Consider the following 144,179-nt stretch of genomic DNA (forward strand, 5'->3'; position numbering starts at 1 on the left):
CATGTATGGTTTGCAGTGTTGAATGACTCATGCGGTGGTTTGAGCCTGTGTGCCTGTGGTTCTCACTACCGAGTGAACAGGAAGTACTAAGCAGAATTACCTCTTAGGGAACTCCTCATAGTTCATGGCTTTTGTGATTGAAATAGTGTCAGTAAAAGTCTGATTTTGTGGAAAGACACAACTGTGTGTGGAGCTGGTTATCTCTGACTTGGCACAGCTCACAAGATGGGCTGAGAATGGGCTTTATGTCCTGGTGAAGGGCCATACCCCTAAACCCCACTGATCACCTGTCTATATTCTCGGTCCATGTAGAGTCTGGACACTCCAGGGAAAATCTATTCAATGTTCTTCAATATAATGCTAATTACAAAGTCCTTTAAGAAATCTTACCTCCTTTCCTAATGGGCTGTAACAAGCAACTGATTGAAGCAACCCTAGAGTGACCATGTGTGCAGTTAGCATCTGAAGGGAAGAAAGCCTCTGCTTTGGATGTGGACCGGTCAGGTCACTATAGCTCCAAATTGCTCAAGTGACCGTTCTCCATTGCTGCAGTAACACTCCCAGGAGGGTATGGGAGATGAGTAGGGGTGTTCTGGTTGTCACAGGCCCAGGACTCTACTGGCATTTAGAGACCAGAGGTTAAGGATGTTAATAGTCTACAATGCAAACCAGTCAGTTCCATGGAATGAGGACTCCCCGCTCCCAACGCATCACTCCCGCTGTGCTTGGATCTCTCCCTATCTCACCCTTATTCCACTCCGGCTGCTTCAGTTATGAAGCCCGGGCTCTGAGCGTTCACCAGGCATCAGCCACATAACCAGACTCCATCTGGTTCTGCCCTCATTCCATTAACGGACTTTCTGGAAGGATCAGGTTTCCTCCAGACAGCCAGGAAATTATCTGCTTCTCCCAAGTCCAGGCTGGTGTTTCAAAAGCTGCCGAGTTCTCTAATTTCCCAGCCCTGTCCCATGCCTCAAAGCCAGGCAGGTGGTATTTTCCTGGAGACAGGTGAATGGTACCCAAAGTGCTGTTTTTTACTTGCCAATGTGAACACTTGAATCTGACTTGCCTGACTCTTTATAAGTGAAATGCTTGCTGAGTTTTCACAGAAGATCCATAATCAAAGCAGATCTCATCTTTTCCGTGGGCTGTGGTTTCCTTCACGTACACCACCAAGTTCGACTGGAGTTTGGAAATATCAAAGAGCTGGATTTACAGGTCCTTTGGCAAAGGATAAAAATCGTCCTATATGTAAATAAGACTTGGAATGAGGGAAAGTGCAATGGAAGTGTTGTGACTGATACACTGGTTAGTTTATAAAACCTCATAAATGCTCGCAAGTCTATGAAAAGAAAAGTGGAAAGATTTTCGAGGGGAAAAACTAGAACTTCAAGAGTAAGATGCCCTTACAAAGAACCAGTTATGCCATTTAAGATTTTAAAAATTCGTTTGTCACAGAAACATGCTGCACACCCTCTCATAAACATTTTAGAGATCGTGGTGGATTTCTATGGATGTATCAGTTTAACATGACTTGCACATTTTAATGCTGTGCAGGAGGCTCTTACTCTGTGAACTCTGAGTCAAATCCCTCTTCCAAAAGATCAGATCACACACACCCAGGCCCCCCATTCAATACTATCACTGTCAGGACCAGGGACTGCCTGTTGAGGAGAGAGCTGACATGAGTATGTTCCATGATGAATGAAAGGTACGGTGAGTTTTAAGCTCAGCTGCAAAACCGTAGCGTAATTACTGGAAGTCAAGAATGTGACTTCCTCCCTTTAATAGTCTTCGTTACTAGGACTTCATGTTAATGATCTAAATGTTCTTAACTTCCTATTTTGAAATGATTTCATATTTATAAAAGTTTGCAAGAATAGCACAAAGAACTGTCATCTACTCTTTACTCAGATTCATCTTTTTTTATATTTTGCCACATTTACTTTATTAGTATCTCCTTATTTTATTAATCTATAAATTACTGATATAATGTTAACCAATTATTTGTCTGTTTTAATTTATTTCTTATCAAATGGGTTAAAATCCTTTAATATCCTTATTGTGATGCTCAAATTGTCTCATGTGTGGTCAGTAAACAGCCTTTTATCCTGGTTTCCCTGTGCTTTGACATGCTCCCAACACTTTTTGATCACATCCTTATTTTCTTACACAAAAATATGTTGCAGGCTTAACTTATTTTCCTGACTCAGCCTAGGAATTAGTCACTTATCTAAGTGACTTATTATTTTAGTGGGAGACAGTATTTAGAAACAAAGATCTATACACCAGTGGGCTCATTACTAATGGTGTCATTCATTTCAGGTCTCTAAGCAAACAAAATAAGAAACGCACATACCTGCCTGTCTGTCTTTCTACTTATATTTATGTCTGTGTCTATAAAACCATGAGTTCATGCTTATAACTCTGATTCCCATCCAGTATAATGGAATTCTTCCCAGCCTTGCTACATTTCATATTTGTCTCTCCCTTTGCCAACAGTGAGAAACCTAGCACCCAACGTCATCATGGTATTTACCATGTTGCAATACAGAAAGCATTTGGAGAATTGCTAATCTATTCCACTGTGAAAAACAACCTGCTGAGAAATGCTGCTTCCACCCAGCAACCTGCTGCCTTGAATAACCAGAAAATGAAATAAGATACATGAGACAACCATTTCCAACCTTAAACAATAGTCAGCACAGGAAGAAAATAACACTGGAAAGACCGGAAAGAAACTAAGCCAGCCATACAATTACATAGCTTACTGCTTGGAAGAAATTTCCAGGCCGTGAAAGGAGCCGGGCACATTCCTCAGCCCCGGGCTCAAAACAAACAAGCCCAGTACAAACACATCCCATCCTCCCATCCCACCACATATCGCCATATATCTCTCAAACTTCGTGAGCCCAGTACAAACACCACCAGGAAATTCTCCAATAAGGAGACAGCCGTTCAAAGTTTTACTAAAAGAGCGGGAACCAAAAGAATTCCTTTGTTCCCCTGTAACTTTCAGGCTATAAAAAGCAAACACTCGCGTTGTTCAGGGCCCTCTTGTATGCTGTGGAATGGAGGGACCAGGTTCGAACTTGTAGTAAAGATCCTTGCCGCTTGGCTTTGACTCTGGACTCTGGTGGTCTTCTTTGGGGAACTAAAGGTCTGGGCTTAACATCTGGGGGCTCGTCCGGGATTCCCCAAGCCCACCAGACCCCTGGTCAACGGATCTGCTAGGATCGATCTACTGATAGGTGAGCTGGCTCGTCTCCGTTTGTCTGTCTGTGTCTGTTCTGAATCTGAATCTGTGACTCGCGAGGTCTGAAACTGGAGCTGGCACAGTCCTGGCGGACACGCTATAGGACGGCTAGCGGAGACCGGTGGGAGATGTCCCCTGGCTCTCATCTGATCTAAATTGCAATCTGAACTGCCCCGGTTTGGCGGGCAGCAGCTATCTCTGATCTGGGCTGCCCCAGCGCGATCGCGATCCAGGCAGCTAACTCTGACCCGGGCTTCCGGTGTGCGCTTGCAATCTGAACTGCCCCAGTCTGGCGGGCAGCAGCTATCTCTGATCTGGGCTGCCCAAGCGCGATCGCGATCCAGGCAGCTAACTCTGACCCGGGCTTCCGGTGCGTGCTTGCAATCTGAACTGCCCCGGTCTGGCAGGCAGCAGCTATCTCTGATCTGGGCTGCCCCAGCGCGATCGCGATCCAGGCAGCTAACTCTGACCCGGGCTTCCGGTGCGCGCTTGCAATCTGAACTGCCCCGGTCTGGTGGGCAGCAGCTATCTCTGATCTGGGCTGCCCCAGCGCGATCACGATCCAGGCAGCTAACTCTGACCAGGGCTGCCAAAGTGTGCCTGCGATTAGATATCATTAATAAGTCAGATCAGATTTCCTTTACAGGGATTCTAACCCACATTCCTTTACAAGAAGAGACTACAAATTATTACAGGATGGGTAATACCCGGAGCACTCCTCTATCTCTCCTTATGAATAATTTCAAAGAAGTTAGAGCAAGGGGCCATGATCGGTACAGAAATCAGGAAAGGAAAGCTAATTACTCTGTCGCTCCGAATGGCCTGCCTTTGATGTGGGGTGGCCACCCGAAGGGACCTTCCGACTTGCTGTCATCACTAGGGTAAAGTCCAAGATTTTCCTACCTGGGCGTGCGGGCAACTTAGATCAAATCCCATATATCCTCATATGGCAGGACCTTGTTGAGAACCCGCCTCCTTGGCTGTCCCCTTTCCAATTAGCCTCTGAACCCTGTAAGGCACTGGTTGCTTGACCACTAAAATCCAAGCAACCAACTGCCCCCACCCCATCCTGTTCTACCTGACAGCGGGGACCCACTGTTCACAGAACCCCCTCCGTACCCCTCCGGGCCCCAGGCCCCAGTCCCCTGGCCGAGCTGCGGGAGGGAGCAGGCGGATGGGAGGCGGCCGGCACACACGGGCCCGCTGAAAGGGAAAGTAACTTTGAAGGGCCGGCAGGGCGGACGCGAGGGCGCACTTCGCGGACTAGCCCCCCTCAGTCGCCTGACTCCACGGTGGCTTTACCCCTTCGGGAAATAGGACCCCCAGATGACACAGGAATCCCCAGGCTCCAATACTGGCCATTCTCCACCAGTGATCTGTATAACTGGAAGACTCAGAGTGCTCGGTTTTCAGACAACCCCAAAGATTTACTGGCTTTACTGGATAGTGTCATGTTCACCCACCAGCCCACTTGGGATGATTGTCAGCAGCTCCTCCGAATCTTGTTCACCACGGAAGAGCAAGAGAGAATACAGATAGAAGCTAGAAAGCTGGTCCCGGGGGACGACGGTCAACTGACCGCCAACCCCGACCTCATAAACGCAACCTTTCCTCTGACCAGGCCGGTGTGGGACAACACGGCAGAAGGTAGGGGACGGCTACACCTTTATCGCCAGACTCTAATGGCAGGTCTCCGGGCAGCTGCTCGGAAGCCCACTAATTTGGCTAAAGTATATTCTATTCTGCATGGAAAGACAGAGAGCCCAGCTACCTACTTAGAAAGATTAATGGAAGCTTTTAGACAGTACAACCCCATAGATCCAGAGGCTCCAGGAAGTCAGGCAGCTGTTGTAATGTCTTTCGTAAATCAGGCAGCCCCAGATATTAAGAGAAAACTCCAGAAATTAGAAGACTTGGAGGGAAAGCGGATTCAGGACCTCCTTCAGATAGCCCAGCGGGTTTACAATAACAGAGATACTCCAGAGGAAAAGCAATTTAAGGCCACTGAAAAAATAACCAACGTCCTGGCAGCAGTGGTACAGAAAGAGCATCTACAGCCAGAGTACACCCAACCTAGGCGGCCCCCCCGGCATGATAATCTGAGCAAAGACCAATGTGCCTACTGTAAGGGGGCTGGCCACTGGGTAAGAGACTGCCCCAAAAAGAAACCACGAGGACAGGGACCCCCTAGGTCTACACCCGTACTAGTCACTCAAGACGAAGACTAGGGAAGACGGGGTTCGGACCCCCTCCCCGAACCTAGGGTAACTTTGCAAGTGGAGGGGTCCCCAGTCCAGTTCTTGGTCGACACGGGATCACAGCACTCGGTCTTAGTTAAAACTCATGGGAAATTATCCTCCAAGTCCTCGTGGGTACAAGGGGCCACAGGAGTTAAGAAATACCCATGGACAACACAAAGAACAGTAAATCTCGGAGCCAAGAATGTAACCCATTCTTTCCTGGTCATCCCTGAGAGCCCCTGTCCCCTATTGGGGAGAGACCTGCTAACTAAAATGGGAACACAGATCCATTTCCTCCCTGAGGGGCCCGTCGTGACCAACTCCCACAATCGACCCGTGTCCGTCCTGACTATAAACCTAGAAGATGAGTACCGGCTCCACCAGGAGAAAGCGGCCCCTGACCAGGACATAGCAACCTGGCTTCAGCAATATCCAGAAGCTTGGGTGGAAACGGGGGGCTTAGGTCTAGCAAAACACCGTCCTGCCTTATTTATTGAACTTAAGCCTTGGACAGACCCCGTGCGGGTACGCCAATACCCGGTGTCCCTAGAGGCCAAGAAAGGGATTGCCCCGCATATCCGCCGGCTCCTTGACCAAGGGGTCCTTCGCCCATGTCACTCACCTTGGAATACTCCATTGTTGCCGGTACGAAAACCTAATAGTGGAGAATACAGACCTGTACAAGACTTAAGAGAAATCAACAAGAGGGTTGTGGACATACATCCAACTGTGCCTAACCCGTATACCCTCCTAAGTACCTTAAACCCTAAACATCAATGGTACACTGTTTTAGATTTGAAAGATGCTTTCTTCAGTTTGCCTTTAGCCCCTCAGAGCCAAAAGCTCTTCACCTTCGAGTGGAATGACCCTGATAGGGGCATAAGTGGCCAAATGACATGGACCAGGCTGCCGCAGGGATTCAAAAACTCTCCTACCCTGTTCGATGAGGCCCTCCATGAAGACCTGGGTGAGTACCGACATAAACACCCTGAAATAATTTTACTACAATATGTTGATGACCTCCTAATTGCTGCTGAGATCCAAGAAGCTTGCATCCAAGGGACCAAGGGTCTCTTACAAGCTCTGGGGAATCTAGGCTACCGAGCCTCGGCAAAGAAAGCTCAAATCTGTGAGCCAGAGGTAACATATCTAGGGTACCTGCTTAAGGGAGGGCAGCACTGGCTAACAGATGCCTGGAAACAAACTGTTCTGCAGATCCCCAGGCCATAATCCACCCGACAAGTGAGAGAATTCCTGGGGTCGGCGGGATTTTGCAGACTATGGATACCTGGGTTCGCAGAACTGGCTAAACCCTTGCATCAGGCAACACGGGGGCAACAGCCATTTAATTGGACAGACGAAGCCGAGTTGGCCTTCCAACAGATTAAAACCGCCCTACTCTCCGCGCCTGCACTGGGACTACCTGATGTTACCAAGCCCTTCCACTTATACGTGGATGAGAATAAGGGTGTCGCCAAGGTGGTAATAACTCAGAACTTAGGCCCCTGGCGGAAGCCAGTTGCCTACCTATCAAAGAAGTTAGACCCAGTGGCTGCCGGGTGGCCCCCTTGTCTCTGAATGATTGCGGCCACGGCTCTGATGGTGCAAGATGCTGATAAACTTGTCATGGGGCAAGAATTGCGGGTCGTTACTCCACATGCCATCGAAGGTGTACTCAAACAGCCACCTAATCGATGGATGAGTAACACCCGGCTCACCCACTACCAAGGACTACTACTAAATCCTCTCAGGATAATTTTCCTGCCCCCAACGACCTTAAACCCTGCCTCGCTGCTGCCCAACCCGGACCTGGACGCCCCACTCCATGACTGCACCAAGATACTAGCTCAGGTGCACGGAGTTCGAGAAGACCTGCAGGACCGCCCACTTCCTGACGCCGACCTTGTCTGGTTCACTGATGGGAGCAGCTTCATGCATCAAGGCCAGAGGTATGCTGGAGCAGCAGTAACTTCAGAGACTGAGGTAATCTGGGCGGAACCCCTGCCCCCGGGGACATCGGCCCAGAAGGCCGAACTGATAGCGCTCACCCAAGCTCTTACCTTAGGGGCGGGGAAAAAGCTGACAGTATATACAGACAGCCGATATGCTTTTGCCACGGCGCATATACATGGGGCCATTTACAGGGAGCGAGGGTTACTGACGGCTGAAGGAAAAGAGATAAAAGACAAGCAAGAGATCCTAGCCCTGCTAACAGCCCTATGGAGGCCAGAAAAATTAGCCATTGTACATTGCCCAGGGCATCAGAAACTAACTACTCCAACTGCTCAAGGCAACTTTCTGGCAGACCAAACTGCAAGGAATGTGGCAAAGGCTCCCAGCCAACTCCTTGCACTCCAGCTCCCTGACCCGGGCCCCCGGGACTTGCCATATTTCCCTGAATATTCAGAACAAGATCTCCAGTGGATTGACAAACTTCCCCTGAAACAAATCCAGAATGGGTGGTGGACTGATACTAATGACCAAACCATCCTACCAGAAAAATTAGGACAACAGGTGTTAGAACACATCCACCGAACCACCCACCTGGGGGCCCGGCAGATGATAGACCTGATCAGACGCTCCAAGCTCAAAATCAGACATATAGCTGAGACGGCCAGCAGTATCGTGACAAGTTGCAAAGTCTGCCAGCTTAACAATGCATACCCCCAATCTCAAGCTGCAACAGGAACAAGGCTCAGGGGAACCAGGCCCGGTATCTACTGGGAAGTAGATTTTACTGAAATAAAGCCAGGAAAGTACGGGTACCGGTACTTACTTGTCTTTGTAGATACTTTTTCAGGGTGGACTGAAGCATTCCCAACCAAAAGAGAAACTGCTCAGGTCGTAGCAAAGAAAATTCTGGAAGATATCCTTCCCAGGTATGGCTTCCCCGTCCAGATAGGGTCAGATAATGGGCCCGCTTTCGTCGCTAAGATAAGTCAGGATTTGGCTTCCATCCTTGGGGCAAATTGGAAACTACATTGCGCTTACAGGCCCCAGAGTTCAGGACAGGTAGAAAGGATGAATCGGACCTTAAAAGAGACCTTAACTAAATTGACTATAGAGACTGGCGCTAATTGGGTAGTCCTTCTCCCCTATGCTCTGTTCCGGGCCCGTAATACCCCCTACAAACTGGGCCTTACCCCTTACAAAATCATGTATGGCAGACCTCCACCCCTGGTTCCTAGCTTAAAAGATGATCTGCTTAAGTCTGAAACAGAAAATGTCTCTGAATTCTTATTTTCCCTACAAGCCTTACAGAAAATTCACCAAGAAATTTGGCCCAAGCTGAAAGAGCTATATGAGACCAGTCCCCCACTGACACCCCATCCGTACCAGCCGGGAGACTGGGTCCTGGTTAAGCGACACCGACAAGAGACCCTAGAGCCCAGGTGGAAAGGACCGCTCCAAGTACTCCTGACCACACCCACCGCCCTGAAGGTAGAAGGCATTGCGTCGTGGATCCACTACACCCACGTCAAGCCAGTGGACCCAACCTCCGACCTTCTGGGGCCAATCACGGTGGTGGCTGAAGCACCGGACACGTGGACTGTGGACAGAGCTAAGAACAACCCCTTAAAACTCACCCTGCGCCGGCAGCGTAGCTCACTGCAAACATGCAGTTAGGTAGTCTAACTCTAACATTAGTCGCCCTAGTGGCCGCTGGGGAAAACATAAAGCCAGCTCCTAATCCCTTTGTCTGGAGATTCTGGCTTTATGAAAACCAAACCCACCCTGGGCAACCTCATAAGCCCGGGAAATTAGTGACCAGTGCAGATTGCCCCTCCTCAGGGTGCAATAGCCCAATTTTACTAAATTTTACCGATTTCCCAATAGCCAAACTAGTGGCACCAATAATATGCTTCGAGTATGATCAGACTAAATACAATTGTAAGCACTATTGGTGGCACCAAAGTGCCGGCTGCCCTTATAACTATTGTAACATCCATAAATACCAATGGTGGGGTGGAAAAGAACAGATAGATCCCAGATGGCCCTTCCATCGCAGACGAGATAGAGACCTTTCATATACATGGATAGTTAGAGACCCCTGGAACTCCCGCTGGACCACGCCTCAACACGGGGATGTATACTACTCCTCCGCCTCCACATGGCCTAGCAGTCACCTCTATCTGTGGTGGGGTCTAGTGCAGGTACGGCCCCTGGTCCATGGAAATATCCAGCGACAAGAAAACCGCCTGACACAAGATTTACGTCCTTTTTCCTGGTTAAAATTATTGGAAGAAGGATTAGAACTTGCCAACCTTACAGGACTTCACAGCCTGTCTGGCTGCTTTCTGTGTGCCACTCTAGGGCGTCCACCGCTAACCGCTGTCCCCCTGCCATGGGGATCCTCCACCTCTGCCCAAGCTAACAACTGCCGAAACCTCTCATATGCCCCTATCCCTAACATGCCACTATACCTAAACCCCAGTCAAGAAAAGTTTCCCTACTGTTTCTCAGGAACTAATTCCAGCCTCTGCAGCATCACTGCAACACCCCCTAATATCACCTTAAGGGCTCCGTCAGGCATATTCTTCTGGTGTAATGGAACATTATCTAAAAACCTATCAAGCCCCTCTGTTACCAACCTACTGTGTCTTCCTGTCACATTAGTTCCCCGGTTAACTCTACTTACTGCCGGCGAGTTCCTAGGGTATACCGGTAACTGGACTAGTGCTGTTATTCACCCAGACCCTAGACCGAGACCTGCAGGAGCCATATTTCTCCCCCTCATTGCAGGAATCTCCCTCACCGCATCCTTCATGGCAGCCGGACTGGCTGGGGGAGCCCTAGGTCACACCCTCATAGAAAGTAACAAGCTGTACCAACAATTTGCCGTTGCTATGGAGGAGTCAGCTGAGTCCCTTGCCTCCCTCCAGCGGCAGCTCACGTCCCTAGCACAGGTAACCTTGCAGAACCGGAGGGCCTTAGACCTACTCACTGCTGAAAAAGGGGGTACGTGTATGTTTCTAAAGGAAGACTGTTGTTTCTACATAAATGAATCAGGGCTTGTGGAAGACCGGGTCCAACAGTTACGCAAGTTAAGCACAGAAGTAAGAACACAGCAGTTTGCTTCAGCTGCAGACCAATGGTGGAACTCATCTATGTTTTCTCTGTTAGCCCCCTTCCTTGGACCCCTGCTGAGTCTACTATTTCTGCTTACCGTAGGACCTTGTGTTGTTAACAGAATTTTGCGTTTCGTTAGAGAAAGGTTTGACACTGTACAACTCATGGTCCTCAGAGCCCAATACCAACCTGTAAACGCTGAAACAGAATCAGACTTATAAGACCCAAGATTGGCTCTAAAAATACCTAAAAAGAAAGGGGGGAAATGAAAGGAGCCGGGCACATTCCTCAGCCCCGGGCTCAAAACAAACAAGCCCAGTACAAACACATCCCATCCTCCCATCCCACCACATATCGCCATATATCTCAAACTTCCTGAGCCCAGTACAAACACCACCAGGAAAGTCTCCGATAAGGAGACAGCCGTTCAAAGTTTTACTGAAAGAGCGGGAACCAAAAGAATTCCTTTGTTCCCCTGTAACTTTCAGGCTATAAAAAGCAAACACTCGCGTTGTTCAGGGCCCTCTTGTATGCTGTGGAATGGAGGGACCAGGTTCGAACTTGTAGTAAAGATCCTTGCCACTTGGCTTTGACTCTGGACTCTGGTGGTCTTCTTTGGGGAACTAACGGTCTGGGCTTAACAGCCGCAGCACAGAAAAGGGAATATCAAACAGAGACCAGCAATTTTGCTGATTTGAGTAGACAGAGACTGTAGCTTTGAGAGGCCAAGGCAGCTAGAATTTGCAATGCAGACTACCAGAGATAAGGGAACTGCAGGGAGAGTTCCGGAGATCTACAGGGGGTCCTCTCATATCTTTGCCTCAATATTAATCTGTGGCCGTGTGTGGCTAAATCTCCACTGGGAAAGTAACCACTAGAAAACAGAAGTACAAAAGATTCCTAGAGTTCACACACGTATAGTACATTTTATACCGTCACCAGCAAAATTAGAGAGAGTAATGCATGGGTGTTGGGCAGAGATCATGGAAGGATGCTGCTTTGGAAGGTTAGAGTAAGCTAACCCTAGATGAGAGGCTGCCGTGGATCTTCTGCCAAAAAAAGCTGACAAGTGGACTTCAAAAGAATAGGCTGATTGTAGGCAGTATCACAGAGCGCTAGACCAAGCTTCTACATTCCCTGAAGCGATAAACAGCACTCAATAGCATTAACGTTTATAATGCCTGGCATTCAACGAAGTACCGTTTATACAAAATAAGCATAATAATAAAACCCATAACCAGGAGAAAACTCGGTTAATAGAAACATACCCAGTAATAACAGAGATTATGGAATTTGCAGATAAAAGCATTAAGACAGAACACACACACACACATTTGTTCAAGATGTATAGGAAAACATGAGCATGATGGCAAGAGAAATGTAATATGAAGAAAAAAATCCAAATTGAGCTTCTGGAGAATAAAAATACACACTGTGAAATAGAAAGTTAGCAGATTACACGGTGAACACACACACACACAGATTAGTAAACTTGAAGATATAACAATAAAACCTAAACAAAATGAAGCACACAGGAAAGATGGAAAAAATGAACAGAGCATCAGGACTTGTGAGAGAATATCCAGTGGTCCAAAACAAATGTAATCATCCTACACACAGAGAACAGAGAAGGGGGTGTAGAAAAATTATTTGAAGAATATTAAAAAATTTTGAAATTTGTTAAGAACTATAAACCAATAGATTCAAGAAGATGAACAAACTTCCAGCAGAAGAAATATGAAGGAAACAACACGGAGTCACATATTAATCAGATTGCTGCAGAAAGAAAATCTTAAAAGCAGTTTACATAAGAGGAACACAGAAACATATTACATAATTATTTAGGCGTCATTGTCTTAATCCCTTTGCTACAAAGGGATACCTGAGGTTTTATAATTTATAACGAGAAGAGGTTGACTTGGCTTACGGTTCTGCAGATTGTACAAGAAGCATGGTGCCAGCCTCTGCTTGTGGTGAGGCCTCAGGGAGCTTCCACTCATGGTGGAAGGTGAAGGGGAGCAGGCATCACATGGTGAGAAGAAGAAAGAGAAAAGAGGAAGGTGCCAGCCTCTTTTTGACAAATCAGATCTCGAGGTTGACCAATAGAATGGGAAGTCCTTTATTACCATGAAGACAGTACCAAGCCATATATGAGGCAACTGCTCCCATGACCCAAACCCCTTCCACTAGGCACTTCCTCCAACACTGAGGATCAAAGTTCAATATTAGATTTGGTGGGGAGAAATTCCCAAACTGTTTCAGTCATAAAGATAAGAATGGCAGCATACTTTGCATCAGAAAAAAATGCAAGCCAGAAGAAAATGGAATGACATCTTTAAAATACTAAAAGTAAAGTATTCTGAAATGAGAATTTTATAACGAATGAATACATCTTTCAAAAATGAAAGTGGTCTTTTGCTTTTGAGTATGAGGGACTAAAGCTCTAGCCGATAACATCCTCCTTCAGGAAACAACTATAAACCCAGAACGCAATACAAAGAAACATTTCTACTCAAATGTGCTGTGCTAGAAAGTAAGCAGAGGTAGTTAAGCTTTACTAAAAGCAGTAGGGGAGGACTCCTTACTTAAGGGGTGGAGACGTGGATTATGAATCTATGAGGTTTAGCCTATGCTAAATGCAGTCTGCCTAGCATGCACAGTGGCAGCACAGTCTCACATGGAAAAACCTATAGCCTTTCTGCCTAGGAAACCAGAAAGTCAATCTGAGACACTGCAGACACTGCAGAGAGCAGAGAAATTGTTGAAGAGGCAGAGAAGGGATACTCCACCCTCTCTACCCACAACTCTGATTGACCTGTGTATTAGTCTGCTCTTCCATTGCTATAAAGAACTACCTGAGACTGGATAATTTATAAAGAAAAGAGGTTTAATTAGCTGACAGTTCTGCAGGCTGTGCAGGAAGCATGGCTATGGAGGCCTCAGGAAACTTACAATCATGGCAGAGGGTGAAGGGGAAGAGGGCACATCTTCACATGGCTGGAGTAGGAGGAAGAGAGAGAAGGGAGAAGTGCCATACACTTTGAAACGACCATATCTTGTGAAAATTCACTTAAGGAGAACTCACTGTTTTGAGAACAGCAAGGGGGAAATCCATCCCCTTGATCCAATCACCTCTCACCAGGCCCCTCCTCTGACATTGGGATTACAGTTCGAAATGAGATTTGGGCAAGGACACAAATCCAAACCATAACAATCTGAAACACACATGTGCAGAGCAGACTCATGCAGCTTAGCTAGAAGCAAAGTATCTGAATGAAGCTATCCCAAGATAGAGAGTTTAAAGTTCAAACTCAGCCAAGAAAATTACTTGCCAAAACAAAGAGAACACAGGTTTTCAGAGAAAATAACAGAATCCAGAATGCCAACACTTCAATACTCACAATTTCTAAAATATAGTCCAAAGTTAAATGACATATGAAAAAACAAGAAAATAAAATACATTCTGAAGAGGGAAGAAAAGATAAATAATTTAGCAAGAACTCAAATGACAATAATGTTAAAACTATATTTTAAAGAGGTTGTTATAATTATCCTAAATAAAGGAAAACAAGACGTATTTTAATTTTGCCTGCATTTTATTTATTCTCTAATGCTCTAACTTTCCTTTTTTTGTTTTTTGAGACAGAGTTTCACTCTTGTTGCCCAGGCTGGAGTGCAATGGTGCAATCTTGGCTCACTGCAACCTCATCCTCCTGAGTTCAAGCAATTCTCCTGCCTCAGCCTCCCGAGTAGCTGGGATTGCAGGCATGTGTCACCATGCCTGGCTAATTTTGTATTTTTAGTAGAGACAGGGTTTCCCCATGTTGGTCAGGTTGGTCTCAAACTCCTGACCTCAGGTAATCTGCCTACCTTGGCCTCCCAAAGTGCTAGGATTACAGGCATAAGCCACCATGCCAGCCAATGCTCTAGCTTTCTTTATGCAGATCTGAGTTTCTGGCCTGTGTTATTTTCCTATTCTCTGAAGAACTTCTATTAATATTTCCTACAAAGTAGGTCTACTGGCAACAAATTCCCTGAATTTTTGTTTGCCTGAGAAAGTCTTTATTTCTCCTTCAAGTTTGAAAAAATAATTTCAGTGGTTACAGAATTCTGTGTTGGTGATTTTTTTGTTTCAGCACTTTAAACATTTCATTCTACTTTCTTCTTGTTGACGTGGTTTCTAAAGAGAAGTCTGATGCATTCGTATCCTTGTTCCCCTATAGGTAAGATTTTTTTTCCCCTCTGATGTCTTTCAAGATTTTTTCTTCATCTTTGAATTTCTGAAGTTTGAAAACGATATACCAAGATATACATCTTTTGGTATTTATTCTGGTTGGTGTTTCTGAGCTTCTTGGTTCTGTAGATTGACAACTGTTGATAAATTATCCGTCATTATTACTTAAAATGTTTCTTTTGTTCTTTTCTCTGTTTCTTCTCCAATATTCTTGTTATATATTTTGTAATTATCTTACAGTTATTACAAATCCTCTCTCATCTTCTTCCTTCTTTTTTCTTTTTGCATTTCAGTTTTGTAAGTTTCCATTGATATATCTTCAAACTCACTGATTCTTTCCTCAGCTACGTCCAGTCCGCTGATGGGCCATCAAAGGCATCTTCACTTCTGTTACAGTGTTTTCTGTTTCCAGCATTTCCTTTGGATTTCTCCTTAGAGTTTCTGTCTCTCTGCTTACATTACCCATCTGTTACTCATCTGTTCCTGCATGCTGTCCACAATTCCCGTCAGGGAGATCGGCCTTCAGTGTGAGTCTTCCTGTGTATCTGGCTGGTGGTGAGGCTGTGGTTTTGGTTTGCTGTAGCTGTAGATGTCAGAGGCTGTTGTTTCCTCCTGTGGCCTTATTCTTGTCTCTCCCGTTGTCTTGAGGCTTCCCTAGAAACTCCTTCAATAGAGCCTGGGTCTTACAGTTCCTTTAGCTGTAGTCCCATCATTACAGTCACCCTGCTGACGTGGGGGAGAGCTCTTCTGTAGTCCTGTGATTAGATCTCAGTCCTTTAGTGAGACTCAGGGACATTTCTCCTCCCCAGTTCAGTTAGGATTAGGCTCTGGTGAACCCCATTCAGGCTATGGTGAAATTGTTTCCCTTGTGGGTAGGCCTTGCTAGGGGAGCAGCGGCTCTGTGCGTAGTTCATGGATATTTTCCCCTTCTCCTGTGGGAAGTAGTAGGAAATTTTTCTCTGTCCTTTACAGTGAGAATAGGGTTCCTGAAGTAAGACATACAAAACTGTGCCCTCCTCCCAAAAAACCTGCCCCCACTGATGTTTTTTATCTCTCAAATTAGTCATATTTCTAATTAAAGATCTACAGAGAAACAGAAAGTCTCAGTAAAGAAATAGATACAATAAACATGAAAACTCCAGTACTGAAAAATTAAATTTTTGAGAGAAAATATTCATGAGATGGGTGTAAAGCCAAATGAATATGACAGATAAAAGAGTAATTGAATTTGAAGCTATTAATAGAATTATCCAAGAAAAAAGCAAATGAAACATTTTTTCCTTTTTTTAGTATTTTAGATAAGGCCTGAATGATTTGCTAGATTATATCAACAAGTTCAAATGCATATAATTGGATTGCCAGAAGCCGAGAAAAGAAATGTTTGAAGATAGAGTGTTCAAAAACATTCTATACCTGATATAAAACAGGAAGATGCTAACTGCACATCAGGAAAGAAAACCACAAAGACACCCATGCAATCCCTATCGAACTGTTGAAAGGCAAATATAACAGGCACATCTTGAAAGTAGCAAGAGAAAAATGACATCTTAGTCACAACTACGATGCAATTAAGGGTTGGTGCCTTGTCAGAAACCACTTAGGGACAGAAGAAAATAGAACATCTATAAAGTGCTGAAAGCAAATACGTAAATAAACAAATAAAAAACTCTATTTAGTGTTCTAGGTATAAACAATATTCAGAATTCTGTATCTAGTAAAAGCATTATTCAAGTATTAAAATAAAACTATTTTTGATAAAGGAAAATTAAAAGAATTTGCTTCCAGGAGAATTTGTTGTAAGAAATGCTGACATAACTTATTCAGTCTGAAGGGAAATGTCACTAGATAGAAAATTGGATCCTCCAAAAAGAATGAAGAACATCAAAAATGGTAAATATCTTATGTGCATTTCAAAACCCCATAGCATCATATACACGAATAGTGAACTTTGCTGTAGGCAAATTTGGAAAATTAACCTGGATATTGATCCCAGGATGGGATGCAGACTGTGGCAAATAGATCTAACGTTATTGTAACCAAACAAAGCAGATCTGGAAGCCTGCCACAGGCTGAGTTCAAGTAACAAGAGCGAGGTCTGGTGGAAAGAAAGCAAATTTATTAACCAAAACTAGCACAGAAGAAGCAGCCAGATTCCCATCCAAAGTAACCGCTTCGATTTTTAGGGGGAAGGCACGGGTTTTTAAAAAGGAAAAACTTGGTAAGGAAAGCATGAGGAACTGGGCTGAGTACAATGTCGCTGTGCCTCGCTTTGGTGGCTATCTTGGGTCCCAGTTCACCAGGAGTGCAGGCTGGCATCATCTCAACAATGGCCGGGCTGTTCATCAGCCACCTTGAAGTCATCTCTGAAACTTGCAGTTTCAGGCTTGGTCTGTGTCAAGATTAGCCACTGGAACTTCTAAGAAGACACACAGTTAATACTAACATACAGTTAGATAGATGTGAAGGGAGTATATACGGCGAGAAAGGGAGGGATGTGGACTCTAATTTAAGGCTAAGAAAAAAGGCTTCTGCAGTTTGCCCCAAGGTTATATCTTGAAACTCAAGAGAAAGGAACAAAAATGTTTAAAATGCATTTTGAAGTTAATCTGCTTGGTTACGTTATCACAAATGTGTGGCATGTCCACACTGAGCATGGTGAGGAAAAAATAACTAACCTCCCTAATTTGGAAAATGGTGTTTTAACTGGATACTAGAAAGCTAAAGACAAAAAACAAACAAACAACAAAAACAACCAAAAAAAAAACAAAAACAAAAACAAAAACAAAAGAAACCACCCAAGCCCACAACTGTACATAAGCACTGTTGGTAAACTTGTTTCTCACATGGGCACAGTTTAGCCGTTCTAAAGCAGCCCACGTGCATACTAGGGTTGAATAAATAAGTAAATAAATTGTAGATAATGGGAGCTAAGTTGACAAATAAGTCAGGAGGAAAGCCTGGGAGAGCCCTATGGTAATGAAGAAGCGCTGGGAACATCTCATGGACTCAGGCTTATCTTAACGTATGTACACATAGATACAGAACTAATCAAGGAACGTGAAACATTCGAAAAGATAAATCATGGTGTGCTGAGAACCACTTAACAACCAGCTCTTTAAATAACCTGCCGTCCGAGATGCAGATGCAGAGTGCTTGTCCATCTTGGTGTTGCAAATATTTCCATGATGGCCAATTTCAAGTGACCAGCACAGTGTCGCTCAGTGAGGAGTTGGGGAGCAATGGGCACAGTTGGCACCCGCCAGCCTGGGCGAGCAGGCTCCAACACAGCACTGAAGCTGCACCACGTGCTGGGTCCTAAGGCCTCAATAAATCTGAGAGGGTTGAAAAAGTAAAGAGCATATTTTCTGAACACAAGTAAATGATATAAGAAATCAATACAATTTTCAAAATTTTAGAAATTAAACATTCTTTGCATGTGTGCATGTCGAAGAAAAAATCACAAGAGAAATAAGAAAAAATTAGAAGAAGGAATACATCCCAACTCAATTTATGAGGCTGGCATTACCCTGATGCCCAAATCAGAATATATTATAAAGAAAACACAAACAATATTTCTCATGAATACATTCGCAAAAATTCTCAACCAAATAATAGCAAGTTGAATCAAGTACTATGTCAAAAGATTACTTTAGCCTGATCAAGTGACTTTTATTCTATGAATGTAAGGATGGTTTAACATTGAAAAATCAATCAAGGGAATTCACTGTAATAAGAGTAGAAATGAAAACCATATAATCATCTCAATAGATACAGAAAAACCTTTGACAAAATTCAATATCCATTTATAAAAAAATTATCAGAAAATTAGAAATAGAAGGGAACTTCCTTGACCCAATTAACAGTATGTATATGCTGCTATAAAGACACATGCACATGTATGTTTATTGCGGCACTATTCACAATAGCAAAGACTTGGAACCAACCCAAATGTCCAACAATGATAGACTGGATTAAGAAAATGTGGCACATATATACCATGGAATACTATGCAGCCATAAAAAATGATGAGTTCATGTCCTTTGTAGGGACATGGATGAAGATGGAAACCGTCATTCTCAGAAAACTATCACAAGGACAAAAAAACCAAACACTGCATGTTCTCACTCATAGGTGGGAATTGAACAATGCGAACACATGGACACAGGAAGGGGAACATCACATACCGGGGCCTGTTGTGGGGTAGGGGGAGGGGGGAGGGATAGCATTAGGAGATATACCTAATGTTAAATGACGAGTTAATGGGTGCAGCACACCAACATGGCACATGTATACGTATGTAACAAACCTGCACGTTGTGCACATGTACCCTAAAACTTAAAGTATATTAAAAAAAAGAAACCCTTAGAACTAATGTCTTACTTAATCCTACTCCAAATCACCAGTACAATAAGACAAGATAAAGAAATTAAAAGATAAGAGTCATATAGATTTGAAACCAAGGAGTAAAACTCTCTTTCATCACAGAGTATTTGATTGTTTTTGTTTAATATCCTAATGCATCTACCAAAAAGCTACTAAAATCAATGAGTAAGTTTAATAAGGTCACGGGATACTAGACTCATGTACAAAACAATGAATTATACTTTTTATGTTTTATAAATAAAGTTAAACTTTAGATATGCTATTTACTAGAGAATCCAAAAAGTGAAAAACAAAAGTGAATAAAAAGATGTTTACATTAAACATCCGCATATATAGCCACATATCCCTCTGTATGAAATACGTAAGAGTGTATCTAATAACATGCTGTCTATGCAAGATTTGTAGGATGAGAACTGCAAAATACTCCTGTGAGAAATTAAGGAAGACCTAAATAAATGGAGAAAGATAACACGCTCATATAACAGGAAGCTCAGTATTGTCAACACGCCAATTCTTCTCAGATTGATCTGTCGATTCATAGAAACCCAATTACAATCTCTACAGGTTTCATTTCCTAAAATTTATAAAGAAACAAATAATTTATTTAAAAGTTTTTGAGAGAGCAAAACAAAATGGAATCATCCAACTGCTTTTATATTTACTGCCTAAAAGTACAAAGAAAATATTGTGGTTCTGATACACAGAGGGACACAGACATCAAAAGGACAAACGTAGCATCCAGAAATGGACCCACACATCCGTGGTTAACTGATTTTCAACAAAGCTGAGAAGGACATTAAAAGGGGAAAGAATGGCATTTCCAGTGAATGGTGGTGGAGTAATTGTGTGTATTCTAATAACTGCATTTTTTTTTTATCACAAACGGTGGTCTAGCTAGACAATGGTAATGCCCTTCAGCAACAAAGAGAACAACTACTGCTACAACAGGAATGGATCTCAGTAATGTTAGGCTGAGTGAAAAAAACCATAGGCACAAAGACTACTTACTGAATTACTCCAGTTACATGAACTTCTGGAAAAGGCAAAATTCTAGCAACAGAAGACAGAGCAATGGTTACCTAGGAGTGGGGTTAGGGGAGCAGTTGACACACAGGGAGAGGAAGAATGTTCTGCAGAGAGGGAGTTGTTCTGGCCGGGCACAGTGGCTCACACCTGTAATCCCAGCATTTTGGGAGGCCAAGGTGAGTGGATCACTTGATGTCAGGAGTTCAAGACCAGCCTGGCCAACATAGTGAAACCTCATCTCTACTAAAAATACAAAAATTAGTCAGGTGTGCTGGCACATGCCTATAATCCCAGCTACTCGGGAGACTGAGGAAGGAGAATTGCTTGAACCCAGGAGGTGGAGGTTGCACTGAACCAAGATTGCACCACTGTACTCCAAACTGGGCGACAGAGTGAGACTCTGTCTCAAAAAACAAAATGAATCAAAAAGATGGAGTTGTTCTATATCTTGACTGTGGTGGTGGCTAAACTGCTGTGTACATTTGTCCAAACTCACGAGTTGCACAAACTTGGTGAATTTAATTGTATGTAGATCTCGCCTCAATAAAAGTGATTAAAATATATTCAGCCAAAACTGTAAACAAAAGCCTGCAGAGGTGGCCATCCTAACCTCCTGGGGATCAGCAGGAGAGCTGGCCAGGAGTCTATGCCCTCTGCCCTCGCTACCCAGGGAACATTGGCCGGTCTCCTTGGGCCAGGCCTTGAGACAGCAGCAGCTGTCTCGGCTCCACAGGGCCACCCCTGCTCCTGGGGCTGGCTGCTCCAAGGACAATGGTGGTCTCTAGCTGTGTTCTCTGGAATCTTGTCAAGAACCACAGCCCTCGTGTTGCGTCTTGGATTCTCTGAGTCAGTTGAACACCCTCCTGTTCATTCCCCAAGGCCGTCCTCTTTACAGCCTGCAGATGGGCTCCAGGGGCTCAGGTGGCTGCTAGAGCACGGATGGATATCTGAATTGCCTGGGAAGAATAGACTCTTTCTCTCCTGCTGCCTGTGGTCCATGCCAATGACAGTCTTAACATTCACTTTCCAGCCCTTCTCAGACAAAGGCCCAGGGCTAATTGTTGTGTTTTCCCTCTCGGCCATGGAGCTCCATTGTTATTGATCAAATGTGTTATCTTTGCCCATCCATCAGAAAATCAATGTTGTCTGCGTCCAGACCTCAGACTGGAAGCGCTTACGGTGGCTGCAGTGAGGAGAGCTGCACTGAGGCATGGCGGCCTTTGGACGGCCATCCAAGGGCTCCCCTTGGACTTTTCATTTTTCCAGGCTTTGTGTGTGCACAGACACGAACACATGCATATAAAAATACACTTCTTGTGCACCTGCCCCAGGTTCTTCCAGACGTTCCTCTTTTAATTCCCTTTCTGCAAGCTGGTGCCGGGGACATCTCCTTATATTCCCGAAACTGAGGACTGTCAGGGTCTAAACCTGGCCTGAGCTCACTCGCCTGGTCACCCTCAGCTCAGGTGGCTCCAGAGCCTGTGTATTTCCCTATGACACAGCCAGTGTATGTTGTATGTGTACAAATACATGTGTGTATATATGTGTGTATGTGCATGTGTGCATGAGTATCTATGTATGTGCTTATGTGCATGGATATGTATATGCATGACTATTATGTGTGTGCCTGTGTATGTATGCAAGCATGTGTATGTTCACATATGCATGCGTGTGTGTGTGCATAGTTGTATAGTTTGGGGGTACCTATAAACACATAGCTGTGTGGGTATCCAGGAAATTCACACACATGCATGTGCACATGTGTGTGCAGGGAGGGGAGAATGTGGAGGATTCTGTTATAGCAAACAGCGGGAGCTTCACATCCAGCCTGGGTGCTGTGTGGATCAGGGCAGGTCACTGGAGATCAAAGGCCGGGGCTCCTGTTTGGGCCAGGGGATCTGGTGGTGAGTCCAAGGGGGAAAGCAGTGGCAGCCCAGTAGAGAGTGCTCCAACCCATCCGCACCTCCCTTCACCAAGGCTTTGCGTCTGTCGTTTATTTTGTTATGGGACGAATCCTTTCTTATGGGAAGCGAAGTGGCTGGGGGAGTGATCATAGGAATTACAGGACAGTAGCTCCAGGGTGGCCAGCAAGCTCTCAGGGGCTCCCCCGTCCTCTGTCAGCCAATGCGTGGGAGGTGAAACAGGGCAGAGTGAGAACAGGTGCTTCTTCCCAGCTCCCTCCTCCTGGTGACATCTCTGGGATGGAACTTGCTCCCTCCTCCTGCCCATTCAGGCCTAGGGTGGCCTGGGTCCCACACCTGCTGGTCCCTGTGGGGCACCAGGCTGGCGGGTTCTGGGAGCCTCCTTACTCCCTTGCCAATAGCCCCTGTGAGACCAACTTCGAGGGCTCCAGCTGACCCAGGGACAGAGCGAAGGAGCGATGGAGAGCAGCCTGTGGCCCCCCTCCTGTGGTGCCGGCACCATGTAGCTGACACGTTGTCAGCAGCAGCGCCCACTCCTGGTTCTGCACTGTGTGGGGTCCTCTCTGTGGGTTTTAGGGTGAGGCATTCTCAGACAAAATGAATTCAATTCATGTTATCCTGAAAAGTGCCCGTTCTCTGGGATAAAAGGAATTGCAATGCGTTAAGCACTAAACAGCCCCAAAGCCCTAAGGACATGAATGTCACACAAGCAGGTCCTGGACGTGATTTCTGTCACCGTGTTCAGATCCTGGGTCTGGGAATCAGAGCCCTGGGTCTGCTCCTGGGCTCTCTGACTTTGTGCAAGTCTCAAGACGATCCTCAATACCCCTCCTCCCCGTGATACCTCCATCCACCCAGGTTCCTAGGCCGAGGCGCAGAGGCCTCCCCGACTCTTCTCCTTCCCTCGCACCAGGGAAGATGCATCTACATGACAGGCACCTTGGCTTCCACAACCCCCCACCTCAACCCAAGCTTTCTTTACGCCCACTTCGAACTCTTCAGGCAAAGATTAATTCTAACCAACTGCCAAGCAGGAAATCTTTGAATCCATCTATGACCTGGAAACCTCCCCCCTCCAATGTCCTGCCTTTCTAGGCCAAACCCATGTATACATTTCATGTATTAATTATGTTTTCACCTGTAACTTCTGGCAATTTTTTTTTTTCTGCCTGACGTGCAATCCTAAACATCTTGTTCCCAGCACCCTGGGAGAAGAACCTCATCCATGGCTGGAAACTAGAAAGTAGGCTGTGCCTCTCCTCCCAGAGTGCAGCCCTGCCCTGGCACCAGGCCATGCTGGGTGTGGAGTTCCCCACCATGCCACTGACAAGCCTGGCTGGGGAGCCGCCTGCCCCGGTGGATCTGAGGCAGCCTGACAGAGCCAGCATGCCCAGCTGCTGTACGGGGAGTAGCCGAATGCTTCCCATGACACTAGTGGAGAGCAGGAGGGCCCAGGGGTCCTGCCTGGAGGAAGAGGGCACACAGCTGATGCTGCAGGTGAGGGGGCTGGGGGCGGGGTCCCCGGGGTAGGAAGGGGTCCCTGCCTGACCACAGACCAAGTGCTGCTCCTCTGATGCCTGAACAGCCCACAGGTGTGCCTGGAGCCCGGGCTGTTGCCAGGAAGAAAGGGTGAAAATGGGCAGAATTCTGCATCAGTTCTGTCTACATCCTGAAGAGAGCAGATTTTAAGTGAAAAAGGAAAAAGTTTATGTTGAAATTGGCAAGATCTACTTTCTCAAGGCTCCTAGGAAATGAAGGCTTGAAAACTGGAATACATTCAGGGAGTTTCATGCACTTGTGATCTGTGGCAGTGGAATGTGACCCAGCCCGGGCGTTCTCTCTTCCGTCACACCCTGATCGCCGACACCCCCCAAGCCCCTTTGGAGTGTGGGCTTAAAGGTCCTTCCTGAGGCTGTTGAGAGATATCAGTGCATCCTAAATTTACCCCTCATTTTCGTCTATTAAGTGGCAAGAGTGACAGGGTTGGACTTCTTAGGCCCTGTGCTCTCCTCCTGGCTGAATGACTTGCAGAGGCCTCCAGCGGGCACCCGGAGGGGGGCATGCACACCATGCTGCCAGGCTCTGAGGCCTGTTTTTCCCAATCAAAGATGAGGCTGTTGAGACAAACAGAGAGCCAAATCATGAGTGAACTCCCATTCACAATTGCTTCAAAGAGAATCAAATACCTAGGAATCCAACTTACAAGGGATGTGAAGAACCTCTTCAAGGAGAACCACAAACCACTGCTCAAGGAAATAAAAGAGGACACAAACAAATGGAAGAACATTCCATGCTCATGGGCAGGAAGAATCAATATCGTGAAAATGGCCATACTGCCCAAGGTAATTTACAGATTCAATGCCATCCCCATCAAGCTACCAATGACTTTCTTCACAGAATTGGAAAAAACTACTTTAAAGTTCATATGGAACCAAAAAAGAGCCCTCATCGCCAAGTCAATCCTAAGCCAAAAGAACAAAGCTGGAGGCATCACACTACCTGACTTCAAACTATACTACAAGGCTACAGTAACCAAAACAGCATGGTACTGGTACCAAAACAGAGATATAGATCAATGGAACAGAACAGAGCCCTCAGAAATAACGCTGCATATCTACAACTATCTGATCTTTGACAAACCTGAGAAAAACAAGCAATGGGGAAAGGATTCCCTATTTAATAAATGGTGCTGGGAAAACTGGCTAGCCATATGTAGAAAGCTGAAACTGGATCCCTTCCTTACACCTTATACAAAAATCAATTCAAGATGGATTAAAGACTTACACGTTAGACCTAAAACCGTGAAAACCCTAGAAGAAAACCTAGGCATTACCATTCAGGACATAGGCATGGGCAAGGACTTCATGTCTAAAACACCAAAAGCAATGGCAACAAAAGACAAAATTGACAAATGGGATCTAATTAAAGTAAAGAGCTTCTGCACAGCAAAAGAAACTACCATCAGAGGGAACAAGCAACCTACAAAATGGGAGAAAATTTTCGCAACCTACTCATGTGACAAAGGGCTAATATCCAGAATCTACAATGAACTCAAACAAATTTACAAGAAAGAAACAAACAACCCCATCAAAAAGTGGGCAAAGGACATGAAGAGACACTTCTCAAAAGAAGACATTTATGCAGCCAAAAAACACATGAAAAAATGCTCACCATCACTGGCCATCAGAGAAATGCAAATCAAAACCACAATGAGATACCATCTCACACCAGTTAGAATGGCAATCATTAAAAAGTCAGGAAACAACAGGTGCTGGAGAGGATGTGGAGAAATAGGAACACTTTTACACTGTTGGTGGGACTGTAAACTAGTTCAATCATTGTGGAAGTCACTGTGGCGATTCCTCAGGGATCTAGAACTGGAAATACCATTTGACCCAGCCATCCCATTACTGGGTATATACCCAAAGGACTATAAATCATGCTGCTATAAAGACACATGCACACGTATGTTTATTGCAGCATTATTCACAATAGCAAAGACTTGGAACCAACCCAAATGTCCAACAATGATAGACTGGATTAAGAAAATGTGGCACATATACACCATGGAATACTATGCAGCCATAAAAAATGATGAGTTCATGTCCTTTGTAGGGACATGGATGAAACTGGAAATCATCATTCTCAGTAAACTATCGCAAGAACAAAAAACCAAACACCGCATATTCTCACTCATAGGTGGGAACTGAACAATGAGATCACATGGACACAGGAAGGGGAATATCACACTCTGGGGACTGTTGTGGGGTGGGGGGAGGGGGGAGGGATAGCATTAGGAGATATACCTAATGCTAGATGACGAGTTAGTGGGTGCAGCGCACCAGCATGGCACGTGTATACATATGTAACTAACCTGCACAATGTGCACATGTACCCTAAAACTTAAAGTATAATAATAATAATAATTAAAATTTTTTAAAATGTGAAAAAAAAAAAAAAGATGAGGCTGTTGAATGTCAGTATTGCTTTGGCCAAGGGCTGAGGGTATAATTGAACAACCTGGCCGTGCAGGCGAGTCATCGATTTCATGTAATGCCCAGATGCAGGGCAGTGACTTCGGAAGAATGTAGTATGGCCGTCAGTGACTCATCCCCATTGCCAAAGGAATGGGGAAGCAATGGCATTTCTCAGTAGAAAGTCTATTTTATTCTAGAATCAGCCTCAGTTATTTCATGTAATGTCAATCAAGTAACAGTTGTTGATTCCCTCCTCTGGGTTAGGCATAGTAGAAGGGTGTGTATGCATACACGCTTGCATACACACACATGTTGCCTTTAAATAATGATATGAACAAAGTACCTATTTGATAAATAGATAAATAGCCAGAGTCGCATACTAAGGCCAGAGCTGCATAGACCCACAAGGCACCCTTCATGGTGGCTTCATTCAGTGCCTGCTTTGCACTGTGAGAGGACAACGCTGATAGGAAGGACAGCCTGCCTCACAGGGTCCCTTCCCCGTCACGCTCTGTCTTGGATCCCTACCACCATCAGGAGCCCATCATGCTCCACCTTGGATCCCCACAACCATCAGGAGCCTCTGTCTCCAGGCCACTGTCAGGGCCACCTCCTGCTGCTCAGCTTAGGCTTTAGGCCCTAACTGCAGAGGCCGAGTGGCGCCCAGGAGTGCGTCTTGCTCAGCCCCGGCCAGGGCCTCTGCTGTGCAGTCAGGGAGGGAGGTGTGTCGGGTTGGGTTGCTGCCTTTGCTGTCCTTCAGATGACAGCTGTGCAAGCTCCAGGAAGCCACCAAAATGGACGTACGTGAGCACGGGTGTGAGAGAAACAGAGAGACGCTGTGTGTGTAGGAGCAGACCACCTGTGTGTGAGAGACAGAGCGTTTGTAGATGGGGCTTACCTGTGAGGAGTTGCAGACAGTGGCCGAGGAGGCTGCGCACCTCTGCTTGTGATGAACTCCAGGCCTCTCCCGCATCTTTAGATGAGGGTGTCCCTGACACTTGGTAATTTCCAAATACGGGTGAAGGAAGAGCAAGAGCTTCAGGGACATTGGTTGGGGCCCTCTTCAGAGGCTGGGCCTGGGCAGCCAGCAGACCTTGGTCAGAGTATGGAGGGAGGATAGGCCACCCATCCTATTTCCCTTTTTAAGTGGTTTTGCAAATAACAGGCTGAAGGTTTGACCCTACTGTCCGGTATCACTGTGCATGGTAGGTAAGGTATAGGGTCCAGCACCTACCATGAAAACGGGACTTTCATTTTAAGGTGTCATCATAGGCTGGGCGCGGTGGCTCACACCTGTAATCCCCCCACTTTGGGAGGCCAAGGTGGGTGGATCATTTGAGGTCAGGAGTTCAAGACCAGCTTGGACAACATGGTGAACCCCGTCTCTACTAAAATACAAAAAAAAAAGAAAAAAAAATAGCCAGGTGTGGAGGAGCACACCAGCAATCCCAGCTACTCAGGAGGGTGAGGCAGGAGAATCTCTTGAACCCGGGGGTTGGAGGTTGAAGTAAGCTGAGATAGCACCACTGCACTCCAGCTTGGGCAACAGAGTGAGACTCCGTCTCAAAAAAATAAATAAATAAATAAATAAAAGGTGTCATCATAAAAATGCAAAGAAAAATAGGCAAAATACACAGTGCTGTTTCTATTCAGCCAGTCTTCTGTGGTTTAAGGAGGCTGGAAATGTGCGTGGATCCTTTTTTGTACTAGGTGTGAGCTGAGGGCTGGGGGATGTCTCAGCCTGAACAGAACAGCTCATTGCTTGTCTGCAGGGGCCCGAGCAAGCCTCTCTTGGCCCTGAGGACTCCTGAGAACCCCACGAAAGGACGGTGGGGGACCCTGGCAGTGCGAGGTGAGGAAAGCCAGCACGCAGGCAGTGGATGCAGAAGCAGTCAGCTGGAGGCCTGGCTGTGCAGGGAAGGGGAAGGAGAGCAGCAGGAACATGGAGGCAACATCAGTGACCGGTAGCCAGCTGGAGGCGCCTCCGTCTTTTCTGCAGAAACTCTTTTCCTTGACAACTGAGAACAGACCCCTCACTCTGAGATGGGAGGCCCTGTTCTCCTTGAAGAACTTGCAGGGGCCCTCAGAGGGGTCCAGGAAAACGCCCACAGGGGCCACAGATCCGCGGGCTTAGGGGCATTGGCCAGGGTATTAGCAAAAGGAGGGCACCTGTGAACTTCTGGTTGAGTCTTGGCCGGGAAAAGGTTTCCACCGAGACAGCCCGAGGCCTCCCTCCAGGAAGAGACGCACTGCACACCAGGCCACAAGGCCACCAGCCCGGCTGGGGAGTCATTCCTAGAGAGGGACAAGCAGTGAGGCGGTTCCAGGCAGTCTATCTAGTCGGGGGGTGGCGGTTCCAGGCAGAGTCCAGTCGGGGGGCGGCGGTTCCAGGCAGAGTCTAGTCGGGGGGTGGTGGTTCCAGGCAGAGTCCAGTCGGGGGGCTAGTTGCGTCTGGGATTTGCTGCAGTCCCAGATTTTAAGCCCAGATTTTCTGTAGCCAGTTGGTGCTTCTAGTTCCTGACGATGATGTCCCGCAGCCCCGGGAAGGACAGACTTGGGGAAGCGTGTTGGTCATTGTCATTTGTCCCCTGCCTGCTTGCCTGAGTGCGCGGCAGGACATTTGGGCACTAGGATTCCCTAACTTCAGCTCTGGGCTCCTGTGGTGACCTGGGCTCGAATAGCTCGTCATTCCCAGGGAGAAGGAGGCCCAGGAGACAAATCCCCCACACCTGGAGCTTCCTTGGAGGACACACCTGCAGAGGGGGCAGAGCCCTGGGGCCAACAGGAACGAGATCCGACTTGACCTGAAGCAGGCCCTCAGACCTCAAACGTGTCTGCAGGGAGGGCCATGACGTCGGGGCTGGGGTCAGGGTCGGGTTGGTTCCAGCTGACAAGTGTTCAAGTTCCACCAAGTCCTGATGATCCCTCCTCCGCCCCCACATGGGAAACCGGAGAAAAGCCTCAGCCTAAATGGAGCCTGCTGTGCTCGGCTCCCTTCGCGCCCGAGCTTAACAAGAGAGCGGGTGTCCTCGATTTCCTAATTACAGCAACGACGCAGAGCTCCAGCGCCAAGTTGACAAAAGGACTACCTCCTTCCTGATATTGCCCATCATTTGTCTCACAGGCACCTGCTGAGCCTTTGCACCTCTCTGCTAGGGCCTTTAAGTCAAGCTCCCCACCACGACGTCCACGCCCTGCCCCTACAAGCCACTTTCTCTGGCCCCGTCTCCTCACCTGCACCCCACACCTCTAGCCCCATCTCCCAACCTGCACCCCTCTCCTCTGGCCCCATCTCCCTATCCACACTGCCTCCAGGGCCTCTCTCAGGCTGCTACTGCCCTCCCAGGCCGCCTGGGGACATGCAGGTGGGGGTGGGGCCCCTTCCCTTCACTGCTTCATCCCCAGCCATAGCCTTCCCAGGCTCCCTCCCCTCCTGGCCATGGTGGTCTTGCTGCCGGGCTCAACTCACGTGAAGCCCAGAGAAAGGAAACAGCTTCTTCCCCTTTCTGGGACCTCCCTCCTCGCCTGCCTGTCTCCATCCTGCCCCAGGGTCAGCCCCTCCTGGGGGGAAAGACGCGGGTGGGGGGATGTTTACCTTTTATAGCGGAAAGCCCACCCAGTAGAAAACCACAGGGGTGGGCTTGCCCTGGGTGAGGCAGGTTTACAAATGTCTCCCTGGTGGCCAAATCGTCTTTTCTCTTTCCTCGGTGTGAAGGAGGGCGGCACAGGGCTTCTTGTCCTTCTGATCAGGGTCCCCATCAGCAGGTCTCTAGGGCAAGGTTCTGTGTGGAGGCAGAGTGGACCCCGAGCGGGGAAGCGGCACGTCCTCGCCACCCTCCAGAGGCACGGAGGCTTCTGCAAAGAAGCTCTGGAACACCATGCGCTGCTGCCCGTGTCTTCCAGCAGGACTCTGCTCCATGCGCCGCTGCCCGTATCTCCCAGCAGGACTCTGCTGCTTGGTCAGAAGCGCTTGCACGGGGATCACATCTCGACTCTCCTGAGAACCCTGCTGGGGATGGCTCTGCCTCTGTGTTGTCTTGGCTTGGCTCCCTGCAAGCGGACTGGGGCTTGGAGCAGGGAGTTCCCTGGGGATGATCCCAGGAAGCAGGTGAGCATCTCCACAGGCAGCACCAGGGCCCCCACCGCAGGCAGACTCTGTTGTTCCTGGAGACCCATGAGAAGCCCCCAGGACTATCTGCCTGGAGAAAGTGAGGAGGAGCACTACACTGGAGGCTGAGGGGCATCCACAGGGCAGCAAACCTCCCCTGCATTCCAGGGCTGCACCTGTAGCAAGGTGCTGGGTAGCTGTGAGAAGGGCCTGCACCGTGGGGGCTCAGAGGGCACAGGTGCTTGGGAGGCACAGGTGCTCAGGGGGTAACAGACTTGGGGGGCAGAGGGCTCAGGGGTCACAGGTGCTCAGGGTCACAGGTGCTAAGGAGACACAGGTGCCCCGGGTCACAGGGGCTCAGGGGTCACAGGTGCTCAGGGGACACAGGTACTCCGGGTCACAGGTGCTCAGGGACACAGGGGCTCAGGGGACACAGGGGCTCAGGGTAACAGGTACTCAGGAGACACAGGTGCTCAGGGTCACAAGGGCTCAGGGTCATAGGTGCTCAGGGGTCACAGGTGCTCAGGGGACACAGGGGCTGGGGGGACACAGGTGCTCAGGTGCATCCTCAGGGCATCCACCACCCTTGGACTCCACATTTCACAGAGGGCAGTGTCTGCCACCTGAGCTCCTCTGATTTTCTCCATGTTGAGGAACAGCTCCTCCAAAGTGGATCTATTTTCAAGAGCTGGAAACCACTAAATGATAGGCTGTTTTGGCAGGAATTATTTTTTCCAAAGCCTCAGTAGAATGTTAGGGACTCTGTGAAATAGCTAAGTCTCATCAGTTGACCCCGACCCTCACCCTGCAGAGCACACATTCGTCCTTGCAGAGCCGGCCTGCACCTATAGATGCACTCGAGGAATAGGGAACCTCCTGCAGGGGAGTTAAGGAAATCAGGGTCAGCAGTTCATCTGGGAACAGAACGCTCTCCGAGGGAAGGGCAGGAGAAGACGCCGCTCACTGCATCGTGCGCAGACCTCTGGCTTACCCCGTGGCTCCTGCAGTGAACGGACATCAAGCACCATTCTGCAGTCACGTGTGGGTTCATTATTTTTTCCTTTATTGAAAATATAATTTAGTTTGTAACTTCCTTCCAGACTGAATATGAGGAGATGCTTCTTTTGCAAAGTTCACTCCCTCTACTGAACAGAACAGAGAATGGGATAATTTTACAAAGTACGTGCCAGGCTCAAAATGAGAGTGCAGAGAGCTAGACCACAGGAGGAAAATCATCTCTAGATTTTTTTTTTTTTTTTCAGACGGAGTCTGGCTCTGTTACCCAGGCTGGAGTGCAGTGGCGCCATCTCGGCTCACTGCAACCTCAGCCTCCCAGTTTCAAGGATTCTCCTGCCTCTGCGTCCCAAGTAGTTGGGATTACAGGTGTGCACCACCATGCCCAGCTAATTTTTGTATTTTTCGTAGAGATTTTGTATTTCTAGTAGAGATTTAGTAGAGATGTTGACCAGGCTTGTCTCCAACTCCTGACCTCAAGTGATCTGCCTGTCTTGGCCTCCCAAAGTGTTGGGATTACAGGCGTGAGCCACCACACTGGCCTAGGTTTAAAATAAACTAAAAGTGGGGACACAAGAGGATGAGCCCGGGAATGTCAATGGCAGCACCTGCCAGGGAAGACCCTGTGGGGAGCACAGAGCGGGCTTGGTGGTCCCAGCCTCCAGGGTTTCTCTTTGTAGCAGTGGAGGGGATGGTAGCAGGGAACGAGAGCCCAGGCTATCCTTGTTAGAGATGCCCGAGGCCAGTGTGAGGAGAGAGGAAGAGGAGCTGTCCTATTTTATTCCAGGACACTGTTGGAAGCTGCAAAGCCATCAGTGACTTACAAATAGCCAGGGTAAAAGAGGCGGTCGCTTGGCTGACCAAGGTGTTCTCAATTCCATTCAATGAGCTAACGCAGGCAAAAGCACTTTGTAAATTCCTAAATGCTCACGAGCGTGAGTTGATGCTATCACACCCACTCCATTCAGCAGACATTTAATGGGCACTGTTGACGGTTCTGGTGTGGTGCAGGTGTCTGGAGTCACAGAGATGGATCAGTCAGGTCCCCACGCTCCGGGAACTCATAGCCTGGAGACCCTGAAGACCTGGGGATGATTTGGAATGGGGCGGTCGCTGACTGGCCTGGGGCTTCAGGGGACATCTGGGATGCAGTGGGCAGATCCTGGGCATGAGACCTGGAGGCAACATGCTTGGAAGCCAAGAGATGGAAGTGTCCATGGCCCTGGAGGAGGCTTGGAGCCATCTGGAGGGGCTGGGGGCCTTTCACCCATTCACATGATGCAAAAATGCTATTGAAAGATGGGATGCGACTGGGAGGGGAGGCCTAGGACCTATGCTTGTGCAGATGTGTGCTGGAGACATTGCTCATTCTTGAGGCTGAAGCTAAGCACTGGTGAGCCTGCCCAGGAGGCTGAGGCTGTGAGGAGCTGGCCCACCCAGGACCCCCTTCCCGATCCAGAAGGCAGCAGTCCCTGAAGTCTTGCCTCCTGTCTCTGGAGGTGTGCCCTTGTGGGTGGTGTCAAAGGACATTCCATAGATGACTGGCTTCAAGGCGCCCTGTTGAAAAAAAAAAAAAGATACTAAAAAAGTTAGGATAAAATTGCATTTCCCTCCCTCTCCCATGCCTCAAAGCATGAAACAGCAGTTCCTGACTTCACCCCTTAACACAAATTCCATCCTGGAGCACACATATTTCCCAGTTCATCAACTGAGAGATGTGGGTTTATTCAAACACTATCAAAGAACAGCTCTTCAGCCAGAGGCAGCTTTGTTCTGGGGACACACTCACTCCTGTCCCCACACGCATGGCTTTAGTGAGTGTATTAGTCAGGATTCTCCAGAGAAACAGAACCGGTAGGGTGTACATGTGGCCGTTTCAAATCCTGCAGGCCGAGAGGGCAGTCCCGAGACCCAGGGAACAGCAACATCGCAATTGGCATGTGAAGGCTGTCTGCTTAGACATCTCCTCTTCGTTCCAGGGAGCTCGGGCTTTTTTCTCTTAAAGCTTCCACTCACTGGCCGAGGCCTAGCCACATTATGATGGACAATGTGCACTACTCAAAGTCCAGCAATTTGGATTAAATTCTCATCCAAAAACACCCTCACAGAAATGTCCAGAATAATGTTTGACCAAAAATCTGGGCACTGAGGCCCACTCAAGCTGACGCATCAACTGAACCATCTTAGTGAGTCAATTTCACAGCACAGGAAGGCTTCCTGACTTCGCACTGTCCTGCTCACTGGGCTCCAGCTGTGGCCACTCAGGGAGGGGCATTCAGAAGGAGGTTGGGGGGGGTGTCCACAGATCCCCAATAACAAGGGGGATCTGCTGGAGCCACTGCAAGATTCAAAGGAAGGGAAGGGGTCCTTTGCAGGATTCAAGGGAAGGGAATGGGTCATTTGCTTTCAGGACCTGCTGAGTGCATGAAAGCACTGAGGTCTCAGGGCAGATGCCCACATAGGGAGTTGATTCTCAGGACCTCCTGGATGTAACAGTCCCAGGCTGAGCTCCAGAAAACCCAGGACCCTCCAAAGCCCCCAGCTGCCCATTGCAGCCATCTGACTTGGGCTCTGGTGTCCCGGTAAACACAGGTAGATGATACCCAGGATGTGTGTGTCATGGAAGGTTGTAGCAGGATCCAGATGGAGAGGGCCCAAGTAAACCCAGGGTGTGGTCCCAGGGCAAATTCAGCAGGCAGGTGGGGCACACCTGTGCCTGTGTCTCCACATCACCCCCAGCTGCCTGGTGTGCTTGGGTCAGTGGTGCCACCTTTTGCTCTAGCTTGAAACATAGATGAGGTTCATTTAGCCAAGTTCAATTCAATTAAAAGGTATTTGTTGAGCTTTTAGGATGTGTAAAGCAATGTCCTCAGCAATTCAATTATTTGCAGTTTCTTTTGCACAACTAATCTAAATGGAGACTCATTATAAAGGGGAAAAAGTAATTGGCAATTTCTAGTTTGCCCATACTTGTCCCAAGGTGGTAATTACTACAAGGGAGAGCCCTTGGGGAGTTTGCAGGAAGCCACTGCCACCTGGGCTGCTTCCTGCAGGAGGCCTGTGGATGCTTGCAGTGAGTTCTACCTGAAGCTTTGCCAGCACTTTCATTGGCCTGTGAGGTCAAGTAGCAGATACTGTGTTATCCCCATTACGGGATTTTCAACATCCACGTGGCTTCCTGCACAAAGAACATCTCTCTTAGCCAATCGTTGATGTCAAGGGTATCCAGGTGGGCTGTAGACCCATGTGGGGACCGCGTTCCAAGAGCAGCATGGGAACCCCTGCCAGAGAACACCCTTGTGAACAGACGGCTTGTGTTCATCCCCTAGGTGATGGGCGTTTAGTTCTTCATGAATAGACGTGTGTCCATCTTCAAAACAGAAAGGAGAGGGGCTTTTAGGAGCAGGGTCTTTGGGTGCAGAGTTCTGAATTTGGATATAGTTTATATCCTATTTTGCCTTCGGACCTTGAACAAGTTATTAAAGACTTCTGGGATGCCAGTGTCCTCCCATGCAGATAGGGGGAAATAACATGGGCCTTCCGAGTGATGTGAGCTGTCGATAAGCCATGCAAACAGCCAGCTCAGGCCTGGTACTTCGGTTAACTCTCTGGAAAGGGTGGGATTTAACAACTCACTTTATCACTCCATCTGAAGGAATGGATGTCGTATATCTCCGGAGACCGGGATTCTGGGGCAGTCTGTGGCAGAGCCATGGCTCATCCGTGTATGAGGGCCCATGGTCATTGGCTGGACGGAGGCACAGTCAGGCTTCCCAGGTTCCCGAGGACAAAGGACAGCATCCTTCAACTCCAAGCTGTGGTCCCTCTGCTGCCTCTGGCCTCTCTGCCTAACTAGGGCATGGGCAGGGCATTCATTATTGCAGAAACCTCTAGGGACGACCCCCGGAGTTGCCGCAGTACACAACCACAAAACCTCACAACCTCTGCAAGAACCAAGCCTGGAAGAGTCAACCAGGGTGCAGCCTAGTTTTCCTGGATTAGGACTCACCATTTCAGGCTAAGTCTACACACCGTCAACTCTGCACTGCTTCGAATAGTCCAGGGGTGCTGGGCTAAGAGCAACAGACCCGGCTATTGTTTAGGTTGTCCTGTAGATGTTACTAGGTCAAAGATAGGGTTTAAAATTTTCTAAAGGGATAAAATATTCAGTGACTATATGAGTCATGTGGTTTAACTTTTGCAACTATTTGTAAGAAAATAGAGTGAAAACTGGGGCAGAGTTTGTCCATTAATCACCAGCCTTTTTTGTTGTTATTCTTGTTGTTGTCGAGACAAAATCTTGCTCTGTCACCCAGCCTGGAGTGCCACGGTGCGATCTCGCTCAATGCACCTCCACCACCTGGGGTTCAAGCAATTCTCCTGCCTCAGTCTCCCAAATAGCTGGGATTACAACCCTACTACTTAGTGCCTACCACCATGCCCGGCTAATTTTTTGTACTTTTAGTAGAGACAGGGTTTTGCCATGTTGGCCAGGCTGGTCTCAAACTCCTGACCTCGGGTAATCCACCTGCCTTAGCCTTCCAAAGTGCTGGGATTGCAAGTGTGAGCCACAGCACCCGGCCTTCAGCTTTTTCTTATGTTTTGCCTCAGCATGAGAGGAGGCTGCATGGACCCCAGCTGCAAGGGCAGCGAGCTGCAGAGGATACCCAGTGAGAGGGGCATGTTGATAAACTAGAGGTAGGACTTGGCTGATGATAGACCAGAAGTAATGCCATCCACTCCTCCTCTTCCAATTCTGCCCATCTGCCCTGGAGCAAAGGGCTAGGTAAACACTCCTTGTCTTCCCACGGAGGGTGGTTACATCCAAGAGAGTTTTTCTCAGAAAAATGATGGCATGAACATGAGAAGGAGTAAATGATCAGAGATCAGACCAGGGCTTTAACTGTTGAAATTAGTTTGACTAAAAACTGTATTGATTACTCGTGGAACTTAAAACCATCTGCAAAAACAAACCCAAAACAGTCCACCCTGGATTGTGTTAAAGAAAAGTAAAAACGGAGGCCACAGTTTGGATGAATACTCCTAGCCCAACCGCCTGTGGCCGTGTAACCAAAACGTACGCCATCCTGATTTCTCTGAAAAGGCTCGATTTGACCATGAGACTGACGCTTTGCTTTCTTGTCGCGTGCTGACGTCACATACATGCTTATGCATAGGCGAGGGCCATATGCGTCCTCATTTTTGCTTTCTAAAGCAGCGCATCAGGCCACATCTCTGAGCTTCCTCTTGCAGTTTTGGTGTGAGGTCTCCTCAGTTCAGGGACTGTTCTTTTGTACACCCAATGACTTTACATAATTTTCAATTTGACCTGACTCTATTTTGGACTATTGGCATGTGGTTGTCTTTCCTTCTGGGTGATAGGGAAGGATCAGCATGGCTTATGACTAAGGGACATCATGTAAATTCCACAAGAACAAAAATCAAGGCTTTCCTGTTTGCTCTTCCCTCCCTACCTGGCACACAGTAGCCCTCAAAAATGTGAATGAATCGACGAGAGAAACTGAGAGGTAAGGGGAGAGCTTCCTCAGCCCGCCCCACGAGGCAGGGGGTCGCCTCACTTCTAGCCACAGTTTTTCTCTTCTTTGTTGCTTTGCTTTGAAAGGCAGGTTAAAGCAGACAGCGCCCATCATGGTAATTAAATTATCTGTAGCCTCGGAGTGATTGCACTTAGAGGCAAAAAGCAAGATTCATTATGAGGAGCTAAAAGCCCTTTTCCACTTTGAAGTGAACCACCTCGCTGACATGAAAAATTTGATTAGGATTCAGATGTAGTTATTCACTGATAATCTCTAATTTAAGAACATGTTATGCTAATTTGTAACTCTAAAGCCAAAGATTCACAAGGATAAGAGATCCTTTAAATATTCTGAAATCATATTATTAGTGAACAGAAATCTACCCCTGATTGCTCAGTATTGAGAAAAAGTCTCTCAATTTACAAGATTCGTGAAGGCAGCATAGTGACTTCCTGGAGTCATGTTATAATCTGGTCATACTGGTGAGACCACCTGGGGCATGAGGAAAAGCGATAGAAAGAAGAAACTCCTGTGTGAGCTAAAACAAAACTCAAGGAGAGTCCATCATTCTTGTGAAAAGGAAGGAAAAGTCACAGGCTTATAATTGAATGGTGAAGAAATTATCTGCAGGATTGTCATGCGTGTGGGACTTGGAGAGCTGTGATGCAGCAGGGAGAGGTGGTGGCCAGGACCCACGGCTCCAGGAAGGGAGCTTTCTTGGAAGAGCAGACGGCTCTTTGGACAATGAGACAAATGAATGTTCTGGTCCTGGAAGAGCTTTCCTGAACAGAAAATAAATGACATCCAAGACAGGCAAGCAGATGAAGTACCTCTGCGGCCACCAGGCCCATCATCTTCCATCTCCCGGTCCTCAGAACCCAGACTCAGACCAACTTCCTGCAGTCAGCTTAGGAGGGGAGCGCCCCAGCACGATGGGAGAGGGGTCTGAGCATGAAGACAGTGGCAGTGAGGACAACAGATGAGCCAGGCCTCCTGCTGGCCTCTCATGGGTTGAGGGGAGATAGATGCAGGCCTGGAGGCGTTAGGGTGGGTGGGGACACGAGCATAGGGCTGCTAGATAGACAAGGGCACCCAATTCAATTTGAATTTTAGATAGACAATGAATCATTGTTTAGTATAAGTATATTCCACATATTGTATGAGGTGTACTCACACTAAAAAAAAATGGTTATTTATTTAAAATTCGACTTTCACCCAGTGCCCTGCACTTCTGCTCACTAAATCTGGAGATGAGAGACTGGTGAGGCTCCTGGGGCTTGGGTTGAGGGTGGGAAGAAAGAGCAAGGGGCTCCCAAGCCCATGCCTTGCCTCTTGGAGGTCCCCAGGCTGGTGGTCCAGGAGGGCAACGTGGTGGGTTCTCAGAGGCTGGTGCAAACCCTGCAGATAACTGTCAGGACTGCCAGCGCTGGAGGCTGGGAGGAGAGGGGAGCTGGGCCTGAGCGTCCAGGGCGGTCATCCAGGTGCAAACCTACTTCCCGTAATGAGTTTGAAAAATATATTCCGCATTCTCTTGAGGCAAACGTTCAACAAAAATTAACTCCAGGAAACACTTCTACATCTGGCCGGGTGATTTGGGCCTCATTACAGAACAGCTTTTCCGACAAACACTCCTTTACCACGAAACTTTTATTCTAACAATAAAATAATAATGGCCAATATTTATCTAATGTTCACTGTGTAACAGGCACTGCACTCAGTGTCTTATGTATTTCACAGCATTTAATTCTCACTGAAGTCATCATTCATCTATTCAGCAATTGCTTACTTACTGAGCAAATTCCAGGCCCTGACTCTGGGCTCCTAATAACAACAGTGAACAGAATGGGGCACGGTCCTCCCGAGGCACATGGAGAATGCAACCCAACGCCCACCTGCAGGGTACGTCTCATCTTCACAGTAACCCTTCACAGTTTGGATTTCACAGAAACAAGGCATTATTTTTCTGTATAAGTATGTCCCAAGATTTTAAGGGACACACGTATACCTAAATATTTGTTGTTTATCTAAAATGCAAATTTAGCTGGGTGTTATTATTAGCCTGTTGGGAAACTCAAGCACAGACAGCTTAATTAACTTCCCCAGAGTTACACAGCCAAGAAGCAGAAGAGGTCAGAGCTGAGCCTGGGCCACGTGTCTCCTGAGTCCGTCTCCTTCCTGGTCATGCCACACGGCCACACTGCATTCGTGAACAGATGGAGTCCCACCCTTGGGAACTTACAGGTTAGGGAGAGACCGACCCTGGTTACAACTATGATGAGGGTTACAAAGAAACTTCTGGGGCCTCTGGAAGCCGAGGGGATTGGGAAGTTTTTCTGGGGAAGTAAATCCCAGGACCTGAAGGCTGGTGGGGAGGAGGGAAGAGAAGAACATTCCCGACAGAGGGACTGGCTTGCGCAAAGTCTCGTGTGGTCGAAAGGCCTCTCCAGGAACAAATCTGGCTGCATAATTTATGGGGCTCAATGGGAAAGGAAAAGGCAGAACTTCTTGTTTAAAAATTATTGGGAATTTTAAGATGGTGACGGCAAAGCATTAAGCCAAACACAAGATCCTGTGCTGTGTGCCCGTGTGGCTATCCTGTCCAGGAAGCAGAGGCAGGCAGGGCTGGGGCAACAGGGGGAGGAATGCTGGTAAACCCAGCCTGGGAGGTCAGATTGGGGATTTGACTTCAGCCGAAGGGTAATCAGAAGTCATGGGGCTTCCAGCTGGGCAGCAATATGATCAGATTGGCATTTTAAAAGATTTTTCCGGTTGCCACGTAGAGCATGGATTGGACTGGATGCCTAGTGATTAATTTGTCAGCTGTCATTGCAATTTAGGCAAAACATATCGGTGGGTCATCAGGAACATGGGTGGCATTGGAAATGGAGGTGAGATAAGTGGGTGATTCCAGAGCCACTGCAGGAAGAGCAGCAATGAGGAGGGGAGGTGTGGGCATCCAGGAGATATCCAGGGCAGCAGCTGCAGCACCTGAGAACCCATGGCAAAAGCAGCTCAGATCGGGAGCTGCAGAGTTGGGGTACAGAGGGCGGGGTGGACCCGTGGGGTCATGGGTCACCTACATCCAGTGGTAGAGGCAGTGCCGTGGGCATAGGTCTGAGAGGAAATGATCACGTGGACCTTGGGGGTCTGGAGGAGGTGCCCAGGGTCCTTAGGAAAGCATCGGGGTGGTAAGATGCCCAGGATGCAGCTCTCTGGACCATCCTGCTGATGGAGACAAGCTGATGGTGGAGACCAAGAAGGGGCATCCCTTGAGGGAAGCAAATCAGGAGCTTTTATATTCGTGAATGATTTGTGTGGCCACATGCTGAAAAGAGGGAAAGAGGAGCATTCCTGGAGGAGCAGGGAATCCTGAGTGAGCAGATCGTGGCCCCCTGGCCATGTGTCCGTGCAGAAATCAGGCTTGGCAACACCGGGTTTACAGGCATGTCCCAAGTGAGCAGGGGTTGGTCCCCTGGACATGTGTCCATCCACAAATCACACTTGGCAATGCAGGGTTTACAGGTATGTCCTGAGTGAGCAGAGCATGGCCCCCTGGATGTGTTCCCATGCAGAAATCACGCTCGGCAATGCTGGGTTTACAGCCATGTCCTGGTGAGCAGAGCATGGCCCCCTGGGCATGTGTCCACCCAGAAATCACACTTGGCAATGCCAGGTTTACAGGCATGTCCTGAGTGAGCAGAACTTGGTCCCCTGGACATGCGTCCACCCAGAAATCATGCTCGGCAACCCTGGGCTTATAGATAGGGGCCTGGCCAGGCTGGTGCTCAGCCTCTAGCTCACTCAAGAACCCTGGAGTCCTTCGTGTGCTCTTCTGATGTTTCCATGTTTCCCCTCCTCTTCCTTCTGGGCACAGGGCAGGGATGCCTGTCCAGGCCAGAGATTATGAGCAGCAGCCTCCTGTGCCATTGCTGGGCTGGTGATGGCCATGCTGGGCTCTGTGGCCTCTGCTTGAGACAGGGCTGCTCCATCAGCTGCATCCTGGATGGAGACCCAGCCTCGGCAAACACCGTCTCTTTCCCCAGCTGTTTGTGACGGTGCAGCATCAGTGAGAAGCAAACCCTCACTGAATTAGCCTGTTGAGATTTGGGGATAGTTTCTAACAAAATGACCTTTTAAACCTATGAGTTATTTAAATATCATGGTTATACAGGAAAAGACAAAAATGGCTTTTGTACCATTAACTGAAGAGAAGACACAGCACTCCACAAATGCAAGGTTGTATTATCTCACTGGTGTGGTGGGTTGCGTGGCTATAATTACTGTACAATGCAGGGGGCTTCCTGGATCCACGGGACCAGCCTTGGGGGCTGAAGCCACTCCAGGTGCGCTGTCTTCAGGCAGTTGTTGAGTTTCTGGGGTTCTGTGTGCCAGAGACCTGGAAACGACCATAGCAACACATCATGGACTCGAAACTTACTAAGATACAAGGAAAAGGAGCATTGGTCTGAAGACTGGGGGGAAAGGCACATCTTTGAAAATTATGTATTACATATTCGAAACTCTTAGCTTGAAGACGTGTGAAAGGACAGAGGCAGAATGCAACAGGGGTAAGGAGAGAGAAAAGGAGAGGAAGACGTGAGCAAGGTAGGGAGGTAACCGGAGTTTACAGAAGTCAGAAACGACCGCATCAAAATCCAACATGCAATTGCAGAAATAAAAGCAGCAGAAAGGAACAGAACCCTCTGGGGTGGAGAATTGCACCAGGAATGTAGATGGAAAGTTAAGGGACTCTTCCAGAGTCCAGAGAAAAATGAAAGCCATGCGTTCTAAAGGTGATAGAACACCATTAAGCAAGCTATTTTTGAAATAAAGAGTTGATTGATTCAATAATTGAAAATCCATGAACATAATTTATTCTATCAGTAGGGTGAAATTCATCATATCAGAATAAAAATCATGAAATTAGATTGCTGAAACTAAAAAAAGCGTTCAATAAAATTATGCCTCCATTAATAAAAATAGTAAGAATCACACACACACACAAAATACGTTTACTGTGATCAGAATCATACTTTCAAACAATAGAAAGAATATGACACTCTAACAAAATGATGAATATGGAATTCCAATTCCAACATGGTGGTCAACACTGAAACATTGGTGGAATTCCCACAAGCAACCACCTTGGCCTGTGTCAACCCTTCCTCCCCAGGAAGGACTGGATATGGCAGCCCTGCTGGTCGCTCCACCAGCACTCATGTTCCCTCTCCTGGGAGGAAGGAGACTAATCAGGATAAGGAAGGTGTGAGCCCACACTCCACCCGTGTGTTCCTGATGGTAGAAGATTTCGAAGATGGCTTCTCCCACGCAAACCCTTCTCCTGGCTCTCTCCCTGTCACTCAAAGACATGCCTGCCTTGGTTCCAGAAAATCTGTCACCTCTTCCATTCCATAAGCTCTCTGGGCCAGAATTCCCCATCTAAACCCCACTACCCAACATTTTGCTTAGTTCTGCCCATTTATATTTTATAGGTCAGAATCCTGTAGGCAATGAGAGATGAGTGTGAGATTCAGGCACCACATCCACACTGAACCTCCACCCTCTTGGTGCCCAACATGGCACTCAGAAGATGCTTCCACAAATCTAGCATTTGGGGACCAGGCTGTGGTACATGAGGTCCTTGTGGAGGCAGCTGGTTTTTAGACCTTGCTGAGTCATGCTGGGTCAGATTCATGCTGGGACTGGCGTGGAGAAAGGAGTAGGCATGCAATGATTTGTACCGTGTGGCAGGCTCAGGCCTCAGTGTCACTGAATGCAATGAAGGTTAACTGAAGCCCTGGGGAATTGAGCACTGAGAAAAGGCAGCTTTTGGAGAGAAGAAGGCCATGGCAGACGTCAGACATCCCCAAAACAGCACAGGCCTCAAAAGGTCATGGATGTCAATGGGAGAAAAAACACATGAAAGCTCAAACTCCTGATGGGTGATTTTTCTCAGCTGAGTTGAAGTTCATAGGTTGTGGCACCTAGATAACAAGCACAAACTGAGTGTCATTTAGATAAGCCAAAACCCAATCATTTTCTTTCCTTTTTTCTCATGTGCTGTGTGCTGTCTGCCTTCTTTCCCCTAAATAATGTCTGCAACTAGCAACAACAACATGTTCTACATTTTATTATATGAGAGGTTCTGGATTCAAATTTGCCAAAGACAGCCATAAAAAGAGCTGGAAATTTTGTAATGTTCTCTCAAATTTGCAGGAAAGAAGAATTCAACTTGGGAAAAAATGAAGCCACTTCATGTATTCCAGCCAAAGCCAGCACAGGAGCAGATTCCAGCAAGATGGTGGCTCAACCCCGAGCAAGGCAGGGCTTTCTGACCAGAGCAAGGAGGAAAAAGAGAGAGTTTTAGAGTTCGACTTCCTCAGACTTTCCTACAAGACAAAATATATTTAATTTTAAAAATTTCCTAATGAAAAAGAATTTACATATGGAGGATATGCTAATTAAAATAATCTCTCAGTCATTAACTTACGTTTTGGAAATAAATACTGTCCCCTAGTTTCCGTATCTAATTGCTAAGGATTTATGAATTGGCATAGCCGGGCATCATCTGGAATGGGAAATGAAATAGGACATCCATGCTTGTCTTCAGGGGTGAGAGCTGAACGTGGAGTCAATTTATCTAGCACCCTGTTTCAGCATTTCAGACGTTTCTGGGAGCAAAAGTAGAACTGTCCTCACCAGCTCTAGGTGGTTATTTGGGAGCAGGGTGAGAGGTCTGGGCATGCACACTGCTGCTTGCCTTCTGCTATGGGCTGAATGTTTGTGTTCCTCCAAAATTCATGTTTTGAAGCCCTCAATGTAATGGTATTTGAAGATGAGGCAGGGAATTAGGTCATGAAGGTGAAGACTCATGATGGGATTACTGTCCTCATGAGAAAAGAAAGAGACCCCAGATCTCCCTTGCTCCACCATATGAGGATACAGCAAGAAGGTAGCCATCTACAAGCCAGAAAGAAAGCTCTCACCAAGAACTAAATTTACAGGCACCTGGATTGTAGACTTTCCAGTCTCCAGAACTGTGAGAAATACATTTCTGTTGTTTAAGACATGGTATTTTGGTAAGGTTGTCTGAGCTGACTAATACACTTCCCCTCCAGAGGCAGCCACTACCCAGTTAACCATAGACTAAGGAGTCAAGCCAGAGAATTAAAAGATGAAAAACACAGGCTTCTGTATGGCCCCTCTGGTATTTCATGTTTTTACAAGTACATGTATTAGTTTGTTTTCACACTGCTGATAAAGACATACCTGAAACTGGGAACAAAAAGAGGTTTAATTGGACTTACAGTTCCACATGGCTGGGGAGGCCTCAGAATCATGGTGGGAGGTGAAATGCACTTCTTACATGGTGGCAGCAAGAGAAAAATGAGGAAAAAGCAAAAGCAGAAAACCCTGATAAACCCATCAGATCTCATGAGACTTATTCACTATCACAAGTGTAGCACAGGAAATACGAGCCCCCGTGATTCAATTATCTCCCCCTGGATCCCTCCCGCAACATGGGGGAATTCTGGGAGATACAATTCAAGTTGAGATTTGGGTAAGGACACAGTCAAACCATATAATTCTGCTCCTAGCCCCTCCAAATCTCATGTCCTCACATTTCAAATCCAATCATGCCTTCCCAACAGTCCCCCAAAGTGTTAATTCATTTCAGCATTAACTCAGAAGTCCACAGTCCAAAGTCTCATCTGAGACAAGGCAAGTCCCTTCTGCCTATGAGCCTATAAAATCAAAAGCAAGCTAGTTGTTTCCTAGATGCAACAGAGGTACAGGTATTGGGTAAATACAGCCATTCCCAATGGGAGAGATTGGCTAAAACAAAAGGGTTACAGGGCCCATGCAAGTCTGAAATCCAGTGGGGCAGCCAAATTTTAAAGCTCCAAATGATGTTTTTTGACTTCAAGTCTCACATCCAAGTCATGCTGATGCAAGAGGTGAGTTCCATGGTCTTGGGCAGCTCTGCCTCTGTGGCTTTGCGGGGTACAGTGTCCCTTCCGGCTGTTTTCATGGGCTGGCATTGAGTGTCCGTGGCTTTTCCAGGTGCATGGTGCAAGCTGTCGGTGGACCTACCATTCTGGGGTCTGGAGGATGGTGGCCCTCTTCTCATAGCTCCACTAGGCAGTGCCCTAGTAGGGACTCTGTGTGGGGGCTCCAATCCAACATTTCCCTTCTGTATGGCCCTAGCAGATGTTCTTCATGAGGGCCCTGCCTCTGCAGCAAACTTTTGCCTGGGCATCCAGGTGTTTCCATACAACTTCTGAAATCTAGGTGGAGGTTCCCAAACCCTAATTATTGACTTCTGTGCACCCGCAGGCTCAACATTATGTGGAAGCTGCCAAGGCTTGGGGCTTTCATCCTCTGAAGCCAGAGCCTGAGCTCTATGTTGGCCCCTTTCAGCCACGGCTGGAGTGGCTGGGACACAGGGCACCAAGTCCCTAGGCTACACACAGCATGGTGACTCTGGGCTCTGCCCAAGAAACCATTTTTTCCTCCCAGGTCTCCAGGCCTGTGATGAGAGAGGCTGTGTGAAGGTCTCTGACATGGCCTGGAGACATTTCCCCATAGTCCTGGGGATTAACATCAGGCTCCTTGCTACTTATGCAAATTTCTGTAGCTGGCTTGAATTTCTCCTGAAAAAATGGTTTTTTCCTTTCTACTGCATTGTCAGGCTGCAAATTTTCTGAACTTCTATGCTCTGTTTCCCTTTTAAAATGGAATGCTTTTAACAGCACCCAAATCACCTTTTGAATACTTTACTGCTTAGAAATTTCTACCGCCAGATACCCTAAATCATCTCTTTCAAGTTCAAAGTTCCATGTCTCTCTAGGGCAGGGGCAAAATGCCGCCAGTCTGTTCACTAAAACATAACAAGAGTCACCTTTGTTCCAGTTCCCAACAAGTTCCTCGTCTCCATCTGAGACCACCTCAGCCTGGGCCTTATTGTTCATATCACTATCAGCAATTTTGTCAAAGCCATTCAACGAGTCTCTAGGAAGTTCCAAACTTTCCCACATTTTCCTGTCTTCTTCTGAGCCCTCCAAACTGTTCCAGGCTCTCCCTGTTACCCAGTTCCCAAGTTGCTTCCACATTTTCGAGTATTTTTTCAGCATCACTCCACTCTGCTGGTACCAATTTACTATATCAGTTTGTTTTCATGCTGCTGATAAAGACATACCTGAAACTGGGAACAAAAAGAGGTTTAACTGGACTTACAGTTCCACATGGCTGGGGAGGCCTCATAATCATGGTGGGAGGTGAAAGGCACTTTTTACATGGTGGTGACAAGATAAAAATGAGGAAGAAGCAAAAGTGGAAACACCTGATAAACCCATCAGATCTCTTGAGACTTATTCACTATCATGAGAATAGCACAGGAAAGACTGGCCCCCAAGATTCAATTACCTCCCCCTGGATCCTTCCCACAACATGGAGGAATTCAGGGAGATACAATTCAAGTTGAGATTTTGGCGGGGACACAGCCAAACCATATCAGTACATTTCTGTGTCACTTCCTCAAAAGTGGCAATGTTAGCACCATCTTGCACTTTTTCTCTTCCTTTTCTGCCTCCTCCTACTCTTTGAAAGAGACATGGTTTTCTGATAGGGAGATTGGAGTCAACAGTCCAGTGGGCTGCATGGAACCTCCATCTGCTTTGATGATCTCAAATATCTGCTGTGTGTGGAGGATGAAGCTGTGAGCATCTTCATCTTTGAAGGTCGTGGTCTATGAACCTCTTCATGTGTTCCATCCCATCCATGCCTCTCTGGATAGTAACCCACACTTGTGTCAACTGCTCTCTTGAGCATGAAAGAAATGCACCTTTACTAATGGAAAGTTCTCATCCTGGGTCTGAATTTTTCATTTTACTTTACAAGATGAATCTTTCCTCTCAGTGGTCTACAGACAGTGATCTTGTTTTCTGGGGTTCAGACTCAATATTTATGCATATATAATATCTCCAGCTTTAGAGGCTGCTTTTTTGGAGTTGTGGGAAGAGAGATTGAGTGAAGCAGTGTTTATTGAGCTGTAACTGAGGAATTACAAGGAAAGAGTAGACAATGCTATCTCTGGAAATATGTAGTCTAATGTGCAGATATTTGGGATCTACAGAAGAAAACATGTTTATATGCTCTAATAGTTTATAGAATGGGGGAGTACACAGAGGAGGTTGAGAAAAATACTACCTTTGAATAAAAATGTCATGCTGTGTTTATTCAAATTACAAAATTAATATATATTCAGAGCAGAAAACTGGAATTTTTTTAAAAATTACAAGCACTAAAATAATTAAGTAAATAGAATTTCTTTTGGTGATACTGCCCAGGAGTATGTGTTTTTAACATTTTTGGGTAAGACTTTTCAGGCTGTTTTTGTGACCATCATTATTAGCTATCTTTTGAAAAAATAAAAATGGTTATGATAAGATGTATGCTTTTGTAGATTAGACAAAATATATACAAGAAAAATACTAACCAAAAGACAGCCATGGTGGCTGTTTTATCAATATGCTGAATTAAATTGCATTTCTAATGCTAGCAACACTTACAAAATATATCTGTGAAAATATCAAGGGATAAATATAAAAATATGTGTAAAAATTATGAAAATTTATTTAAAAAGTCATTAAAGAAAATCTACATAAATAGAGAGATATACCATGTGCATGGATAGGAAGATTCAATATCATAAAGATGAATTTATAGATGTAAAGCATTGTGAAGTTTTTATATGTCAAGCAGTGGTCTCATATAATATGATTTAATAGGTTTATAAAATTCTATTATATAGACATACCATAATCTACTTATGCATTCTGCTATTGATTAATGTTCAGATAATTTTTCTATTTTTCATTAATGTAAATTGTACTGTGTTGAAAATCCTAGAATATAATTTATCAAATGTATTTCTAATTATTTACTTGGCATAAATTCTTAGAAGTAAAATTGCTAGACCAAAGGACATAAGAGTTTTTCATATTTTTTTCAATTTGCCCACCAAAAATATTGTACTCAACTTCTACTCCTCCTGTCAGTGACTATGTTTGCCCATTTCTTCACATCCTCACATCCTGGGTGCCATCATTCCATCAGTGTTTGTTAATGGGGCAGGCAAAATGTGTCCATTCACTCACTGGTAGATCACGTGCTCTCTGGGACCAGGAAACATTCCAGCATAATATCTGGCAAATATTTGGTGCATGAGAAATATTTTTGAATAAAAGAATGGAAGGCAAAATCGAGATTGAGGAGGGATTGTAATACATGTTTTACTATGTACTGATGAAGGAGTGGAAGCATACATATGAACTAGCATTTATTTCAGACTGTCCAGATGCCAGCAATAGATTGTTATAAGACACGAAAACATTCTCTAGCAGGAAAGCAGCAGAGTGTGGTGGAAAGATCAATGAAACAGGATACTCCCCATCACCCTGGCAAATTGGTTCTTCGATATTCAACATTCTCAGCTGAGGAGGAAAGGAATGAAAATAAATGGTCTCATAGATCCACTTTACTCAAAAATTCCATGTTTCATCTCCCATTCTCATTTCATCTTCATATCACAGTCTAAGGAAAATTGTAAAATCCCAGAAGAGTGATTAATACAACCTGCAATACTCAGACTCCCAGCAAGTATTGGGCAGCTGCTAACGTGTGAACTGTGCATTAGACCTAGCTTTTGGATATTAAACAGAATGATCCAAAGCCCTGGAAAGTTACTGCTTTCTCCAGGGGGTGCCCATTTTCCCTTTGTTGTAGTGGATTTGAGTTATGGGTTTCGACAACTGGTGCAACCTTTGAGAATAAGCACAGGCTGTCTACCCAGAGGAGTTTTGCTATTTTGTAAAGTAAGTTGCTGGCTTTAGTGCTTCATCCATGTTTTATGATGGCCAATAAGAATCTGGGTCTAATTTTATGATCCCATCTACTACTGTTTACTTTGCTTACAGAAGGCCACACATCACCAATTTATAGTTTACATTTTATTTAGCTTCCTTGGCAAAATTATAGACAAATTTATGTATGCATAAACAATATGCATCTGACAATAATTCTGAGTTTTAATACATTTTAAAAAGTTAGATCTTACACAAGGTGAGTGCCTCTTTCTCTTGACACCTCATCAGTGTCTTAATTTTTTGGAAGCCTCTTGGGCATCTTGAGTAAGATGTATCATGAACACTGAAAACTGGAAGAGCCCTGCGGGGCAGGTAAGGAGGAAGTTAGTCCTCCAAACCCCAGGTGGGGAAGCCATGATCAATACAGTTGAGACATTCTTTCTCAAACATATTTCTAATGACAGTGGGGATTAATTAATTAAACTCAGATTTTTAGTGACATTCTACCAATGTGAAAGGGTTGATCTTTCATTGTTGCTTCAATTTAGTGTGTGGACAATTTTGCCTTTAAGTTGAGAAAGAGATATGTTACAGAGTCTGTTAATACCAAGATCTCATTTACTGGAGACTCTCCAGCAGAGCCCATCCCAAAGAGCTCAAACCTGAAGTCTTCACTCCCCCAACGTGGGCTCTGCCAAGCATCTGTGCATATTCACAGGCAGGATTGTGTCCACGTCCATAAACCCATGTGTCCCCCAGCCCTTTCTCTGTGTTCCTGAAATGGTTTCATAATACACGATGTGACCTTATTCTGCACCTTGGGTAGCATTCGTAATCAAGTTATGAACAAAACTCTCACAAAATCCAGTGATGGGACCCAGCTCAGGCTCACTGAAAGCACCATGTTGTTCACCTGGGAGCTGTCACACTGGCTCTGGAGTGCAACTTTTTCTAGTACCTGATGTGGGAAGTGTGCATTACACCTCACATTTTGGAACCTTGCTGAGCCAAGAGTGGCTAAATTGGCAAAGTGCAAAATGGTTTGTGCTGCTGCTCTGTGAAGATGTGGGAAGCTAAAAATCAGAAACTATGCCTAAAATATTCTGTTGAGGTTTTCAGTTTTTAAGTGCCACTTTGCCTTTAGATAAGCCTTCTGCAAATTAGAATGTAATGAAAGACCTTGTAACTAGAGGCCCAAGTGAGAAGACCCTATAAAAATGCCCTCTTTGAACCAGGAGAAACTTCCAGTCCAATGCAGAATCTTATCTCTGCTTTTGTCACTTAGAAGAAGCATAATATATGAAAACTCTGAAAATTCTAAAAGTGCTGGATAAAGGGTAATGGATTACTGATGACTGTGATAACATCATGGATCAATATGGTAATTGCAATTCAATAAAGAAAAAAAATGGAAACTTCTGCTCTGAGAAATCTCAACCACAGTCTTTTCTTACACTCTTTTCTTGGTTCCATTGCTAATGTTGCAGCAGCCCCTCTGCATTCTGCCCCAGGGCTCACTGGCAAGGGAGAAGTCTCCTGCCAGGACAGGCTTCAAGGTTCTGGATGGGGCAAGACAGCACCGGGAGCTTCTGCCTGAACCACACATTACAACGGACAACATCATCATTCAGGGAACGTGGTCCCAGGAGCTTCACTCTGAAACACTGTGTCCATTTAATCATTTTCCAATCTGTTTCTCTTGTGGAATTCATTACTTTTCATGAAAACAAATATCTGTCAAAATATCATATTAGAATGGCATTTGAAGATTTTTATATCCTTAGCAATAATGACTTTACATCCTTTTTTCTTTGGAATGAGAGCTGATGAGTTTTTCTGAGAATGCCTTCTTGATCTTGGGGCTGTTTTCTTGTCATCAGATACTAAACACCCTTAATTGATTTGAGGTGCCCTACTGCTGGGCTCTGACCGGGCTCGTACAGCCAGGAAGCTACTGCAAGAGAAATCAGAACAAGCCCGACTGCGCTTTTCAGGGCAAATAAAGTCTTCAGATGAGAGGCAAAGTGCTCTATTATCACTCATAAAAAGTGCCAGGTCTTTAATATATGATTGTACTAACATGTTCATTAGGAGAACTGGCTGTAATTGAGCAGTGGAGACAGTGAGCACAGGCACTTGTTTCTGCCGTTTGATATTTGTCTCGTATTTTATTAGCAAGAATGCATGAAGGAACGAGAGATGAGAGTACAGTTTGAAGATGACCTCTGTGCCCCTGAGCTGCCTCAACTCTCCACAGATGCCCTGGCATGGTGCATGTGGGATTGTAGATCTGTGGTCTGAAGCTGGGATTCCCAGCCCTGTCCTGCCCATCTTGGCCCAGCTCCCACCCTGTCTTCTCCACCCTCTCCTCCCAATGCACTCCCTGCTGGGGAGAGGAGTGAAAGGGAGCAGGTGTTTGCAGAGACTTGTGTTCAGCTTGGTGCTCTTTATGACACCTGCCCCCAAGGTCCCTAACTGTTGGGTTATCTGATCCCACCATTTAGGATGGAAGGAGTCTCAGCTCTCCATCTGGAACTCATGCACCATCAAACCTCCGCGTCCTCAGGCTCAGAGCTTGGTGGGTTTTTGGGGTGGCCGGGGATCTTTCACCTGCTATGAGGACTGACTTCTAGGTCTCCCCAGACTCTACCCCCTTTCCTCCCTGTTCATACCCCATTGAATCTACCCTTTTCAATTACTCTGTGTCCCATTCACAGCCCTAGACCCTAAAACACTTTCATGAAAACAGCAATGGCTTGTTTGTTTGAGTCACTGTTCCTGTGAAAGCAATTGTAGACTTCATTTAACCAACCGATACTTATGCTAAGCCACAAATTTACAGTCAAACTGTTCTCTGTCCTTTTCATAAACACATTTCAATTGAAAACGCACAATTTCAGACTTGAGGTGAGACAAACCATCCAGCTGAACTTAAATGGAAATAAAGAGAAACAAAGCATGGTAGCGCAGTGGGCAATAACAAGACATCTAAATTCATCCTGAGGACCAGAGGCAAAGAGCGCGATTTATGACGCTCATGAAGACAGGTACATTTCACGGTCTAAACCGGAGCCATGTGGGATTGGTAATGGAGGGAATGAAAGCTGGGTACTCTGGCAGCCTCTCAGGGGAGGTTTTCTGCGGCACAGTGAGCAATGACTCATCAACACTGGTCCTGGCAAAGAGGGAAGCTCTCCGCAGAGCCATCATTGCAGCTACCTTTTGAGTACCTGCTCTGAGGTGTCTGTTGTGAGCCTGGCCTGGTTGGAGTTTTCAGGTTCAGTGCATTCTTGGCTGGGGGTATCCAAGAATGGTGAAATGTCTAAAACAATTACTAACTCATGTATTTATAAATATTGTTTGAACACTAATTTTGGACCAAACATAATGCTAGGCACAGGGATAAAACATGACTAAAACAAATCTCATTTGTTCAGGGCTGTGCTCTTCACACTATAAGAATGTGTGGTTGGCCCTAGGAACCTCCTCAAGGAGGCATGAGAATTAGTGGGGATGGTGGAGTCTGTGCAGGGACTCACGGAAAAGTTAAAAATTCTGGTCTTTATTCTAACAATGGGAAGTCATCTTAAGGTCTGCAAAAACGGGAAGGATTTTAGGCAAGAAGGCAACATGATCAGTTTTGACTTTTTAATTTATTATTTATTTATTTAGAGTCAGGGTCTTTCTCTGTCACCCTGGCTGGAATACAGTGGTGCAATCAATCATAGCTCACTGCAGCCTCAAACTCCTGGGCTTAAGCGATCCTTCCCTCTTAGCCTCCCAAGAAACTGGGATGACAGGCATGAGCCATTGGGCTCAGCTATTTTTTTTCTTCTTAAATTTTTTTTTGTATTTTTTACATTAAAACTTTTTGTACTATGGTACCCTGGCTGGTCTTGAACTCCTGGTCTCAAATGATCCTCTTGCTTTGGCATCCCAACGCACTGGGATGAGGAACCAGGGCCAGCCAGTTTTTAAAAGATCTCTCTGTTGGGTTAGAGGGAGAGATCTGATAGAAGAGGACAGCTGTCGTGGGGCAGGATACAGTGGTAGCTTGGAGAAAAACAGCAGTGATGATCTGGCAGAGACAGACTTAGGAGGTGAGGAGGCTTGGTTGTGTGTCTCCTCCAAAGCTCATGTTGAAAAGTGATTCCCAGTGTTGGGGGTGGGGCCTGGTGGGATGTGACTGGATCATGGGGGTGGATCCTTCATGAGTGGTTTAGCACCATCCTCTTGGTGATGAGTGAGTTCTCTCTGGGTGATTTCACATGAGACCTGGTTGTAAGAGTCTGGGACCTCCCCCTTATCTCTGTCTTGCTTCCTCTTTCACCATGAGAGGCACTTGCTTCCCTTTCACCTCCCACCATGACTGGAAGCTTCGTGAAGCCTCACTAGAAGTGGATGCTGGAGCCATGCTTCTATAGCCTGCAGAATGGTGAGCCAGGCAAACCTCTTTTATTTATAAATTATCCAGTCTCAGGCATTTCTTTATGGTGACACAAGAAAAGACTAACACAGAAAGTAATCTCTCCAGGGCTTGGTTCATGATTACTTTTGGTGGTTGGATAAAGGAGAGAGAGGAGTTTGTGATGGATTTTAGAGTTCTAGTTTGTCCAACTGATTGTATGGTAGAGATACTTCCTAGAAAAGAAAATGCTGGGACGTACCAGGGTTGGAGGAGAAGATTGTGAGTTAATTTTTTTATATGTTGAGATTAAACAGCTATGTCCAATGGCCGTTTGATGGATACAGGTTTGGAGCACAAAGAAGTCTGAGTGAAGATAGAAATGTACTACGGTGCATTTGATTGATTGCAGGTGGCAATTAAAATCATGGAAAGAGATGGGATTTCCCAGAGAGGCTGTAAATAGAGGGAAGGAGCCTTGAGAATCTTTGATATTTGGTGGCCTGATGGAGGAGGGAGGGTCTGCAAATGGAGAGGGAGCAGCCGAGGTGTGTAGGAAGATGGGCTGAGTTACACCATCCCAGGAAGAGTCTCCACATAGAAGGTCAGCAGTGCAGAGTGCTGCTGAGAGTCCAAGTACAAGGGCCACAGAAGAAAACCACTCAGAGATGTCGCCATCCCTGTGATTTTTACAATGACTGTTTCCATTGAGTGATGAGGGCACACGATTGATGGGGGCCAGTTAGGAATGAATGACAGGTGAACAAATGGAGGCAGGGCAGTAATGATGAATCCACTGGAGTTTAGCTAACACTGATATGAACGTCACCTAGTTCTATCATCACCTCCAGTACAGAAGAATATGGATGGAGAGAAGGTCCTTCAGTTAATCCACCTTGGGCAGGTGCTCATGCCCTCTCCAGAGTCACTTTCTGTACAGCAGTATGTAGTTGGTTGGCCGGCAGACATTACCATGGGAACAGAAACAGGGGCCGAGGGGCCAGCTTCTCAGTAGGGCAGGGGTCTTTGGAGAAATAGCAGAGAAAGATAAAACCGAATTCCCTTAATTAGATGATCTTAATATCCTACGTGGGTGTTCCCTATTCTTGAATATCTGATCAACCTTCTCCTTATTCTCTCTCTACTTCTCAATGTAAATCAATAAAGGCAAATTGAGAATCATAATAAGCAAACTATTAAAGCAAATGGAAAACACTGTGGCATATATTACTGTACTGGATCTCAAAGCAGCCCCTCCTGCAGACAAGTGGACTCCGAGAGGGAAAGCATGTGTTTTTCAAATTTTATGGAGCTGCCAGGTGGCAGGGTCAGACCTTGGGACCAAGTGCCCTTTCCAACAAAGAAACGACCCCTCCCCAGCCAAATACAAGGACACCCAGGCCAATGAAGCCCCACAGAGTGCCCCTCCCCTCTCTGCTCTGGTACACGACCCCTGAGGGCCATTTGGGAGACACAGGCCCCCAACACCAGCTTCTGTCACCTGGGGGGACCCTGGAGACTCTGCATCCATCCTGCTCTTGCTTGTGCTACAGTGAGCTGTGGTCCCTGTATCCCCCTACCTGAGCTGGCCAGGAGCTCCCAGCCTTCCCCAGTGGAGCATGATCCCCCCATGACCTGGCTTTTGCTCTTATGCCAGCCAAGACCTGCTGCTCAGGCCCATTCTCAGGGACCTGCTCAGTCTACTGAGGCTCCCCGGACACTCAGTGGGGACCCTTGGGGGAACACAGCAAGAGAGAGGTGGTAGGTACAGGTAAGTTTCCATTCCAAACACCTAAGGATTGAGCCACATAAGCCATTTGGGTTCTACCTCTTGGTTCAGCAATTCTTGAACTCCTCCATCATGCACACCCTGAGAGGGGCAGAGAAGGCACTGAGACAGGTCCCTGTTCCCCCAGGAGCAGAGAGAGGACTGAGACAGGGACCTGGGGTCCTGGTCCCCCAGGAGCAGAGAGTGAGGCATGGCTCCAGTCCCCAAAGGGCCTACCTCAGAGGTGCTCATGCCTGTAATCCCAGCACTTTGTGAGGCCAAGAAGGGAAGATCACTGGGGGTCAGGAGTTTGAGACCTGCCTTGCCAAGATGGTGAAACCCTGTCTCTACTAAAAATACAAAAAGTAGCCGGGTGTGGTGGTGGGTGCCTGTAGTCCCAGTTACCCAGGAGGCTGAGGCAGGAGAATCGCTTGAACCCAGGAGTTGGAGGTTGCATTGAGCCAAGATGGCGCCATTGCACTCTAGCCTGGGTGAAAAGAGCAAGACTCCATCTAAAAAAAAAACAAAAAACAGTAATTCAGGGGCCTGAGTGTTAAGGCAGTGGCTCCCTAGCTAAGGGAATGGGTTGAACAGACTTGAGATGGGTCAGAGCATGGAGTCCAAACACAGGTCAAGGGCTCTCAACATCTTCCAGGATTGCAGACATAGAGTCAGCCCAAGCAGTGGACTCTGTGCATGGGGAATTGCGAGAGATTAGCTTGGCAGAAGCAAGTAGCCTGTGAGAAGAAGCAACAGAACCTGAGTCTGGAAACATGAGTGTGGTCAGGTCAGGACACCTTGGCCATCAGGCTGAGGAGGCTCCATGAGAAGGTGAGCAGCTCAGCTTTCTCAGGAGGGGACAGAGACCTGGGTTCCTACCTGCTTCCACCAGTGGAAACATGACTCTGAATAGGGATTCATGCCTTCAGTGGTCTGCAGCTCCCTTGGTCCCTCTGCAAGATGGCAAGATCACTGTCATGTGGGAGAAAATGGAATGCAAACATGATGTTAACAATGTCTCATTCCAAGAAACTTGGGACCTCTGACCTGGGGGCAGGACGAGTCTTGTCTGCACCCATCATTTCATTTTCATCTCTCTTTTGACTTCAGCCATAAAGGGTGAGAATGAACACCCACCACCATCTACTCAGGTGACTTGGGAATCGCAGTGCAAGTTTCTTGCAAAGTTATCCCTGGGCTGCAACTTTTCATGCCAGTGTGACCTCAGGGACATTCTTCTCTGTTCACAATCAGGCCTTACTGCCTCTCTTAATATTCTTGACTTAAGGCAGTTTTCACGGAAAGTCTTCATTGTCAATTGACACACGGCTAAAGGAATTCCAAAATGAATGTGCTCTCTCCGAAGCAGAACGTCTGTCTATACTTGGCTCGAGACCTCAGGCACAGTCCCTGGAACTTATACAATTTATGAAGGCTGTTATTATTTCATTTATTCGGAGTTCCAAGGCTTGCAGCTTGATAACACGTCATGTAGTTTGTGCCACTCTGCGTAACAGGCTGTGGCAGCCCGGAACATATTTTGGAAGTTTACTTGGTGTGACAAGAATGAATATAAAATTATTTGCAGTAGATACACCAATAAAAAGGAAAACTTTATTTCCATCATGAAAGATCTCTCCCATGGCTCTGGCTGTCACTCAGCGATGGAAGAAGATCCAGGGAGGATCCCTGACTCTGCTCTGACATCAGCCTTCCAGGCCAAGCCTCACATTCTCTTCTCTAGAGAGTGGGGCTGCAGCAGAAACACTTTGACACTCACTCCATGAGAAGGAGGTCTTTGGGCCCTTCCCTTGAATCTGGTAGGGATCTGGAATGGCTGTGACTAGTAGAATACAATGAGAGGGACAAGCCTGAGGCTTGAGAAACTTTCTTTCTTTTTTTTTTTTTTTTTTACTATTATTATACTTTAAGTTCTAGGGTACATGTGCACAAGGTGCAGGTTAGTTACATATGTATACAGGTGCCATGTTGGTGTGCTGCACCCATTAACTCGTCATTTAACATTAGGTATATCTCCTAATGCTATCCCTCCCCCCTCCCCCCACCCCACAACAGGGCCCAGTGTGTGATGTTCCCCTTCCTGTGTCCATGTGTTCTCATTGTTCAATTCCCACCTATGAGTGAGAACACGTGGTGTTTGGTTTTCCGTCCTTGCGATAGTTTGCTGAGAATTATGGTTTCCAGCTTCATCCATGTCCCTACAAAGGACATGAACTCATCCTTTTTTATGGCTGCATAGTATTCCATGGTGTATATGTGCCACATTTTCTTAATCCATTCTATCATTGATGGGCATTTGGGTTGGTTCCAAGTCTTTGCTATTGTGAATAGTGCTGCAATAAACATAATTGCGCATGTGTCTTCATAGCAGCATGATTTATAATCCTTTGGGTATATACCCAGTAATGGGATGGCTGGGTCAAATGGTATTTCTAGTTCTAGATCCTTGAGGAATTGCCACACTGACTTCCACAATGGTTGAACTAGTTTACAGTCCCACCAACAGTGTAAAAGTGTTCCTATTTCTCCACATCCTCTCCAGCACCTGTTGTTTCCTGACTTTTTAATGATCGCCACTTTCTGTCTCTTGGATACTCCCTCTGGGGGAAACCAGCTGCCTGTGTTAAACGTCTGACCACACTAAGCCCCCATGCTGTGAGGAAGCCCAATTGGCCTTGGGGGTGGCCTTGTGGAGAGACACCAAGCAATTTTATTTTATTTCATTCTTCTTCAACCATCAAGCAAGGGCTCTTTGCTTTATGAAGTTTGCTGTAAATTGCCTCTGCCAGTGAATTAGAAACCCTCTAATGTGTGGTGAATTCTGCTGGTCCATGGTAGTGGCACGAAAACAAATGCTTTCTTTTTTAAAATGCTAATTTGGACCAACTGGGCCTCTTTTTCTTGTAGACATAAACTATCATTACATTTGGACAAGGCCCCTTTCCTGAATTCCAGGTGCTTGGCCTCGTTGGCCCGTCTGAGACAGGGCACCTCTTTTCACATTGCTAAGGCACCAATGCTTCGTTTTTCTCCCATTTATCCATTAATTCACCAAATATCTATTTTTCTATCTATCTGTTATCCATCTAGTCTATCTCTCTCTAACCCCTCTCTTTCCCTTCTTTCCTCAGCTCTCTCTTTTTTCTTCTCCTCTCTCTGTCACCTGCCTTCTTTTTCTCTCTCCTTCTATCATCTCTCTCTCAGTCTCGCTCCATATTTGTTTTTTTTTAATTCTCCTTGTGCCAGCTGGATAATGTGGGGTGTCCTCAGATAACTCCAAGTAACAACTGGATGGAAGAATGGATGAGGATATACATTCCAATGTGCAAACCCTGTGGTTAGTTATCTGTGCATAAAACAGACAAAAACAAACAAAAAGAAACAAAATATGATGGTATGAAGTAACCAACGTTTTACTAGGCTTATGCTTCTGCAGTTCCAGTTCCAGAATTTGGATGAAGCACAGCCTGGATCCTCAGCTGGAGTGGCTTGAGGGGCTGGAGCCAGCTGAGTCAGCTCCACTGAGCTCACATATCTTTGGCTCTGATATTTCTCCAAGTGATGTGGCTGAAGTTGGAATGTCCAAGATGTATGTGTCTGGCTCCTGGGCTGGGATGGCCGGAACTACTGGTGCTGGCTGGCATAGCTGCAAGGCCACTCCTGAAGCTAATTGAGCTTCCTGAGAACATGGCAGCTTAGTGCAGTCAGACTGGGGGGCTTCCCCCAGAACAAACATCCTAGAGATGGCAAGTGAAAGCTGCCATTTCTTAACGCACAGGCTTATCTCTATCATTGTATTCCACTGGTCACAGCAATTCCAGATCCCACCCAGATTCAATTGGAGGGACCAGAAGCAAACAGTTAACACTGGAGTGAGTGTGAAAGAGAATGCAGTAATCTTCAATCTGCCACAGCAACTCCTCCTGGGTGACCTTGAGATTCACTGGCTGGTGTAGAGGCCATGGAAATTGGTCTTGGTGAAGACTGAACAAGAAGGAAAGAGAGAAAATTCTAGATTATCTGGAGGGTTAGAACGTCCAGGGAAAAGTGCCAAGGGAACCAAAGTGAATTACTCCTTACTGATGTCAACACATTATTAAATAGCAGCCCAGACATATATCCTTGAAACTTAATGCATTGTTTTCAGAATTTCATTTCTAGATTTTAGGAATCAAAGATTTTTTTTAAAAAAATCCTTGGGTCTAATCCTTGGGTGAGGCAGCTGAATGCAGGGGGAGGTGCAGATTGAGCCTGATGTGAAATCCTCAGCTAAATCCTGCTGCTGAGAACTTTCTAGCTTCAGCCAGGTGCGGGGGCTCATGCCTGCAATCCTTTCCCTTTGGAAAGCCAAGGTGGGTGGATAGCTTGAGCTTAAGAATTCTAGAGCAGCTTTGGGAACATGGCTACACTCTGTCGCTACAAAAAGCATAAAAAATACAAAAATTAGCCTGGCGTGGTGGTGTGCACCTGTAATCCCAGCTACTTCGGAGGCTGAGGTGGGAGGATCACTTGAGCCCAGGAGGTCAAGACTGCAGTGAGCTGTGATTGTGGTCCTGCACCTCAGCCTGGGTGACAGAGCAAGACCCTGTCTCTGAAAAATAAAAAATAATAAAACATAAAAACCAACCTTATTATTGAACCTGTCTTCATTGTAAGTCTGCTGTGCTGAACATTCAGGAAAATTCCCCTCCACGTTCAGTACCAGTAAGGTGACTGTCTTGGTGGCAACCTCTCCTCTTCATCAGGCCTGAGGGCCATGTGACCTGGTTTGTGTTCCCTTGGCTGTTTGGAAGCTCAAGGTTAATTGCTGCCTCTGGTCGCAGCAGTAGGACCTGGCCTAGGATTTCCCATCAGGCTCAATCTGTGCTTCCCCCTGGTGCCCAGCTGCCCCACTTGAGCATTGGAAGTGGTCTCTCATCTTTTTATTTATGTTGACTGCTTTTTTATTTTACAGCCTCAGTGTTGTGTTTCCAGATTACTTTGGAAGAAGTCTAGGCATCAATAAAAAGACAAATAATTCAAAATTTAAAATTATTAAATAGAAGGAAGGAGCTCACACCATGACCACTTACTAATTCCAGCCACTCCTGTGTCGAGCAGATCTTGCAGTAACTACACTGTCCCTAGTGATACCTTTGACTGAAATGCGAGGCTCATACAATTCTGGTGATTCCAGCAATTGGCTTCCGCCAAGCCTCCGGGGCCCATGCGGATTATGGAGTCCTGTCTGTATTTCTCCCCTCTCTCCACTGGGAGGCATGCAAAACACATTGGGAATGAGAGTCAATGAACACTGCATGCAGGTGTAAAAGGAAAAGCCACTTTTAAAATCGGTGCACTGGGAACAACCCCTATGAACCTACTCAGACAGAATCCATCACCAATAGACTGTCCAATGCACAAAGAGAGCTCTATGGCTGCCACAAAGGGGGCCACATGAGGCAAGATTGAGTGTTCAGTCACATTCAATTTAACTTAATGATTAAATGGAGATTATCATCCAGAGGTTTTCAAACACGTCTTCCCACATTTGCATCTAACTATTCTTAATTATAGATACTGTCACAATCTCATCTTTAACAAGATCAGAAAATGTCTCTCCAGGGAGAAATAACTCTTATTATGAACCAGAGTACCTGGCAATGTGAACCTCTTGATATTAGAAGGAAAACAACCATCAGACTTGTTAAATGTTGAGTGGCAAATGAGCATCTTTCAGCATCTTTCCAGTCAAAGGCTGAGGAGGCAGGTAGGGAAGGAGGCGTCTCTGGGTAGCTGAAGCACAAAGCAGGCGGCCGTGCCCAGCATGGAGGGCCAGGCAATGCAGACACATGGGAAAGGTTGAGGGGACCCTACCGTGTTGTCCAGACACCCAGCCAACTCCCTCCACTCACCCACTATTCCTCTTTCCTTGCTCCAAACCCTTGGAATAGCGCACTTCAAAACATAGCATCATAAAAAGCACATATATATAAAACCTCCTCTTCTCAAAGAGGGATGCCTACATTGAAAGAAATCAAGTGGCCACCTGTACCCTAAATTTTACCAGGCAATGGGAAATGTTTTTCTAGGATGGCCAGGGGCCTGACCTTCCAGCCCCTCACCTCTGCCCAGTGCAGCGGTGCTGCTCATGTCCCCTGAGCTCTGCACCATGCACACTGGGAGGCACGGCCGAGGCTGTGGTGCAGAAATCCCAGGGGAATCCTGGACTTAAGACAAAGGGCATCTGTCCTTCTCCCGTGAATTGCACCCTCCCAACCACAGACACCGGCTTTGATTTATTAGCATGACCTAGATTGAATACATGAGAAATTCTATTTAATATAGAAGAAATCTTAACCCCTTGTCTTCTTCTTTCTGGATCAAACTGGTCCATCACAAACGCTTTTGAAATCTTAAATGCCTTTCAAATACTTCCCTCCATCTACTTCTGTCCAAAGATGTTCTCTGTTCCCCACCTGTACCATTTCTTCTGAACTGGTTTCTTGTACCCATTCATTCCTCACTTTCCTCCTCTAACTCACTGTCAGTCCTCTGGAATTATTTATTTCATATGTACACAGGCACACACATACACACACACATACACACACACACACATATATATAAAATTAGAGCAGTGCCATGTTTTATGCATATTTAATTTAAATATATTAAACTACACATCTTCAGCATAACATATTAATATATACTCAGGTGAGAGAGAAAACCATTCAGAACATCCAGTGAGCATGGGAGCCTGACGCTCTCCAGTCAGTCTCAGTGCCCATGTGCCTGTCCCAGAGTAAGCATCCTGTCACCACATCATATGGCTAATCAGGGTGTGGTGTGGTAGACAGCCTCTAAGATGACCCCAATGACTCCTGCCTCCTGGTATTTGTACCCTTTGGAGTCCCCTCCCCTTGATTGTGCACTGGATATAGTGAATCATTTATGACAAATAGAATATGGCAGAAGCAGTGGGTCTTCACTTCTCAGAATATCTTATGAAGACATTGACCTCACTCATTTACTCTGGGGGAAGCCAGCTGCCATGTGGTGAACTGCCCTTTGGAGGGAACCATATGGGAAGGGACCAAGGAAGGCACGTTTCCAAAAGACAGACAGACACTGAGGCCGCAGGTAAAACTCCTGTGGGGAACTGAATTCTGTGAGGCCCCAGCTGAAACTCCTGTGGGGAACTGAATTCTGTGAGGCCCCAGCTGAAACTCCTGTGGGGAACTGAATTCTGTGAGGCCCCAGCTGAAACTCCTGTGGGGAACTGAATTCTGTAAGGCCCCAGCTGAAACTCCTGTGGGGAACTGAATTCTGTTAGGCCCCAGTTGAAACTCCTGTGGGGAAATGAATTCTGCCTATGACCATGGGAATGAGCATCAAAGCAGATCCTCCCTGCATGGAGTCTTCAGATGAGACCACGGCCCCAGCAGACACCCTGATGCAACCCCAGGAGGAAACGAGCCACAGCCACCCTGCTAAACTACACCCAAATTCCTGACTCCCCTCAGAAGACACCTGCAAGATAATTCATACTCATTGTTTTAAACTACTAAGTCTTAGGGATAATTTATTACACAGGGATACGTAGCTAATACACAAAAAACTGGGATTTTAGAGATTTTCAAGAGTAATTGTAATGGTACACATTTTTTGCCTAATCTCACATGCGTCTTGGGGTCAAACCCTCCCTGTGGCTCACCTTGGCCAGGGTCATGGTCCCTGCTGTCCATGGCCCTTCCCTATGTCTCCAGCCCAGACTTACAGTCTCACCCTTATGGATCCCCACAGGCACCCAGGGTTCTTGCCACACTTGTGGATTCAAGGCAACTCAAATGCCTGATGCTCCTGCCCTCCTGCCCAGGTGCCTGTGCTGAGGCCATTTCCTCTCTCTGGAGTGCCATTTGTGCTCTTTGCCCTCCAAGGAGTTCATATCCATCAGTCTGGACCCCGCTTAGGTGAACTCATCTGAGCAGTCCTTGCATTTGGGGTGGCATTACCAAGGCAGCATGCTCTCATGGCTGGCCGGTCACTCACGGCTTGGGGACATACCTGTGTCCTGCACCAACCATAGCAGTCACATTCTTGTGGGAAGCAAGACCACCTGGCTCACTAATTTAGTGTTAGCGGACATAAAGCGGGATGTTTTGACGCAACCAAGAAGATCATTTTGCTAGGTCTCAGAAACCCTTATAGGTTTTCTCTGGTTTTATAGTTATGTGATATGTTAGTGTAGTCAACGGCTGGTTTGCTTTCGTATGCATCTTATCTTTATCCGTTTACCCTTGCTGCATTAAAAACTACCCCCAAATCTTATGTATTAAAACCACAATTTATTATTATAACCCATACGTCTGCAGGTTGGCTGGGAACCAGCAGATCTAAGATAAACTTAAATGATCTTGGCTGGATTTGCACGTCATCTGTGAATGGGCTGCTTCATTCATTCATCCCAGGGTCAGCTGTGGCCTCTGCTCTAGGTTAGGCTTGGCTGGAGAAGCTTGGCTCCATATGTCTCTCATTATCCCCCTAGGGTTTGGAGGGCCAGCCCTGACATGTGCTGCTTCTGGTGATGGCAGAAACGCAAAAGTGGAAACTTTCAAGGCTGCTTGAGGCCTTGTTGGTCCAGACTCGTACGTGGTCACTCTGCCTCACTCTTGGGGCCAATGCAAGTCACATATCCGGGCCCAGATTTGTGGTGTGGAAATAGAAACTGCCCATTTAGTAAGAGTGATTTCAAGGTCATGAGACAAAAGGCATGTGGAAGCAGGGGGAGGAGAGTGGCTGAGAACATGAGTGCAGCCCCTCACACCGGCTTTGCTCTCCTCACTCTGCACAGCAGAAAACGCCACGTGCAGGCGCCCTGCCTTCTTATTTCTGGGCTGGCTTGGGTGATGGAAGCACTGCAGGAAGGTGAGAGGGCAGCAAAGCAGAGAGTGCAGGCATTTCCTTGCCACGTGGCTCTGTGAGACACTTTTGGAAATGGTGGTGTCTCCTTCATGGCTCCAGCTCTGCTGGACAATCTCTCTTGCCAGGATCCCAGTTCCTGCTGGGTGACTCCTCCGGCGGTTCCCACCTGAAGGCCCTGTCTTGTGGTATCCTCTGACACAGGCCCTCCCAAGCTTGGTGAGTGGCTTTCTGTCATGCTATTATTCTCTGTTTTGCCCCAGCCTCCTCTTTCAATGAGTCCCTTGCTCATGCAACAATTTCCTCTATTAAATGCTCTCTGTTAGAAGACGCAGAATTTTCCTAGTTGGATCCCAAGAAATTCAGAGTTCTACAGATTTCCTACCCTATCCCTCATCTCTGTGGGACAGAATCTGTCTTGAGTCAGATGTGCAGGCTGAGGGAGAAGAGGAGGATATTTATTGCAGATAGCACTTAATAAAAACAAATCACTTTTTCCGGGAGCATGTTTTTTTGAGGAAACACACTAGGTATGGATGAAGTAATGGACATTTTGGCTAAGTACCTGACAATACTAATAATGCAGGGAATGGCTCACAATGAGGACGGCCACTGTGCCTGATTTTGCACGATGCTCAAGCCCAGGGTTGTGCCCTACACTTCCGCCTTCCAGGATGACAGGGAAAAAGGAAACACTTCCCTGCTTTTTGCTGGAGAGTGGGGAGAGGAGCCATTCAGCTTGTGACTGTGGGGGAGCGTGAAAAGTGCGAAACGGGGTGCCCACTTCTGAAATCTAGCTGTACCAAATGGTGCTCTTCTTTGCTTTAAACAATTTTCACCTTTTAGGAAAACTAAAGCAAAACAAAACTGGTACATTACAAGAGAGTTTTGGCTGGGCATGGTGGCTCATGCCTATAATCCCAGCATTTTGGGAGGCCAAGGAGGGAGGATCACTTGAGGCCAGGAGTTTGAGACCAGCCTGGGCAACATAGTGAACTCCCATCTCTACTAAAAATACACACACACACACACACAATTAGCTGGACTGTGGTGGTGGATGCCTGTAATTCCAGCTACTCAGGAGGCTGAGGCATGAGAATCACTTGAACCAGGGAGGCAGAGGTTGCAGTGAGCCGAGATCGTGCCACTGCACTCCAGCCTGGGTGACATAGTGAGACCCTGTCTCAAACAAAAAAGAGTTTCTTTGCTGTGAGATACCCACAGAGAATGAAGACATGACGGGGCAGACTGTTTTCTGCCTTGGCTTGTGGAGATTCCTAGCACTACTAAAATTTAATTTAAAATAGTAAACTCACTGCCTTTCTGTGACATATATACGGGTGTTACATAATTACAGAACAAATGGCTTTTCTAGGGAGGTTGTGAAAGCCAGTGATGTAGCACACACACTGTTGAACATGCACAATGCTTTCCACTCCTCATTAAAACCCGGCAATCTACACAAATCATTCTGCAGTGGAGACTGCCACCCCTTCCCTCTAATGCTGATTATCAGCGCAGCCAGGAAAGGCTCCAGCTTCATCTGTTTGACAGATAAGAGATTCTGTTGGACAGGTTTCCACTGTGATAGACAGAAGCAATATCTTGAGCTACAGGAGGGCACAGCCATTTAAGTCTTTATATAGGCGATGCTTGGGAAGCAAAACGCTTTATGCCTCAAAAGATACATGGTGAATATTTACCCATCACCTGTAGCCTATATAGCAACTTTCATTAAGAGTCAAGCAAGGTTTTAAGTACTTTCAAGACATTTTCCCTGTTCTTTTGTTTTTCTGACTCTATTATTCCTTCCATCCCATCCTTTGTCAGAAAAATATCTCTCACTATCATTACCACTATAACGTACTTTCATTCTGTGTGCAAATCTTTTGCTTGTGATGATCAGAGTATTTTAGTAAAAAAATGTCTTTGGATCTTTGCAGGGAAAGGATAATATTCCAAACATGTTCCTGAAGGTGAATGCCTCATCTCTGATCAGCTCTGTCACGTGCCCCTGAGAATCCCAGCGGCCCCAGACTTCTCATGTCCAAAGTTGAACCCATCAGCACCTCCAGGCCTTTTTGATAACCCTTGTTTTCTGATCAATGATAGAAATAGCAACTACAAATTCATGGTCAACCAAGTCTCATCTACAGCAACACAGGGCGCATATGTTGTGCATTTGTTCGTGATTATAACACCTCGCTCTAGTTCTCCCGTGACTGTGCAGCTGCCCTCATCACTCACTATGATTTTACCTAGAGTTATACTTTGTCTATACTAATATTACTGCATTGATTTTCATGAGTTTATATTTAAAAAAAATATTTTCTATACTGCTATAACCATTTTTTTCTTTTTTGCTAAATTTTTTTCTTACAGCTATTTTCTAAATTCAATCTGATGTCTGACTTATGACAAAGAAATTCAAGCCTTCTACATTGAATATGGATATTGTTTTGCCTTATTTCTCCCATCCTCGTTCACGTGTTCTATTTCCCATATTTTTCCCATCTTTTGTTACATTTCATTGGGTAGACTAAACTTTTTTGTCCTAGTTTAGAATTGCATTTTATTTTTATATATTAAGTGATTATCTGCAAATTATGAACAACATTTTTGTAACTTCTTGTACATTTCTTTTTTTCTTTTCCCTTTTCTTTTTGTTTTATTTATTTATTTATTTATTTTTGAGACAGAGTCTTGCTCTGTCACGCAGGCTGGAGTGCAGTGGTGTGATCTCGGCTCACTGCAACCTCCGCCTCCCGGGTTCAAGCGATTCTCCTGCCTCAGCATCCTGAGTAGCTGAGATTACAGGCACGCACCACCACGCCTGGCTAATTTTTGTGTGTGTGGTTTTTTTTTTTTTAGTAGAGACAGGGTTTCTGACCATGCTGGTCAGGCTGGTCTTGAACTCCTGACCTCATGATCTGCCTGCCTCGGCCTCTCAAAGTGCTGGGATTACAGGTGTGAGCCACTGTGCCCGGGCTGTACATTTCTTGAGATGAACAATTTCCATATTCCTTCTGGGAACCTGAGTACGGCAGCACACACTCATGGCTTCTTCCTTCCTGTCCTGCTGTGGTTTCAGTGTCTGTGTCCCCTCCAAAATTTGTGTTGAGACTTAATCCTCAATACAATGGTATTAAGAGGTGGGCTTTTGGGAGGTGATCAGGCCATAAGAGCTCTTCCCTCATGGAGAGGATGAGTGCTTTATAAAAAGTCTTGGGGAGGAAGTTCACCTCTTCATTCCTTTTGCCCTTTCATTCCTTCCACCCTGTGAGGACACACATTCAAGCCACCATCTTGAAAACAGAGACCAGATTCTCACCAGACACTGACCCTGCTGGTGCCTTGATTTTTGACTTTCTATCCTCCAGAACTGTGAGAAAATACATTTCTGTTTCTTAGAAATGATCCAGTCGCAGGTATTTTTTTTTAAAGAAGCAGAAACAGACTAAGACACATGCTCGCCTACGTATCTCTAGTTATACTTTCCATAACATTCATGAGAGGATGCCTCTGTAATAAACTTGGGTAATGTCATACTGCAGAAGAAAGGTTTGCACACACACTCTGTGCTGCTGGCTGCATTATGAGCTCCTCAGAAGCAGGTGCATGTTGTCATGTATCTCAGTAGCATCATTATCTTACATCATGTCTGCAAAAGAACAGGTTTTTTCAGTGGGGTGCTGGAGCAGGTTTGCGCCAGCTCATGAGAATCAATTCTATGCATCTTCCCCCAACTCTGTATCCAGTGATGTTCTGTTTGTAGGTAAAATGGCCATGCTAAGAATATTTACACCAAAAAATTGACAAACACCACAAATACATCATTTTTTCCCTAGAAACCATTCTCCCAATACATCACTGGCATGCTTCTTACATATTTGTTAAGTGAATGAAGACACAAAGCTTTTATCTAAAGGTGTGGAAACCAGCTTTTTTTTGGTACAGTGCTATTTAAAGGATTTTCTTCTGTGCAGGTAGGAGGGGTAGACTATCTGGATGTGCAGGTGGAGAATGACAGATGCAGAGGCCTGCAGCCAGCATAAGGCATCACAGGCCTGCAGAACTATGCAGGGCAGGACCCCTGCCATCTCATCTGACACCTAGCTCAGGTCAGAAGGGGAAAGGGACTGCAAGGTATGCTCATAGGTATTGTTCCAAAGCAGATCCACGGGCACCTGAGGGAAATCCTCCAAATTAAGCAATTACTGGTTTCCCCTGTGGGTCTTGAATAGAGCTAGTGAGTACAAGATTCTTGCTTTTCATGCTTTTGTATTAACTGGTAATTATTTGTATCTGTTCTGTTTTTTCAAACATGCGTTAGATTGAGTGGGTGGGTCTAAACTGAAATATTAACGACTGCACACATCAGTGTCTTCAAGAAATTCTGCCTCTCATGCTTTAAGGAAGTGTTGATTAAAGATCTAAAGTCACATTGGGAGAAAAATAAAGGTGATTCTGGGGGCCTATAAATACTAACGGATTTCTCCTCTCGTTATGCAATTGAATTCTGTCATGACTTACATGGTAAGATCAGGTGTATTCTTTGAGAACTGCCACCCAATCTGTGGGAAGTTGCTATGGAAAGAGAGAGTTAATTAGTTTCCACAAATACTTAAATCTCGCCTGGGATTATTTTGGTCACAGAAAGATTTCAGGTCAATGTGTTGAAAGTAAAATTATGCTTTGTTGATACCTCACATTTCAGACAGCGATTTATTTTTCAGGGTCTATTGACTCCCGATAAAGTCTTTTTCTTTTTGCTTGTGAAATCTAAAGATTTTCTGGAAATTGTTAAAGGGGCAGAAATAAAAACACAGTCCAGTAAGAGACTTCACACAGCCATCTTGGTAAAAAGAAGTTAAAGACGATCAGGCGCAGTGGCTCACGCCTGTAATCCCAGCACTTTAGGAGGCTGAGGTGGGTGGATCACAAGGTCAGGAGTTCCAGACCAGCCTGACTAACATGGTGAAACGCCGTCTCTACTAAAAAAACAAAAAGTACAAAAATTAGCCGGGTGTGGTGGTGCATGCCTGTAATCCCAGCTACTCAGGAGGCTGAGGCAGGAGAATCACTTGAACCCGGGAGGCAGAGGTTGCAGCGAGCTGAGATTGCACCACTGCACTCCAACCTGGGCAACAGAGCAAGACTCTGTCTCAAAAAAAAAAAAAGTTAAAGATATAAGAAGTGAAATTAACAGCCTCCTGTACATTACTAAAATTCTACAAATCTTAAAGAACATAAAATTCCAACAATGGGAGCCAAATGCAGAAAAAGCGTTCCTTAAAACAGCCTTAAAAACTCCTGAGATGAGGGATTTAATGAGTCTGAAATCCCAGACTTAATTCTCAGAGTCCTATAGATCAAGCCCAAAATAATCAATATATTTTATTGAATCTTTGTTGGTTCTTGGTCTTGGAATGGATTAACTGATGAACTGATCAGCTGTCTAGCTGTTTTCCCTAACTGTTTTATCAAGAAATTGATATGTTTTCTGGCTGCTATCACTATGTTCTTGCTGTAAGTGTGATGAACTTTGATATTAGATTCCAGGAAAAATTTCAGGCCAAAGTCCCTCACTTTTTCTAACTGCAAAGCAATGATCTCTGGTACTGAGTGCATCTTTCTTGGGAATGGCCAAACCTTAGCCTTGCTGGACATGGTATGATGAATGACACAGCCTAGACACTTCTGTAGGGGCCTGGCTGAGTGGTGCTCCCATGGCAAAGCAAACTTCCAGCTGCTTTTTTGTTTCTTGGGATGTGGGGCATGCTCCATGAGAACTCACTCTGGAAGGACTGAGGCTTTGACAGCCAGCCCCTTGGTCTCCTCGTGTCCACTAGAGCCTCTCACCTGACCTATGCTTAGATGAAGCCTTACGAATTGGCTGCGTTCCAAAAAGAACGGTGTCCTAATCTCCCAGCAACCAAGGCCCTGCCAGGCTTGTGGTACAAGATTCCAGTAGCTACCTGTACCTCCTGTTCATCCAAGCCTCAGGCAGCTGAGACAGCACAGGGATTCAGTAAAAATGGATTCTTTGATCCAGCAATAAGTCAAAATTGAAATTGGAGGGCAGAAGTTTACAGATGCAAGCATGTATGCAGGTAGTTAGTTAATGAAATTTCCTTCGTGCTCTCTGTGTACATGCACCACCTTAAGCACTTTGCAAATATCAACTACTTCACCCCTCATAAGGAAGCCATCTTATTATGTAGACCCTATCATCTCATTTTACAGACGAGGAAACTGGAGCCACACGTCTTTGCTCTGTGTTACCAGACCGGTGCGCTCCTAAAACAGGTAATACATCGAGGAGCTGCCTCTGGGGAGGCCCGTGGGTCTAGGCATGGGAAGAGAAGGGGCATTTCCACTGTATGCCTGTGTCTTGGTTTGGGTTCTCTAGAAAGAGAACCTGAAACCAGGATTCAGTGGAAGTGGGAGGCTACTCGGTGTTCCAAAATAAGGAGGAGCTGGGAGCTGAGACTGGGGAGGGAGAATGAAATGGGGGTGCAGTATCTGGCGAAGTCTCACGGAGGGAAACTTTGGTCCAGTCCTGCAGTGGGCGATGGAGGCCCGGTAGGTCCCGCAGAACACATCAAAGCTGGGAGCTGGGGCATTCATTCCCCGTCTTTCCGGGTGCTGTTCTGGGATGCCCCGGAAGTACAATGAAAGCACTTCCAGTTCCAGCAGTCCACTGGCTGAACTACCACATAGGCCTCCATTGTGAAGAAAGTGGTAGGAAATGTGGAAACGGCCAAGGCATTTGGGGCAGGGGATGGTACCCACTTTTGATGATTTGTGCACTTGGAATGGATTCTTTTTTTTTTTCTGAATAAAGGACTTATTGGCACTTACCACTCCAAGTGCATTACTGAGAACAGGTCTAAGAGGGCAAGGAGAGGGTACTTGAGAGCAGACACTGGAGATGAAGAAATGGACAAGAGGGGGCCGGGGGTCCTGAGGACACTGTCACCCTGCTCACCACATGAGGAGGTCTCACTACCCATCCAAGAGTGAGACCCAACCTGAGGAAGAGGATTCTGGTGCGGCTCCTTCCTCAGCTCCCCTCTGGCAGGACACTGACTCCCATGTCCAGACACTGCTCTGTAGGAGTAGGAGGAGGATATGGAGAAGGAGTAGCAGGCAGAGGAACTGGAGGGAGACCCAACGTCTGGGGAAGGAGAAATGGACAAAGAGAATAAATGTGACTGAGGTCTGGCATGACCTTGGGAATCTGGCCATCTCAGGCAACCACATGCCTGCCCCACAGAGGTGTCCTCCCTCTGCCTGAGGAACACAGTCTTGTGACTGTAGAATGAAGAGCAGAAGGTGGGCCAGATGGTGGTGGTGTTCAATGGGATATACAGGCCGAGGTCATCCTCAGGGACATGTAGCCCCAGAAGTCCCTGTCTTCTTCCTTCACCCAACAGTATCAAAGCCTTGGGGAATTCCTTCTGGAATCCTGTACTCCAGAAGCTCAGGGAAGAGTACTGGAGAGGGAGTCACCAGGACCTGGGCAGCCATGATGGGAAAGGAGAGCTAAAGCTCGTCAGATGAGAGACACCCTGGTGTAAGGAGTTCACTGAAGGAAGGGAGCTGGAGCTAAGAGTTTGTAGAGTGGTTTTCTACTAAGCATCCTCAAGGAGTTCATTCCCTGTGGTCACCACGTCACTGACAAGTGTCAGAGCCTTCAGACTTATCCTCCCTTGCATATTCTCACCCCCTAGTTCTCCAAGTGGCTGGTGAGGAGGGGAGGGGAGCCCTAAATCTTCTCAGCATCTGTCATGCCTCCTCCAAAGATTTTTCCCCAGTTCATCTTCCCATTCTCTTATTTGTTTTCTCAAGACAACAACAAGAATGAAAGAATGAAAAGCATTTTTTTTAAAGAAAGAGAGCAAGAAGAGGGCACTCATAAACAGGATGAAAGAGGCACAGAAAGGGGGAATGCTTCTTTTGAAAGCAGATTGGCAAGTACCATTACAGAGCTAAGACTTTTTAAAATGGACCAGATCAAACATACTTGTTTTCTAAAGAATCAGAGAATTCAATGAGATAAAGGCTGCTGTCTGCTCTACAGAGGACCTCCCACTGCCCTGTGCCTTTTGGCTGCACACTAGGGGCTCAGTTTACCAACAGAAGCTCTGGCTTAAAATCTGCCAAACAAATCAAGGATCATTTTCCTATGTAAATAAAATGACTGAAATGAATTATTCAGGAGCTGGGCCAGAGCATTTGCATGCATCCACCATGTACACAGATGTATAATACAGTATGTTTCTCTCAAGATGTTTTCTAATATTTATGCAAACAATTCATAAAATTAAATCACATTAGTGTTGGATTAGTACTTGACATTCATCAGACTATGGACTCTCGTTGCTAGAGGGGATACCCTAAGTTTCAATAACACTTAATGGCTTTTTCTTCTGATGATGACTGCTCAGCGCAATTATTCTGACTTTTCTTTACAGAGATGACTTTGTTCCTACGGAAGTATATTTTTATCTGGCTTGTAACTCAAACTTTCCTTTTCTGGTGGAAACAGAGCTTTCTTTTAATTTCATATTTAAAAACAACCATGTCAGATAAAACTTCCTGGAAGACATCAATAGACGTAATCATGGTCAATTATCAATTCTTCAATTATTCTGCTTCTCCAGATCATCAGCAGCTTTGAATATACAATGCAGACATTGTTGTCCATGCTGATCTGATTACCTGGCTCAATGGAAAAGAATCCTGGGCTTTGATGAGAGCATTGGTGTGCCATCATAAGGACTACTTGCCTAGGGTCCTATCACCCACTCAAAATGATTCCTTGGGAGCTTTTATCACCTGCATAATTTAATTCTTTATGCTCACCCTAGATCAAATATCTATCTGACCATATTGTTAAGAAGCTAAGCTGCTTCTCATGCGATGTATCTTAAATAGCATGAGAGAAACAGAGGTCAAAGTAGGGACCGTGTGAATTTAGAGTACCTTGAAGACTATAAATATGTGGCTTTTAAAGTCAGCATATCTTGAGCTCGACTCTGAGGGCAAACATGGAGATCAGGGTCAGACCAAGTTTTTGCAAGCTTAACTGATGCTGGAGTGGGAGTCTCCATCCAAGAACCTCTTCATCTTCAAAGTATCGTGGTGGCTGAAACGTTATCAGCAGAGATTAATTTCTTTTTTTTTTCTTTTTTCTTTTTTTTTTGAGACAGAGTCTTGCTCTGTCACTCAGGCTGGAGTGCAGTGGCGTGATCTCGGCTCACTGCAAGCTCCGCCTGCTGGGTTCACACCATTCTCCTGCCTCAGCCTCCCGAGTAGCTGAGACTACAGTCGCCCACCACTACACACGGCTGATTTTTTGTATTTTTAGTACAGACGGGGTTTCACCATGTTAGCCAGGATGGTCTCGATCTCCTGACCTCATGATCTGCCTGCCTCGGGCTCCCAAAGTGCTGGGATTACAGGTGTGAGCCACCACACTTGGCCTAATTCCTTTTAAGTTACATATTTTCTTGTTTTTCATGTTTTGAAGCATATAATTCCAGAGATTTGCTTGTTTGAATATGGACAGCCTTAATGTGATGCCACACATGCCACATGGTGGGTGTTATTGCTGAAGGAGAAAACTCTTTTCACAGCAAGTTCTTTACCGCTCGAAGGGATCAAGGCTGCATGAACCAACCAGGTTGTAGCATCAGATACTTCAGGAGAGCAGTCAGGGCCACAGAGGAGACTCCACACACTGGGGAGTCTCTGGCTTAGATGTGATCAGTGAAACCCTAAAGGCACTCCTGCAACACAGGACTGAGTCCAGAGGGCTGTCACTCACAAAGCAGGTGAGTAGAGGAATCGACTGCAGGGATACTGACCAGTGGGTGGAAGGAGCAAGGACCACAGCAGGGAGATCATAGAGAGTTTGGTACATTTTACATAAAAGAGGGGTCATCAACGTCCAAAGAGAATTAGAAGTAGGGCAGGGCCTTGGGTGCTACAGCAAACAGGGCTCTAGGGGACAAGGTGGGGTTGGGGAGAGAGGAGGCAGCATCTGGGGATGGCTCCAGTGAATATCAGATCTTTGCCACAAGACAGAGACAGCTGGGGGGCAGTAGGCAAGCAGAAAACGTGGATGGAGGCTGAGCGGATGGTCACCAGCTGGGATCCCTGAGACACCTACTCCGAGACAGAATGACTTTGCAGAATCATCACTGGGAGGGCTCTTCGGGATCAACATTTGCCGCATGGAGTTTGGGCAGGAAGAGTTGTAAGGATGTTCTGTGATGCCTCCGTAGACCCTATTGGAGTTGTCCCATTTGGGGCAAGAATGGCTTGGCCTTTATACCCCTTCCTCATGCATTGGTGTGACTGCCCTTATAGAACATGGCCATTTTTGAGGTGGCTCCCGGTAACTGAGGCAGATCCTGGGGGTTCCGGCAACTGCAGGTCATCTACTGGCACCAGCAGCCAGGCAGGCAGCAAGCTGTTCTTTGCAGGGGAGTCTGGGTGGTGCACCTCCAGGTCTGCCACTCTGAGAGCTGTGCCCAGGAGGCTGTTAGAGCACTCAGCTTGTTCAGTCACAAAATCTACTGCTTTCTGCACCTTGTTCTGTCTTGTTTGAGAAGGTCTTCACCTGCCTTCCTGTGTGCTTTTATAAATTCCCAGCAAACTGCAAACTCCTTGAGGGCAGGAAGAGCAGCTCACCTGTGTGCCTGATGTTTTCTGCAGTGCCAGTCACGTTGCTGGATGCTGGATACATGTCCTGCAGTGGATGAGGGTGCTTTGGAAGCTGGGCTTACGGAATTCCCAGGAAAGCACATGTGGCTGTGAGAAGGCTTCCGTGCATGTAGACTTTCAGGGTGCCCTCTTGTGACCATGGTCTAAACTGTGAGTGCTGATACTGTTCTGACATAGACATTGCTCATCAACAGATTCTAAAGAAGGCTGAGAATGCAGGATTTCTGGAATGTTGTCTTTCCCCAGGGGGATAAATTTTTGAGAGGCCAAAAGAGAATATTTGTACAGAATCAGGGCTGAAAGGAAATAGAAGCTGGACTGGCCACCTCTGCTCCAAATTGTCTTTCTCAGCAGAGCCATTTCCAGGCATAGCTCTATCTCCATCTCTGTGGAGGCCACTGGCAGAGTCCCAGGGATTCATCCAACGGCCCGGGAGGCCTCTCTTCCTGCTGCCGATGCGGATGAAGACAGGTCCCTTGCTGCTGCATGTGCCGTGGTTCTGCATAATTCCTTAACCATTTCTCCAGCAGGATGAAGCTCTGATGAAAGATTTATTGATTTTTAAATGCTGCCCATCTATTATAAAGTAGTGCCCTTTGCATTATATATTTTCCAGTTGGGTTTTGTTGTTCTTAGAAGCTGCCTGTTTTTAAGTACTCACCAGTTTTTGTTTGGGGTATCCTCCCCCCGCAGGTGTCTTCACTCTAACCTTTCATATTAATCAGGTTTTGAGGAAATAGTAACCAAATTCACCCAAAAGAGGAGAAATGAGCTTCTGTGGCCCAGTAGCCTAGGGGGCTCCTAGAGACCAGCTTTTCTCTGTGGCTCGCCACCCCTTCCTCATCGAGTTTAATCAGACTCTGCCGTCAAGTTGAAGCCTCAGCCTCTGTGGAGTGTGTGGTTGGCACCTTCACATGTTCCCATGTGCATCCCTGTCTATGTCATCCTCTGACTTTCCTAGAACCTCTACTCTGAACGGTGCTGGTTAGAGCCTGCCAGCAGGAGCCAAGCAAGTTAGCTGAGCGTGGAAGGGAAGAAGCCATGATTTCATCACGGCTGAAAGCAGATGTGTGCACAGCTGGCAGAGGGCAATAGCAAACCAGAGGAACCTGAGAGTTTCCTGGAGAGCTCTGTGAATTGCCCACTTTGCTGTGGTGGGGTGCTGAGCCTGGGGGCTCTGGGCCAGGACAGTAGGGACTCACCGTGGGGTTCAGGTGAGCTCCTGCAGCTCACTTTCTCTGGTAGGGGCTTCCCAGCCATCTGTTCCTCTGGCCTTCCTGATGGCCATGTAAGCCTCTGTGCTTGGAATACCTGGAGTAATTCTGTTTTCCTGACCAAACCATGCTGATAGGTGTGCTTACCGAAACCGAGGAGCCTGGTCCTAACGAGCTGGAGCGCTCCCGAGATGGCTTAGTGGTCAGAGGGAGAGGGGCTGGTGGGACTTGGTGGGGGGAGGGGGCAGAAACAAGCCGCCCCCCCTGAGGAGGACTGAATGGAATAGAGTGTCTGTGGCCATGAGCCTCGAGGCAGGATCAAGGGCATGGGTTCCTAAGCCCCTGTGGTAGCTGAGGTCTCCGCTTGGCCTCAGAGGGGAATGAGATGGAGCTAAGCCATGCCTCATCGGGTGGACCCAGCCAGACTTCAGATGCTGTTCCTGGAGACTAGGAAGCACTGCTCACTTCAGCCTCCTACCAGGGAGTTATTTGTCATCCACTACAGAGATTGTAAAATATCAGTTGCAGTTTTTGTGTGTGTGTGTTTACAGCAGTACAAACAAATTCACGCTACTTTTTCAAGAAAGAGAAAATACAAAGAAAAGCCACGTGGAGCACTTTGGAGTGTCAGAGTCTGCGATACGCCCCATTCATGCCATCTCTCCCCAGCCTGGTCCCCCCTCATCCACCTGCATCAACTGGCTTATTAATTTTGACACCTTCACAACTTTCTTATCTGCCTCCAGTTGCTTGCTATTTAGGTCATGGTTGGTTGTATCTTGCTTCTTGGTAGCTGAGGAAATCTGAAAACTATGTCAAAACAAAAGACTCTATTTTTTTCTTCTTGTCAGTGTTTAAGCTACTGATGTAGGGATAGTTGATCGAGTCATTAATTACTATATTTTAGACACTCAGAGCAATTGGCACCCATCACCTCATTGTGTCCTGTGATTATTATTATCCCTATCTTATAGTGGAGACACAGAGAAGCTGAGTAACTAAATGGCTAAGACGGAGCCCCTGAGAGGCAGTAGGAAGGTTTCATCCATGGCGCTAAGCCACGTGAGCCATCAGCTGTGAGTCAGCCACAGCTAAGGACGGCTCCTCCCTCTGTCGCAGTCTCTCCCTCATCCTTCTTTCTCTTCCCTCTCTCTTTTCTCTCCCTTGCATCTCTTCCCGTTTTTCTCCTGTGGGGCGTCCATCTCATAGACCAGACATAGTTGGGGGCTGCCCCCCAAGGCAGGGTGCCCAGCAGCGTGTTAGTAGAGCACAGGCCTTCCACACAAACAGTTGCCACATAAATGTGGATCGTCCGCCGCCCACACCAACCCGGCCACCTTGTGCTCCCTGTCCTGCCAGGCTGATGGGAAGTGCAGTGATTTGGAGAAGGGTCATGCCACTTCCCATGAGTCCCGTGCAATTCAGGAAATTGAAACGTGGAGGAAATGTCTCCACTGCCCACCTGTGGACTCTGCTCTCCACATTCTGCTGCAGCGTTCCCAGGCCACCCTAACCATGGCATCCTAGCCATGGAAAACATCCTGGCCCCTAAGGCACTTCTGCCTTGGAGTTGGGCTTGGACGTGAGGGGAGCATCTTTCATCACATCTGGAAGCCAGCACCCCCAGGCACCTTTGTGGGGACCCAGGGAACCATCTTCCTGTTTTGTTCTGACCACTCTTTCCCCCACCAGAGCAAGGGTATTCTCAAGTCAGAAACTTCCCACCCTGTTCCATGCTTTGAATGTGACCCCTAGAAGTTCATGTCCCCATTACAGCAGTGTTGAGAGGTGAGGCACTGGGGAGGTGCGTGGGTCAGGAGGGCTCTGCCCTCATAAGGGAATTGATCCATTCATGGGTTGATGGGTTATGGAGGTGGTGGGTTAGTTTTCATGAGGATGGGTTATTAAACTCAGTTTGAGCATTTCTCATGAGCCCCCTCGTCCTGTGATGCCCTGCATCACCCCAGGCCACTACAGAGTCCCCACCAGCAGGAAGGACCCTCACCAGATGCGGCCCCTGGATCTTGGACTCTCCAGCCTCTAGCAATGTAACAAATACATTTTTTTTCTTTATAAATTACTGAGTCTCGGATATTCATTTATAGCAATAGAAACAGACTAAGAGAGAAACCTGGTACCAAGAAGTAAGGTGCTGCTCCACAGACAACTGACATGCAGAAGCGGCTTTAGTACTGAGTAATGGGTAGAGGCTGGAAGAATTTAAAGGAGGGGGCTGGGAAAAGCCTGTCTTTCTACAAATGGGACACTAAGGGGACTCTAGTGACGGCTCAGAGGAAGAGAAGACTATAGAAATTCTGGAACTGCTTTGAGATTACTTATGTGACCATGACCATATTGCTGATAAAAATCTGAACAATAAATGCCATTCTGAGGAGGCCTCAGAGGGAAAGGAGGAGCAAGGTATCGAAAACCGGAGCAAATGCCATCCTTGTTACAAAACAGCAAAGACTGACTGAATTGCTTCCCTATCCTGGGAGGCTACGGAATGCAGAACTGAGGAGCAATGAAGGAGGGGAGCAGACAGAAGCAGCAGCTGAGCAGCAGGGCATTCAGGCTGCCACACAGCAACGCAGTGCAGAGGAGCCACGGGAAGAAGAAAGAGGCAACAGTCTCGAGTAAGCCCAGAACGTACCACGAAACGGCAGTAAGTTTCAAGACTTTTAACTGCCCGCCGTAAAATAAGAGAGGAAAGAGATGATTTAAAGACAGAATTTGTGATTAAAAAGGAAGCAAAGCAAAAGGATTTGGAACACTCTCACCCTGGCCATGGAAAGAGTGGACAAGCATGCCCAGGAGAGGAGACTAAATGCATGGCCAAGAGCCTGTCATGGCGACTGACACAGGAGGTTAGCCTGGAGCCATCTGAAATGCCTGTGGGGTCTTTCCCCCTTTGTCCTACTCTAGGAGGGGGCATGGTTTCCAGGGACGGGCCTGGGGTGCCCTGCACAGGGTCACTGCCCACAGCCACCCAGGATCTCCGTTCCCCACATTCTGGTGTGGCATTCCCAGGCCACCATAGCTGTGGCTTAAGTGACTCCAGGTCTGGCTCAATCCATGGATCTGGAAGGTACAAAGCATAAACCTCGGTGTTGAGCGTGTGGTTCTAATTCTGCAGACAAGCAGAGTGCAAGAGCTGTGAAGACGCGGCTTCCTCTACCCAGATTTCAGGTGATGCCTTGGACAGCCTGGGACCCAGGCAGAGGCCAGCTGCAGGGGTGGAGTTAGAACAGAGCCCCCGCCATGGCAAAATGCCAAGTGGAAATGTGGGCACAACTGGAGCTGCTGCAGGGAGTCCCCCAGGGCAATGTCTAGCGGGGCTGTGTGAGTGCAGTCACCACCTAGACCCCAGAACAGTAGAGCTAGTAGTGTACAGTGTCAGCCTGGAAGAGACGAAGTGTGGGCTGAGTCCAGGAAAGCAATGAGGGTATGGCTGCCCAAGGTCTTGGGGGCCCAACCTCCACCCCAGTATGTCCAGGAGGCAGTACAAGGACTGAAAGATCCTTCTAGAGTTGTAAGATGTCATGTGGAATTGGAATGGGAATGTCTTTCTTATGGTTGGCTGTAACTGTATTTTGGAAGTCGATAACATGTTTGATTTCACAGGCTCACAGCTGAAACAAATTTGCCTCAAGGCAAATCATGCCTTGAATCTCACACATATCTGATTTAGATAAGACTTGGAACTTTGGACTTTTGAGTTGCTGCTGGAACAAGTTAAGACTCTGGGGCTATTAGCTTGGAATGAATGTATTTTATGTGTGAGAACGATGTGAGTTTGGGGGTCTGGGGTGGAATGCTATGATTTGGCTATATCCCCCAATGGTTCATTTCTCAAGTGTAGCTGTGTTGAGAGGAGGAACGTTTGGGAAAACTGTACCTTTGTGAATGAATTAGTCCATTCATGGACTGATAGGTTATGGAGGAAGTGGGTTAGTTATCATGCTGGTGGGTCTATTATAGAAGCCAGTTTGGCCGTCACTTAGGAGACCCTCACCATGCGATATCCTGCACAGCCTCTGGACTCTGTAGAGAGTCCTCACCAGCAAGAAGGGCTTCACCAGGTAAGGCCCCTGGACACTGGACTTTCCAGCCTCCCAAACTATAAGAAATACATATCTTTTCTTTATAAATAACCCAGTCTCAGGTATTCACTTATTGGAACAGAAAATGGAGTAAGATACCCTGTCTCTTCTCTCATTTCTAAAGATTACTCCACGGACTTCCTCTGGGAAAGCTTTTCTCCTTTGCTGCAAATGCTCCCATGTATTCTGACCCTCTCTGCCCACAGAGGGGCTCGTCTAATTCTCTCCCGTGGACCTAAGCTTTAGATGAGCTCATAAACAATGACCATAAACATGGGAGCAGGGACTGTAGGGCTGGGCTGGGGTGCAGATGAGGGACATGGGAGCAGGGACTGTAGGGCTGGGCTGGGGCGCAGACGAGGGAATAATAATAGCAGCAGCCAGCTGTTGTGTGGTAGGCTCTGTTCTATCTTCTTTGCATAAATTTATTTATTCTTCCCAGAAACGCCATGGAGTATTATCTGTCATGTACTGTAGGCTAACTAGAGAAACAAATAGACTCCAAAGCAGGAAATGGCTCAAGGGCAGTAGAAGTTGATTTCTGGCTAAGAGCAGTGGGCAGATGAGCTGGTGGCTGGGCACACTCACCATTCAATCACTCAGGGGCCCAGGCTGATGGAGATATGCCTTTTTCAACACACATGGTTTCCAAGGTTGCCATGAAAACCCTTTCCTTTCCAGACAGTCTGAAAAGGGGAAATTGCATGGAGGAGAGCCCCAGAAAAGCTTTGCGTGGGTGAGGCCACAACTGGAACACATGGCTTTCTCTCAGGTCTTTCGTTGGCTAGAGCTCAGTCACATGAGTGCACTGAACTGCAAGGGCAGCTGGGAAATGTAGTTCCCACAGGGACGTCCCTTCTCAGTGAATGTCCCACCCAATGGAAAGGGTGGCACCATCCAAGGAATTTCTGCCAATGTATGATTGGCCCACTTTACAAACTAGGAAACTGAGGCACAGCAAGGTTAAATAAGTTGACCAAGATCACATATCTGGGGAATCACAGACATGAAGCTGCTCGGTGGCTCCCCCAACAGGCTGCAGTCACTTTAAGTCCCCACATGGAAAGTGTCAGTGCTGGGAGAGCTTTCAATTGCCAGGGAGTTAGGAATACTCAGACCAAGCATGCTCTCTTCTCTCCCGTCTCTCTGGCCCCAGGGGCAGTTCTTAGAAGGGGATTGCTTGATGGCAGGATGTGGGAGCTTCCCCCTGAGCTCTCTGTTCCTGCAGTGACTGGACAGCAGCCCTGGGCATCCCTGTCTACACCTCTGCAGCTCCTGGGATTGGAACAGGATTGAGTCCAAGTGACCGAAGAGCAAGGCTGTCCAAGCTGGGGTGCTGGTGGTAGGCACCTGAGGCACTGTCTTGGGCTGTGCTTTCTTATGGGAGGGGTGGGGGGGCTCTGTGCGAACCTTGTGACCACTGCTGGTTTTGGAAGAATTTTCCAGAATTCTGTCTGGCTTTTGGAATAATGCCAGCAGGGGTGATTTTCCCAAAGCTCCTTTTGGCCCACTATGGGGGGATGAGTTTGAATCCAATGAGGGCAGTTTCTCTTCATGGGTGCTGCACTTCCTGTGCTATGTGGGGAGTTTCACTGATGCTGCCGCCCAGGGAGCACCTCCTTGTCGTGCCCATTCCCGCTTCCTCCCCTCAGATGTGGCCCTTCCTGGTTGATCGAAGACTGCAAGCTCCTTGAGGCCAGGGAGGGATTCTGCTCCTGTGCCCATGCAGTTGGCCTGGCTCTGCTCCCGTCTGCGTGCAGTGGGCCTGGCTCTGCTCTCGTCCGCGTGCAGTGGGCCTGGCTCTGCTCCCGTCCGCGTGCGTTGGGCCTGGCTCTGTTCCTGTCTGCGTGCGTTGGGCCTGGCTCTGCTCCTCTGCCCACGCAGTGGGCCTGGCTCTGCTCCAGTCCGCATGCGCTGGGCCTGGCAATGGTGGTGAGAATCAGCTGATGTGGCTGAAGAGACGCACAAGGTGCACCATAGTGGTGGCTGCTGTTCTTGTCAGTTTCCCGAGGCCCATCTGTGGCTCCCCACTGAGAGCCAGGGAAAGTTGCCCCGGCTAAAGGCTGATCAAAAATAGCTCAGTATTATTGTGGAAACCTAAATAATTCCCCTGAGGAAGATTTTCCTGTCTGGCCTTGAGAGCATTCTGTGGTTCAGCTGAAAATACAGCTGAGTTGAAAAATGTACCTATTTCAGAATGAAGAATCGTAGCTGCTTTACAGGGACTGCTGTGGAGTCACCCAACTGTTTTCAGACAGTTTCACATTCAAAGGCCATTTCTTCTGAAGTGAAGGAGACATAGATGATGTCAAAAGATGGACCCCGCTGTCTGACCCTGGCCCACCTGTCGGGGCACTGCCCGGCCCCATCTCAGATTGTTCTGGGCCTGGGATCTCACTCTTTGTTCCTGTTGATATTTGCTGTATTTCGCCACTAAATTGGATTTGGACTCCGGCCTCCCACTGGGGAGATGTTTTGCTGCACCTCAGTGGAAGCCTCCACTGTGCGGATTCCTTGATGCTTACCGAAGCCTGCCATCCCGGGCCACCAGACAGCAGCAGGCACAGGCCCGGACACTTCTGTTGTCTCCAGAGAAAAGTGCCTAACTTTCACATCAAACCCCTAGGAAAGGTTTGACTTTCCAAATGTTAAGCATTTAGAATCAGCTGACAGTTTATTCTCCAAGCAGCAAATATACAAGTTGCCTAAATTAGAGTAATCCCAAATACCTATGGACTCTGCTGGCCAGGTCTGTGCTAAGGCAGGAGCCACACACCTGGACTCTCTGGGCCCGGAGCCGCTGCCTGCAGCACCCGCAGCCTTCCCATGCATGCCAGTACAGCAGGGCAGCTGACCTTGGGTTCCATGGGGTCACCCAGAAGTTATCCTTTTCCTTGGGTCTGAAATGACTGGTGCATGCACTATTTCCACACTGGTTGTTTTAAGCAGGACAGTGACAGCAGCCAGGGCAGGTCTGTTCTGAGTGAGGAAGGACAGTGAAGGAGGCTGGCCATCCTGTTTGTTGCCTCCCACTCTCTGCCCTATAGGAAAACAGGGTGGCACAGCAGTGACATTCCCTGTCCAGGAGGCAGACAGGTCTTGGGGAGTGACTTGCCCTCCTGGGCTCTGGGTTATGGTAAGGATCAGAGGAGACCAGGGTTGAAACCTCCTCTGTCCCTGGCTCTGAGAGCCCCACAGCCCGTGGCTGTGCTCATGGACAGGTCACCCTAAGTGGATCAGCTGCCTCATGGTGGGAGGTGCCCCCACTTGCCGGTTCTGAAATCTGGGCTGGCTAATTAGCATCTGTGGCACCTCGGTTATCAGTGGGTGAAAGAGAAATCAGACAAGTTGCTTGCCTGGGCTTGGGGTCTGCAGAGGAAGTCCTTCCTGCACTAGGACTCACGTTCCCCTCCCCAGGTGGGGTTGAGGGTGGGGGTTCCATGGGCCAAATCTAGCCCTGTTTTGTATGGCCTGCAAGCTAAGGATGGCTTTGATGTGTGGCAGAGACCATAATCACCTTTCCAGGAAAGATGTGCCAGCCCATGATTTAAAACTACCTGGATTGCTCACATTTGCGTGGATTCACTGAGGCTTGGTGGGACCATTCTTTTGCTGACCGTGAGAGGCAGCACGGCCAGCATGGGGCTACATGGCTGAGAGTGGTCGTTGGTGGCCAGGCGAGTTTGCCACAGGCAGGGATGGGGCCGAGGAGCCTTCAGAGTAGGAGGGAGGCTGCGCTGCACCTGGGCAGGACCTCAAGCCTCAGCACAGCAAGTGGTACCCGGGAGGAAGAGGACAGTGGAGCGGAGGGAACACGTGTGTCTTCCGAGCACCTCCAGAGTCTGAAAACCCATGTTTCAAATCCCTCGAGTCAGAGTTGAAATCACAAAGAAATCCTGGTCAAAACAGTGGGATTTTCATGACCTTGAAAACACACTGGCAGAAGAGCCCGCTCTGTTTTTTATTGGCTTTTGGCTGAAACGTGGCTGCTCTGGTCTTCTGGGCAAGTGGAGTGTGGGTGCCACTGCAGGGGAGACGGTGCTGGTGTCCAGGGCAGCTCTCAGAGGAGGCCATCTGTTGCCCCGTTAGAGAAGCACTTTGAAGTGTGTTTGGGGGTTGGTGAGGATGGAGGTCAGCCCATAGAGGGGCTGTGAGGGTCTGGACAGGGAACCAGAAAAACGACCTTCTCCACTGCTGGGCAAGGGTTTGCACTTCTTTTACGTGCAAAGCCCATTCACATTTGGCTTATCTATCCAGATGAACACACGCACAAACACACCAAAACAGCAAAAGAAAATAGCTCACGGGGTGAGCACAAATTTCTGTTGGGAGCATGCATTGCTCGGAGGGGAAGGGGGAGAAACGGCAGTGTTCTCTGCGAAGCCAGTGCCGGGCAGGCTCCGAGCTCCAGCCCCAGTTGGCCAGGCAGCCAGATGCTGGACCAGTTGACAATAGGCTTCTGGGGCTGGACAGCCACAGGCTGGGATGCATGGCTCCTGCAGAGGGCAGGGCAGGTGGGGCAGCGGTGCTCTGCAGGGAGGGCGTGTCCCTGAACAGATGTAACGTTGCTGGATGTAGGGTGGTAGGGCCTGGAGGAAGTTCCCAAAGCCACCGCTGCGCTCTAAACAGACAGCCTGCTTTCAAAATCACCTTAGTGCAGCGTGACTTCCATACAATGAAACACACTCATGATAAGCGACAATTTGATGAATTTTGACAAGTGTTTACTCCAGAGCATTACTTGCTTCTCCTTTGCAGCCAGTGCTCTGGACTCTCACCTTCACCCCCTGTCCTGGGCGACTGCTGCTTTCTTCCTGTCCCTGCTGCCTGGTCTTGCCTGCTGTAGAATCAGCGGAATAGATGCATTCTGTGCATCTGAGTGTTTGTGTTTTCCTGTCTCTTTCACCCAGCGGAGTGTTTGTGAGAGCAGCCTGTGTTGCTGTGCGCGTGCAGTGGTGTGTTTGTGAGTGCAGCCTGTGTTGCTATGAGCATGCAGTGGAGTGTTTGTGAGAGCAGCCTGTGTTGCCGTGCGCGTGCAGTGGCGTGTTTGTGAGAGCAGCCTGTGTTGCTGTGTGCGTGCAGTGGAGTGTTTCCGAGGGCACCGTGTGTTGCCATTCGCATGCAGCGGAGTGTTTGTGAGTGCAGCCTGTGTTGCTGTGCGCATGTTGTGGTTGTTTTCTTCATTCCATAGATGAGTTGTTGTAAAATACACCCTAGTTGGTGTCTCCCGCTCCTCGATGAGTGTTTTCTCGGTTTCCAGATTGAGGCTATTGTAAAGAAATCTGCTATTAATATTCCTGCACAAGCCTGTGTGTGCACATATGTTTTCATCTCTCTGTGTAAATACCTTAGGGCGGAATTGCTGGGTTGAGTGGTAGTTGTTTGCTTGATTTTTGTAAGAAACTCCAAGCTGTTTTCCAAAGTGGTTGCACCTGCAGTTGGGTATGAGCATGCCACTTTCTCCACACACCTACCCTTCTTGCGGGGAGTGGTACCTCACGTGCCTCCCTCTGACTAACGACACGGGGCATCCTTCCGTGCATGGAGTGGCCATTTCTAGCCCTCTTCTGTAAAGAAAGGGGAGGGCTCCCTGCTGCTTGCACGCTGCCTCCTAAGTGCATTATCAGAACAAGGAAGAGAGGCGCTGGCTTCCCTTCCCTTCTGTCATCCTCAAATAAACACGTAGATTAAAAAAAAAAAAAAGAGTCGATTTCCTCATGGAAACTGACATGGAACAAGGACCTGGCGTCGGACACAGCTGGGATGCAGCACGTCTGCACCTGATGCTTTTCTGGATGATGCATGTCATCCACATTTGAGAGAGGCTGAAAATCTTTCTGAATCAGAATCAGGGAAAAATGTATCGCAACGACCATCTTTAAGTGCTTATGACCCTGTGTAAATATAATTGGTGTCAAAGTGATGGTACTTCTTTAAAAAGTCAGATTTGACTAATTTATAAATTAACAGACAAGATATTTAATTTTTGTTGCCTTTTATTTTATTTCTGAATCTGCTGCTTGTAAGGCAGACATGACATGTTCTTATTAGTTTATTGTTCATTTCATTAATTCACTCATTCTTTTTTTATCCATTCATCCAACCATGTGTTCCTTCCAAGTGGCACGCACTGTACTGATTGCTTTATGTCAATTAACTAAACCATTAATTAATCCATCAATGAATGAATCCATCAACCAGCGAACCTGTCAATTCACTAATCCTATCCACAGTGCTTTTCTTCCCTCTTCTTCTTTTTCCTTTTTTTCTTCTCTCCTTTCTTCCTCTACCTTTCTCTTTCCTTCCTTTCTTCCCATTGAAAGGACACTCTCCTTGATCAGACTTTAGTCAGGCTTCTCTTTTGACTAGGCTGTGGCCTTGGTCCCCATCCTTGCTGGGCCTGATTTGTCTCATTCCAGCAAGAACCCCGCTAAGTCCATTTAGAGAGAAGCTTCCACCCTTCACACCTGATCAAATCCTTATCCCCCACTCTAAATGTCTGCTCATCCTGGCCCACCTTTCGCAAGAGTCCTTTCCCTACTCTCAGTGTCTGCTCATCCTGGCCCGCCTTTGGCAAGAATCCTGTTTGGCCAGGTTGGCAAGAATTCTCCTACCCCTGAGGCCCCCTCTCAGAGATTTTCCAGGCACTGCCCCTTCTGCCCCAGCTCCTTGGCTGTAAACCCCACTTGTTCTTGCTATGTTTAGAATGCAGCTCAGTTGCACACCCAGGTCTCACTGCCCCCACTGCGGTAGTTACTGAATGAAACCTGCTTTTCCGCTTTAACTTCTGTCTGGCTCTGGTTCTCTTCCTTCTTTTCATATGTGTTACTGGTCACTTATTTACGAAGCATCCAGGCAGGCCAACCTGCCAGTCCCACCTTCACCGACTGATTGGGGAGACAATTATACAGGAAGCCCACTGCGATCAAATGTGACGGATTCCTGTCTACTGAACCTGCGTGGACAGAAGGACAAGGGGGAGAGTGAAGAGAAGGCGGTCCGAGCAGGTACAAGGTCTGCTTCCTCCACCGGATGGTGCTGGCTTGTCGCAAGCATTGATTCTGTCTTCCTGCACAGGGCTTCCTCTATGGCAAGCCATTTGTGTAAGGAGGGGAGGGGGAAAGTGGTAGTGTGGCTGGGAAGGTAGGCCCAGTGGGGAAGAGTAGGGTGGGCTTCTGCAGGGGTGGGGGTACCCAAATGGCAAGTGGGAGTCACTGCCTCTGCTCCCTTTTCCTGACCTGGGACCGCCCAGCCTGGCAGAAGGAGGACCCCCTAGCCTGGCAGAAGGGGGACCCCCTCTCACCACGGATGAATCTGCATTAGCGTACTGACCCCCGGCCAACCCATGGGACAGGCTACTAAAGCGGAGATGGTCAAGTAGGACACCAGACGGGGACTGTGCTCAGGGCACACCGTGCCTCGCGTGCCCAGAGGACCTGAGAATCACTGAGGCACCTTCTGCCACCTCAGGGGCCTCTTTTGGGGTTTCTTTAGCCACAACGAATGAGCCTGAGCCAAGGAATGGGACAGAGTCTTCAAGGGGTGGGGATATTGAGGCACAGAAAGGTGACGTAACTTTCCCACGGGCATGTGGTCAATGAAATGTCACTATCCCCAATCAGCAAGAGGGAGGCACGAGACCTGAGCTGGAGCTGACCGACTCAGAGCCCACGCTCCCCGTCATTCCACGCCTGGAACAACTGGGTACCACGCAGCCCAGCCTGGTACGGCACCTCAGGGCAGCCTGAGCAGCTGCCAGGCACTCGGGGAAGCAGGAGGGGGCAGCTGTGTGGTCCGGCTGGAGACAGAGGTGGGAACCGCCCCCCTTTCCTTTCTGTCCACCCGGAGCCACCCTGTCCAGGGAGGGCAGGAGAGGGCCACTCCCTGCAGCCCTTTCCCTCGAGTGAGCATGCGGGCAGCCCCGGGTCCAGGGCACCACAGCAAGGAGTGATCTGGAAAGGCAGGGAGGATGGAGCAATGGCTTTGAAGTCAGTCTGGGTAGGTCAAGGCCCATCTCTGCCTCCTCTGCCCTGAAACCTTGGGCAGGAGACTGAAACCCTCTGAGTGTCAGTTTTACCATCCATCGTGTGGTGATAAGGGGAGAAAGCACTTGTGGGACACTGAGGACTGAACCAGATTCTCCACCTTTACCCACTACCAGGACTCCCAGGTGCCGGAATGTTCACTTTTCTTATTACAGTTCGTCTCAATTACTGCGTGAAGACACGCTGAGGAAGGCCTCTGGGGATGGGTGAGCAGGTGCCCCCAGCCCAGCTCTGCATCCTCTGAAGGCTCTGCTCTTCACTAGGAGTCCTCATCCTCTGCTGTTTCCCGAGGTGAGTCACACACGCCATCCACAAGGCAGCAGGGAGAGAAAGGCCTTGCAGGGAGGATACTGATGAGATAACTGATGCATTTGTAGCTGCGTGTTAATGCGAAAAGCTCTGGGAGTGTGCGTCTTAATCTCTGGGAAGGAGAATTAGTGCACCCTAAGACACTATTTCTTCCCAGAGAGCACCTGACTTGCCACCCGGGTCAGACCAATTAGGAAAGGAGCTCTGCAATCAGCTTCATCTCGGAAGCAGCCTGCTCATCTGCCCACAACGGGGAGGCTGGCCCTGCACGCGTTTCTGTGTTAACCTCCCACACAATCCCCTCACCCAGGGATGCAAGGAAACAGAAAGAAACAATAGTTCCCAAATGCCTGACGACCCAGAAAGGGGGACCTAGAAAACCTGGGCAGCTCCCCAAGCGTTGCTCCCCCGACCCCGAGGGCAGGCTGGAAACCAGATCTCCCTCAAGCTGGGGACAGGAGCCACATTCACCTGTTGAGGGGGTGGGCACTGCTCAGTGATTCAGCAGGCACTTTACAAAATTACCATTTTTAAATAAGTAAGACTTTACCTTTTTTAGTGCAGTTTATTTATTTATTTATTTGAACTGGAGTTTCACTCTGTCTCCCAGGCTGGACTGTAATGGTGCAATCTCGGCTCACTGCAACTTTAGCCTCCCAGGTTCAAGCAATTCTCGTCCCTTGGCCTCCCGAGTAGCTGGGATTGCAGGCACGCCACCATGCCTGGATAATTTTTGTATTTTTAGTAGAGATGGAGTTTCACCATGTTGGCCTGTCTGCTCTCGAACTCCTGATCTCAAGTAATCCACCCGCCTTGGCCTTCCAAAGTGCAAGGATTACAGGCATGAGCCACCGCACCCGGCCTTTAGTGCGGTTTTAGGTTGACAGGAAATTGAGATAGTACATAGCGTTCCCTTTACCCACCCCATTGCACACACTGCTTTCCCTATTTTGACATCTTGCATTCATATGGACATCTGGGACAATTGAGGAACGTGCACTGATATGCTATGAGTCACTGAAGACCACAGCTGACACCAGGGTTCCCTCTTTGCTCTGCAGTTCTGGGGGTTTTGACAAATGCACATTGACATGCATCTACCAGCACAGTTTGTAACAGCAATGTTTCCCCTTCTTAAAATCCTCTGTGCCAGCAAGCACATTCTGAGAGCTGGGCACTTGGGGAGGGGCCAGCCATGTGAGTCCACAGTGGCCAACCTGTGGGCTTGTTCTTAGACACTCCAGGTCACTGGGCACTCAGGAAAGGACAGTGGTGTGTCCCCAGTGTGGACTTGGTGCTTTCTGTGTGGGCTTGATGCCGATGTACAAGTAAGGATTGCTGTCCCCTGTCCCCAAAGGGCCTGCCAGCAGCTGGACACCATCTTTCATGAAGTGTTCCTGTGGACAGCAAGGTCATGCAGGTGGCAGGGATAGAACCTGCTCCATCACCAGGTCTTCTGAACCAGCCTTGGCTGCCTCTGGACATATCCCATTGGGCGGGGTTCCTGGATGCCACCCAGACCCTCATGGTCTCTGTCATTTTCTCTGCCCACCCCCAAGCCCTCGGGCTCATGGCTGCCTTTCCTACTAAAGCCCCTGCTTGCTGAACCAGAGCTAAGATTCATGGAGCCCCTACAGGTTGAGGAAAGGCCCCGAGGGTCCAGGAGCCAGGGGTGCTGTTCCCTGCCCTGCAGGATCTGCAGCCGATGCATGCTGCTCTGGAACCTTCCCAACCTCCTAGACCAGAAGGCATGTCCTCCTGTAGTAGCTGCCGCTGGGAGCCATCCTAGGACCTGTGACACAGGAGGGCAGCAAGCTAAAAGCTCGTGATTCCCTTGCCCACTCTGGATGCCAAAGCATCCCTGATTGGTGATGGTCAGGAAGCCCCAGACAGAAAGAAGCCTCCCCTTCAGCCTCCCCTAAGGATTTGTGTATCCCCTTGCTCCCTTGGGGTCAAGATGGGGCTCCTGAGCCCCATGGCTGTGCCTGGCCCTCCTTGCCCTGGGGACAGCTGCCTTTCTAGAAATTGGCCAGGCTGATGATGGATCGCACTTTTGCATCATCACCATCCAAGGGACCATTGCTATAGCTGAAAGAGATCTATTTTCAGGAATTTCATGTCTTATTCCACACTGACTCCTGGCTCTCTTCTCGTAAAAAACACACGGGCATATGCGTGCGTGCACTCATATACATGTACCTCAACACACAGATGTGTATATCCCCTCTTTGGCCTTGTCGTCCATTTCCCTAGTTCGGCTTTATGTAACAGCATTTGATGCCACAGAGCCAGCCCCTACTTAAAACTGCAGTTGATCCTCCAGGCACAGCACGGAGGGAGGGAGCTCATTACTGAGCCGTGTGGCCTCAGCGGGAAGCACAGCTATTACTATCAACTTGGAACAAGCATGAGGAGCAATTAGGTGTTCTCTAAAAATCCAAGTTTGTGTGTGCAAAGGGCTGAAATAGCCAGAGATGGGAACACATTACATTGAAGATGGCAAAGACACAAATATAAAACTTTGAAAATAAATGAACTGTCTGAGCCGTGGCTTAGCGAAGAAGAAGGACGGCTGTCCACTCTTTTTGAATCTGAATTCACGCATGATGTCTGCTGGGTGGAGGTCCTCATCTACCAGGGAACCAGGTGAGAAGTCAGGATGTGCATTCCAAGGAGCAGAACGCTGACACGCTGCAGCGTGGATGAACCTCGGAAGCATTACGCCCTGCAGAGGAAGCCAGACATACAGGACCACGTATCACATGAGTCCATTTATAGGAAGTGTTCAGAACAGGCAGATCTACAGAGCCAGAAGTAGTTAGGAGTTCCCTGGGGCTGGGGATGGGAACAGGATGAACTATAAATGCCCATGAGGCTCTCACTGGGGTGACAGAGATGCTCCCAAACTGCAATGTGGTGATGTTTCCACAGCTTGATGCATTTATTAAGAATCATTGTGGTATACACATAAAATGGGTGAATGTTATGCTGTGTAATTTATACCTTAACATTTTTTTAAAGCCAGTGCATGCATAAAATTCTACAGCAACCAGCATGATATTCCATGCCTATAATATGTCCATAGAAAACACCCTGGAATTTAGGGGAAGCATAGACAAATGGGATCCGAAGTTTGATGGACCCTTTTAAGGGTATGAAGTTTTGATGGACACTTTAAAGTGTGTTCTTTCTGCTTTTCTACCTAAAGGAAACATGTTCTAGGAAGTGAAATGAGAGCAAGGGAAGAACAGATTCTTGGGGAGTTGAGGTGAGCAGTTACTGCGGTAAGAGCCGTGGTGGAGGGAGGGGAAGGGAGAAGGAAGAAGAGAAGGGAGTGGGGGGAGTAGATGAGGATGGGGAGACATGTTTTCTAGGGGAGTTGAGAAAATTTTATTTTTTATTTTTTGTAGATCACGTACATCATCCTTACAACAAAATAATCTGATAAAGATAAGCCAAGGCAAGACTAAATATAAAAATGTCTACAAGGCATTTCCATTGGGATGTGCTGGCAAAATGACCTTTGGGTGCTGATGGCTGGAGGGGGCACAAAGGAAGTTAGGACATGTGCTTTTAAGGAAATGAAACCAGTGAGAAAGTCCCAGCACGGGAGTGAGCTTCTGCGGGGGCAAAGCTGACTTGAGGCCAGTGAATGTTTCACTACTTGAACATAAGGCTAACGATTGTGCTGAAATAGACACTGATTCATTCCTAGCTCTCTTCATTTGAAATGCAATTCCAGCTCCAATAACATATCTAGATTTTAACTACCCCAAAGCATGAATTTCAAATTGAATGAAAACAACTCTGTGAAATTACGTATAAAAACTCACTCCCTCATCAGCATGCTGGGACGGAGGAAGAGGCAATGGTATTGTGATGAGAAGGAGCTTCACTGTGTTTGGAAGGTCCCTACCAAAACTCACGTTGAAATTTAATTGCCACTGTAATGGTATTGGGAGGTGAGGCCTTGAAAAGGTCATGAGCTCATAGGTTAGTCATCCTAGGAGTGGCCTCGAAGGGGTCACGAGCTCATAGGTTAGTTATCCCAGGAGTGGGCTCGAAGGGGTCATGAGCTCATGGGTTAGTCATCCCAGGAGTGGGCTTGAAGGGGTAATGAGCTCATAGGTTAGTTATCCTAGGAGTGGGCTCAAAGGAGTCATGAGCTCATAGGTTAGTCATCCTAGGAGTGGGCTTGAAGGGGTCATGAGCTCATGGGTTAGTTATCCCAGGAGTGGCCTTGAAGGGGTCGTGAGCTCATGGGTTAGTCATCCTAGGAGTGGGATCCTGATAAAAGGATGAGTTTGGCCTAATTTCCTCTCTGTCTCAAATGCTCACTTCCACCCTTCTGCCTTCTGCCATGATGGGACCCTCCCAGATGTTGTCTCCTTGTTCGAGGCCTTCCCAGCCTCCAGAACTCTTCTGTTCTATATTAACAGATAAACTTCTGTTCTATATTAATGACCCAGTCTGCTGTATTCTGTTATAGCAGCAGAAAATGGACTAAGACAAGCCTCCAGGTTCCATGTGCATGTATGTAAACTCCAGTGGGAGCAGGTAGCAGCAGGCAGCCTTCTGGTCAGTTACAGCAACGCTGGCTCTGTGTTTCCTCCATAAACTGTAACCATTCCTGTAACTTCCAAATGGAGGTTTTGTGAGGGTTAGAGAGAGAATGGCTTGTGGAGTACCTGGCATGCAGACACGTAAAAGCTCTTCTCATCCTCTTCAGCAAGAGCCCATCATGGGTAGTTAATAATAGTCCTGCTGAGGGTAACTTGGTCACAGCAGTGACTTCTGTGGAACTCAATTTTGGCCAGCACAACACCCATCTTGGTTCTCGGTGCAAAGGGAGGCATTTTGTCTTTTCCCTTGAAGATCATCATAAATATGGATTCATTTCATCTGTGTTTGTTCACATTTGCAGCAGAAATTGATCAGTAAGTACAACCAAATAGAGTCCTCTTCTCTTTTTGATTTTAACAAATTTCACTTTTTTATTACTTTATCACTTTATGCTCGGCTAGTGTTGTAAGCCCTATCCACACAGGGCATGCCTTGCTCTGGAATTGAAAGCGAGTTTCCAGCGCCTTCCCAGGAAGTGCTCTGGGAGACTGAACCTCAGGAAGAGAGCTGCCTGGGCCATGGACATCTCCCTAATGTGTGGAAAGAAAATCCCTATTTAACGTGCAAACAATCAATAAGCACAGGGTACAAATGGGGAGATATTTCTACCTGCTGTTTCCTGAGCATCAGTGCGATCCATTGCTAAGTGCTATCTCGCACCTGCTGAGCCGGAGCTCACCAACCTGCTGACTACAACAATCGTGCTTCACATGAAAGGCCTGGGGTTTTTTCCCAACTCAATACTATCTGAAGCAAATATGAGACTTTAAATAGACACTGGGAAACTTTATTCTCTGGGGCAACCAACTTTCCAATGGTGGTTCTTGCTTTCTTCCTTTTTCTTCATCGATCATACTCTTTAAAAAAAAATCACTTTTAAATGATATTCTCTTGAAGCCCAGTGGTTCCAGCCACACAATCCAGCTACATTCGTGTTCTGGCTGCTGGGAAAAACCAATAACCACACAAAGACACCCCCACACCAACAGCCCCCACGCAGATACCCCTGCACCCCCTACACACAGACACCGCACAAACAGACACCCCACACACCACCACCAGGTAGAAAGGCTGAGGTAGGCTTATTTTTTAAGGCAACTAATATTTATATAGGAATTTTAAATGATCACTTCTACTTTCATTTAAAAATTTTTTAATCTTTTTATTTCATCTATGTATGTATGTATGTATGTCTGTATGTATGTATGTATGTATGTATGTATTTGAGACGGAGTCTCACTCTGTTGCCCAGGCTGGAGTGCCGCGGCACAATCTAGGCTCACTGCAACCTCTGCCTCCTGGGTTCAAGTGATTCTCGTGCCTCAGCCTCCCGAGTAGCTGGGATTACGGGCATGCGCCACCACGCCCAGCTAATCTTTTGTATTTTAGTAGACACGGGGTTTCACCATATTGGCCAGGCTGGCCTTGAACTCCTGATCTCGGGTGATCCATGCCCCTCGGCCTCCCAAAGTTCTGGGATTACAGGTGTGAGCCACCATGCCGGCCGCTACTTTCCTATTATGAGTGGTGGTGCCCAGCCACGGCCAGGGCTTGTACTAATGTCCTCTACTCCAAGCCTGCTTTTTCTCCTCACTTAGAAGAGATTAAAAGTGGGCAGCTGGGATGTCCCAGAGCTGTTTGTCTGGGACCCAAATCCCCTTTTTTTTTTCTGAGGGCTTGCCACTAGTCACCTTGACTTATAGATTAGGAACCAGGATACCCAGAGGATTCAGTAACATATGAGAGCATCTACCTTTCCTGAGGGGGATGTTTGCCACCAGGGCCTGATCAAATTCACTGGTGTCCCTGTTCCCGTTATTGGGTGGAGTTTTGAGGGAGTCTGGCTCGTGGATGGGTCCTAGTCTCATAGGCATGGAGATGTGTGTGTGCACCTGTGAGTATTTGGTGTGTGCATGTGCATTTGTGCATGTGTGCACATGTGTGTGCTGTGTGTGTGTGTGTGTGTGTGTGTGTGTGTGTGCAGAAGCCATTCCATTTACCTAGATGTTTGGGTTACAGTTTTTTTTTTTGCAAAATTCACAGATAATTTACTCTTTAGCATAGAGGGATTTTTAAATTAAACTTTCTTTATAAAGTTTTTCATAAAAACTAGAGGTGTTGATTTCTATGTTTTCCTGTCCCCTCTGGTCTTGACGCTGATGTTTTGTGGCCAGGCCTGGGCTTGGGACAGGCTCTGCTCAGAGCCACAACTTGCCATATTTCTGTGTACCTACCTGGCAGCGGAGGGAAGACAGTTCCTACGTCCTAATTAGTGAAGGAAGAACAGATGGCCGCAGATGCCTGAAGGCAAGGATGGAGGGAGGCACCCAGCGGCGACACCAGAATAAAGAGCCGATTGCAGCCCAGTTCAGTCCTTCCTGACAAAGGGGCCTAAAGAGTCTCAGCCCACGAATATGCCTCAGCAGTTTTACTTTGCAAACTACACTCCAAAAAGGGCAACCTTCTTTTAGAGAAGCTGCCAAAATGATTGCACCGTGCGGATGACGAGTTGCCACAGAGTGCAGAAGAGGAGGCCGTGTCAAATCACAGCCGTGTTCCGTCCATTATTTTGAAAGGACTGTGCAGAAAAGGTGGTCATTGGTGGGATGCTCTTTGACCTTGAGACGCTGGGGTTCAGAGAAGCCATTGTGAGCACCACTAATGTGTGTGTGTCTGCGTGTGCGTGTGTGTTCATGTGTGTTGCTGATGAAAAAAGCCAAACTCTGTAAAATATTTGAAGAGATTTTTTTCTGAGCCAAATGTGAGGACTGTGACGCATGACACAGCCTCAGGAGGTCTGAGAACATTTGCCCAAGGTGATTGGGTGGCAGCTTAGTTTTATACCTTTTAGGGAGACATAAGACATCAATCAATACATGTGAAGTATTCATTGGTTTCATCTAGAAAGGTGGGACATCTCAAAGTGGTGGTGAGGCAGGTGCTTCCAAAACACCGGTGGATTCAAAGATTTTCTGATTGGCAATTGGCTGAAATAGTTAAATTATTATCTAAAGAACTGGATTCAGTAGAAAGGAGTGTCTGGGTTAAGATAAGGAATTTTAGAGACCAATGTTCTTATTATCTAGATAAAGTCTCCTGGGTGGCTGCCCTTAGAAGCAATAGATGGCAAATGTTTCCTGTTCAGACTTTTAAAAGGTGCTAGGCTCTCAGTTAATTTTTTTCAGGATCAGAAAATGACCTGGAAGTGAAGGGGATTCTTCACAGAATGTAAATTTCTCCCACAAGAGATAGTTTTGCAGGGCCATTTCAGAATAGGTCAAAAAATATATTCTGAGGTAAAATACTTTGATTTATTTCAGGGCCTGCTATCTGTCATGTGGTTTTATGCTACAGTCAGGTTAGAATGTGGTATCTTATTGCTACCAAGAGTCTGCTTTGTCAGTCTTAAGATATCTGCTTTCACATTAGTGCTGGTCAGTTGTGCCTGAATTCCAGAGGAAGGAAGGTATAATGAGTCAGTCCAACCCCCACTTCCCATCATGGCCTGAACTAGGATTTTTTAGGTTGCTTTGGAATCCCTTTGGCCAAGAGGAGGAGTCCATTCAGTCAGTTAGGGGACTTAGAATTTTATTTTTGGTTTACTCTGTGTGTGTGTGTGTGTGTGTCTGTGTGTGTCTGTGTGTGTGGCAGGAAGGCAGTCACAGATCTTGTTTCCTATAAACTCCTGTAGTTCTGAAAAGTGACCCCTGTCCCCAGATCACTCATTCACAGACCATTTGTACCCCAAAGCTTTCCTGGTTAATAATGCAAAGGTCTTATTTCTTCATGGAGGTGGTAGGATTTGGGGTAAGAGCTTTAAAACTGGCTCCATTAATTAGCAACTGTGATTCTGGAGTTAATTAATCCCTTGGAACTTCAGATTCTTGTTACATAAAAACAATGAAATTAGTAGGTTTCTAGTTATCAGGACCTGGAGGAAGATTCAGTGAGATGACCTTGAGTCATATCTTTCTTGCAGCGAGGACATGAGGTTTCCATCTCATTGCACATGGAGCAGCTCCCAGGCTCTGGGAGCATCAACCAGGGTCAGCAGCAGAGGCTGAGCTGGGACCAGAAGGGTTCCCTGCAGGCTGGAGCAGTCCTCGCTCCCTGGTGGTCCTTGTGGAAGGCCATCCAGGCAGGCTCTTCCAGGGAGGGGTGGGCCTGGGCTTGGCTACTCATTCCTCTCCTACAGGGAAGCCAGAGCTCCAGTCCTGGTATTGCTGGGCAGTTGAGTGCCTCTTGGTCTTTACCGGGGAAAGGTGCAGGCAGTGGTGGGCCCAGAGCAGCAGTACCTCTCGTCTCTGTGGACCCTCTGCTTCAGGTGGGTTGTGTCTAATGCAGGTGCTTCAGGCTGGCTGCACCTAGCTCTTCCACCTGCATGAGCATCTCACCTGCTGAGGCAAGCCTTATGCAATATGGAGGAAGCTGTGGCATGGTGGGCAGTGCCCAAGACCATTCTTCTCTCCAAGCCATGGCTGGAGAGAAGCTGACCATAGCTGTGCTGTGAGAATAGCCATGGGCATTTGGTGGAATTGCCAGCTGGCCCCCAGATAAATGTCCTCCTACAGTTTTTATTTTTGTTGTTGCTGTTAAACGGTTTCACTCTGTCTTCCAGGCTGGAGTGCAGTGGCATGATCTCTGCTCACTGCAGCCTCTGCCTCCCAGGCTCAAGTGATTCTTGTGCCTTAACCTCCCTAGCAGTTGGGATTATAGGCACACACCACCCTGCCCAGCTAATTTTTGTATTTTTAGTAGAGATGGAGTTTTGCCATGTTGGCCAGGCTGGTCTCAAACTCCTGGGCTCAAGCAGTCAGCCCTTCTTGGCCTCCCATCTATTCCTTTTTAAAATGTTGATCTGCCAGAGATCTGCTTCCTGCTAGACTCATGCAGATGTGTAAAGTGGAGTCCCTTCCACTACACAGCAATCCCAATCTTTCCTATTTAGCACAGTGGAGGTTACACAGTCTGAGGGACATGGTCAGAGGAAATTCAGAGGAGCTACATTTGGGACAGGGGGCCTGTTCCATCCTGCACTGGATCTTTTTCACGCAGGTTGGAATACCTGTCTCCTTTTGGGAGAAGATGCACTGGGTGGCTATAGTGTACCTGTGGGATTGGTCTCCCGTGAGTCCAGTACACTCTCAGCAAGATTGGCTGAGAGCCCCTAACACGCAAAAGGCCTGGCAGGTTCTGCAGATCTACCCACATGCCCCACCACCCTGAGCTCCTCCCCCAACTTATCCCACCCCCTCCAGCAGGTGTGTCCTCTCATCTCGCCCGGAACAGTGAGCCTGGCTGCCTTTCCACTAGAGATGGCTGCTGAAAGCGCAGCTATAACCTAATCCCACGCAGTGGCCTTTTCTGCCTCTCGACCAGTCTTAATTCTAGCCCATGGGGCCACCCAAGAGTATCCTTTCCAGCTCTTGGTCTGAGGCATACCAGGTGGACACTTCCACATTTTGGGGGGCATAGGGCCTGCAGCCTGTTGGATAGGTCACATAAATGAAGGGAAAGCAGATATTCCCACGTGAGCAGTGTCTTGGTGTCATCAGTCCACCGGCAGGTTCAGGCTCTGGCAGCTGCAATTGACTCCCATACTCAGCCAAGCTTCCTGAGCATTCTGCCCTGTGGAGGGGCTGCTGTGTGGTCTCTGCCTGAGTCCAGGATGATCCTCAGAAAGCCTTGAGATTGACACCTGGACCGGCTTCAGTCTATTGAGAAAGGACTCAGTGGAACCAGTTTGGAGCCCGGGCTGGATGCTGACCCTAAGGGCCTTGGGGTGCCTGTCATGCTCCCCATTTATTATCCCATGCGATTCAACCAATATTGTCCCTTGTGGGAATGTTTTCATTGCATCTTTGATGATTCAGCAAATATGTACTGAGCATCTACTGTGGACTAGGATGCTCTCAGACCCTGGGACACAGCAGTAGCATAGCAGTGTGCCTGCTGGTGTGGGGCTGGCATTCCACACCCCGCCCAGGTCAGATGGGGCTGTTGCAGCTCTCAGCCTCCAACACCAGCTACGCTCTCAGGGCAGAGCTGCTCACGGCAGAGGTGCAGGTGCATTCCAAGAGGACTGGCTATTTCACTGACCAATTCGAAAGCAATCCTCAAGTCATGCTTCACTTTAGAGCCATTTAATTTATAATGCAAACCTAATTTTATTTAAATCTACATCTTAGGCCAATGTCCCTGTCCCCAAGAAAGAAATGGAATGCTTAAGAAGGAAAACTGACATTTTTACCTTAAAACATCTCTATAAATACCTCCTGATTAACTTGATCTACAGGAATGTTGTTCCTATGTTTATGTAGATAATATGTTTGTCTTTAAAAACCAAGTGAATTATAACTAGTGCTCCCGTTTACCAAAACAAATAGACTGCAAAATTGAACAGTGGTTGATTGTAAATGAATACACTATTGGAGAGAACCCATCCATCTCTGGCTTCCCCGAAACTCACTGATAAACTATAAACCCATTAGGAGGTTCTCTCTTCTGCAATTTAGAACCAAGGAGTAAACATATTCATATAGGGTCCCTGATGTTTGGGGATAATAGTTCTTGGGGACATGATTCATATGTAGTATATCATCGGAGGACAGCCATCTTCAAGCTCCATTTTAATTTCCTTATGATCTTTGTAATATTTATTGTACAAACAAACAGGAACCCGTACATATTTATGGGAAATAGTGAGGCTCTTAAAATGAGCAGGTGCATAAATTCATGCACTCTGAAAAGAGGGAGACAGGCGAAGTCCAGATAGGCAGTGATCTTAGACATAATTTTCAATTAAAATGGAGTTGAGTGGAGCAGCATTGCAGTCATTCCTCATTTTTATTTCAGCTCCTGAGGCAGGTGGGAGAGTTAAGCTCCAATTCACGGTCTAATCAGGCTGTTTTCTAAAGGACTCACAGGCAAGTCCATTTGGGGAATTTAACAGAAGTGTCTTTTCCAGATCCTGTTATTTTCAGTAACTGTTTAGCACAGAAGATGGCATCATTCTGAAGCCCCCTCCTGGTGAGGGTTTCTTGCGTGCCACCACGGCCACGTTACACCACGCCAGCCAGGAAAGGGTGTGCTCCTGAGAGCAGACAGGATGCTGCGGAATGGTGCAGAGTGAACGTTTCCCTCTGAAACAATGCATGAAATGAAAACGGCTGGCACCCGCGATTGTTTCAGTGATTCATTGCTCTCCATAATGACAAAAGCAAAATCGAGTCAAAATTATTTTATCTTTTCAAAATTTTTCATCTGCAGTAATGCCCAGTTATAAAAGCACCATAACGAGGAGGTTTAAATTGATGAGTCTGAGGGCGTGCTCTGAGCACCAAGGGGCAGACTCCACGGGCGCCTCCGTGGGGCGGCTGGGGCCTGGCCATCAGGATGGGCACCGCAGGGGCAGGGCTTGCCAGCTAAAGCTCAGATCCCAGTGCCATCCCTCGGTACCATGTGGCTGTGGAATAAGGAGATTTGCTCTGCTGAGACCCATGTTCTCAACTGTAAAACGCAAGGAATTCCGCCTCCTTTCGGGGATTCCTGAGGATGAAATGGCAAACAAAGTTAGCAAAGGTGCCTGCAGATTTAGTGGCCAGTTCTCCCTCACGAGCACCTGCCCTGCTGATCTCTGAGCCCACAGAGGGTCCCTCAGGGCGGCTCGTTGCCTGCGTCGCTCCTGGTACAGGTGGAGTTGTCTGCTGCCTGCTGTGTCGGCCCAGAGCAGGTGCAATGAAGGCGCGCACTGAGGGCTCAGGGGTCCCAGAGGCATATGAGGGATGGCTTGTGCCAGCAGAGTTCACACGGCCTGGGGAGCAGGGCCTGGCATGAATGCCAGTGTAGCCCCGGCACACGTGGCCTAGAGTTAGGCCAAGGAATGCGACGCTTCTGTCCTTCCCCTCCAGCCATCCTTCCCCTACAGTTCAGCAGTTATGAGGCTTCGAGCCTCTAGAGGGGGAGATCCTGAATATCCCATGCAGGGCCCACCTCATGGCAGTAGCTCAGGTCTGGCATCCAGTAGATACTTAATCAAGATCCTCCGAGTGTGTAAGTGCAGTTGGTGGCAAAACTCTCAGAGCCCCCCAGTGGGGCATGGCCCTCCCCACAGAGTGAGCTGATGCCTCAGTGACCAGGCCCAGGCCCAGGGATAGAGAAGAGGCCGTGGCCCCAAGTGAACAAAGCAGAGTGGATGACGGCGGGCTTGTGGCTTGGGCAGCCTCTTTGAAGGCGCTGTTCAGCTACTGGCAGCTGTGCTTTTCTGAGGGTGGAGGTTAGTATTTCAGTTCCCGGGAGTGCTCCTGGAGGGAAGCTCTGGGGGAAGAACAGGCCCCCCCAGGAGGGTGGGCCAGCTCTGGGTTGACTGGTCCAACTCAGAGGGCTCAAGCACTGCCTCGCTGAGCTCTGCGAAGCTCTGGCGGGTGGGACAGTCACAGAAATAATTCCCGCCCAGGGCTTTTAATCAGGCAGGAGAGAGGAGATGGGCTCCCTGTGGCTGCTCAGCATCCTGTCTTGGGTTAAGTGTCTGCCTCACACCAAGCAGCGTTTGGCAGGCACTTCACAAGGATGGCAGTGTCGGCTCCCACACGGGGTTCTGGGAAATATATGTCACTCCCACTGTGCAGAGGAGGACGCTCATGTGTGACACTGATGATAAGGGCTACGGTAATTCTACGAACCCTAGGGGTTATCTGAGGTCACACCACAGGGAAAAGAGGAAAAAAGGCATCTGTGCTAACTGGGGCGCCCGAGTCGTTCACAGAACCAGAAAGACAGGCGGGGGCAACAGGGCCCATTTCTACAAATGAAAGAGATTTTATGTGATAGTAACTTGCACACTAAGAGCTGCTTCTGGGCTTCTGTTGGAGGCCAGTGGGCACGCAGTGTCGGGTCAGCGCGCGGGGGTTGTGGCCTCTGGCGGGTGGCCTGGGCAGGGCGCCCACGTTCACGGGCTCCTCAGCTGCAGTGCAAGCGCGTCTCACAGACACCCTTCCATCCAGTTCAGCTGCATTCAGGCAGAGAAGGTCAACTGCTTGACTAGAGCTCCTCTCGGAAAGTTCATAAAATTAGAAAAGCAGCAGAGGGAGGACACAGACCCCAATCCTGCCCCCTACCCCGGAACCAGGCTGATTGCCGCTCTCAGCACAGCCTCCCTGCACCAAAGTCCTGCTGGGTGCAGCCCGCCAGGGGCTCTGGAGAGGTTTGTGTGGATTGGCACAGGGTGGAGTGGCCGCTGGGGCCTCCGGGCAGACGGGGAAGAGGTGCAGGGAGGCCGATGCCCTCCCGTGAGTGTTCATGGTGGAGGAGCTGGCCTGGCTTCAGGTGAGGATGCATCACACTGCCCTCAGGACCATTGGTCTGTCCACGCACTGCAGGAGAAGAGACCTCCCAGCTCCCCAAGAAAGGAGGCCTGGTGTGGGTGCCTTCCTCCCTCGCCAGCACCCGTCGTTGGCCATCTATTCAGGAGAGCCTGTGCTGCCCACTCCTTCCCCTAGAGATCTTCCCATGTCCCTGGCTTGCAGCTTCGGCCTCCCAGGGTCCTCCCACGTGTGGACTGACGGACATGCAGAGCCCTCCTGGGTCATCCCAGAGAGAGCAGATGACCTGCGAGAGTCCCACGGAAACTTCACTCAGGGCTAGAGACACAGCTGATGTTGCTTTTTTTTTTTTTTTTTTTTTTTTTTACAGAGTCTCACTCTGTTGCCCAGGCTGGAGTGCAGTGGTGTGATCTCGGCTCACTTCAACCTCCATCTCCTGGGTTCAAGTGATTCTCCTCCTTCAGCCTCCCAAGCAGCTGGGACTACAGGTGTGCACCATCACACCCAGCTAATTTTTGTGTTTTTAGAACAGACGGGGTTTCACCGTGTTGGCTAGGCTGGTTTTGAACCCCTCACCTCAGGTGATCCTCCCTCCTCGGCCTCCCAAAGTGTTGAGATTACAGGCATGAGCCACCACGCCCAGACTGCCTCTTTATCTTACCACCTTGCTAGGTGCCCAGCATATTTCTCTTGAGGACAGCACACTGTTGAAATGTCCATGCACAGGAGTGGTGCAAAGTGGGGGACATTGGCCTAAGTTACCTTCACCACCAACCTGCCTCTGAGCATCTCTGGGGAGCTGCAGACATTAGCCCAGCAGGTGGCTCTGACTCTCTACAAGGATTCAAGGAGGAGCAGCTCACCAAACCTTCCCCTGGTCCCATGCCTCCAAGATGCACCATGAGACCTGGCTCCTGGGACTAATCCCCCACCATAGGCACAGTCCTGAAGGCTGTGCTCAGGGACCAAAGTGGGGAGCCAGCTGCAGGGTGCCATCTGTTAGAAGAAACTGCAGTGGACAGAGCTGGTGGCTTTTCTGCAGTGCAAGACTGGAGCTGAGAACAAAGGGCAATGCCTTACCCAACTCTATAACAGCTGCAATGAGATGGGGTGCATTCATGTTATGTTAGAAAAAAATGAATCCAAACAATATCAAATTTTGGCTACAGAAAACAAAAATAGGCCAGGAAGAGTGGCTTATGGCTGTAATCCCAGCACTTTGGGAGGCCAAGGTGGGTGGATCCCTTGAGGTCAGGAGTTTGAGACCAGCCTGGCCAACATGGCAAAATACTAAAAGTACCAAAATGAGTTGTGTGTGGTGGTGCATGCCTGTAATTTCAGCTACTCAGGAGGCTGAGACACGAGAAGCGCTTGAACCCAGGAGGCAGAGATTGCAGTGAGCAGAGATTGCAGCGAGCAGAGATTGCAGTGAGCAGAGGAGATTGCAGTGAGCAGAGATTGCAGTGAGCAGAGCTTGCAGTGAGCGGAGGTTGCAGTGAGCAGAGGAGATTGCAATGAGTGGAGATTGCAGTGAGCAGAGGAGATTGCAGTGAGCAGAGGAGATTGCAGTGAGCGGAGATTGCAGTGAGCAGAGGAGATTGCAGTGAGCAGAGGAGATTGCAATGAGTGGAGATTGCAGTGAGCAGATATTGCAGTGAGCAGAGATTGCAGTGAGCGGAGGAGATTGCAGCGAGCAGAGATTGCAGTGAGCGGAGATTGCAGTGAGCGGAGATTGCAGTGAGCGGAGATTGCAGTGAGTGGAGATTGCGCCACTGCATTCAGCCTCAGTGACTGAGTGAGACTCTGTCTCAAAAAAAAAAGGAAAATAAACACTGTTGAATAAATGAAAGAAAGTGGTACTTTTAGTAAACAGCATGCCTAATTCAAAACCCAGTTAATTCTAAAAGAATGAAGGAAGGGCAAATACTGTACATGCTAAAATGTACTCACACTATAACCATATTTAAAACAACAGCATTTATCTATTTAGAAAACACATTGCTACATCCAGAGGTAATTAATTTAGTAATTAGGAAGAGAAATTGCAAGCTCCAAGCAATCAAGGTCGTCTGTGCCTTAAGAGAAAATTTTGTCTTCTTATAGAAACATGTCAAGAAAAAATGGAAAGCTATGAGGGCAATTTCCTTTATAGTTCTAACTAGAAAATATCCTTAAACTCTTGCAATCATATATACACCCAGAGTGCAATGCTCTTTCTGTATGACTGGTTTATCTTGGCTTTCTCTGATAGGAAAAAGAAAAATTGGTTACAAAGGAATTTGTGTTGATTTGTCTTTTTGAAACTACTGACTGTCATCCTTGCTGCACTTAACCTAATGCATCCCTGTGGGGAAGGAAAGAAACTCATAAAGGGAAGGACAGGTGAGGGTGATGACCGGAAAGAGAGTGGCCATCCATTTAAGATGGAAGAGCCTGTCAACACTTCCCAGGAGGTCGCCCGTGTCACCACACCGTGTACCTGGATTTATACACTTGTTGTGAGCAGGCCTGGCAGACACACTCTCAGAGCGTGAGACTGAACTCATGTGTCTAATGGGCTCCTGGGTGAAATCAGTTGAGTAAGCCATTCTCGGGTCATCCTGGCCTTGGAACATCAAATCTGGGGAGGTTAGGAGGTGGGAACTTATTTTCAAGTGATGGTGAAAGTTTTTTTTTGAGATGGAGTCTTGCTTTGTCACCCAGGCTTGAGTGCAGTGGAGCAATCTCAGCTCACTGCAACCTCCGCCTCCCGGATTCAAGCGATTCTCCTGCCTCAGTCTCCCAGGCAGCTGGGATTACAGGTGCATGCCACCATGCCTGGCTAATTTTTGTATTTTCAGTAGAGACGAGGTTTTACCATGTTGGCCAGGCTGGTTTCGAACTCTTGACCTCAAATGATCCACCCACCTCAGCCTCCCAAAGTGCTGGGATTACAGGACTGCGTCCGGCTCATAGTCAAAGTTCTTAAAGCACCACTGAAAATACAATTGAGAGGCACAGGGAAATGTGTGAGGGAGCTCCCATCGAGCCTTAACCTGCCAGGCCTAATGGGGTGATGGGCAGATTTGCTTCCATGTCAAGGATGCTGCAGATATGTGAAATACTAAGAAGGATGGACAGGAGTGCATCGATCTCCTGCATGTTCCGGGGCCCCCTGAATATTATCATGCTATTTGACAATGGCTTTCGATGAAATAAAGTATACAGTGCTCTACAAGCTGGATTAAAATATTGAGCTGCCATTGCTCTCTGCAAGGCATTATTTGATTAGCATGATAAAGTACAGTACAACTTTTACAACTGCCAACATGCATATTCCTGGGGAAATAATTACACAGTACCCGAGGATGTGGCTTAGTGCTTAACACAACTATTTTTCTAGGTCATGATGAAGAGTGTGACATCGATTTACCACTTTCCCCTCTCATAATGTCAAACAGCATTAAAAAGGAAGTTTAAAAGGCACTTTCACACACAAATTTTAGAAAGAGAAAGTGCCACTTTCTATATGAAAATATAGTTGCTTTGTTTTGATCAGCATGAGAGTATAAGAACGAGTGCTCTGCTTGAAACCATGTGGAGAAAAATTGAAACGATTTTCCCATGGTATGTTTTGTTTCATTCCATTTTTTGGTGGCTGGACCATTTAACTGTCCTCTATTTTCTGTGCTTCAGGGAGAAAGAGAAAATCAAAGTTATGCTTGACTACTTGATGCCATGTTTCTTGTTCTCAAGTAAAATCTACAAAACCCAGCTCGGTTTTGGTGTCAGGAAAACTAGGGCTCCCACACTGGCTTTGGTGCTGCCTCGCTCTGTGGCTATGGACAAACCACACATCTTTCTGGGGTTCAGTTTTCTCACTTTTAAAGTTGGAATAGTAAGGTGTGACCTTGTAGTGTTGTTGTGAGAGTTAAGAGGTGAGCCTTCCAAAAATGATCAAGAGGATAAAGTCAAGGGAATTAGAGACACCAACCTTGCAACAGAAGATTGTGGAGCTGAAGAAGATGCTCTAGAACCTCCTACCTACAAACTCCATGTGAAATACATTACATATCTTTATAGTTTACCATTGTTATGTGAGCTTTCTATGACATATGGCTGAAGGCATCATGATGGATTGAATATATACATGGCCAAGAATTATTTCTTTCCTGTATCCATATTGGTTCCCTCACCCTGTAATTTTTAGTGCCCACTCACTCTGACTTTGAGATTGGCCATGTGATTTGCTTTGACTAATGGGATATAAGCAAATATTCAAGGAGAAGTTTGAAAAGCTCCACGGGTCAGGGTTTGTCTCTCCTGATGCTCTTAAAACCTGACACCAGCACGTGAACAGCACATACACATATGTACACACAAATACATGGGGATATCTTCTTCCAGTATTCAAAGCTGTAATTTAAGTGAGCGAAGAATTCACTTGTCACTTATGAACATTGGAAATTCTGACAGAAATATTTGCTGTTTCCTTTTCATGTTACTTGTTAACATAAATAAAATTATCAACCCATAGTCATGTCAGAACTACACTCATTGATACTTGCAATCATAGGTTACCTACAGATACAAGATGTTAGAAAAAAAATTCCCTGAGATATATTTAGCTATACAGAATTTACAATACATGTGTTTCGCATTTTATTAATATTTGTAGATTCTATGCTACATACCTTTTATATCAATAAAATTTATAAAGAACAACAACAACAAAATGACGCTTCAAAGAAGTGCCCAAGATAGGCGCTATCACTTTCCACTTATTCCCCCATGTCCCCATTGAGTACCCACTGTCTTGGGCACTGTTCTAGGTGCTGGGGTTGCCGTGTCCGACACAATAGCAAGGAAGCTGCTTTCGTGGAAGTGGTGTTCTCATGAAGATGGGAAAAACACATAAGACATTTCTGATGACAATCAAAGCTCTAAGGAAAAGGGGCTGGGCACGGTGGCTCATGCCTGTAATCCCAACAATTTGGGAGGCCGAGGTGAGTGGATCACCTGAGGTTGGGAGTTCTAGACCAGCCTGGCCAACATGGTGAAAACCCGTCTCTACTGAAAATACAAAAGTTAGCTGGGTGTGGTGACGCACGCCTGTAATTCCGCTACTCGGGAGGCTGAGGCAGCAGAATCACTTGAACCCAGGAGGCGGAGATTGCACGAGTGCACTCCAGCCTGGGTGACAGAGTGAGACCCTGTCTCAAACAACAACAACAACAACAACCCCCAAAACAAAGCTCTATATGGAAAAGGAAGAGAAGAACGTGATGGACAGTGATGGGCAGTGGTACCCATGGTGGTCACAGTGAGGCCTCATGAATTGGGGAGAGTGGAGGCAAGCCTGGATGGCAAGGAGGGAAAATGCATGGGGCGCGTGGGTGGAGAGCATTCTAAATGGGGAAACTCACAGATGCCAAGCAGCTGGGGTGGGAACAGGTTAGACTTGTTTCAGGGAAGGAGGGAAGGCTGACAGTGGCTAGAGCATCCTGTCTGCTGGTGGCATGTTTGGGATGAAGTTGCAGAAGCAGGCGGACGGAGGTCATGTTATGAGACCCCATAGACATGAAGGGGAATGTGGCTCATTCCAGCATGGCGGGAAGGCACGAGGTGTTTAAACCAGACATTTATGCTCAGATTGTACTCTCCATCAAATCACTCAAGTTGTCATGTAGAGAGGGGCCATGAGAGGGCAGGTCAAGAGACCAGACAGCAGGGCAGTTTGGTCTTGGATGGTGAGGTCCAGTGAAGAAAGACTCAGGAATTACTGTGGGGCGAGTAGAGCCCATGTGAGCAGCTGAGGGCTCAGATGTGGAGCTGGTGGTAAGGAGGGGATCAAAGGCAGCCACTTGGATTGGGGTTGAAGCATCTGGGTGGGTGGGTACCACTTCCTGAGACCGGAGTTCACCTCTTGTTATGATTTTCATTTTCTTCTGCCCCATCAGGATGAACATAACATCAGCCAATGCCAAGAACCAAAACCTTCTTGGATTAGATTCAAAATAAACTACAGGCAACGCAGCTTTTTTCTTTTTTCTTTTTTTTTTTAAATTTTGGAGTTGTGCTGTTAAAGGAAGGAGGGAGAAGGTGGAGCAGTAGCTGCAGAAAAAAGAGGGGTGGAGAGATGTTTTACTCTTAGTTTTCATGGGGAGAAGCCACAGCATGTTTATGTGCAGATTGGAGGGATCCAGCGGTGAGAGGTTTGATGATGCTGGGGAGAGAGGGGAGAATTGCTATAGCAATGTCCTTGAGCAGGAGAGAGGCTGGGCCCACAGGTACCAGGGGAGGGGTTGGGATGTGACGCTGGAGAGAAGTAAAGTACATGGACACAGATCCAGATGGGCAGGCAGAGGTGGGAGGCACAGAAAATTGTGTTCTGATTGTTTCTATTTTCTTGGTGAAACAGGAAGCAAGGTCAGCAGGTGTACCATGGCAAGGAGAGCAGGTGTACCATGGCAAAGGGGCTGTTGCAAGTTTCAGGAGGCAGGAGGAGTTTTGAAGGAGGCATTAGAGGGTGGGAGAATAGTATACCAAACAGAAAATACTGAAGATTTCTGGGCAGCGTCAGAATGGCCTTGATGGCAGCAAACTTGGATTTGCAGAGCCAGTTGGGAAGGCTGTGTTCCATCAGTCACATTCAGTCACATAGGCAGTCAACAATGAACCTGGCAGAGAGCTGGATCTAACCTGGGTTGAAATTTAGCCAAATATAGTACAACAAAGACAGGGAGGGACAGAGGATCTGGGAGCATGCACAGGAGTGATTGTGAAAATTAACCAGGGAGTTAAGTTTAGTTTGAGGGAGGGAGAAAGCATGGACATGGGGGGTGACAGCTGAGGACGTCGTGATAAAATCAGTAGCCTGAAGGCTGGTGGGGTGGAGGCGTGTTGGGATTGGGGTGATGGAAGGTGGGAGCTAGAGGCTTTGGCCAGAGAGGAGATGCTGGAACCTGAGTGTATGGAGGGGCTGTGGCGATCAGTAATGATGGGCCTTAGGAGTGACCAAAGGATGATGGGCTTTAGGAGCGACCAAAGGATCATGGGCTTTAGGAGCGACCAAAGGATGATGGGCTTTAGGAGCGACCAAAGGAGGGCAAAGGCTGGCAGGAAGGAAGACAGGATCGCTGGAGGAGAGGAGGCTCATGCAGGAAAGAAAGACAGAGGTCGGAATCCAGCTGGGGCCCTGGGAAGACTCAATGTCAGTCCAGGCTGGGAGGGCTATTACAGAACATGCAGCCCCTGCCATGGGGAAACACCCCTGCATTGAAGAAGGAAGCCTAGCATGGTTCTGGGATTTGCTACTAAAATAGTGCATTTTTCCCCACCCAGCCCCACCCCATCCATTGAGCAGTCCTGGGGAGTTTGTCCTAGCCCTGCCACATGCTTGCACATCCTTCTAGACCTTTCTCCTGAGCCCATGTGTGAAGGCAGCCCTCCCAGTCTTCCTCCTGTGCGTGGAGTTGCTGCCATGCCACGTGTTCCTGGGAAGTTTAGGACACACAGGTCCCCTGGGGTGTCTGAGGAGACACCCCCTGGTCATTGCCTTGCAACAGCTTCTGTCCACCCACAGCCCCTTGTTCTTCTTGGCCAATCAGCCCTCCCATGGCCTTTAATCTCTCATGGCACAACCCAGCACATTAGGGTTTAGCTTATTTCCTAATCACAGCACATGCCAATGCATTCTCAAATAACGGTGTGCAGCAAATATCTATTATCCTGGAAACACAGGCCACTGTCCAAAATTCCGCAGCCCTTTTAATTCCCTAACAAATTTCAGAGGTGAGGAGTCTGAAGCTTAGAGGGATCTCTGCTGGCTTAACCAGGACCACATGGTGACTTGATGCCTGATATTTTTTCAGATTTGAACCCTGAACCTTGTATCCTCCTTGGCTGGTGGGAAATGGAACATTCCATGACTTAAATAATCAGTGTAAATCCTGATGTCCCCAAAGCGTTTCTCCATGGCTTTCTTACGATGACTCAGGAGGTCTCTGAGTGTCATCCTGCCTCTCAGTATTTCACAGTTAAAGGGAAAAAAGACAAGGGTATAATTTTTGCTAATGGATTATTATATTCCATTTACATATATTTTTCTAATTATTTTATTCATAAAAAATTATTGCTCCAACTAAATGGCATGAGATTTCTTTCTAAGGGAGGCTTGAGCAATTTGCCAAGCCATCTGGACAATTGATTTAATTAGCAGCACCACTCTCATGCTGACGAGGCTGGGGGAGATGAGAGCTCTTCCCCAGTGCTTGGAGCTGCCTCTGTGTTTCAGCTCTGCTTGTGCAATGAGGGTTTCTAGTGGAGAGGGAGGGCCTCCTTGGAGGAGTCAAATCTGTTATGCAACTTAGGCCTTCGATTCATGGTTCTCAGTTGCAGTGAGCAGTTATGAGAGGAAGAGGACATGGGGGGCTGTGGACAATGGTCTCAAGAAACTTGAGGGTCTGATATACCCTCGGGAGGTGCCACTGCCAAGGAGAAGGCCCCAGTTTTCAAGCTGTGCAGACCTAGCCTAGGTTTAAAACCTAATGGATAGGACATGGAAGCAGAATCATGATGCTTTGTGCAAGCACAGCATCACATGGGGGGACAGAGATCAGCCTCCAAAAGACACATCCCCAACCTCATAGGGAAAGACATTTCAGGACCACAGACAGCGACCAAGCATGTTGCCTCTTCTTCCCAAACGACAGGGAAAATACATTGTTAAAGCAGTCGAAGTGTAATAGGTACCACCAAAGTTTACTAATTAATTAACTTATTTTATAGACAGGATCTCGCTCTGTTGCCCAGGCTGGATCTCAGTGGCAGGATCTTGGCTCACTACAGGCTTGACTTCCTGGGCTCAAGCGATCCTCCCGCCTCAGCTTCCTGAGTAGCTGAGACCACAGGCACATGCCACTATGCCCGGCTAACAGAAGTTTCAATGAAAAATAATGCAAAGGCAGGCAGACATGGAAGGAAGAGCTGTTTTAAGTAGGATGCTGTATCAATCAAGACCCCAGCAGGACAGAGAGGGCAACCTCACAGAGTTTAACTACAGAGAGCTAGCAGGAGGGTCATTTATAGAGCTGCATGAGGAGTTAAAGGAGCCCAGAAGCAATGGTGGAGCCGTCAGGAGTGGAAACAGCATCGAGCCATGAACGTCTTTAAACCTGAGGAGGCAAAAGAAAAGAGCAGTGTTCCCAGAACTGGTGAGAGCTGTGAGTATGGAAAAAGGGGCTGCCTACTTGGGCTGCAGTCATAGGTAGAGAAATGCATTTATTGCCAGAGTCAAAGAGAGGTAGCAAGGGGCCAAGGGGTAAGGCCCTGACCCCCTCTTCTCCCTCCTCCCTCCTTGTCTCATGCTGCTGCCTTCCATTGACTGAGCCCAACCAGAAGCCAGAGGCACGAGAGCTTTGGTTATGGGGTCTGTGCCTTCCGAGAAGGGTATATGGAGGGGCAAATGGAAAATAAACATCACGGAGGGTCAAGGATGGTGCTGTGGTCTGAATGTGGGTCTCCTCTAAACGTGCTGTTGAAATGTAATCCCCAACTTTGGAGGTGGGGCCTCGTGAGAGGTGTTTGGGTCATGGGGGAGGATCCCTTGTGGCTTGGTGCTGTCTTCATCACAGTGAATGAGTTGTCAGGAGATCTCGTCATTTAAAAGTGTGTGGCACCTCCCCTGCCCATTGCTTCTGCTCTGTCAGGTGAGACACCTGCCTCCTCTTTACCTTCTGCCATGCTTGGAAGCTTCTTGAGACCTCCCCAGAAGCAGATGTTGGCACTGTGCTTCCTGTACAGCCTGCAGAGCCATGAGCCAATTAAACCTCTTGTCCTTATAACTTACCCAGTCTCAGGTATTTCTTTATAGCAATGCAAGAATGACCTAAGACAGAAGGCTACTCTGATAAAGTCACATTGGAACAGAAAGCTCAATAAAACAGGCTGAGCCCTGTGGATGTCTGGGCAGGGGAAAGCATGTGTGCAAAGGCCCTGAGGCAGGCTCTGCTTGGTGTGCATAAGAGCAAGGAGGCCATTGTGGCTGGGCAGCATCGGTGGGAAATTAGGAGAAGAAGAGGGCAGGGGGTCAGCAGGGCTGGGCCAGGGCCAGGCAGGTGGGCAGTGTGAAGGCACTCACAGTGTGCAGGATGCTGTGCCTCAGCCTGAGTGGGGGTAAGGTACTGGAAAATTTTAGGCAGAAGACAAACATAATATAATTTTTAAATGGCGACTCTAATGCTTCTATGGGGGAGTAGACTGGAGAAAAGAGGCCAGTTTAAAAATGTATTCAATAAATATCTGTTGAGCACCTACTCCCTGCCATGCTGGTCTAGGGCCTGAGATCATAGCAGTGAACTCAGTCAAAGAAAACCAAACCCGTCTCTTGGTGGACCCTCGTGCAATAGGCCAGGCAAGACATCAAGGTAGCTTCAACTCGGATCTTCATGGCAGACAGCAGGAGGTGGTCGGATTCTGATAGACTTTGAAAACAGAGCCATGATGATTTGCTAATGGATTGGAAATGTGACACGAGGACAAGAGCCCAAGTCTTTTGACCTCAGTGATTGGATAGAGAACACACCAAGAGGGCTGTGAGGACAGGACCAGCCAAGCGCCTGTTTGGGCATCTTCACTTCCAGCTGCTCCTGGGTATATGATGCTGAGGGGCCTTGGACACACATGGTCTGGAGACTGAGGGGGCAGAGCTGGCATTCTGGACAGGGAGTTGTTAGCACACAATGGTATCCTGAGCTATAGCACCCTGTGAAATCACCTAAGGCATGAACCGAGGTGGAGAACGGACGAGGTTCCACGACAGGGGCTGAGTGGCCACCAGCCAGGGACAGTCTGGATTGTGAGAAAGAGAAGCAGAGCTTCAGGAGAAGGCCCAGGAGAGAGGGGTACCCTGGAGGCCGAGAGCAGAGAGGGATAAGGGAAGGAAGGAGTGGCGCGGGGCTGGAGATGAGTGTGGCAGAGAATGGATAATGAAGCCTGGAGACCGAGCACGGGTTTCACAATGTGGAAAGGTGTACATGAACCCGACGAGAACAGTTGGGGTCATCTTTTATTAACATCTAAAGTATCTGCATGAAAGAATGCCTGGAAGGCCCTGTGGAGCCCATCAGGGAATGGCCTCCCTTGTGCTCCCTCCCACATGTGTATGGGAGCCACACTCAGAAAGAGCGGCCACCACCCCTCCAGGTGCAGACCCGGGACACCACGTGATTATTTGCTGCGGTCCCTGAGTGGGGAAAGCGCCAGATCACATTTGGGGCCATAGCTCCTGATGGTTGTCAATGCTGGCAGTTTATGAGCCAGTGTCCTGTTGCTCCTCGCAGAAGTTAGATGCACCAACAGCAGATGCTCCTGGCTAAATCATGCAATCTCATTTTACGAATAGCTCTGTAACCATCTGCATCCTGATTCTCACCTGAGTGCACCAGGTGGACAGGTGAGTGAGAAGCTGAGAGAGACAGGGGGGAAAGAGCCACACTCCAGGCTGTGAGCAGCCACAGGCCAGCCGCATGGGGCAGGGTCAGCATCCTAATAAAGTTCTTCCAAATCTGACAGATGGTGGGAGGGGACACTTCTTTCCTGAAGTACAATCCTTTCAAAGCCTTTTAAATTCAGCTGCTACAATACGTGGCAGCCTCTTTTTTCTGTCTAATGAATTTGTAAAACTGCTTGGATACAAGCAAACTGGCAAATGTCCACCCATAAGCCACTGAGTGACTGAAGGCCGCCCAGAGCCGAGGACCAGGAATGAGGGAGACAGGGAGGCGGGGAGAGCTGGCGATCTCGGCTGCCTCCCAAGACAGCTCCCTCTCCAGAACAATGTTGTCTCCACGACCAATAAAACCAATAGACAGCGGGGACCAAGCATGGCCTCCTGGACTGGAGACAGGGACGGGAGTGTGGAGCTGGACACTTCAGAGGCCTGAAGCCTGGTGAAATGGCAGAAGGCCCTCCACAACTGAAGCTGGTGACGTGTCCTCCAGACAGCAGCAGACACCGGGCACGAAGCATACAGCAGCCCCTCATGCTCTGCTGTTTCAAGGCCTTGGACCCAGCCGTCTGTGATGTAGATGCGGCCGGGTGTCCTCTGCACTGGGACTGAGTAACTAGAGAGAAAGAGGGCCCTGTGGGTGTTCCTATCTCTGCCGAATTCTTCCAGCAGAACACAAAGTAGCTCCTCCAATAATTTTTGGAAAACTTTCCTAAATCCCTAGACATACTCACAGGAAGAGGCAAATGTGGCCGAAGCTTTTGGGTTCATTAGAGGTTGAATTAGTATTTCCAGCATGGTTTCTTAGCAAGCAAACAAGAAAAATAAATAAAATGCCTAGAGAAGCTTGGCGGGCAGATGGAGTCTGGAAGAAGGTGCTTGGACATTTCAAATGCAGTTTGGTAGAGGGCCAACGAGAGCAGGGAGATTTCACTGCACGGGGCGCCAGCACCATGGGCTGCCTTTAGCTGAAAGGAGTCATTGCTGACAAAGGAAATGTGTGTGTGTGTGTGTAAGACAGAGAGCACATGGGTGAGGGTGTGTGTGTAAAAGTATCAAACAAAGACTTTTAATTTGGGGGGTGGTGTGGGGACCACAGACGTCTTTAAAATTCGGTTAATACTGTGGATATTCTTCCAGAAAACATGCACATGCACCCAGAGGAAAAGAGTTTTGTGTTGGGCTTTGATGTTTTCACCATCAGGCCGAGAACTTCAGACCCACGATAACACGCAGAGAGCTTCCATTGGTTCTCAAAGTGCAGCAGACACGAGGCAGCAAGCAGAGCTTCAGGAAGGGCTGTGGAGATGTTTCATGGAAACCTAGGATAGGCCTCCTGCTCTTGTGGGACTTCCTGGGGGGTCTCCTTCCACTTGGAGCAGTTGGAAGGATGGCCGGACCCCAGCCCAGGCACCCAAGGGGCTGTAGAGGCACTTTGTGACATCAGACGGCACTGGTGACCTGGGGCAGGCCCTGCTCTGGTGCTGGTTCTGAATCCGGCCCTTTCATCATCTCCTTCCTGATTCTGGGCGTGGGTTTACCTGAGAGAGGGAGTTTGGAGCAATAGCAGGCAACAGCCAGAGGCAGCCTGCCCAACCACAGTCACAGGGCTCTGGGATTCTCCCAGGTCCTGTGGCCACTGCTGCCTGGATGACGCTGGCTCTAGGCCACCTCTTCTCCCTGTGCTGGCCACAGGGCAGGAGGGACAACCTGCTCTGTCAGTCTGTGTCTAAGAGATGCCACTCAAAACTCACTGTTAGGCCCCACCCCATGTTCAGCAGCGGCAGGGGGCTTGTGGGTCCCAGCCCACCAGGCCGGTCTCAGCAGCGCAGATGTGAGAGCCCTGGACACTGTTACAGGGTTGGGCCTGCGTCTCCCCTTGCTCCACCGCACAGGGCTTGTGCCTTGCATGTGTGTTCACAGCGGTCCACGTCGGTGCACGTCTCCAACAAACGGAAGAATTATCACAGGAATGATGAGAATTGCAGTGGCTGTTTTTCATTTTCAACAAGGTGAGAGCTCTGCCCAGGTGAGGTGTCCTGGCTCTGAAGGAACTTGCTTGAAGGACTCATGGGCCGAGCGAGGGAGATTGCAGGTCCTGTGGTCTTTAAACTTCCCCTGCCACGTCTTCATCCCCATCCTGCATCCCCAGCCTCTGCCTCCTCTGGGCCTGACACTGAGCCCGCAGGGTGCATCCACCCAGAATTGCCGTTGAAGACTCAGCCTCCTCTTTCACGGAAAAACTACTGTGTCTATTTTCAGCCCTGGGTCCTTGCAGAACTTCATGGTACAATAAAAGAAAGAATTCCCAGACCCATGGGTTTCCGAGGAGCTGAGACCTTAGAGCACTAAACTCCAGCCCTGCAGGCCTTCCCCACCTGCCCACCTCTTTCCCCACCTGCCCGCCTCCTTCCCCACCTGCCCGCCTCCTTCCCCACCTGCCCGCCTCCTTCCCCCATCAGGCACTGCAGTCCAAGAGCAGAGCAGCCCTGAGTACAAATCAGAGAAGATATCAGGAATCAGAAGAAAATTAGAGAGAGTGAAAGAAATGGGGGAAATGATTGCTTCTGACCATCCCAGAAGCCAAACCATCAGAGCAAATGGGACCCAAATCCAAAATTGCAGCAAAATGAGTCCAGTTCAGGGGATTTTAAAAACAGACTTGCAGAAACGCAGCTGTGTTCCGGCCCATGACCATGGCCGGGCCCCCTCAGACTCTCGTAACGACTGAAATCGGAAATGGCCAGGGCAGCGGGGAGAGCTGGAGGGGACAGGAAAGTGGACAATTTAGAGAAACTGGAGGCTGGCGGAATGCTCTGCGAGAGCTCTGAGAAGAAGAAGTACATAAGCAGGTCTGCTAAAATGGGATGCCTTTTGGGAGGCCTCCCCATACCCTTCCATGATTATAAGGGAATGAGGGTGATAAGGGGGCCTGCTGAGGCTGTGGAGACGCGGGGCTAGAAAGTCTGAGTGCCCAGAAAAGCTCAGAAGGAAGCCCAGCAGGACACCCGAAGAACCCCACAATGACCACGCTGAGGACCTCAGGACAGCCCCTGTGGCAGCAATCACCCCAGCTTCCCCAGACACCAACAGCCAAAAAGCCTCCCCAGGCTTTGCTTTCCCAACCCTGAGCAGAGATGAGCAGAGGCGGCTGGGTCCTGCACTGCAGACACCCCTGCCCTCCCCTGAGCAGAGATGAGCAGAGGCAGCCGGGTCCTGCACTGCAGACACCCCTGCCCTCCCCTGAGCAGAGATGAGCAGAGGCAGCCGGGTCCTGCACTGCAGACACCCCTGCCCTCCCCTGAGCGACTCCCTGGATGGCTTCTTGCTCAGTTGGCTGCCATCCTTCCCCACCTGGCTGCCCACCTGGCATCTCGACCTCATCATCTTTCCCTGCCCAGATGCCCTCCTCTGGCAGAGTCTGTGGCAAAAGCCCCTGTGCCTCCCTGTTGCTGATGCTGCTATGGGCTGGGTGGAGGCTGGGGGTGGAGGCTGGGATGCCGGGGCTGCAGGGCCACCCTTGCCTCTGCTGTGACATTGGGCTGGGTGGAGGCTGGGCTGCCTGGGGCCTCAGGGCCGCCCTTGCCTCTGCTGTGACCTGCATGTCTCACCTGAGCTCGGCCTGCCTGGCCATCCGGTGGGGCTGGCTGCACCTTTGGGCTTCTGTCTGGGTTTCAGCCCAGCACCTCCTGTCGTCCCTGCAGACAAGGAGGCTTTCCTTCCCACATGTCCCTGGTTGCAGCCCAGCACCTCCTGCCCTCTGCCCTCCCTGCAGATGAGGAGGCTTTCCTTCCCACGTCTCCCTGGCTTTCCTCCAATGGCTGCTTTCTTGTTTCTTCTCATGACCACTCAAGCTCTGGAAAAGCACATTCTTTCCTCGCCCTTCCTATGGAAAAAAAAACCAAAGCCAGAGTCCCACAGGCTGAGGCCCTGAGACGGTGCAGGTGCGAAAGCCCAGAGCTTCAAGGGGTCCCTAGATTGCCCAGTGTGGCCCCTCTGGCCCCGCCCATCAACAGCTTGCAGACAAGAAGCAAAATCCCTGTCCCTGCTGGGACTCTCCTGAGAGCACAATAGAAACCCTTTCAAATCCACTCTGCAGAGCTCAGTGGAGACAAAACTTGTTTGTATTTTGTTCCCCTGATCCAATCTCTTGGTATGTCTTTTTTCTTCTTCCCTGATAGCTAGTCTAAAGCTCGTAACCAAGGACCAGACTTCGTGAAGTCACAGGTCATTTAAGCTACCTGCTGGGCCAGATGGGGGAGTGAATGCCTGGGATTTGCAATCCTGATCTGCAGGTAACTTGATGGAATTATAGGCCAGCACTTACAACAGCTGTGCCCACCCTCGGGAGCAATGCATTTGGAGTCCAAGCCCAGTGACCAGAAGCTCACGGCGGAATCTTCTAGTATGGAAAATGCAGTTCTAGCTCCCTGTGCTCTGTGGATCCCAAGGTGACGCGCTTGAACCAGATGACTTTATTGCTTCTCTTTTTCTTAAGACGTTGTATCAGTAATTATTTGGGATCTTAAACCAACAATTACCAATTACCGATAAGTGTAAAAGGCCCTCATTAGAGGAGTCAGCAGCCTGCTGGGGACAGAGCCCCTGACGGCGCGAGGCAGCACAGCAGACTTTTGGCAGCAGTGCAGAAGATGCTGGAAACGTCCTGAGAACACCGGCAGCCTGCAAAGCCTACGACAGACACTTCTGGTAAAGAGGGAAGTCCTGCCTGGGGTCTCTGTCCTTCTTCATCTTTTCTTCAGCTCCTCTGCCCTGAGGTACCTGGGCTGGGCTGGACAGCTTCCTCTCTTTTCTGACCACTTCTTAGCCTCCTGACCCTCCTTCTCCCCCACCGACTCCTGCCCAACCCAGGTGGCCACCTGATGCTCCATGCATTGCCTCCCTGGAGCCCCCATTCTACCTGAGATTGTCCCCTTCCTCTTGGAGTCCATCCCAAAGATATCACCAGCAATACGGCTTGGGGAGAAAATGGTAGCTGCAGTAACCTGGAAAGCCAGCCTAAGAGGCACTTACATGTGAAAGAGAAGCAGGTGAGTCTCCCCATATGCAAATCTGGGTGCCAGGGAGTGGGTGGGCATGAGGGCTGTCCTAAGCCTTCCAGCCCCTTTGCCTGCTGCACCTGCTAATATCTCCTGGGTGTCTCCTGTGTGCAGTGGGCAGGGCTAGTAAGTATTCACAGCCAACACCTGTCGTCCCTAGGCAAGGAAGTTCTGAAATCTGAGCTCTTCCTTGACACACTTCTACATTCCCTATGGAAGGTCTATGCTAAGATATTCCAGGACAGCCCTTTGGGAAGCTCTCTGATGAGCTGGGACAATTTTCGGATATGAATGACAGCCCTGCAGGTGTGTGCCTGCAGCCAGGGCACATGTCTCTGACAAAAAGCACTGAGTCAGAGCAGTTCTCTGCTTCCTCCAAGGCCACTGAGATGTCCTGTGTCCAGCAGAGTAGCCCAGGAATGTGGACCCACTGGTGCATGTGGGTGCCTTCAATACAGGGCACGAGCCAGTCTGGCTAATCCCAATGCGGTCCGGTCAAGCACTTGAAGCCTGGGAAACGCAGACCTCAGGGAGACTCCCAGCCATGCAGAAGGCCCGCTGAGCTGAGCTGTCCAAAGACATGTTTGAAATCAGAGTTGCAAATATACTCAGGAGGAGTAAGCCCTGGACTGTTTTCTTAAAATTCTCAATTCTCATCATCCACTCTGCTGGCACGATTCCTGAGTGGGCTCCCTCCCCACTGCTTGAATACCCAGGCTTTGCAGTGGCCTTCAGGGTGTGTGGTGGACAGGCCCACCCCAGGCACAGGCAGTAAAGAGGGTATTCTCTGGACAGCATCTAAAAGCAATGCCAGTGATAAAAGACTCCCACAGCCTGGCCTTGCCTTGGAACCCACCGGATCACTGCCCAGTCTCCTGTGATCCTGGGGAACAGCAGCAGGTAATGCCCCCAACTACCCCTCGGTGCTCTAGGAAGTTAAATCCCCCCAACCCTGGTGCTCTGGGAAGTTAAATCCCCCCAACCCTGGTGCTCTGGGAAGTTAAATCTCCCCAACCCTGGTGCTCTGGGAAGTTAAATTCCCTCCCTCCACTCAGGTGCTCTGGGAAGTTAAATCTCCCCAACCCTGGTGCTCTGGGAAGTTAAATTCCCCCAACCCTGGTGCTCTGGGAAGTTAAATTCCCCCAACCCTGGTGCTCTGGGAAGTTACCCGCCCCCAACCCCGGTGCTCTGGGAAGGGGCTCACTACAAAATCCGCGTGACTTAGATGAGGCTCACAGCTGCCTCTGTTTACCTAGGACAGGCCACATCCAGACCCTCCCCTTCCCCATGCTTTGCTGCATGAATGACGAGCTAAACTGTATAATACTTGTCTCCACTGACCACTCTGGACAAAACGCCCACTAATTTGACTTAGCCAACCTTTAGTCAGGTGTGGGGATGCACTTGGAAGCCCAGAGTTGGTATTAAAATAATTAAGATTATTTTAAGCTGAAGATATTTGAGATTCAACAGATGCAGGAAGGAGCCTCATTGGAGCTCCCTTTATCTGACTAAAAGCAGTAACTTCTGGGAAATAAAGGAGCCATACATTTCCTCTTTGGGGCAGTTCTGCTCCCAGGAGAGAGAGCAAGAGTAAGTCTACCAAAAATCCTCTCTCCAGGACAGTTTCATGCCCATGGGGAAGACAGAGTGATCACTCACAGCTGCATAAACGAGCACGATTACATGCATTTGTTCTGCCAAAAACCCATTTGTCGTAACTAAAGAAACCTATTTGTTCTTCTCATGAAGGCCTTTTCTCTCTTATCCCTTCTCCCTGCTGAATTGGGTACCTGCACCCCAGATTCTAGCCACTGCTTTGAGTTAGTCATCACTGAGCACTCCTGCATCGATGAGCTTTGCATGTGTAAATAAACTTTCCCTCCAGTGAACCTGTCCTCTGCCAGTTTAATTTGCAGGCCCCAGACGCTAAGCTTAAAAGGGTAGACAAAACGTCATTTCCTCTCTGACACAGGCTTCTCGCCTTTCCCCAGCTCTGAGCTTTGGCCAACTCTGGAGAATGGGAGTGTGGAACAACTTCTCACAAACAGCGACTCTGGAGAACGTTCCCTGATGAATCGTTTCGTCACACCACACACCGCCCCTTCCTGTTTCTTCCTAGCCTTGTTTACTCCCCGCTGTAAGAAAGAGAGAATCCCTTTCTGCTTGACTTTTGGGACTCTTGCAGATCTCGTGGTCTGAGCTTCTCCCTGTTGCAGGACACCTTTCCCTGTTGCAGTAGGGGTCCTCCTCTTGCGGCAATCATCCTTCTGAATAAAAGTCTCTTTTTACCTAAGTCTGAAATTGTTTTTCTTTGGCAATGCACAGTGCCACAGCCTGGCCTGATGGCGACCACCAGGGACCTAACAGACATGGCCGGGTGGTGCTCTCGTCTGCTCTGGGTTGCGACCGAGCGAGCAACTCGGCTGCAGTGGATGAATAACATTACACTGGAAAGAATGGGGAAGGCTCAAGACACCCCCGAGTCTAGCACAACAAGGCTGGCATAATGTTCATTTCCCTCCTTATCACGTTGCAGACACCAGATGCATTTTGACTCAACTCTACCCAACTTCTACATGAATCTTCATTAATAGGACAGCCTCAACCATCTTGAACCCAGGAAGCAGGGAGGTGCGTGGAGCCCTGTTGATCATCCCCGGCAAACACACCGAGGTCTGCCTTCTCTGAACGCCAGCGCTGGATGCAGCAGAAGGGCCCCAGAATCACCACAGTTTCCACCGATATTCACCCACATCATCTTGTTTTCGATTTCCCCAGGGAAGAGGTATCTTGATTTTCTATTTCTTTCCAGTTCTCTCGTGCTTCTCACTTTAGGTGAGAAAATTCTCTCAGGGCTGAACAGAAGACTATTTGAGCACACAAGGAGTGCGGCTTTGTGAACACATTTCCCAATTTACATTTTCAAGTTGAAGAGGCTTTTGCAAGCCCAGCCCCAAGTGCATAGCACAGACCCAAGAAAGAGAAGGGAGCTGACAGGTCAGGGCTGTCCCGCTCCTGCCTCTGGGCTGCAGGCCCGAACCCTGGCAGCCTCCCCCAAGGATCCTGCGGCCCGCAGCGCCCTCTGAGTTTATCTGGCTGTCCACACGCCACAGAGCTTGGGGAGGACATTTTAGATGTTCTGTGAGGTTAAAAATAACTCCAAAGCTATAAACAGGAGAACGGGGCAGGCTGTAAATCTCTCAGGCACAACACAGTCATTTACTTACCCAGGACATTGTGGAGGGCACCGCCACCCCAGATCACTTGCCTCGAGAAAGATGGCTGGGGCGGCGACTGAGAGCTCCCCACGGGCCTGAGCCAGCCCCGGGAGCCGGCCTCGTGCCCATCCATTCCCAGCAGCACCTGTGCCCTCTGCTGCCCTTGAGGTATTGACAGGGTGACCTTGACAACAGACCCAATTAACCAGAGTGATAGAATCTGGCCTTTGCAAGATTGTGGTCCTGGCCTTAATTTGCTTGCGGGGAGAAATTTTTCCTCTTCGTCTAAACATTAAATGCAAATAAATAACATCCGATGTATTTGAAGTTTCAAAATAAAAACATTTGTAACATATGGGCTTGCTCAAGCTCATATTTGAAAACAGTTTATATATATATAGATAGATAGATAGATAGATACACACAAACACATGCATAATTTTCTTCTACTCAGGAGCAAATCAGCTTTTTAATTATCTACTTTGATCTTGTATAATGATTCTCTGGAGCTGTTTTAAATATTTGCTAATAAAGCCCATAGCCCAGATAAACTATCCAAGAGGGATTTCTCATTGGTCAGCTTCAAAGGCAGGGTTAAGGACAAACTGATCTCTTCTCACCAAGAAATTCTCCAAACAGTCCTGCATAGACCATTGATACATAGGTTTCTGAAATAGTTGATATCCTTCTAGTTTGACTATTAAAAGGCGACATGCTGTCTGCGGGGTCCAGGTATTTATTGCTTTTAAAACACACTGTCCCACATATGAACCCTGAAAACTTTGACCAGACCCTCCCCTATTAACGAAATCAGAGAGGCAGAAGTCTCCCTCTACCCTGTGGCAAGGATTGGGCAAGGGCTGCCTTGGGCAGTTTCTCATTTGACAGCAGCTCCTCCAGGCTGCTGGGAACAGTGCTGGAAATGGGGCCTGTGGGAAGAAAAGGCAAGGGAGGAGGCCAGGGTTGGTTGGAGGCAGGTCTGAATAAGTGGTTCACCTGTCCTAAGATCCCCACCTGTGCTGTGGTCCCCAACCTGTCCTGACTTCTCCACCTATCCTGAGCTCTCCACCTGCCCTGAGCTACCCATCTGAGCTGAGCTCCCCACCTGTCCTGAGGCCCCCCCTTTTCTGAGCTCTCCACTTACCCTAACCTCCCCACCTGCACTGAGCTCCCCACTTGTCCTGAGATACCCACCTGCTCTGAGCTCCCCACCTGCCCTGAGGCCCCCACTTGTTCTGAGCTCCCCACCTGCCCTGAAGCCCCCACCTGTTCTGAGCTCTCCACCTGTTCTGAGATCCCCACCTGTCCTGAGGTCCCCACCTGCTCTGAGCTCTCCACCTGCCCTGAGCTCCCCACCTGCCCTGAAGCCCCCACTTGTTCTGAGCTCTCCACCTGTCCTGAGATCCCCACCTGTCCTGAGTTCCCCACCTGTTCTGAGATCCCCATCTGTGCTGTGGTCCCCGCCCCTGGTGCTGCAGTCTGCACCTGTGCTGCAGGTATGTCCTAGTCCTGTGCAGCTGACCCCTCTGCCTGCCCCTTCCTTTAGACTGTCACCTGCCCTCCACTCCATCACAAATATGAGCACCTCTCTATCTCTGCCCTAACAATACCTCCGTATCTCATATACGGATCAACAGAAGTCCTGGAGCTTTCCTGCTGTGGCTCCCTGCCTGCCCTGCCCCACGGCAGAGTCCTGGGCTCCTCTGGACATTAAATGGGGCAGCAGCAGCTGCCATTTCTGCCAGGAGGCACGGACAGGGGTGCTTCCACAGGCTCCCTCTGGAATGAGGATGACTAGCATTGTCCTGGCTGTTTCCTTGTTCCTGCCTGTGTTCCACCCTGGTCTCTGCTGCTGTCCTGGCCTCTCAGTGCCTCCCTCCAGGTCCAGAGGCCCCTGCTTAGATGAGCCTCATTGCTGGTGAGCCAGTGGCTTTGCCCCTGGTCCCTCTCCATAGCCAACCCTTCCCAGCTGTCACCAGTAACAATGGACCTTGCTTCTTCCCATCACAACGGGCAGCCTTGGCAGGTTAGGGCTTCATCTTCAGCCTGGCCACTTGCCCCTGGTACATCTTGGACCATCTTCGTTTCCTCTCAGCAAATAAAAGCCCTTTCTGAGTCAGGCATTGGAGTAGCAAATGTGATGGGGGGACTCTTACTGCAGACTGAATCTATAGGTCTTTCCTTCTTCCTCTTCTGCTATTTTTTTCTTGGGTTTATTGGTCCCTGACAGATCCACTCAGAGCCCTGGAGATGAACCTCCTCTGTGTCTCCAGCATCATTATGCTTAGGTGACAGTGAGAGCAAGCAGAACTCCATTGATCAAGACTGATGGGACATCCACATCACATCCTGCACCCTCATTACGTGGAGCCTGCAGCATCAGGGAAGGAGTGAAGGAGAGGACTTGCTCTTTCCTTTGCTTACGAAAAGCAAAGGGTCAGGTGCATTACATTTGCCAAGCAGCACATCCCGGTGCCTGGCACACAAGGCAGACGTTCTGTTGGTTCCCACGTGGTGGAAGCTGAGAGGGCAGGCCTGGGGCAGGCTGAACCCCCATGGCACGGGGCCAGTGTTAATCACATAGCGCTCCTGGGCTTGTGGCGCTGGACTGACCCTATGGTTAGTATGGGTGCTGCGCGGAGCCAGTGACCTGAAACACATGCGTCCTGGGGCTGCCAACAGGAATTGGCACGAAGCCTCGCAGGGCCCGGCCCAGCATGCGGGCTGTTTCCTTCTGTCATCTCCACGGCAGAAACTTCCAGAAATCCTCCAAAGGAAAGTGAACTGTTCTGCCGGCAGAGGAAATAAAGGGAAGGTAAAGAGGCCTTAGAAAGTGAAGAGTGGCATCAGAGAAGGACAGGTATGGAGAGGAAATCTGTACTCCTGCCAGCAGGCACGGGATCTGCACCACCAAGTCGGTGCAGACCCCCTGGGAAGTGGAGAACCTGGACTTTGGGTTATAACCCAGAGTATACAAGGAGCATACATGTGTCCATGCCTACAGGGGAGTCTCCACCTGCTCCCTCTGGAATGAGGATGATTGAACAAATGATTGAATAAATCAATAAAGAAAAGAGAAGGAACATGCCTTCCTTTCAGAAGAATTCCTAACCATGTATGTAGACGCTCCCGGCTTCAGGAAGTGGAGCTGAATCCTCTCCCCTCTTCAGGGTGGGCTGGACTTAGTGATTCACTTCCCAAAGAATAGAGGAAAAAGGGAAAAACAGTAACTGTATCGGGGAGGGACCTGGCAGACACCACCTTAACCCCGTGTTCGAGGTTTACTCATCTGCACTTGGTTATGTGGATGTCGACGCCCCTGACGGGTTGTGAGGAGGCGAGCACTTCACCTCCCTGGTAGCCTCCCCCAAAACAAGTATCTCCAGTTTAATTATTAGAAGAAAGTCAGACAGGCCAAGTGAAAGGACATTCTACAAATACCACAGGAGTACACTTCAACACTGTCAAAGTTATAAATCAAAGTGGTGCCTGAGGCTCTGGCACAGCCTGGGGTTTCAGAAGGTTTGATGGCTTCGTGAAACGTGGGGTCCTGAACTGGATCCCAGGGCAGCGAAAGGACATTATGGAAACTGGGAAATCCCAATATGTCTTTAGTTTGGTCGTGTTATGTGAGTTTTAGTGTCTTCGTTTTGATAGATGCATTCCTACATGGGAGATGTCATGGTGGTTAGTTTTAGGGGTCAACTAGGCTGGACAGCAGAGTGCCCCCACATTTGGTCAGACGTGACTCTAGGTGTGTCTGTGAGGGTCCTGGGTGAGATGAATGTCTGAAGTGGTGAACGGAGTGAAGTCAATGCCGTCCCCAGTGTGAGTGGCCTCATCCAATCAGCTGATGGCCTGAGGAGAATGAAAGGCAAGCCTTACCGTAAGTAAAGGGGAGCTCCATCTGCCATCATGACCGCCTTTGAGCTAAGACAATGGGGACTTTTCTGCCTGCAGACTGGAAATGAGGCATGAGCTCTTCCTGGCTCTCAAGGCTGCCGACCGATAAACTTTAACTACACCACCCACTCTCCTGGGTCTCCAGCCTGCTCAGTCACCCTGTGGGTCTTGGAACTTGCTAGCCTCTGTAACCACACGAGCTAATTCCTTATAATCTCTCTCTCCTCTCTCTCTCTCCCTCTCTCTCTCTAGGTATATATCTATACAGATATATTTATAGATCTAGATATTTACATATATCTATATATCTATATATAGATGTATATATAGAGAGAAAGAGGGAGAGAGAGAGAGATATCCAGAATTCTCTCCCTGGTTCTCTGGAACAAGATTGGTTCCAGAGAAACAGAACCAATAGGGTGTGTATGTTTGTGTGTGTGTGTGTGTGTGTGTGTGTGTGTATTTATATATACAAATACACAGAAACACACAGAAACTGTACATATATAAAGAAATACACAGAAACTCTCTCTCTCTCTCCCTCTCTCTCCTTAGAGAGATATATCCAGAATTCATTCATTCATTCTCTGTCTCTCTCTCCATATATATATATATATGTAACTTTAGGGAATGAAAGATAAAGAAAACAAATCTTAAAAATAACCAGAGAGAAACAATGTAGTACCCAAAGGGAGGGAGAAACACAATTGCAAGAACAGTGGATTTCTCATCAGAAACTGTGAAGGCTGAAGGAAGTGGCACAATATTTTTCAAGTGCTGAAAAGAAAGAACTGTCAATCCAGAATTCTATATCCAAAGAGATATACTTCAGGAATAAAGTAGAAGTCTAGACATTCTCAGTTGAAGAAACGCTAAGACAGTTTGTCACCAATAATTCCACACTAAAAGAAAGACTACAGGAAGTTCTCTAAACAGAACAAAATGATTAAAAAATAAGAATCTTGGAACGTCAGGGTGCAAGACAAATAGAACAAACAAATGGACAAATATAATAGATTACCCTTTTCCTTTTAAGTTTTCTAAATTATGCTTGATTCTTAAAGAAAAACAATAGCACTGTATGATGTGTTTCACAAGGCATGTAGAGGAACTATTTCAGGTGATCACATTATAAATGGAGGAGAAAAAAGAAATAAAGGGAAGGAAGATTTGTACACTTCACTGCTTGACTAGGTAAAACACTGACAAGAGTAGACTAGGAAGGAAGATTTGTGCACTTCACTGCTTGACTAGGTAAAACACTGACAAGAGTAGACTATGATTGTCCCTTCATCTATCTTTCTATATCTTATAATTGTCACAATCTTATGGTAATACAGCTTACATTTTACATATATATATATTTAAAATACATATACAGATGGTCCCTGGCTTACAATGGATGGGCTCACAATTTGTTGGCTTTATAATGGGTTTATCGGGATGTAATTCCATTGTAAATTGAGGAGCATCTGGACTTATGGTGGTTCAACTCATGATTTGTCAACTTTGTGATGGGTTTATTAGGATATTAAATGCATTTTTAACTTAAAATATTTTCAACTTACAATTGGTTTATCGGGACATAACCCCATAGTAAGCTGAGGAACATCTGTATATATTATATGTAATATGTATATAAAATATACACAGACACACACATACACATGTATCACCAGATAAATATATACTTAAGATATATGTGTGTATGTGTGTGTATATAAATACACACACATTATCTACTAATATATAGAGCAATCCCTGAAAGTCCTATACAAAGAGATACAATCAAAAACATTATAAAAATACTAAACTGGAACTTGAAACACGTTTTAAAACTGACAGAATAAAGACAACAGAGAAATTTTAAAAATAGAACAGTAAACACACAAAAAAGAGCAGATTTGTGCCATAAAATATCAATAGTTATATTAAATCCAAATGGTTTAAATATACTAATTAAAAGACAAAGAGTATCACAGTGAATTTTTTAAAAAAAGAAAACATGATCCAAATATAAACTATCCACAAGAAGCTCACTTGATATAAAATGGTATATACAAGTTGGAAGTAAAAGGATGGAAAAAAATATACCATGAAAGCATTAAACAAAAGGAAGCAGTAATGGTTATATTTATATCAGATAAAGTAGACATTTTGTTAAAGAAAATTACTAGAGACAGAGAAGAACATTGTATAATAAGAGGGTCAATCCAGCAAGAAAACATTGCTAAATGTGTATATACCAAAGAATAGAAATTCAAAATATCTGAAGCAAAACTGATAGAACTGAAAGAGAAATAGATACATCCATACTTACAGTTGGAGACTGCCACACTGTGCTCCCCACAAGTGATAGAAAATCAGTAAGGATAGAAAGCTCAACAATATCATCAACCAACAGGATCTAATCAATGTTTATAGACCATTCCACCAAACGACAGCAGGTAAACAATCTTTACAAGTGCCCAGGGAACCAAGACCAAGATAGGACATATGCTGGCCCACAACCATCTTGAGAAAATTCGAAAGAATTGGAGCCATGCACATCGTCTTTTTTTACCATGATAGAATCAACTACAGCCAATAACAGAATGAAAGGAAGGATCTCTCCAAACACTTAGAAGCTAAGCCACAAACTTCTAAATAACCCACAGGTTAAAGGGAAAGTTTTAGGGAAAAATTTTAAAAGTATATCAAACTAAATAAGAATTAAAATACAGCATATCAAAATGTGTAGGTAGCAGGTAAAGCAGCACTGGGAGGGAAATGCATAGCACAAAATACTCACATTAGAAAGAAGGTAATCTCCCAAATCAATCATCTAAGCTCCCCTCTCTCAAAAAAGGAAAAAGGAACAAAATAAACCCAAAGCAAGCAGAAGGAAAAAAAAATAATAATGAAGTTCAGAAGTCAATGAAATTGAAAACAAACACATACCATACAGAACGCCAATGGACAAAAAACTTGATTCTCTATAAAGATCAATACAACGGACATACCTCCAACAAGACTAAGGCAATAAAAAGAGAAAAGACACAAATCACCAATACAAGGAAAGAAATAGGAAATGCACTGTGATCTTGCAGATACAAAAGGAAAATAATAGAATATCACAAGCCGCCATTCTACAGACTTAAATCTGACCCCTTCTATCAAATAAAGGAATTCTTTGAAAAGTACAAACTACCCAACTCACCCAATATGTAATGGATAATTTGAATAGCCCTATAGCTATTCTGGAAATTGAATTCATAACTGAGTCCTAGACGTTTCACTGCAAAATTCTAGTAGATGGTTAGAGCACAGTTAACCCAAAGTCTATGCAATATCCTCCAGAAACTAGGAGAGGGAAACCTTCTCAACTGATTTATGAAGCCAGTATCGGCCTGATGCTAAAACCATGTGATATCACAGAATTCTGCAGTGAAACCATCTAGGCCTCAAGACATTTTGTGTGAAATTTTAAAATTATGAATTCAATTTCCAGAATAATTATAGGACTATTTAATACAAAACAATGAAACTGTCGATCACAATCTCATGAATATAAATGGAAATATTCTTAACAAAATATCAGCAAATAAAGTTCAGTAATAAATTAAAAATAATTATACACTATGAGCAAGTGGGGTTTATTCCAGGTATGCAGGGCTGTCTCAATATTAGAAATCAATCAACACAATATACCATATCAACAGACTGAAGAAGAAAAATCACATGATTATATGAACTCTTGTAGAGAAAGCATTTGACAAAATGCACACCCATTAATAACAAGAATTTTCAGAAAGATAGGAATAGTGGAGAACTTTCTCAACTTGATAAAGAACATCTATCCACAGCTGAAATCGTACTTAATGATAAAAGACTGACTGCATCCGTCCCCTCTGACAACTCCTATTCAATCTAAGGTGGGGTGTTTCAGCCAGCACAATGGTCAGGAAAAGAAAATAAAGGCCTGCAGATTGGAAAGCAAGAAATAAAATTGTTCCCATTTGCAGATGGCACAATTATCTATGTAGAAATCACAAGGACTCTACAAAAAAGCAAGAAAATGTCTCAAATGCCTGGCGTTGTCATCACTCTGCTCCATTTCACGTGGGTGACAGGTTCATGGCACTATTTTTGCAACAAATGGAGATGGGTGAAAGTTGCATTTTAACATTACAGAAGCCCCGTTCACTTCAAACAAGGCAAGTGAGGACCAGGCACCTGCATGCGTCCTGGCCCCTGGTTCTCCGCCTGCACCTTCCCTGTTGACTCTCCATTCAGGGCAAAGTCAGCCATGGCCACAGGTCTTCTCTGGCCAGTGACCTTGCACACAGCTGTCCCACAAGTCACTGTTGTTAGCATTCGGGGACAACTGTGTTTGTGTTGTGCCAAGGCAGTCACCAGGAACAGTGTTGGCCTGGACTTCCTGCAGGAAAGGAAAGAGGAAGGAAGAGAGAGAGGGAGGGAGGGAAGGAGGAAGGAAGGAAGGAAGGAAGGAAGGAAGGAAGGGAGAGAGAACAGAAAAAAGAAAGAATAAGAAAGCAAGTGAACAGTCAGTAATGCCACCAATAGATGTCTTAAAGTCTGGAAAAAAGATATTAATCTGCCTAGAAATAAGGCCTTTGGACAGATTTATGGACATAAAAAGCAGCTATAATTTATACAAAGCAGCTGTAATTTAGAAAGGGGCTAGCTGTCTTAACAAAGTTATACACCCTTTCAAGCTTGAAAAAGGCTGGATTAAGATCTAGACTGACGCCACAGATGCAGGAAGATGAGCTGTTAACACAGAGCCCCTGCCTTATGGGAGAGGTGAGGAGAGCAAGGGCACGCCAGCTCCTGCCCCGCTGTCACTCATTCCCACGCCACAGGCTTGGTGGCCTCAGAACACACAGATTCATCAGTCAGCTCTCAGGTCTGGAGCTCAGAGTCCAAAATGGGCCTCGCTGGGCTCCCATGGAGGTGTCAGCAGGGTTCCCTTTCGATGCTCTGGAGAAGCCGTTTCCTCATCTCTTCCAACCCCTGGAGCTGCCTGCTGTCCTTGGCCCATGCCCTCCATCATCACAGCTGGCAAAGGCAGGCAGAGTCCTCCTAATGCCACATCTCTGGTTTTCCTTTTCTGCCTCCTTCTTCCCAGTTTCAGGGCCCCTGTGATTACATTGGGCCCCACTGGGTCATCCTGATGATCTTCTCAGCTTAAGGTCAGCTAATGAGCAAACTTACTCCACCTGCAACTTGAATTCCCTTTGCCAGGTAAGGTAATGTCTTTACAGGTTCTTTGGATCAGGACATGGATATCCTTGAGGGGCGTCACTCTGTGACCGCACTGGCCCTGTCAAGAAACACTGCTGGAGGCATGTCCTCAGGGCCCGGTGTCTTGGGCTTTCCCTCCCCTGTGGGTAGCTGCACCTCTGGGCAGGCTGCTGCAGGCAGACAGGTTTTATGTTGCATGACACACACGTAACGTGCGCGCTGTGTGCCTACGTGTCCTCAAGCACGAAGTCTCAGTAGCAACCTCCTAGGGGACACAGTGCATATTCCCATTTTAAAGATGAGGAAAGTAAGGCTCAGAGAGGATGCTTAACCTGTTCACACCGCTCAGGTGGGACTCACCTCAGGCCTCTTCTATAAACTGACTGGAAACGGCACATGGAAATGTGGAACGTGTGTTTCCAAGGTGATAAGCAGCACAGAGCAGGGCCTCAGCCCAGATGGCTGTAACAGCAGACGCCCTGATCAGCCCAGCCAGTGAGGCCCAGCCAAGAGCAGGATTCCCCACTACCCCAATGCCCTGGCTATCCCTGCAGGGCTTCCGAGGATGGCTAAGCAGGAAGTGCGAACTTACCTCCCTTGCTACTCCAGGTCACCCAGACCTGGGTCCCATCTCCTATGTCACAGAGACATAGGAGAACAGGGAACAGGGAACAAACAGCATGCCTTACAACAAGAAGTCACCACGTTCCCTGTCCATTCTGCAGAAGGCTGTGCACACAGGTACAGCTACGGTCCCAGCTTGGCCTCGGCAGGATCATCTGGTGAGGGCAGGTGACAGATCACTGGAGCAGGGAGGCCTCCATAGAACTGGAGAGAGACAGTGTGTACTTGATCTGGGAGGCGCAGGAGGGAGAACATGCTGGACTCTGTCAGAGGTGGCCGGTGAAGCTGAGGGGCTGTGAGCTGGGATGCAGGGTCTAGGGTACCAGGCAGTGCAGCACTCCTGCCAGGCCAGGAGCTGGGAGCAAGCCTTAGCCAGGAGACAGGAGCATGGCTTCTGGAATGATGCTGTGGCTTCCTTAGATCATCCAGGTGAGTGACAGGGAAGGGTTTTGCTTCAGGTTTCGGGATTCAGGGTGCACAGTTGTTAGGGGATGGGAATTTGGGATGCACAATTGATAGGGGATGGAATTTCAGGATGCACAGATGTTAGGGGTTGGGGACTCAGGATGCACAGTTGTTAGGGATTTGGGATTCAGGATGCACAGTTGATAGGGGATGAGAATTCGGGATGCACAGTTGATAGGGGATGGGAACTCGGGATGCACAGTTGATAGGGGATGAGAGAATTCAGGATGCACAGTTGATAGGGGATGGGAACTCGGGATGCACAGTTGATAGGGGATGAGAATTCGGGATGCACAATTGATAGGGGATGGGAATTTGGGATGCACAGTTGATAGGGGATGGGAATTCGGGAGGCACAGTTGATAGGGATTGGGGATTTCAGATGCACAGTTGTTAGGGATTGGGGATTTGGGATGCACAGATGTTAGGGGTTTGGGATTCAGCATGCACAGTTGATAGGGGATGGGAATTTGGGATACAGAGTTGATAGGGGATGGGATTTCAGGATGCACAGATGTTAGGGGTTCAGGATTCAGGATGCACAGTTAATAGGGGATGGGAATTTGGGATACAGAGTTGATAGGGGATGGGATTTCAGGATGCACAGATGTTAGGGGTTGGGGACTCAGGATGCACAGTTGTTAGGGATTTGGGATTCAGGATGCACAGTTGATAGGGGATGAGAATTCGGGATGCACAGTTGATAGGGGATGGGAACTCGGGATGCACAGTTGATAGGGGATGAGAGAATTCAGGATGCACAGTTGATAGGGGATGGGAACTCGGGATGCACAGTTGATAGGGGATGAGAATTCGGGATGCACAATTGATAGGGGATGGGAATTTGGGATGCACAGTTGATAGGGGATGGGAATTCGGGAGGCACAGTTGATAGGGATTGGGGATTTCAGATGCACAGTTGTTAGGGATTGGGGATTTGGGATGCACAGATGTTAGGGGTTTGGGATTCAGCATGCACAGTTGATAGGGGATGGGAATTTGGGATACAGAGTTGATAGGGGATGGGATTTCAGGATGCACAGATGTTAGGGGTTCAGGATTCAGGATGCACAGTTAATAGGGGATGGGAATTTGGGATGCACAGTTGATAGGAGATGGGAATTCAGGATGCACAGTTGATAGGGGATGAGAATTCGGGATGCACAGTTGATAGGGGATGGGAATTTGGGATGCACGGTTGATAGGAGATGGGAATTCAGGATGCACAGTTGATAGGGGATGAGAATTCGGGATGCACAGTTGATAGGGGATGGGAATTTGGGATGCACGGTTGATAGGGGATGGGAATTCAGGATGCACAGTTGATAGGGGATGGGAATTTGGGATGCACTGTTGATAGGGATTGGGGATTTCAGATGCACAGTTGTTAGGGATTTGGGATTTGGGATGCACAGATGTTAGGGGTTTGGGATTCAGGATGCACAGTTGATAGGGGATGGGATTTCAGGATGCACAGATGTTAGGGGTTCAGGATTCAGGATGCACAGTTGATAGGGGATGGGATTTCAGGATGCACAGATGTTAGGGGTTTGGGATTCGGGATGCACAGTTGATAGGGGATGGGAATTCAGGATGCACAGATGTTAGGGGTTTGGGATTCAGGATGCACAGTTGATAGGGGATGGGAATTTGGGATGCACAGTTGATAGGGATTGGTGATTCTGGATGCACAGTTGTTAGGGGTTTGAGATTCAGGATGCACAGTTGTTAGGGGATGGGAATTCAGGATACACAGTTGATAGGGGATGGGAATTTGGGATGCACAGTTGATAGGGATTGGCGATTCTGGATGCACAGTTGTTAGGGGTTTGAGATTCAGGATGCATAGTTGTTAGGGGATGGGAATTCAGGATGCACAGTTGATAGGGGTTCCGGATTTGGGATGCACGGCTGTGAAAATCTTTGGCTTTCATTGCTGAGAACAAAGGTGTGAAAATGGAAGCGCCTCCTCTGCAGGGCTGAGGATGATCCTGGGAGGGTGGGGCCTCTGGGAATGATGGGAAAGGGACCCATCTGGGAGTTGTGGCCAAGAGTGGGGAGAAAGAGTTCAGACATGGGTTCAGGGCCAGGAGAGGTGTGTGCAGGTGGAAGGTACCTGGGGCCCTTGGGCTGGGAGTGCAAAGGCCCCTCTAGGCAGTGACAAGGAGCCCCTGATGCAGGGTCTTGGCCCCTGCCAACTGTGCCTGCAGTCTAGCACCCCTGGGGAGTGACCTCTGCTTGCCCAGTGCAGTTGTGCCCTAGCACTGTGTCTGCCGTTCACCTACACACTTCAGTGGACTGGGAGGGGCTATGCTAGGCCGAGGTCAGCAGGGCTCATGCTAGGGCCCCTGAGTCCTGTGGGAGCCTGAGGCCCCCGGGAAAGAGCAGGAGTCCCTCTCATTCTCTCACTGGCCTGCTCTCCTCTGGCCCTGTCTGGGTGGAGCTGGTTCCTGCCTCCAAAGGCTGCAGGGCTGCCCCTGTCTGGGGTGCTTAGGAGAAATAGTACTCATGTAAATATGTGTTCATCAGAACGCTGGCAGGGTGAAGCCTGCAGATTCCTCCAGGGTAGGTGTTGAGAAAGGCAGCATCCTGGGAGGTGGCAGAAGTGAGAATAAGGAGTCATTTTTGTCCCTGCGGGCAAGAGGAGCTTTCAGGTCAGCCTCATCCTGCAGAATGCAGCAGGGTTCACTTGTGTCTGGACCCCACGTTTTTCTGTCCCCATGGTGAGCTCATCCTCGTGGGCCTTGCTGGAGCCTGGCCCACCTCAGTCCCCTCTCTTTCTGGGGTCCCTGCTGGCCTAGTTGGTTTGTGAGGAGAAATTGGATGCCTGAAGCTGATGCATCCTCTAGGGGTTCATGGGTCTCATCTTATTGATGGCAGATGGGCAAGTCCCTTCCCACTGACCCCAGAGACTGTGTAGAGAAGCTCACAGCCCAGCTAAGGCTTCCCTGTAGGCGTGCAGAGGACACAGCTGCAGGGGACGCAGCCGGGAGGGGCATGCTCCCTCCTCGAAGACGCCGAGACCCAGCAGACTGATTTATAGCTGCATCACCCACATCACCCAGGGATGTAGGGTTGGCTCTGTCTCCAGTGCCATTAACACTTTCTTCATGGCGGCTTGACCTTGACCTTGGTGTCATCTATCAGGGTCTGGAGGCTACTCTCCTCTGCTCCTGACAAGCAGTGCAGATGAATAAGGACTTGCAGCCGCTGAGCTTCACCCCCTGCTGCCTCTTGCTCTGGCCCCCATCCAGGCCTGACCGTGGATGCCGCCTACTGGGGACCCTCCCGGAGACACAGGATCCAGGGTGGGTGTATGATCTGTTTTCAAGTGGAGGGAGGAGCCCTTACTTAGTACACCTGGATAACACACAAGGCTGAAGCAGCAGTTTAATTAAACCCTGGGGACATGAATCAGAGTCCCCTACAGCTACCACTGGGAGGGGGTCTCCTATCCCCTCCTTCTGCCTCTGCCCTGCACCCGCAGGACCCAGAGACCCCAAAATGGGCTGAACGGTTCAAGGTCACATGCATGTTAGGCCAGGGCCCTGAGCTCCCTGGAGATGGTTCAAATGGGAGAGTGAGTCTTCATAAAAGGCTGGTTGCAACTGGGGTCCAGTGGGGTGACCACAGACACCATGGAGTTACTGCAGCCCAGGAAGCTCAGACATTGGGCCCGTCCCCAGAGGAAAAGCATGAGCCAGCAGGAAACGCCCTGAGTTCATGTAAGGATGGCTGGGCTGGGTCCTGCCTCCCTGGGGCTCTTGGGGCATGAATATTTGCATTTCAATGCACATCCCATCTCATTGCAGCACCCAGCTCTGGGTACATCCTACAAGAGTGTTAATTAAAAACCTAAATGGGGCCGGGTGCGGTGGCTCACGCCTGTAATCCCAGCACTTTGGGAGGCCGAGGTGGGCGGATCACAAGGTCAGGAGATCGAGACCACCCTGGCTAACACGGTGAAACCCTCTCTCCATTAAAAATACAAAAAATTAGCTGGGCGTGGTGACGGGCGCCTGTAGTCCCAGCTACTGGGGAGGCTGAGGCAGGAGAATGGCGTGAACCTGGGAGGCGGAGCTTGCAGTGAGCCGAGATGGCACCACTGCCCTCCAGCTTGGGTGACAGAGCAAGACTCAGTATCAAAAAAATAAACCTAAATGGTGCATGTTCTCCATTTCCTGGGATGCAACTCTCAAGACTCAGTGCTGTAGACCTTGTGAGAAATGGCAACAGAAAACAAAAATTCCATGAAATAATGCAGGGTGCTACGCACGTGTGTGTATGTATGAACATGTGTGCACACATGAATATATACATATATGTACATATGCATAAACACACGTGTGCACATGTGTGAACCTGTATATGCATTGCGCACTCACATTCCTACATATTGGAAATGGAAGCACCCTGGCCCCCGCCTCATCCTGTTCTCAATGTCAGCTGCATTTTGCCCCATCGTCTTGGGAGGTGATGAAAGGAACCAGTCACTGCCTCTGTGGTTTTCCATCAGGCTTGGAATAAATTCTGCTCACGAAAGTCAGACACACTGTGTGTCATTCATGGCCCCAGATCTGAGCTTGCCAGGAATCCCTGAAGTTGGTCTTGATGGTTGGGTTCTAATAGAAGGTTCTAGGCACACTCCTGGGTCTTTCTTTTGGGGAAGGCCTGTTCCTCTCTGTGCCCAAGCCTCCCCCCACTGGAGGACCGACTCACCCCAGGCCCAGCCCTGTGTCCAGTTCCCAGGAGAATGCTCCTGCCAGCAGGAGGAGGAAGCCAGAGGCCATCAGCATCTCTGTGTGGCCATCCCTGGTGGGCCCTCATTAAATACTTATTCCAGACTTAATAAATGAGATGCATAAAAAGATAAGAGGAAATGGACTTACCTCATTAAACCGTAATGCTTTCCCTCTAAAACCCTTACATTGAAGGGAGGAATAAAAAATCAGGGAGAAGAGCCTGGGGTTCTTGACCCTTCTAAATTAATGGCACAATCAAAGCAAGTCCAAGTGTAACTGTATTAATCAATTTTTGAAGATGATGTGCAACTTTAGGTAAAATAAAATCATCTTGTGTTTGGGAAGTCTTGTCAATTCTCGGTCAAACGTACCCAGGGCAGGTTCACGTGCAGTGCATGGATGAGTTTGGTGGTTTATGCAGGCTGGGCTGCTTACTCTCCCAGGTGTGACTGGCAGTGAATGACGGCTGGGTCCGGGGGATCTCAGCATGGGGGCTACTCTTCCGTGGCCCTTGCCTTGTGGATCCATGGCCGGGCTAGACGATGGTGCCTCTGTGGCAGCATACAGTGTGTTATAAAGTGGACTCACTTTCCTCTATGCAAAATTCATACATCAGTCCATTCCTTCTTTTATTCATTCCTTCAGTACTAGGTTTCAGACAGTACCAGGTGCTGGGCTCCACCTCAGGTGCAGACGGCTGTGTTCTGATTGACCTGATGCTATGTTCTTACTGACCCGAGGCTGAAATTTGGAGCACTCCAAAGACTCTGCAAAGGTCCTGGCAATATATCCACATGGTGAAATACTTGTGCAGATTTTGCAGAATCAGACATTGTATTTTATGACCAAAACTGACAAGTGCCGTCCTTTTACTCTCTGGCCCACCCTCTGGTCAGGGACCAGGCAGTGGGCCTGCTGGGGATTCTGTAAGCTGGGGACATCTTTGTGTGGGTTCCAAGGGCTGAACTATGTGTCTCAGTTGCTTTAGTGTGTAGTTCCACTATCACAGGTTCCTGGGACAGCAGGGCCCAACCCTGGCAGGAGTCAGATGCCAATGCTTGGAGCACCACTGCGTTGCCCGCCATGTGTTACAGACCCATTCACAGGCGTTGGTCCCTCAACCTAGAGCCATGCTTGGCCCCCCACGGCCACTTGCTGGCAGCTCATGTCCATCCCCATCTCCCACCTGGCCCCGTGTGTGAGCTGCCCACCAGTCCACTCACTGTCTGTCTGAGTTTTCAGTGGCTGCTGTAACCGATGACCACAGACTGAGTGGTTTAAATCAACACATATTGACATTCTTACTGTTCTGGAGGACAAAAGTCCAAGATCAGTATCAATGGGCTTAAATTAAGGTGTGCAGGGCCATGCTCATTCTAAAGGCTCCAGGTGAGAATCTGTCTCCTGCCTCTTCCAGCTCCTGGTAGCTGCTGGCATTCCTTGGCTTGTGGCTACATCACTCCAGTCTCTGCCTCTGTGGTTGCACGGGCCACCCTCTTCTGTCTGTGTCAAATGTTTCTCTGTCTTCCTCTTATAAGGATACATACACATGATTTAGGACCCTCTTGGATAATCCAGGATAATCTCTCCATCTCAAGATCCTTATTTTAATCATATCTTCTGCCATATAAGTTAACATGGTTTCTCAGGATTAGAATGTAATATTTCTGGGGGCCATTGCTTAGCCTGCTACACTGTCCTGCCTGGATTCCCTTCCTGGAAGGACCCTCCATTCCTCTTCCTTAACGCTCAGCCTGGAATGGCCTTGCCAATCACATCTGCAATTGGTCTTATTATTTCTTCCTAATTTGAAAGGAAATATGGAGCCTAACAAAGTTAAGATAAACCTTGTGGGGCCACTATCACAAAGCCCTTGATACTGGCCACAGATTGGCTAGCATGATCCAGTCAGTCAAGAAGGATTTTATATTCACAATGAGAAAAAGCAAGCTTAAAATTCCCCCAAATCTTAGGAAACAAAGATCCCAGAGCTTTTTTTCAAACCTGACAACAACTTTAAGAATTTCCATGGCATTGCACCTGAAAAAAAAGAAAGACCCTTTTCTGAATAACAAAGTTAAAAATAATTATAAAAGATAATAGAGGAAAATTTGAATCATCTTTCTATATATCCTATTTATGAGGGAAAGAAAGATAACATAAAGCTCCCTTTTGTCTTAGGCAGCCCAGGCTGCCACCGAAAAATACCACGGACTGGGGGCTTACCCAGCAGACCCTTTTCTCACAGTTCTGGGGCTGGGACTCAAGGTGTGGCTGGGCTAGTTTCTGGGTGGGTGGTGCCCTCTCCTTGGAGTGCAGACTCAGACGGTGCCACTCACTGTGTCCCCATGTCGCCTTTCCTGGGTGAGAGGATCTGAAGCTTGAGTCAGAGGTGACTGGGCAGTCATCAGTGGTGTTGACTCAACAGAGTGAGGACAGGCTTGGGCTTCCAGTGAGGTGCCCTGGCCGGCTGAGGGCTGGCAGGGCAGACCTACAGGAAGGGGTCCCCGAGGGGTTCCAAGGCACAGCCTGAGGACATCACAGGAGGCGAGGAGTGGGTGTTGGTGTGAAGGGACCTGTGGAGAGTGATCAGTGAGGCTGTGCTGGCCTTGCTGATATTTTCAGGACTGCAGTGGGGAGGGGCTGCTGAGGCTGAGGCTAGGAGATTTTGGGGGCAAGTGGGGTCCTCCAGGCATGAGGCAGGCACTGGGCAGGGACAGATGATGAGACAGGCAGAGGGCAGAGTTGGGAAGCTGCAGAGCTGGGGGTGACAGGAGCTCTGCCCCTGATTTGGAGGGGCCTGAGGTTTGAAGTCACAGCTTCTGTCCTTACCTGGGAGGATGGTGCTGTGGTTTGAATGTCTGTTTTTTCTTGAAAGTTCTTGCTAAAACTGAATCCCCAGTGCAACAGTATTAAGATGGGGTCTTTAGAAGGTGATTAGGCCATGGGGACTGCACCCTCAGGGATGGGAGTGGTGCTTACCAAAGGGCTGGAGGGAACTGGCTGGTCCTCTTACTCCTCTGCCCTTCCTGAGGACACAGAATTTGTCCCCTCTGGAGGGGACATCCTGGAAGCAGACAGCAGCTCTCACCAGGCACTGCAACGGCCAGCCTCCAGCACTGGGAGAAATAAATCTCTATTATGGATACATCCTCCCAGTCTAAGGTATTTTGTTACAGCAGCAAGAACAGATTGAGACAGATGATGCTAAGCAATTTACCCAAATCCCACAGGATGGCAGCACCAGAGTTTGGAGCAAGGAGTTTGGTTTCAGAGCCTGAGCTCCCAGGGCAACCTCCCTGGTTTCTGAGAGCAGTGTGGCCTCATTCCTCACTGCCTCCCCACCAGGCAAGACTTGCCTAGGCCCCACTTCCCAACTCAACTCTTCAGGTCCCAGGGAAACAGATCACCCAGGCTGGGGAGAAGCCCTCTCTTGAACTAGCCAAGAGTGGAGACACTGGGCCCTGCAAAGACGTGGGTCAGAAGTTGCCCTGGCCCCAACAGCCTGAACACAGACACCACCCTGGAAACGAGGAGACAAGTAGGCACGAGGGGCACAGAGAGGGGCTGCCCATTCCTCCAGGCAAGGAAAAGGCTCCTGCCATGCTCAGAAAGAGCCCGGCTGGCCTCCATGCTGAGGACTTGGAGGGCACCTTGTGCTTGATCACAAGTGAGTGATGCTCCCCTTCAGGGTCCCCTCTGTCCCCCCTCCCTCTCCTCAGCCTTGAAACTCCTGCTGAGTGAGCCATCTCGGGCCCTCCCTCCTCTGCGCTGTTACCAGCAGAGCAGCACCTTCGGGCTGCAGCCTGGGATCCCGCCTGCTCAACGGTTCTTATCACCTGTGTTCCTGTGGTGTCTTCCATGCTGTTTGAGAAGCAGATGCCGTGTTGTGGGTCCTGCTTTGCTTTCCAGGTGGTTGGCCCCTCTCTGAGCACCAGTGACCCCAGCCCCAGGCTCTGCAGAGGTTTCCATGCAGAGCCAAATGTGGCTCTGCCCCGCCGGGTTCTGCCTGCTGAGGCCGTGAGGGTGGGGGGACTCCTCAGCCATCCTGGAGAGCATGGTCAGACACTGCTGTGTCTACACCTTGCCTGGGAGCTGGGCCAGCCCCAGATTCTGCATTAAAACAAAGGTGCATGGGCTACTGTTGAGGGTCAGAGCACACTAAGCATCGGGGTCCCAGAGTCCTGGGACAGGGGAGCTGCACTCCATGATTACATGGACTTTTTCCTGGGCACTTTGGGGGATGTGCTGGGGCCACCTCGGCTGGGAGGAGCTGGGCGTGAGGGCATCAACTCTGCCTTTCCCAGCCATGCCTATGTCCACCTCAGAAGCCTGCTCAAGTCAGATGTACCCATGCCGGGCACTTGCTCTCTGGCCCCAGCTCTACCCCTGGATCACAGTGCCAGGGCAGGAGAGGCTGCTCACAGCCTCTTACTCAGCTGTGTCTAGTCTCCAGCCCAGCCTCCCCATTGGAAGGTCATGGGCTTGGGTATCGGGGGAACCACCCCTGATAATTCAACATAGGTTCTTTTCTATTTTCCCTAAGTGTTGGCCGGTCTGAGAAATAAAGGGAAAGGGTACAAAAGAGAGAAATTTTAAAGCTGGGTGTCCGGGGGAGACATCACATGTTGGCAGGTTCCGTGATGCCCCCGAGCCACAAAACCAGCAAGTTTTTATTAGTGATTTTCAAAGGGGAGGGAGTGTACGAATAGGGTGTGGGTCACAGAGATCACATGCTTCAAGGGTGACAAAAGATCACAAGGCAGAAGGTCAGGGCAAGATCACAAGGTCAGAGTGAAACTAGAATTACTAATGAACTTCCATGTCCCGCTGTGCATGCATTGTCCTTGATAAACATCTTAACTGGGTTCAAGAGCAGACAACGGGTCTGACTAGAATTCGCCAGGCTGGAATTTCCTAATCCTAGCAAGCCTGGGGGCGCTGCAGGAGGCCAGGGCATGTTTCATCCCTTATCTGTAACTGCATAAGGCAGACAGTCCCAGAGCGGCCATTTTAGAGGACCTCCCCCTGGGAATGCATTCTTTTCCCAGGGCTGTTAATTATTAATATTCCTTACTGGGGAAAGAATTCAGCAATATTTCTCTTACCCATTTTCAGTAATAAGAGAAATATGGCTCTGTCCTGCCCAGCCCACAGGCAGCCAGACTTTAAGGTTATCTCCCTTGTTCCCTGAAAATCGCTGTTATCCTGTTCTTAAGGTGCCCAGATTTCATGTTGTTCAAACACACATGCTTTACAAGCAATTTGTGCAGTTAACGCAATCTTCACAGGCCCCCTTGGCAGGACAGAGCTGGGTCCCCTTCATAGTGGAGGGGACCTGGGTGCACAGAGGGAATGCCGACTAGAGGAATGTGATAGTTCCTAGGTTACTCTACCTGCATGGGGGCTCTCTAGACAGGCTGGGAGGGGAATCCATCCACTTCAACTAAATTCTTGGAATGGCTAAAAGCAGCTTTCAAAAACTGGGATTATCCAACCAAAAGTAAAATGAAAATGGAATGATTTTAAAACTTAAGCCCATCATGTACCAGTCTGCAGACACACCCCATGAATTGTGAAGTGCGCCCCACTCTGCCTCATAGGAGCTCTCCTCATGGGGTGAGGGTAGGGGCCCTGGGCGTCACAGTATTGGGGAGGAAGTTCAGATGCCTCTTCCAGCCACCTGCACCCTTCCCAGCCACCCCTGGCTGCTTCCCTCAGCACGTCAGTGTAGCCTCCCTCCATCTCTCAGTTGTGATTTTCCAGCACTGAAGCCCTTTGAGGATCCCCATGTGTGAGCAGACGCTGCTGGCCCTGATGGCATCCTGAGTTGAAAGGGGGACAGGGTGTCTATCCCCTCTGCTGACAGTGGGCTGAGGGCTGAGCTCCCAATAACTGCCCTGTGAGTGTAGTTGGGGGGTTGGTCTATGAGAGGAGGAGGGCCGTGGGTTTGAGAACTTGGGGTTTGCTGTGGAGACTGAGGGCCCCAAAGCTGAGACACCTACTTGGGCTGAGCCGCCAAGCAGAGGTCAAGCTTGCTCAGGAGTGAGGCTGCCCTTGGAGGTGCAGGGCACGTGTCCCAGCTGTCCCACTCTGGGAGAGGCAGAGCCAGGGTGAGGCTGCTGAGGGGAGTGTGAGCAGTGAAGAATCCTTGTCTCTTGCTCCTGATAATTTAAAAGGACAAGAAGAGGACATGAAGGGTGAGAGGGGAGAGGTGAGGACAACGGACATGAAGGGGACAGAGGAGGGAGGAAGCAGACAGGACCTAATGGAGACCAGAGGATGTACCAGGACATCCACCCTGTAAGGAGTCACCCACAGGCTCCTGCACCGTCCTGCAGCTGATGTCCCCAGAGGCCTTCAACACTCCACTCTCTCCTGTGATGAGGGCCCCAAACCTTCTTGGGGACATTTGAGTTCCTAGGAGCAGGTGGCCCTGCGACCCTGGCTGGCCTCGTTTCCCAATGCCCCACACCCCACGCTGGGCTGCAGCTCTGGGGCTGCTCCTGCTGGCAGGGCCCCTCGCCTGGCCCTCTCTCAGAGCACTCCTCTCTCCTGCCCCCCTGCTCCCCGCCCTCTTCTGGCTCCCTCTCTGCTTCATCCCTTCAGACTGGTGGGTTCTCTCTCCCGTATCCTAAGCCCTGTCGCCTGCCCTGGGCTCTTCTCACAGGGGGACTGTCTGCAGGACACAGCAAAGGAGTCCAAGGCCCCCACACCCAGGACACCCCTGCTCCTGGCTCCTCCAGGCACAGAGGATCGCAGCCATGGAAGAGGACTCAGGGAAGAGGCTAGACCATGTGGGGAGCTTGCCAAGAATTCCTCGGGAGCACAGGCCTGCAGGCACCTCTTGCCAACAACAATACCCCTCTCCAGCTGTGTCACAGACCTCCCCCTGCAGATGCCCGTGAATTTGCACAAAACTTGCCGCTGTTTGAGACAGTGTGACTGAGCAATGTTCTTCCATACTAAATCTTCCCTAAAGCTCTTAAATTTAAATCTGTATAGTTGGAGAAGGGGTCTGAATGAAGCACGATATCAGTTCTTTATCTGGTCAACTGGATGGATGCTGAGTAATGAACTTGTGATATGTTTTATTGTATATAAAGTTATTTGATATAATTGACCTAAAAATTCAAAATGATGAATGTAAAAATTCAGATTTATTTTAATAATTTATTTGTAATAGTTTCATATTTCTTAATTATAATTTCTATTTTGTGTTCTGATGTTAATAGATATTTGACTATTTTAGAAAAAAGTTTTGCAATGTATAAAATAATTATACTTTTTGAAATTTTATATTTATTTCAATTTTTGATAAATGTTCAAGTTTTTTTGAATGCCAGTGA

The sequence above is a fragment of the Pan troglodytes genome, chromosome 8 (assembly GCF_028858775.2).
Source record: "Pan troglodytes isolate AG18354 chromosome 8, NHGRI_mPanTro3-v2.0_pri, whole genome shotgun sequence".
NCBI classification, from domain to species: Eukaryota; Metazoa; Chordata; class Mammalia; order Primates; family Hominidae; genus Pan; species Pan troglodytes.